This window comes from Polyodon spathula, chromosome 5 (genome assembly GCF_017654505.1).
Source record: "Polyodon spathula isolate WHYD16114869_AA chromosome 5, ASM1765450v1, whole genome shotgun sequence".
Taxonomy (NCBI): domain Eukaryota; kingdom Metazoa; phylum Chordata; class Actinopteri; order Acipenseriformes; family Polyodontidae; genus Polyodon; species Polyodon spathula.
This window is the reverse complement of record NC_054538.1, coordinates 15325867-15470045: the sequence shown is the minus strand read 5'-3', so window position 1 is coordinate 15470045 and position 144179 is coordinate 15325867. Positions and strand designations below refer to the sequence as shown.

At 36.5% G+C, this 144179-nt stretch overlaps 2 protein-coding genes across 7 annotated transcripts; one reads left to right on the top strand and one right to left on the bottom strand.

Moving 5' to 3' along the window:
- Positions 1 to 42298: 42298 nt before the first annotated feature.
- Positions 42299 to 81977, bottom strand: tdrd15 (tudor domain containing 15). Of its 5 annotated transcripts, XM_041249856.1 has the most exons (9): positions 81906 to 81977; positions 80226 to 80326; positions 71483 to 71553; positions 66582 to 66758; positions 56677 to 56760; positions 55378 to 55428; positions 44877 to 50995; positions 43950 to 43978; positions 42299 to 43418 (listed from the first exon to the last, which is right to left on the bottom strand). In XM_041249856.1, exons 6-8 carry the CDS (start codon positions 55407 to 55409, stop codon positions 43965 to 43967), a joined length of 6165 nt encoding a protein of 2054 aa, XP_041105790.1. In that variant the 5' UTR covers positions 55410 to 55428; positions 56677 to 56760; positions 66582 to 66758; positions 71483 to 71553; positions 80226 to 80326; positions 81906 to 81977; the 3' UTR covers positions 42299 to 43418; positions 43950 to 43964. The 5 variants fall into 5 exon arrangements, 4 of the variants coding, with proteins under 4 accessions (XP_041105790.1, XP_041105792.1, XP_041105789.1 ...); XM_041249858.1 differs by lacking the exon at positions 66582 to 66758; XM_041249855.1 differs by lacking the exon at positions 71483 to 71553.
- A 109-nt stretch (positions 81978 to 82086) lies between these two features.
- On the top strand, positions 82087 to 106591 carry LOC121315608 (apolipoprotein B-100-like). 2 transcript variants are annotated; one of them, XM_041249841.1, is made up of 30 exons: positions 82087 to 82184; positions 82791 to 82835; positions 83375 to 83490; positions 83923 to 84062; positions 85438 to 85591; positions 86284 to 86445; positions 86799 to 86920; positions 87083 to 87165; positions 87451 to 87673; positions 87962 to 88189; positions 88632 to 88749; positions 88849 to 88995; positions 89122 to 89333; positions 89641 to 89881; positions 90218 to 90397; positions 90511 to 90711; positions 90821 to 90988; positions 91292 to 91497; positions 91691 to 91873; positions 92377 to 92498; positions 92640 to 92853; positions 93117 to 93289; positions 93483 to 93658; positions 93954 to 94075; positions 94198 to 94580; positions 95238 to 102875; positions 103203 to 103317; positions 103514 to 103543; positions 104173 to 104359; positions 104676 to 106591. In XM_041249841.1, the coding sequence occupies exons 1-30, from the start codon at positions 82127 to 82129 to the stop codon at positions 106338 to 106340; spliced, it is 13812 nt and encodes a 4603-aa protein (XP_041105775.1). In that variant the 5' UTR covers positions 82087 to 82126; the 3' UTR covers positions 106341 to 106591. The 2 variants fall into 2 exon arrangements, with proteins under 2 accessions (XP_041105775.1, XP_041105774.1); XM_041249840.1 differs by having other exon boundaries at positions 87080 to 87165.
- Positions 106592 to 144179: the final 37588 nt, after the last annotated feature.

The window sequence follows — 144179 nt, the reverse complement described above, 5'->3', positions numbered from 1 at the left end:
GTGATGTCGACCGAGTAACCCTGTGGTTGGTGGCCATCTTCTCTTTCAGGGAGCCAGGTTTACGGTAGGTAAACTAGCATTCCTTTTTAATTCAATGATGGCCACCAAACATCGTTATGGGAAAAGTGTACCGGAGCCGTCACGAGGGAGAAAAGAACGGCAGCATATGAGGGACGCTAAGTCCTGCCTGACCAAAATCAGCGGTGTGAGCATGCAACCTCGAGGACCCTAGTGCCCACAAAGGGCAATGAGGGATCTATCACATAGCCCAGCTAACCGCATTGCAAATTTCAGCCATGGAGGCACCTCGGTAGAGAGCCCATGACGTAGCCACACCTCTTGTGGAATGTGCAGCTGTCCGCCCAGGTGGGGGTAAGCCAGCACTATTATATGCAGTTGAGACTGTGTCTGCAATCCAATGTGACAGCCGCTGCTTGGAGAGGGGCTGTCCCAGGGTCCGTGTTCCATGGCAGACGAAGAGCTGGTCAGACTGATGCAGCGCTCTTGTCCTATCCACATAACATCTCAATGCCCGAACTGGGCAGAGAAGGTTCATCTTTCTATCCTTGTCCATCGTAAATGGAGGAGGATGGAAGGACTCCAGTTCCATGGACTGATTCACGTGGAAGGCTGTTACCACCTTGGGGAGAAAAGCAGGGTTTGCACACAGTGACACTCTGCTACCATCATCCCAAATACGCATACAGGAGCTATGCACAGATAGCGCCTGCAGCTCACTAACTCACTTTGCAGAGGTGATAGCCAAGAGGAAGGCTGTCTTCATGGACAGGTGCTTCAACTCGATGGAGTATATAGGCTCAAATGGTTTATATTATATTCGTCTATCACTCTCAGATAGATAAGTTTCTGTAACACCTATCACATCATAGTTACTTGTTAGTGCAGTAGCTTCAAGTTCTAACATTTTGTTTTTGAGACTTCTAACATTGAGATAAATACATTTATTGGCTGTCTCCCTTCTGTTTTTTTGTTGATTTCCCCCTTCTTTTCTAGTTTAAATGCTTCTGAACTTCTTTGAGGATCCTTTCTTCAAGTAGATTGGTTCTGTTTTTATGTGAGTGTAGTCCATCCCGCCTATATAGATAGTCCTTGTTGTAGAATGTGGACCAATGTACAAGGAAGGTGAAGCCTTCCTGTGTGCACCACGATTTAGACCATGCATTTAGCGTATTTATTTCTAGCTATCCATATGGTCCTTTGCAAGGTGCTGGCAGTATCCCAGAAAATACCACAGTTTTGGTCTTGTCTTTTAATTTTGGTTTTGCAGGGATTTTGGTTTGTCTCTTCCATTGTTTTTTTTACTGATGTGGACAACTACTACCAGGCTGTCTCCTGTCTGTTCCAGGAGCCTGTTCACTTTCTCAGTGATGTGCATGACAAAGGCTCCTGGAAGGCAGCACACTGTTGTAGTAAGGGAATCCAGACTGCACACTGAACTTGCTGTGTTTCTCAATATGCAGTCCCCAACAATCATGACCTCCCTTCTTTTTGCTGTCTGGCCAATGTCAAGATTGCACATACTCTTTTTACTTATATCTATACTCTAAGCACACTATTAAGGAGGACATAAAGATGTTTCGGACTCCTGTAAGTGGATCGCTCGTGCACTGTTCTTGCAACATATCCAGATTACTTTTTAATAATCAAAAAAATATAATAATAAATAATCACACAGACTCATTTAATTTGAAGTTTTAATGGATTACAGCAGTAGTAGTGCTCTTTTTGGTTTATTAACTGCTTTAAAAATTGTATTGGTTGGCTGCACAGACCATCATAAATCCCAAGTAAAAAGCAGTCTGGGCGATCCAGTGCTTTGCAGGTTTAACAGCATTAGTACTTCAATACAGTAACACAACTATGGGTATTTACATAATTTTGTCATCGTTTGATACCATATATTTAAAAAAAACATGCCATATATATATATATATATATATATATATATATATATATATATATATATATATATATATATATATATATATATTAAAATCACTCTCTTAAGACTAAAAAGACTAAAACATCATTTCTATACCTTATAGCAATGCATCAACACAAAATAGACATACATTCAAAATAGTTCTTACTTTCCAAAATATATGGAAGTGTAGAATATAATATTAACGCAGGAAAAATAATAACTGTCTTCAAAAGAGACTTCTAAATTTGACCAAACAGCAACCAGTTTTTCAGAGATCCTCAGAGCATGAATCACATCAGCTTTTAGTTAACACGTTGAGTGATATCAAATGGGGTCTTGCTTTGGGCTTATATAGGATTTTCCCTCCATTGAATACATCAGAAGTTTGAAGTAAAACTAATCATCATTCGGCCTTGACACATTTCTTATCTTTGAGTTAATGATACATTCTAGAAGGATCAAGTCAACTCCTTTTTAAAACTGATTGGATATAACTTCTTGCCAAAAAATAATTGCACATGATTTCATAGCTCATAGTCAGGTGGGCCAGAGTTCACAGAATCCTTGCTATAATACAATACAATACAAGTTTATATGTGTAAAAAGATATGCTGTTTTAATATGTAACACCAACTCTATTTGATTATATTAACCTGGGTCAAAAAATATATGTCCCTCTTAGCCACGTGTTATGTTATCTTTTCATTTTGTTGTCAGTGGGCCAGTTTAACTTCATATACAAATGTGTGTTAACAAAGTATAGGACAAAGACTGCCTTTGAATAAGCATACACTGGTCTGTTCAGTTATTTTAATTTAAATTGAAGCTATAATAAACATGTTATGTATCATAGCCTTATTTAACTGTGCCATTCTCGGACTATACCTGACCTCTGTTTCTAAAAGTTGCATGCTCAAGCAGGATTCAGACACCCTGTTTTCTTGCCAAGACTATTGTTTTGATTAATATGAAACACCATTGTAAGCACTTCTCCAAATTCACTGCATGAAGACAGAAAATTGCTACTTATTTGACAAGAACTGATACTAGACTGAAACTCCCCTAATTCGCGGAATGCTCGCTTCAACTGCCAGGTTTTTTTTATCATAGAAAGGCCTTGAATTCAAAACTGCAGACTACAAGTAAATCTCACTTTGACTGCCAAAAATAACCTTTCATATCTAGCACCACTCTGCTTGCAAGCAGATAAGGACAAGACTATTTTTCTGCGGGTTTTTTGTGTACTAAAATTATTAAATACAGTTTACACTTTATTTGTGTAATATTCCAACCTAACAGTTCCTTTTTTTTGCAGTAAAACCTTTATATAAACTAAAAATGTATATTTTTTTAATTTAATGGATATTGTAATGTCAAATCTTAAATTGATTAAAGTAAATGCTCGCTCCTGCTTTTACAGTTTATTTGTATTACATTTGAGCCTTAAGAAGCAAAAACACTTTAGTTTAAATATTCTGTTTCTTATTAGATCAAAATAATTAAAACATATTATTTATCTTCAAAGAGTTTTGTCAGTCTTATTAGATCAGAATATGTTTTTATTTAAAACCTCTATGCTTAGTAACAACACAATGAAAAAAAATCAAATCGGTCTTTTTAGCTTCAAATATCGTTCTATCTAAAAAGGATTACCTTTTTGTTTTTGCTAATTTGCAATACCTAGCCTCCGTATTTAATTCTCCCAGATGCCAGCTTCTCAAGGTTACAGACTTCCACGAGTAATAGTCTGACCGGCTTCCAAGAGTGTATGTGCACTAATAACAAAGGCACATAGACAAGCTTTTTTTTTCTAAAATTAACTTAAGTTTTCTTAGTTCAAATCATTGTAATATGTTCATAATTCGCTGCAATATTACTTATGCTGGTTTTATATTCTTTAAAACACAGTACAATTATTACAATATTCTGACAGTGTCACTTAGTACTGAAAAAAAAAAAAAAATTAAACAGGGCGTGTAAAATAAACAGTGTGTGTGAAAATAAATTGGACCTGACGGGCCTGACAAATGCAGAATAAATGGACCCCTAAGGGTTACGTTTAGTTTTTGAAGCTGCTTTCAAACTGCTTCTAAACTGCCATGCATTTTTTCATGAAGCACTTCTCACATGACGTCACTCCGATGCTGTTACTGTATTATTCACCTGGGCCCCTCATAAGGCCTAGAAAACTCAATTTGTAGGTCCTGTACTTAATCCAAGTCATCAAACACTGTCCCAGTAAAAATACCAACAAGGAAAGGTAAAGTTGAAGATGACAGATCCAAGAACCTACTGTGGTTTGGTCTTTAGACCCGGCCATTGGTTCTTAACTTAGGTAGGGTAGGACCTTGTGTCTCGGGTGTGTACAGGGAGCTGGCTCTCCGTCCCTTGGCTGGTGCCTGGTTGCAATATGACGGGATGTGAAAAGCAGTCACAAAAAGTTGATGCGGTACTGTGAGGCGAGAGTGTATTAAATGGAATGTCCAGACAGTAATTTATGTGTACAGAAATAAAATAATTTATTTTTATTTTCTATACACAACAAAAGGATTAAATAACAAACGAAAAACAAAATGGTGTGAGGGAAGGAGTGCAGGGGTGGGATCCAAAACAAACTGTGATAACTCGTCTTTAATTTGTCTTCGTGGTGACCCATACATAAACAAAAAAAAGACAAAAGAAATGTTAGTGTTTCAAAAATCCCGCTGCACAAAACCAGACTCTCCCTCCACCCGTTACTCCTCCTATTTTACTTTCGGACCAACCCCGAACACAGTAGTACGTTCCCTTTAGTATGTAATGTCCCGCCTCTGTAGTCAGTGGAACACCAATCCCCAACCGACACGTGTCCTTATCCTTCACTTGACTCCAGTGGCTGGAATTTACATACTCGTACTTCCGCCCCTCACCAAGGTGCCGCCCCTCAAAAAGATGACTTTTGCCATGGTCACGAGATCTTGGTAAGGGAAGTCCCGAGTTGGTTTGATGCCATCTACTGTCGGGAGGCTGAATCACAGACCGAAAACCCTTTGACTCATCACATATCCCACCCCTCAGAGTGGAGCCGAAGGAACACTCGGAAACCTCTAACCCTTCCCTTTTCTTGCCGTTTAAGCGATTGGTTTACTTTTGTGTCAGACCCCTCCCCTTGTCGTCTCAGAGTTCCCTCATATTTTTCCACCCGACGCTCTCTTTTTGTTTTTCTTGGGCGGATTTTAGGGTTAAACAGGTCGGATTGCAACGGAAAAATCTCGCCAATTGTTTTCTCCTGTTGCTTTAATTGTCCCCTGGTAGAAACTAAGACCATTTCCCGACCTAAAATACGATCAAAAAACGGCCAGTCTCTTCCCAGGAGAACAGGGTATGGTAAACATTGCGCTACAGCCACTTTAACGCAAGCTAAATAATCACCTACAATAAGTCTAACTTTAGTGGTGGGATAAACCCGAGTTTCTCCATGAATACAGGAGATAGCCACTTTACCCTATGGCTCCCAGGCTACCCCATCCAAGAGAGCTTGCCGAATCAATGTTTGTGCACACCCAGAGTCCGCAAATGCGTAAGTACTCTTTCCCCCGACCTGTACTCTTAACTGATAAGGGCCCTCCCGACATTCCCCAGTGTTCCTACCTGTTACTGCTGACCAGAATCTTGTCGCCAGGTCCACCTTTATTACTGGACAATTCCTGGCAATGTGTCCAGGCTCATTACATTGGTAGCACACTTGGTTAGGAGGCATCAACGGAGTTAATCTGTCCTGCGAGTCCGCGACCGGCAGGTTAGGGGGATTCTCTCTCGCCCAGGATGGGGCTAACCTCGACCTCCATGGTCTGAAGGTCCGGTTACCCCCTCTGGGCTTCATTGGTTGGTTGGTCCGAGTTAGTTTAGGGGCAGGAGTGGGGTCTGACCCGGCACCTTCGTTTGCGTCTTCGTAGGCCTCCGCCAGGAGGAGGGCATCCTCGAGAGTGGTAGGTCTATTCCTCTTAATCCACTCTCGATTCCCTGGCGGTAGTATAGACGCAAACTGTTCTATAACTATTTTCTGCACCAGTTCTTGGGGTGTATGTTCTTCTGGCCGCAGCCACCGGGTGCACTGATCTAAAAGATATTGTCCCGCAACCCGGGGCCGCATCCCCTTGGACAGCTGGTATTCCCGAAAACGGCGCCGGTATGTTTCCTCCGTGATCCCGAGGCGTGAGAGAATGGCTTCTTTAACTTTAACATAGTCCCCTGCATTCGTGGCCGTCAGGGCTCGATACGCTGCCTGAGCTTCCCCTGTCAGGCAGGGTGCCAATTTCATGGCCCAGTGTTCCCTAGGCCACTCTGCAGCCTCTGCCACTCTCTCAAACGTAATCAAGAAAGCCTCGGGATCATCTTCCGAGGTCATCTTCTGAAGATTAGGCTGAGCTGCAAACATCCGGGCAACCGCTCTCTCTGATGTTGATATTGATAGTTTTTCTACCAGCTGTCCCAAGAACTGGGCGAGCTGTTCCTGGTGCCATGTCTCTCTCTCCTCTCGCTTCTCCTCCTGCTCCCTAAACATTGTCAAAACTGTAGCTGGATCCATCCCACTTCTGACACCACGTGTGAGGCGAGAGTGTATTAAATGGAATGTCCAGACAGTAATTTATGTGTACAGAAATAAAATAATTTATTTTTATTTTCTATACACAACAAAAGGATTAAATAACAAACGAAAAACAAAATGGTGTGAGGGAAGGAGTGCAGGGGTGGGATCCAAAACAAACTGTGATAACTCGTCTTTAATTTGTCTTCGTGGTGACCCATACATAAACAAAAAAAAGACAAAAGAAATGTTAGTATTTCAAAAATCCCGCTGCACAAAACCAGACTCTCCCTCCACCCGTTACTCCTCCTATTTTACTTTCGGACCAACCCCGAACACAGTAGTACGTTCCCTTTAGTATGTAATGTCCCGCCTCTGTAGTCAGTGGAACACCAATCCCCAACCGACACGTGTCCTTATCCTTCACTTGACTCCAGTGGCTGGAATTTACATACTCGTACTTCCGCCCCTCACCAAGGTGCCGCCCCTCAAAAGATGACTTTTGCCATGGTCACGAGATCTTGGTAAGGGAAGTCCCGAGTTGGTTTGATGCCATCTACTGTCGGGAGGCTGAATCACAGACCGAAAACCCTTTGACTCATCACAGGTACATAAACAAAAAAAAAGAAAATCCAAAAACAGAAAAATTGTAGCACAGTCCCAAAACAACAAAAATCTCAAAACAGCAAAACAAAGTAATCCAAATTGGTTAATTACCCTACAGCCAGACTTTCAACTTTCAGGGTAGCCAAGACTCTCTTCCTTTTTCCTTCTTTTTCACCCGTCCATCCGTTTAACGATTTCAGCAACCAGTTTTTCTTCCCACACCGCTCCCTCCTCCTTCCTGTACTTCCTCTTTTATATCCCCCTGGATACTCTCATTCACTTGAATGGGTGTAGGGCAGGACTTCCTACTAATGTAGGGAAAGTGCTCATGCAGATGATAAAATACTGTGCACACAAAAATAAACAGTGATTTAAATGTGCCGATTCCAAAGTGCAACAACAAAAGAAAAACAAATCAGGTCAGGGTACATCAGTGCACAAAATAATAATAATTGATAAAACGTCACTTGTGATCCAAACAATACCACACACATTAACAAATAAACACATACACAAAAATACAAAATAAGCAACAAAAGTGTCTCCATTTGGGTCATAAAATGTGAAACATAACAAGTGCAAATGAAACCAAATTAATATAATAAATACAGAAGCAAAACATAATGTGCACAACACCAACTAATTAGTCACTTGTGACATAGTTTCTTTGTTTATTTATATTAAACAAGAATACATACTGGCAACATTTAGGGTGTACTTTGTTATTCTACATTGATATTCTTGGGATTTATTTTACTGAGGACAAAGCAGAATTTGACAAATAGTCAAATATTTGTTTTTATAATAACTGCACCCTTCCTTCCTCCCTTCCTTCCTAATTAATAGTCATTAATAACAAAAACCTGACAGTATGATTAAGAGGTTGGGGAGTTTATGATTGCTGAAATGCAATTTCAGGTAAAACAACATCTGTAATTATCTCGACACAATTTAAAAATTGGTCAAACAGGTCCAGATTACTTTTCTTATTTAATTTTTTTACTCAAAATGTGCCAACTTATATCTGGAGAGTGGAAGAAAGCTCCTGTAATCATTATACTCTAGAGTAGTGGTGGCCAATACGTGGATCACGATCCACAGGTGGATTGCAAATGATTTTTAGTGGATCTCGTTACAAATCAGAACAAGCACTAACATATAAGCACACAACAGTTTTTGTTATGGCTGATGGAGAGAGCGTTCTGTGTCGTCCAGTAGCACAGATGAAAATATTGCGACAGTTTCTGCATATGAGAATTAAAAAAATGCTTATGTGAATGTATATTTTAATTCAGATGCATGTGTGCCACTAGAAATTCCTAAAGGTTCCATCTATCCATGCCACCACATACAATTTAAAGTGACCAATCCTACCTGGACAGCATGTCTTTGAACTGTGGGAAGAAACCAGAGTACCCAGCGAAAGCCCATGTGAACATGGGGAGAACATGCAAACTCCAAACAGACAGACCCCTAGGCTGGAATTGAACCCAGGACCCTAGTGCTGTGAGGCAGCAGCACTAACCACCCCACCACCCCTTTCCTAAGGAATGACTTTCCAAAATAAAATAAAAAATTTAAACTGAAAGAAAGTCAGATCTAAGCTCAATTGTAATGCACCTGGGAATTACGTTGGAAAAAAGTTGTCCATTATAATTCTGTTGATGCAAAAGTATTGAACTGCACATGTGTTATGTAAGAAAGGAATAAAAAAAAGTTTTGTAGATATTCAACAATAAAATTCAGCAAAATTCTACATATATACACTACTGTAGGAGGGAATTGTAATTGTACAATACAGTTGTTCAATATGATTGCATAACACATTTAACAAATAATATCCAAGTGTGGCTTAATCCACAAGGCCAGCCAAAACTTTATACTGTATCTGTCTAGTTATTTCAAAATTGTTTCGCCTAACTATATTTGAGATTAACCTTAAAAAAAAAAAAAAAACATTACTGCTAATAGAAAACAGGGCTATAGCCTGTTAAACCTGAAAACTATCAATTGAAGAAATGAGTTTCTTATAAAAGTATAACACAAATAAAAATCCCATGTGAATTATAAATATACATTCAATTCAATCTTTAAATAAGCTGAAGGTGATTTAGTGGTATTAACACATCTGCCTTAATAAAACCCACAAAAAGAATGGAGATCACATACTTTAATCTTTTAAGCACAAACTTACTTAGAATTATAAATGACTGCATTCATGCTTTAGGCCCAGTAAATTGAAATAGAGATTTGTGTTCCATGCCCTTACAAATGGGTACAGAAAATAAATTACTTACAAAGTACTATATTACAAATCAACCACACTTATCAAATCTATTACTGAATTAGATTTCTGTTCTTCTGAACTATAGTACTGTGATCAGCTGCATGAATGTATTCTGTTTTAGATCCAAGATGTTAGTCACGATGCAGGCTAAAAGTCATCTTCAAATAATTTAAACACACTTTAGACCTTCAGTGCTTTTTGATACAGTAACAGTATATTGAACACTATAATACATTTATCTTGGGGTGCTTTGAAATGGAATGAGGTATTCACTTTAGTGAAACCTGAAGGTGAAGCTTAGCAGTTAGCAAACTCTGTCAGTCACAGGTTTAAATCTTGTCAAGGGATAATCCAGGCATATTCCTTCCTTCGTATATTCTATCTCCCTCAGATGAAACAGATAACATGACATAAAATAACAGGTGGTGCTGACATTTTGTCCATATTATTTGGGTCTGGTTATAAAGTGCTATAAAATATCTTCAAATAATTACAGAAGAGAAATTTCCAGACCCAGTGCAGAAGAATGTATCTGGGAATGTAGATGTTGGATAAGCAATGGGCCTGGGGCTGTGGTCCTTTTATACCAAACAGTCTGTCGTACTCACAGTATGTTATAAAGAATATAAAAAAATAGAATGTATTCCGTTAGTGACAAATAAATAAATAAATAAATAATGTACATCAATAAATAAACGGTATCCTACTGGACTAGTGTGGAGCCAAAAGATGTTATCTTGTTCTTAGGAGATATGTTATAGAAACAAATATGTACAATGTAAACCAAAGGGCTTATTTCTATGTTTAACAAACAAAACAATTAATTAAATTTAGATCCACTGTGTGTGGCTTAAACTGGAATTAGAGATAAAACTGTAATTTGTTATGTTTTGCACACACAAGTGCCAAAGATAAGTTTAGTTCTGGAAAACAAAATACACACAGTACAGGTATGAGTCAGTGAGAACTCAACATTACCTAGAGAATAGAACCAGTCTGTCATCTTTCATTCCTCATCTCATTCATTTCCAGTTATTTCACACAGGAGTGTGGGTTTAGATAAAGTTGAAGAACATGTCTAATCTCATTATAGCACTTTTCTCCTATTTTGAACCATCCAGCTGCCCCATTCTATAGCACAGCCCAGCGAATACTGCAGTTGATACATCTTAGTAAAAAATTCCATCAGCTTTCATAAAGTCAAAATTCTGATCACTTATCACTATCTTTGCAAATTCATTTCAAAATCAGTGGAGCCTACAAAGTTCAGATTTGACACAAAATGAATGAATCAGACTGTTCTGGCCCAGTTAAGCAAAACCATGTTTAGGGTTCAAATTTTAGGATATGTGCAATACATGTTTATTTATTTTCAGCAGCTGTCAATTACCTTTTTTTTCTAGCAGTTTTAACCCTATACCAGCATCATGTACATTTTGTTTGATAAACGTATATCTGTTCTGCTTAATAATCATATGTTTACAACAGTGATCAGTAGTTGTGTCTTGCACTAACACACTCTTATTCACTGTGGAAGATGCAGAAAGAGAGGTGTCATCTCATCACATCCACCAGTGCATGTAAGTCATACTTTATGTTCCTGCTTGTAGTTAAGCGGCAGTAAAGCAAAGCATTAACTAAAAGCATTAACATTGTTAAATGTTTGAACAAAGGAATCTTAACTCATGTAATGATATAAACACACTCAGGAGACAATTATCACCAAAAGGGTTCTGAACTTTGCTAAATGGTCTTTTCCTATCAATATGACCAAAGATGATAAAGTTTACCCCACCAAAGGGATGATGTGTGACAAGGCAGTGTATAAATAAAGCAGAACATCCCAGATAACAAGCTCAAATACCATTAAGACTGTAGCCTCTTTTTTTTTAATGACAAGATTTTTTTGTAATTCTACTTTCTCCTGGCATTACAAAGCACACAAAGGTTTGTTTTAATTAGGGTGAAAGGTAATAAGGTAGCTAACATCAATATTTGACAAACTTTTGCACTCCTGATGATTTCTAGTATTAATCCTGATGATTCAGATAATCTTTGCTAAATTTGGCTGTCAGGCTCTTTGCAATTCGATATCACAAACCTTGTTAGTGTCTTGCTGAACTCAACCTTTATATATTTTCCCTTGAGAGACAATGGCGTCTTTTGGAAAGATGGATAACAAGTCCCTTTTCTCTTCAGGCCATTTGTTTACATCATTGTAAAATAACTGATTTTAGAAGCAAAGAAGCAGTTTGTTGTCCAAATTAAAAGGGACCAGTGTGAGCGATCACCCCTAAAATCTGCCATGTTGTTATAAAGCGACCCTTCTGTATCACTACATTATTATATTACATAGTAAGGCTCAATTTGGGTCTATTTAGTTGATCTGAACAGTGTTGGAGCTAACCACTGCCATTGTTTAAAATCATTAAAAGGAGACATTCCCTTGTGTTTTGCATACGTTTTCAGATAGAAATACACTAAAGAGATTATAAGTAATTATAATAAGTAATTATATGAATGCTGGCTTCTCATTACCCTGCTAGACAAAGGTCCTATGGACTGTGTAAACAAAGCAACAGCAGTATTTAGATCAATTTATAAACCATTTTACTACAATCTGTAATTTCCGGAAAACACCTGTAATGGATATAAGAGCTTTGAAAATTAGTCCCAGCATATCAATACCATGTGACAAAGCTTCATCTTTATAAGTATACTTTCAACACAAATTGGTGCAGGACACAACCCACTGGAAACAGACGGTAAGTTATTTTGAACAGGACAGTACATGTATATTTACTGTGTGTCGGGAATCCAATAGACAGCATTGTTGTGACAGTCCAAAGTTCAAAACATTATTCATGTACTCATCCAAACCAGGGTTATACATAAGGTGATCATATGGCTCCATGTTCACCTGGACAGCTTGGGACAGTTCAGGCTTTTCAACTCACAGCCCAATGCATTCTGGTGAGCATAGACCTGCTTCTCTTAAGGGAAAGAGATAAGTAAATGGTACCTGAGACAGGTAAAATGTACCAAAAATCCTTGGGTTGCGAGTTGAAAAGCCTGAACTGTCCCACACTGTCCCTGTGAACATGTAGCCATATGGTCAACTTAGTTATACAGCCAGTAGGGTTGTCTGAACAGTCCAGGGTCATAAATTCATATTGTTCACTTTTAGCAATTCAGCAACCACAACAAAACCACCTCATTTTACTCCTTTAACACAGTGATGTTGTCAGCTTGCCCCTTATATCTGGGCTGGTCACAGCCGTGATCCCTGTGCAGGTGTGCTGATCACACCCAGTGTGCCTGGATGGGATTCTGGATATTGTAGTTTCTGCAGGTGGCTATTTTTTGGACTGTAGTCACAGTCCCAGCAAAACCTTCATCTTCATATACATCCCATTATGACTGCTCCTAGGTTTACTACAACTGGTACTTGGATTGTTATTTCGTACACTGCATATAATTCATACTTGCTTAATTTATTATTTTTTTGCACAGATTTTAATGATTATGAACAGTTAGCTAGTATGCCTTGAGCAGGTTCAGAATCACTGGCACATAGATCAAAATATTCTATTCAAATGAATCTCTGCCACTTTAATCAATTGTGAAATGTATTTGTTTCATGTTACCATACATCACTGCTTGAAGCAATATATTAACTTAAAAATGGTTAATCTCTTATTTCACTAAGGTGTTTATTATGTTTTTGGAACATTCTCCCATTCAGTTGGTGATTCAGATAACAATTTTCACATTATACTGTTTGTATAACAGAGGATGAAGTGAAGTTTGACCAACAACAAATAACAAATCCCACTTATGCCTTAAAATGAGAGATTGATAGGGTAGCATAAGCATAAGCACAATTTACAAAAAAAAATCAGATTTTCTGTTCACACTCATGTCTAATGCGCTCCAGTTACTAATCGACTCTAGCGAAACTGGAACTTTCAGTCAGCACTGATTGGTTTATTATCTGTGTTCCAAACCAATGTAAAAAGTCACAGTATACAGCTGTCATAAAGACGGCTGTAGTGGGTGACTGTGGCAGGCTGGCGAGTGGATAGAGGCCCAGAGACAGACTGCAGTTCAAAAAAAATAACAATTTTATTATAAATAAACAAAAATAAAGTGCACAAGGGCAAAATAACAGATACTCAAACATAAATAAAGCAAAAACAAAACTCACAAAAATAAAGTTTCCAGGCTGGGCAACGCCTTCACTGGATTTAGAAATTCAAAAACCACAAAACAAACACCAACCTGCTTCCTCAGCTCCCTTCTCCAAATGAGAAGCAGAGGCCTCCTTTTATATCAGGTGGCTGGGCGCTGATTGATCGTTAATCAACCTAATCAACTAATCAACCCCAGCCACCTGAACATAATAAACCCAGGCAGGTAGGGGAAGTTAACCCCATCCCTGCCAATTTAAAGGGCAGAGCTTTGCTCTGCCACAGTGACATCAAACCAGAACCAGGAACCAACACATAATAGACAGAGAGATGTGCAGTTTTGGTGAAGCTGAGTGCTTGCTTGCACTCAGCATTTAATGACTACACAAGCAAAAAATAAAAGGTTGAAAGCAAACAAAACACAAGACATGGCACTTTAGCCAAAATAAATATACAAACAAAACAGACTACACAGACAAGCACAGTGAGCTGATATTATGATTTACTTTACGTTTTACTTTCTCCTCTCCACACCCGTTCTCCACTCACCGAACACACAACCCAGAGTGAGTGAAAACATGCTGCTTTTATGCAGTTGTACCGAGACTCGATTGCTAATCAATCATTCAATTGGAGTCTCGGTACAACTGCACGTGAATTAATAAAGTGAAATTCCCCATGCTCACATATTATTACATTTTACCTGAAGTGCTGTGCCGTCCTCGTGTCTAAATACAAATATACATTGTAAACACTTGTGTGCATAACCCATATTATATCCCATGTACCAATGACTATACACCAGCATTAACACACAACACGCAAGATACAACACTGAAATACACACAGGGACGGGGCAACATTGCCACAACAGACCATAAGATTCATGAAACTAGCAGGAATTATCATTGCACCAACAGGTTCTCAGCACCCCTGTACTTCAAGCCAAGAGGTTTAGCAAAACATATCAACATATCTAATACTGTGTTGTATTTTTTGTCACAATGGTTTTGAAACAGTGGTAAGTTGGGATATTTCTATTTCCTTCAAAAGTAAAAGCTTCAATATGTTTCTCTGATTTAATTCCAGAAAGTGATGGTGTCTCTGATTCCCTGTGAGTGAACTCCATAAGCATACTGTATGTAAACTCCTATAGGGCACAAACAATTTCACAATATACTGTATGAAGAGTGAAATATAAACACATTCAGACTTTTCGCTGTAAAATAAATAGAATGTGCTATAAGCTGGCCTTTCAGGCACCAAATTTCAAAACCTGCATCACACTACGATAATAACAGCAATTTCAAAATAAATGAAGAAAGCCTGTACTGTAAGTTTGTATGTTAACATTTCCTTATTGTGAATACATGTACTATAGATAGCAAGCTTAGAATGGATTAGTTGTTATTCTGTCTGTTATTCCAAATTTCAGTTTTATCTTCTTAATGTATTTAAAATATTAATGAAGCTTATGGAGATGGGCTCATCATCAAAAAATGGTTACACTAGCATTTGGTCTGATGATCGCTTAATAATGTTGTGGGCAGTTGTGACAGAGATCTAATAATTTTTGATGTTAGATCTCCGTCCCGACCTGCGAGGCATCTACGTAAAGGGAATAGAGTACCCTGGACTGGTTGGCCTGACAGAGGTGGAAGTTGGCTAGCTAGAAATGCTCAATGTTTATGCAAAAAATTAATGTTGTAAGTAAGGTTTTAAATTAAAGTATAAATTACTTTTATTGAGTCAAAGTTGGTTGGTTTGTTACTTGTTTTTTGTCTGAATGTTGTCTATTCTGTTTATTCAACATACTGTGTCATCCAGGCGTCAGAAAGTGAATTGAGAAAAGCTGAGAGCATTTTATATCAAACAGATAAAAGAAAGAAAAATAATCACAGATAAAATATAAGAGATTCAGTCATGATAGATCACTACAGATTTTATTTTATTTTTTATTAAATCACACTGCCAGATAACGCTGTCCTGTTAATGTTTTGGTTCTCAAATGTGTAGATTGCAAATGAAGGGATAGGCATTGTTTTATGTTTTGCAATTAACAGGTTGTTAACACACTTTAATTAAGAGCTAGCATGTTAAATGCATGTTACCTGCATACTCTTAATATTCACTGATGGAAATGGCCAAGGGCAGTGCAGTGTAAGGAACTGCTGGGGTGCATCATTAACACAATAAGGAGGTATTATCACTAAAGGTTCCATATGTCCAGTGTCAATAAGTCAAATGAGCTGTGCTCTATTTTTAGCAAACAAAAAACAATTGTGAAAAATAAATGTAAATATATATAAGATTATGGCCACTGCACCACCTCACACATTTTGTTGAACTTAACTGAAGTACAACAGGGTAGAAGATCCTACTCAAAACATTCTGAACCCAGTCTTGTTGTTATTTATTTATTTAAATTTCTGTAATTTCCTTTTTGTATGTTCATACGAGCCTGTGGCCTTTCCAGAATTGTTCTAGATCATTTGAAGTATTGGCTGTGTGACATTTAGAGAAAGCTGGCATATGGAACGGAATGTTTATTTGTTTATAGCTGAACATTTTATTTTATAATAAATAGTAGGAACACCTGTTATATAAATGAATCATGGCCCAAATATTCAGATTGACTACCAGTTATTCTGCTACAAAAAAAAAAAAAAAGCCTCTAATCGTCTGCCATCTGGAATTAATTTCGGTAGAGTGGAAATGTTTATATTGTGAGCATATCGATTTCTGTACATAAAACAGTAACCAGAAACTTGGAATATACTATTATCAAGCAGGATTCTATTTGCGGATTTCGCATTTTTGGAAGAGAAAAAAAAACTCTTCATGAAATAACAATAACTCAATTCTGATAATAACAACCTCTTCACTCATGAGAGCAGAGCACACATCACCTATGCAACATTCCCAAAATCGATGAAAGATCATCCCAGCATTCAATATCGAAAAAATACGCATACAGTAAACCCCTTTATTTTTCACTGCTAGCAATTTTAGCGGCAGCAGAAATGTGGTTGATATTAACACCCTTTATATTTGCGGAGTGCACAAACATAACTCGGTTGCATTCAGTTTATTCAGCAACATTGAATTTATAGACATGTTTTTCATGACAAGCATCTCAGAATAATAAAAAAAAAACAGTTTAAAGTCAAAAAAGGCAAAAAAAGCCCCCAAAACCTATTGTATTAAGTATAACTTCAAAAACAATTTACCTATTAAATGACTAGTACAAATTCAAAAATAAACACAACTGCAGCTTCACTGATTCCAGCATCTTTGAAGCCACGTATCATAGGGTTAGTTTCCACCGAGATCAGCAACATTCATCAGCTGGTTGGCCTGAATTTGGTTTCGCAATTGATGTTCTCAGGTTCACATTAATGCCATTAATATCCTTGCCTTTGTCTGATTCGGGTTTGACAGTGCTAGAATACCATTCACTGAACTGTGACTTTAATTTAGTTTAGAAATTTTCGTTTGCATTTTTTAATTTTTTTTTTTTTTTAATGTCAGGTGAAAAATAGGGTGAGCATCGGGTGATCATGGGTAAAATGACTTCAGTTTTTTTACATAGTGCTATTGCAGTACAGTACTATTAGTAGGGAGGATGGAGCAGGCATCTGGAATTTGTTTGTTGAAATCTAAAATTCCGTTTGACCACCCTACCACGAATTCTCATGCTTCATGAAAATAAGGGCGTCCTTTCCGTCATTTAGAATCTGTCATCCAAAAAAGTAATCTGTCAATCCATTGTACACTAGATGCATTAATGTCATACTTCATTGCACTGATGTGCAGTAGAGGCTTTGTAGTTTGTAGTTTCAGTATTTTAATAAAAAAAAAGATAAATGCAGTTCTGTTAATTCTTACATAACTTTGAACACAAAAAATGTTAAATGTATTACTTAATGATTAGCAAATACTGATGGAAGACGTATGCTAATTATTACGTTTATACTAGACTACAATAATGTTGTTGCTCAATACAAAAAAAAAAAAAAAAACATATGATATTACACAACACAGTTGTCATAGCATCAGGAACCATATGACCAATATTTTTCAAACACTCATTGCTAGCTTCCCAATATATATATATATCATCACATCACAATTCCCAAGATACATTTAAAAGATCTCTATAAAGCATGTGAATCCCAGGTAGCATGTATGGTGATGTATGAAGTAGCTAGTAGAAATCTGCAACTTGGAGACATGATGACTATTGTATTGGGGAAACGCAATGAACAAAACAGATATTTCTTCTCCAGTCAGATCTCCTCCTAGGATTCAACCCAATAAACATCAAATGATTCTGAAAACCACTTAAATTGCTGCGAGCCACATGCAACATGTACTGTGCAGCTGGGAAACTCAGAGCAACTTGACTATCTAACTTACAATTACAATGAAAGAAAGCTACAACCGAGGTTTTAACACTCCAGCAATTTGTACCATTAAATAAATTGTGTAGAGACATAGTTCCTTCTGTTTAGTTATAGTAGGTATTGAAATTTAAAGTTTACAGCTGCAATATTTATTTTTTCTAATTATTTTTTTTAAAACTTGCAATAAACCCGGACTATTATTTTATTGGTTCCTACTTATACCTAGGGAAGTTATTAGCAGCATGTGGTTGTGGAGTCACATGAGACCTTAATAACTCTCTGTGAGCCCACAGTAAATTGCTCTGACATCCAACACCATACATTTGATAGGCTCTTATTTGTATGTGCTCAATTTTCAGTACTGGGGAGGGATTTCTTTGTGAAGACAGCTACCAGCAAATATTTGTGTTTGCTACTCGCTCAGTATGTCTCTGTGTTAATCAGTTTCAACACACTGTAAAGAAACACTTACAAGGCAACTAAAGCCTACAAAGGTATGTTAAAAGTTAATGCATGTACGGTAATAAAATGTGGTATCATATTTACAACTGTATGGTTCCAGAAGGGATTAAAACCTTACAAGTATGTCAGTAAGATTGACCTGCATATGAACTGATGAAGATGTTTAGTCTAAATCTAAGTTAATATTCTAACAATAAGCATCAAAGTACAGACAATCCCAATGGATGCTTCATATAATGAGGTGGCATTTTTAGAATTCTATGGAAACAACTCATATTTCTGGAACAATTCTGGAACATACAGTGGCTCATCATTAAATAATCAACTATTGCAACAAGATCATTATGATTTAGACCTTTACACAGTACAGAAACAGCTTGTGTTTACTAAAGGTAAAGGTGGTAAACAATCTGTTTATGGTTGCGGATTCTGGAGTATTATCCATTTTGTGCTCTTGGACCTTAGTGCCGCAGTTGACACTGTTAATCATGAAATACTTATTAGCCACCTGGAGACCTTTGTGGGCATCTCTAGCACTGTCTTGTGCTGGTTTAAGTCCTAAACGGACAGGAAGCAATTTGTTTCGATGGGAGGTTATTCGTCCAATTCCAGTCCGGTTTCCACAGCTGTCCCACAGGGCTCTATTCTGGGGCCCTTGTTATTTCATTTTTATATGCTGCCACTTGGCCAGATAATGCATCGCCATGGAGTTAGTTTTCATTCTTATGCTGATGACACTCAGATTTACTAACAAACTAAACCTGACACAAAAATAGCTATTTTTTGCAGCTAAATTGTAATAAGACAGAGGTTGTGCTGCTTGGCTCTGTACTTCAATTGAGTAAAATGGGCAGCTTTAGTTTGGTCATTGACAGACTGGAAATTAACGCGAGTTCTGAAGTTAGAAATCTCCTTGATCCTTGTCTAACCTTTGAAGCGCATGTTCGAAATGTCACCAAGGTGTCTTTTTGCACCTACGTTACATAGCCCACGTAAGATCGATTCGATCTATCTGATTCTGACAGAACAGTTACTGCAATGCCTTGTTTGCTGGGGTTTCAGAACATGCTATCAATAGGCTACAGTATGTTCAGAATTGCTTGAATTCTAACTAGATCTAAATCCTTTGAACATATAACACCTGTGTTGGTATCCTCGCATTGGCTGCCTATTAAGTCCAGGATTGATTTTAAAATATTACTGTTGACATTATAAGGCTTTGAACGGTTTGGCACCAAGCTACATCTTCAATATGTTAATTGAATATATTCTTGTGCAAAACTTGCGATCTGATGAAGCTGGCCTCTTAAGAATCCCCAAAACTGGGCTTCGGTCTATGGGAGATAGAACATTTTACTGTTATGCACCCAAGTTAAGGAATGCCCTTCCACAGACAATTAAGGATTTAAAAAAGTTGATAATTTTAAAAGTCACTTAAAAACGCATCTTTTTAAATTTTTTTTTTTTTTTTTTTTTAAATAATTATTATTATTATTTATTATTATTATTATTATTATTATTATTATTATTATTATTAGTAGTATTAGTAGTCGTAGTCGTAGTAGTATTATTATTTCATTTAGAATGTCTTTATTTCTTTGTTAGAACTGTTAAATAAGTGAGTAAATGTATTAGATTTTTATAATAACCAAATATATTGCAACATAAATGAATGCTCATATCCAAAAGCAAGTAACAGTAAATAGAAGCTGATTGTTTACCAAAATCTAAAATTTAGACTGTTTATTGGAACCTGAACTTATATTTATGTAAGTACTCTATGTATAACCCCTTGGTATCCTGGGAATTACAGTTTTATCCATTACACTCTATCCTTAAATTCATTGAAAATTATACTAGAAAAACACTTATTTCAAACAATTATTAAAAATGCCTGGTTCAATAATTAACTTGGAGATATTGTAGTTAATTTGCACTTAAGAGGCTAATGTTATATATGAGAACAAACCACAATATATTTGTATAGCATATCACACATACAGCTGCCAGTCAGACCACTTAAATATCAGTACACATAATAATACAAAAGCAGCACTTTTAAAGTTTTAAAAACCACTAAGATAAGAAAGCCATTTTATAAAAAACTGCATTTTTAGTCTTGACTTGAAAACTGTTGCAGTCCCAGCTTCCCTGACAAATGAAGGCAGAGCATTCCATAATTTAGGAGCTCTACAAGAAAAAGTCCTACATCCTGTGTTGCTTTTGTTGACCCGGGGTCAGTAACTCTTGTAAATAACTAGGTGCTAATCCATTCACGGCCTTGTAAATTAAAAGCAAAATCTTGAAATCAATTCTACGCTGCACAGAGAGCCAGTGTAAAGAGGCCAAAACAGTGGTAATATGTTAACTTTTCCTGGTTTTAGTCAGAATTCTAGTGGCAGTATTCTGAACAAGCTACAAGCAGGATACCACACGTTTTGGGACACCAGTAAAAAATGCATTACAATAATCAATTCTAAATTAAACAAAGGCATGCTTTTTGTCTCTCAGCATCAGACAGGGACATAACTGGTCTAAGTTTCGTTATATTTCTCAAACGGTAAAAAGATACTTAAGTAACTTCCTTAATATGAGTCTCAAATGAGAGATCAGGTCAAACATGACCCCAAACTGTTAATTTCTAGTTTAAGTTTTGATGAGAGACTCATCAGTTAATTTAATCCCACCTTTCCTTTTAGTTGTCCTTTTTATTCACTGACATAACAATACATTCTTCCAGTCTTCATCTGCTATACAATGCCTGTTGTCAAAAAGAGTATTTACATGTTATATAATCTAAGACTATTCTGTTGGTTAGATTGTTTTAAATCTAATGACCATGCAAGCACAGCTTTGAGAATTCTATGTAAATTTACCTTTGACACCTGTTTAATTATTCAAACATTGTTCTTTGTCTCATACCAAACTTAACCTGCTTTTACATCAGCAAGAGTTTATAAGCCAGCTTTGTGTTACCCTAAGCTTCCCCGAAGCTTCTTGGCTGTGTTTTCATTGCTGTCTGATCAGGAAGAGGTGTAACTATCACTTTAGTGACAGACACAGAACTTCTTTTAAACTATGGAACGTTCTAGCTTACTAGTTACAAAGGAAGAGAGATTGATAACTTTACATAATTAAAACATAAAGTCTTTGCCAGCTTTATGAAAAAAAAAAACTTGATTATCCAAACATGTTGTAGGAAAAAAAAATGGTACTGTATGTACACACGTGTTGTGGGATGTTTTAAATGCCGATCAAGAAGACCCTCCATATGTGTGTGCACTGGCTTAGGGTTGTATGTAAACCTTTGCTAAAGTTAGAGGACATTTTAAAACCTGAGATCAGTGCACTGGGAGTCTGGGAGTAAATTACCCTCTAATTTTAACACTAAGAGAGTAAAATGTATTTTCAGGGGGTAAAATGCAACATTATCTGGAATTCATGAGTAATCTCGATTAAATACTACATAATCTTTAATTGTAATGGGGTTAAAAAACAGCCTTCCATTCTAACTGCAATGTTACTTTGAACTACCGTACAACCACATATTTGTTCTATAAGGTTCTTTATCGGCTCTACACATTTCTTTCGAGGTATCACACTGACTCTGCAAATTAATTACGTTACTTATCTTTTAACATTAAATGTACTCAGTGAACAATTTAAAATTTTAATATAAAGCCATACAGATAAACAAAATAAGGAAATGCATTCATCCGTTCCTGACAGTTTCATTTCCGCAAACATAAAGAGAAATGTATTCCTGTACCCTGGGAATCCCACAGGTTCCACGGGTCCCGTAAGAGTCCCGTCCGAATGTCACTCTCTAATGTACTGCGGGAGCCTGTGACAGGATGTGAGTGGTGTCGTAATGAAAGGCAATGTCCAGGCAGTATTTGAGTGCAAAACATCCAAGTTTATTTACAAAAAATAATAAACGCTGCAGGTTACAGTCCCGAACACAGTGGGTTACAGTCCCGAACAGAAAATACAAAACAAATCCACTCCACGGTGCACAAAACTGTTCTGTCCAAACCGGGGATGTGGTGCATGTCTGTGAAGTGTAGTGCTCAGGGGTTTGTGCTGGCTCCATGGCGGCAGCTCCCGTCTCCTAATCCTCTTCTGCGAAACAAGACAAAAACGCAAACAAACAAACAGTGCTCCAGCTTGTTATCATTCAGCGTAAGGGGTTGTACTCACATAGCTGCATCCCCTTTGTACTACCAAACTCCTCCATGTGATCAGCCCGACGCTATGGTCTATCCAATCGCTGCCTGCCCCGTAGCTGACCACAATGGAGTTGTTTAGTAAACTCGCAGCTATGCACTTCCTCCAAAATGGCTGACTTCTGGTTGCCCCATCGCCCCATCTATGGGAAAGCATACCTCCAACCTTACACATCACCCTTTCTGGTCAGGAGGGAGATCTGCAGCTCAGATCAAAATCTCGCTGCTAATTCAGACCCGAGTACCTCTGGAATAATATGCCTTCCAATATATATATATATATATATATATATATATATATATATATATATATATAGGATAGATATATATATATATATACTATATATAGATTATATAGTATAATATCTATTGCTAAACCATTTAGAGAGGCATCTTCATTTGAAAGCCTGTGTTCCCTTTGATATTAAAGTAAATACAGTATGCAACATAATCAAAAGGGTCTACCTGTCAAAAGTACCCAGTTTAAAAGCTGTTACATGACAACTTAATTTCAAGCTAGCAAATACATCAATATTAAAAGAAAAACAGTTCTAAATATAAAAAAAGATAAAGATAAAATGTAAACTGGCACAAAATGAATGTTAAAGTGAATGTTAAAACGACCTTTGATATACTACTTTACAGGTGTAATATCTTCCATATAAATGACTCGAACTCGAACATATCACTGTGGCAGGGCAGTAGGAGAGAGCCCTGCACATAATTAGAGGGGGCAGGGCAAAGCCCTGCTAGTAAAAACGTATTTGTTTTGCTTTATTATTATTATTATTATTATTATTATTTATTATTATTATTATTATAATAATAATAATAATAATAATAATAATAATAATAATAATAATATTATTATTTTATTTATGTATAAATATGACTGGAAAAAGTTGGTTTTGTTATTGTATTTTTAAATACCTCTTGGCAGTCACACATAATTATTCTACTTGTGTAGACTATGGCCGAGCAGTAATAAGATAATTAATAGCCAGTTAACCCTTTGGACACGATATAAAAAACATGCAGCTTTTGCTGCAAAATGTGGGTGTTCAGAGGAGAGAATGAGAAAGAGAGCCAGCCGAGAAGAAACTAAAAAGCAAAACGAGGATCAATGAAGGCAATTGCCCAGCTTGACCTGAAGACTTGGTTGTATTTTTGTGTTTTTGATTTGTTTTGTTTAAAACTTTAATTTCACATTGTTTTCAGTTCAGCTTGTTTATTTTTGTTTCAAATAAAAACGGCACCGCAGTGTGCTTTGCACTCGAGTACCTGCCTGCGTTATAGTTCCTGTTTGTGGCCTGACGTCACCACCCTCGGCTATCCTGTTACAATCACATATTCATAGCATAGTAAATGTGTTCCTTACAGTCATATTTCATTATGCTGTCTAAAATAATTTATATTTCTGGGGACTTTCATTGAATTCACTACACTTCAAGGACCTTATTTCTTTCAAAGAGGATGTATTTCTGTAGCTCAGTTACACAAACATTTTTTTTGAGAAATGCTATTCATTGCAAAGACACTTGTCTTATGAAAAGTCAAGGTATAATACGTTGCTTTTGTCTGATATTTTGGATCACTGAAAACAGCTGATAATTTCATATGAGACAACACAATTGACATCTGCAGAAAGAAAGATGTAAGACAGCACATAATGTACAGCCTGACATTTCATTGATCCTGAATCCAGCCTTATCTACTGCAGAAATGTCAAGATGCCATTTGTGGTCGTGCTACACCATAGAGAATAAGTACTGTCCTCCACACAATAGATGATCCCAGAGTGAGGCAAAATAAAATCGTAGTGTACAGTAAATGTGTTCCAATGGAAACATTTGACTACTTAAAGGAATAATACGTTTTGTGTAGCATTGAACAGTGCAGGATGAGTTGTTTACCTTCATTTAATCTTTTGTTTTAACCTTGCACCTGTGTTAAATGCTGCGCTACTCGTGTTTTGATCTGCACAACTGTTTAATAGATCTATGCAGACACTTGCTTGTGCTTATTAGCCTTCAAGTGAGTTTTATGAAATGGCTTTGTGTAAAAAAGAAGATGGGGAGCTGTGACGAATTGTCCGCCCCGTGTGTATTTTCCTATATATGTTTCATGTTGTGTGTTTAATGTTGGTGTATAGTCATTGGTACATGGGATATAAATTGGTCTGTGTAACACAAGTGTTTAATGTATATTTGTATTTAGGCACGAGGATTGCACAGCACTTCACGTGCAAGTAAAATGTAATATGTGAGCACGGGGAATTGCACTTTATTAATTCACATGCAGTTGTACCGAGACTCCAATTGAATGATTGACTAGAAGTCGAGTCTCGGTACAGCTGCATAAAAGCAGTATGTTTTCACTTACTCGGGGTTGTGTGTTCGGTGAGTGGAGAATGGGATTGGAGACGGAGATAATAATAACAATAAAAATAATAATAATAATCATATTTGCTCACTGTGTTTTGTGTAGTGTTAGTCCGTTTTGTTTATGTCTATTTATTTTGGCGAATGTGCCGTGTCCTTGTATTTTTGTTTGTTACAACCTTTTTATTTTCTGTTCTGTTTATTTATTAAATGCATTTAAAAAGCATTCACTCAGCTCCACCAAACTCCACCTCTCTGTCGTTTTATTTCCTGCTTCTGTTCTGACGTCACCCACTCCGGCCGTCTTTGTGACAGGAGCCCAGGATCATATCCTGTCTGTGCGAAGTTCTTGGGTTTTCGCTGGGGATTCCAGATAGAGCATTGCATCAGCTCTCTGGCACCTCCGCGGGTAAGGGAGGAAAAACCGCCAGGGACTGTACAAACAAATTAACATACACTTTAGCATCGAGGTCATACCCCAATTAGTTATTACACATCATCTGAAAATATTGTAACAAAATAAAAGCTCTTTTATCATCCCGGCTCGGATTCCATGCATACATATGTGTTATGTTTGAATTGGAAATATATTAACATTTGTTGGAAACCTGGTAAATTGAATGTTACAGTATATGAACAAAACTGTTAGTTCTTTTATGTCCAAAAATCAGGCCGCAGTTAATTTCCTGTACAGCACATATCCCCTAGAGTATGTACATAACTGCTGTGTTTCTTTTATGGAACAACAACACAAATCTGATATATTCTATATACCTCATTAAAGTATTTTAAAAGACTGTTGAATCGTCTCTCTCTCTCTCTCTCTCTCTCTCTCTCTCTATATATATATATATATATACAGTATACTGTAACATCTGCACAGGCAAATATCGAGAGCATCATTTGCTTTGATAATTTTTTTAAAATAAACTGGGCGGTGTCCACCTAGACAGTGAAGTATCACCAGATGTTTTCCAAAAAAAAATACTCAGGAAAGCAGCAGCTTCATTCATCATTGTATTGCGCATTTGGAAACTGTACTGTTATCTGTATTACGTATACATAATGTATGTTAGATGTGCTTGGAATTTGCAGCAATTATCAACAGTCGTTGGTCTTTCAATTCCTGAAGTGTGAAACGGTATCAATAATAACGAGCCGCTGGAGCCCAAACAATGCTTTTTAGTTTAAAAAGGGAAGAAAAGGAAGGGGAAACAAGCATTTCCTGATGTAACATTTTTCCAGTTTATCATGGGCCCACCGATAACACCTGATTTTAACAGAGATGTTTCAGATAACAAATAATACTTTATACTTGATGAATAATAAGAAAAAGGTATTGATCACGAACAGCTATACATATTGACTTGTTTGTATTGTGAGGGTTCCAGTATAGTCTCAATGTTTAACAGCCAGGGTATCTCTACTGGGAGGCTGCAGTGTTGTTGGTCCAGAGGAGTGTAATTTAGTATAGAGGGAAATTAGTTAATCTATAAAAAAATAAAAATAAATGACCACACTAAGTACCACTATTCTTGACTATTTAAAACCATAGCATACTGTAATGTTTATTTATTTTTTATTTATTTTTTATGTTTGTTTGAAATACAACAATAAATGTCTTGACAATTCAATGGCACAATGCTTCGACCTTTCATTCAATATTCTTTAATAGTCTTCAAGCAGTGCTAGTGGCGGGCATTATCTGAAACCCAAAGCCATTCCATAACAGGTTTCATAGGTATAACGAAAAAATAAACTACTTCAAGACAAGGGAGATTTGTTGTTCTGTTAAACAATTTAGAAAATGGTTGTAACATAACTTCTGGCTTCCCTTTCCCTTATGACATTGTTTTCCCTCCTCCTCTTACTGCCTTGGCAGTTGTATCTTCCTTCTGGGGATCGACGCACCTCCTCCAGAGTCAGAAGCTGCAGCTTTAATCGCTGTTGAACATGTTTAATATTCATGAAACAAATAACAAAACAAACAAGGGCCAAAATAAAAGGTTCAAACAAAAGAATATACAGTTGGTCGGTTGTCAGTAACCTTCACTACAAGTCTCAAAACACAGTACAAACACTCAGCAAAACTCCTCTCCCCAAACAAAAATACACATGTGGCCATTCCCCAATTAGCACTCAATTACTCAATTGGGGAATGGCTACATTGTTCTTTAAAATTCATGTACATTGCTTGCAATTACTAACAACCAGCTCTCATTTATTTTAACAAATGGAATTTAGAATAAACATAAATCAAATATGAGTAAGACATCTATATAATGTGTAAAATAATAATTTAAACTTTGTTGAGACAAAGAGCAGCTAGAAGAAACTGAATGCACCTGTGGATGTGGACAGTGCTATTTGTGATCATGGTCATTGTTGTAAAGGTGGACAGAATCTTTCTTCATTTGTGTACATTATGGAGCTTGATACCAGCGTTCAGCCTGTTCAATACATCTTCATTGAGGGAATGTCACTATTATCCCGTACCGACAGGAGCAGGGGTGGTTTGGAGCTAATCATAATAAATTGTTTATGCATTATTTAAGGATTATTTTTTTAAATAAATGTAATAATAATATAAATTAATGCTGAAAATAATAAAAATACAACATAACTTTCTGTTTCGGGTATTGATGTTTTGTTTTGCAAAGCGTATCGCATACTTTGTAAAACTTTATGAAGGTTTCAAATCAATATATATATATATATATATATATATATATATATATATATATATATATATATATACACACACACACACACACACACACACACACACACACACACACACACACACACACACACACACACACACACACACAATGCCTTGCAAAAGTATTCAGACCCCTGACCAATTCTCTCATATTAATTAATTACAAATGATACATTGAAATTTTGTTCCGTTTGATATTTTATTTTAAAACACTTAAACGCAAATGCAATTATTGTAAGGTGACATTGGTTTTATGTTGGGAAATATTTTTAAGAAGTATTCAACCCCTGTGCTGTGGAAGCTCCCAGTTTGCACCGATGAAAGAAATTGCCCTAACGAGGACACAATTACCTTACCATTGGTCTCCACCTGAGAACCATTAAAGTTCCTGTCATATTTTATGGATAAAAACCCCACTGTTGAAGGATCATTGGTAAGGCTGTGAATCTGAAGGAAAATGAAGACCAAAGAGCATTCTACAGAAGTTAGAGATAAAGTAATACAAATGCATAGATTAGGGAAAGGGTACAACATAATATCCAAGTGTTTGGATATCCCAGTGAGCACAGTTAGATCAATAATCAGGAAGTGGAAACTGCATCACACCACCCAGGCACTGCCAAGAAAAGGCCGTCCCTCAAAACTCAGCGCTCAAACAAGAAGGAGACTTGTGAGAGAAGCCACAGAGAGGCCAACAATCACTTTGAAGGAGCTACAGAGTTCAGTGGCTGGGAGTGGAGTAATGGTGCACCAGTCAACCATATCAAGTGCTCTGCATAACACTGGCCTGTATGGGAGGGTGGCAAGAAAGAAGCCGTTACTCAAAAAGTACCATCTGAAAGCACATCTGGAGTTTGCCAGAAAGCATGAGAGTGACCCAGCTGCGATGTGGGAAAAGGTTCTGTGGTCAGATGAGACCAAGAAGAGCTTTTTGGCCAAAACTCTGTGTGGCGCAAACCTAACACTGCCCATGTGTCAAGACATACCATCCCTACAGTGAAGTATGGTGGTGTCAGCATCATCATCATCATCATGCTGTGGGGATGCTTCTCATCAGCAGGGACTGGGCATCTTGTTACAATTGAAGGAAGAATGGATGGAGCAAAATACAGGAAAATACTGCAAGAGAATCTGCTTCAGTCCGCTAAAAAACTGAAACTTGGGAGGAAATTCACCTTTCAGCAGGATAATGATCCCAAGCACAAGGCCAAAGCAACATTGGAGTGGCTCAAGAACAACAAGGTGAATGTCCTACAGTGGCCCAGTCAAAGTCCTGATCTCAATCCCATTGAGAATCTGTGGCACTATTTTAAAATTGCGGTCCACAAGCATCGTTCAACCAACCTGAACAACCTGGAGCAATTCTGACAAGAAGAATGGGCCAAAATCACTCCGACACTCTCTGCAAAGCTGGTACATACTTACCCCAAAAGGCTTAAAGCTGTTATTGCAGCGAAAGGTGGCTCTACCAAATATTAATGTGTGGGGGTTGAATACTTATGCAAGCAAGATATTTCAGTTTTTTATTTTTCTTAAAAATATTTCCCAACATAAAACCAATGTCACCTTACAATAACCGAGTTTGAGTTTAAGTGTTTTAAAATAAAATATCAAAACAGAAAGACATTTCAATGTACCATTTGTAATTCAGTAAAATGAGAGAATTGGTCAGGGGTCTGAATACTTTTGCAAGGCACTGTATATATATATATATACTTGCAAAGTTTTGCTGATGCAATAACAGTTTTGGTGGTTGTTTTGGTAAGGAGAAGCTGAATCCAGCAGTTCTAGTATTTGACAAACAGTAAGTATTAAAAAAAGACACCTTCAATACATCACATCACATACATCTTAGTGCTGTGCACCTTTTATTCTGTTCCTCTTTCAGCAACTACAGTACATTTCCTTTTTCAAAATTAAACCAATATGGATAATAGCACTATTTTTTGGTTCTTCTCTTTCTTGGTGTATGTTTTATTGGTGCCTTTTGTCAGGGATGAATAATTCTGGTCTCAATAACAATGTAAAAAGTTGACAGTCCCTGATCCTTAACAAAACATGAGTGCTGTGTATGAAAAGCATAAATCTGTTGCACTTTACAAGTTTAATACCTTGACCCTTTCCTTTACATTCAAATGGAACTGCAAAAGTTACCTCAAGACCATATATTATTGCATATGTTATTGAGCCAGTCAAGTCAAATACTATATACACTTTGGGTACTAATAGAGTAAACTATGACGTTTGATACAGTAATATAACTAGCTATAACAAAAAATGCTGTAGATACACTTCATACAAATAATGTACAGATCTCCCCCTCGCCACAACCCAATTTTATTATTCTCTATCATGCTTTCATATAAGATAAAGGACAGCTATGTCACTAGGCAAAGTAAACGATTCCTGAGACACAAAATAATTAACATAATGAGGTTTAATTAGCTCAGTGCATTCATTCTCTAAGTGTGTTTATTTACAGATTGGCTGCTTGAGATTCTGAGTGAATATGGACATATTCATAAGCACTGGCTTGATTGCTTGCAGGCCTGTTGTATTGCATTGTGTCTTTGGTCTCTTTCTTGAAAAATCATGTAAGTTTGTATTCTTTCAGCTCTGTTGGCCCCACCCTCTTTGTGGAAAATTATAGAGGAAGGAGAACACAATATCACATCTCACAAACCGCCACCAGGAACAAGGACTGTATTTATATTCCCTTTCATTTTTTGAGAAACATCATTGTTTCAATTACCCAAATGAAACAATGAAAACTGCAACTGTGGCCAAAGGTTTTGCATCACCCTATAGAATAAACAAATTTTTCTTCATGAAGTTGAGTAAAACCTGCTGACTATTGTTATGTTAACATATAAGGATATTCGCAAAGTGATTTGTGGGTCCAAAACCCCCATAATCTTGCCATAAATCGTGTTTAGCAGCTGTAAAGTCTGATTTTATCAGCCAATAAAAGTGTGATGGCACTTTCCCATCATTAATCCATTCAAATAATATTGAAATGCATTCAAATAAAGAAAAGATCATGGAATTGGGCAGTATCTGGATAATAAGCATGCTGCAAACATTATAATGTGATGTAAGGATTTTGCTTTGCATTTAGGCAATTGCTGACACTCCAAAAATGTACACCCATTCTTACAAGGTGCAAACCATTGTAGAAAGAAGTAACTAAGAGCTGTTTAAAAGCACACATCTGCAGAGACCTGTCATGGCTTCAGGATGGATGGATGGCTGCTGTGGTGCACTTCCTGATGCAGCAACACTTGGTTCTTGTTGAGGAGAGATAGCAACACATTTGGAGAAGGGCAAGGCAAAGATGATCCTGCATATTCAATCCAGTGCTAAAGTGTTATTGTCTGACTCCGCAGGTCATCCTAGACCTAACAGCTGAATTGAGGGATGAGCTGGACTTATGCGTCACTCTAGGAACCGCTATCCCTACACACGTGAAAGTGCTGTGTTCTCTGCACTACTTAGCCTCTGGTTCCTTTCAGACCACAGTTGGAATGGCTGGAGGGATAGCCCAAACCACCTTTTCCACGGTGTAAGGCAAATTTCTGGATGTGTTGCTAAAAAGGGCAGGCCAATATATAATTTCCTAAGGATACTAGCATAACTGAGGCTGTTGGCTGAGGCTTTTCCAAACAACTACATTTCATGTAACCTCAGCTGTAAGGACTCTCAGCAGCTTTTCAGATAACTTATTTTCTTTCCGTGCACCAAGAGGACTTTGCTGCTCTGCCTCTGTTTGTTTTGGTTTGTATTTTCGTGCTTCACAAAAGTCATACACTGACTCGCTGTACTCCTACCTCTGCAATTGCAATCGCTAAATAGACCGATGTGCTTATAGAGACCCTCATTATCATAATTGCGAATCATTATTTGTGCTTACATAGGGCGCAATGCAAAATAATTGCCCCCATTGAATTACATACTGCTTTGTAGTTTAGCATATACTTCACGAAAAACTGACACATTTTAAAATGTGACATTTCAAAATCTAACATGAAATAGTGTACTACTTCTGGTAGGCTTTTGCAACATCACCTTGGATTTTCTTTGCTTAAATTATGTCAAATATCTAAATTATGTTCATATAGGTTTTCTTTTAATTCTAAGTGATGCTAAACTTTTGGCTATTACACTTTTGGCTATCGCTGAATCCAGTAGTCCATAAGGTATTCTAAGCATTACACAGCAGAAAATATTGTTACCAAAATATAAATTCTAGTTAATGTCAGATTTAAATTTGAATTCAGTTGTGTAATAAATAGAGCATAATTGTTATTATTACATTTGCATCTTGTGTCATAGGGACTTTATCATAGCATGCCTATACATACAGTAAGCAGCAGAGTACAGTGTAAGGTACCAATTTTTTTTAGAAGGGATTTATTTATTTTCTTTAATGCCAAGGAAACAAAATAATCCAAGGATAATGTACTGTTTTGCACAAGATACTTACCTGTTGTTACCTCAAGGCCATTACATATATACTGAAGCAGATATATTATTATGTTTGCCTAAATATCTCACTGAAGAAAAAAAAAATCTTTCGAATAGTGTGCTCAGATATATGAAGACACAGCTGCTCTTTGGGTCAAGTGTCAGTGGGGGTTTCGGAAGTCCTGTCTTTCATTCCTTTTAAAGCGTTCACAGTATATCTTTATATATGTTTACAAGGATGCTTAATTCTCATTAAACCCCTTGCAAGCATGTCTCCCAAGTGAATTAACTACATCAGTAACTGTTAAAGAAGTACAGGAATTACAGGGGTCCAAACAATAGATCTTTATACAGCTAAGTAGGTCAGTAAGTCTCTTTTTTTGTTGTTTTTTGTCTTTCAAAGTCTATAAAACGCTGGCAGTATTTAAATCTGTTTTGACCAATTGAATAGACTCCCCAGGGTCCAATTTAATGACCTTTCTAAACAGTGGTAGGTCTAAATCCCAGTTTATCACATGGTCCTTGCCATTGTCATTTCATTGTGCTTCATGTCGTAAGGAGGTGGGAGGGTGAGGGCAATAAATCACCCCTCGAGGAAAACACCAACAGGATCTATAATAGAGGTCATTAAAGACCCCATAGTCTTATAGCAAACTCTCCTGGGAATTACATGGAAGAAGCACTACTGTATAATACCGGATTGGAAGAGATGATTCCAGAATCAGATACACAGAATGGGGCAAACTGACATTAAACTACAATTTAGATAGATAGATAGATAGATAGATAGATAGATAGATAGATAGATAGATAGATAGATAGATAGATAGATAGATAGCATTTCAGAATCTAATGTATTACAATATATTTTCACAAAAAACAAAAACTGTTCTTTATTTTAATTTTCTTAAGGAAACAACTCTGTCGCCATCTAGGGGCATGTTATATTTAAAACTATAACTGGTGTCAATATATGTGTAAATCTACCTGCTGGCTATTATTAGATATTTGATCATAATCCTTTACAAGTGCACACTGATATACTTTTCAGTGTTAGGTAAACCCCTTCTAGTTCAGATTTCTATTTAATCATTTTGGCCACATTTTTCCAGGGCCACCATACAAATCAAAAAATACATAAAAAGTAGTGTATAGGACATAAATGGGCACAAAATACAGTCCAGTACTTATGCAATTAGAAGTATACGCATTCCGTTTAAGCAAATTAAAACATCCCATCTAAATCAATACAGCCAAAAAGATAAGAACTTACGAAACGTATCTCAAAAAGGTAATTTAAAGAACATTGTGTCAACCGTAAAACTGAATTTATTTACATTTCTTCTGTGTGCTCTCCAATACTATTTGCAATTTCTTTTCGCATTATTAATTTTAATATTTACTGTTTTCTGCCATAGGCTACCGACTCAAAGCAGTTGTTTCCCGGCCATTGACGAAAAAGGAATGCCTTAAGTATGGTGGCTTAGAAACACCAAAAAGAAAAGCAGTACAAAATGTACATTAATCAGTCAATCAAATTTATTTTATGTAGTGCCTTTAATGCCGAAAGTGCTTCAAAGTAAAAACAAGTATGTAATATAAAAATGAAAACCTTAATACTAAAACATTCATTGTAAGTACTTAAAAAATAAATAAAAACAATCTGAAAGTGATTTAATATACAACATAACAATATAACAGAGCATGTATTGTAAACAGTCTGATACACAAAACACTCGAATAGATTACCCTAGTCTACATAAATGGCTTTAAAATGTATTTTAAGTTTAGATTTAAATGTATTTAATGAATCAGCATTACAAATTTCGAAACGGAGAGTATTCCACAATGCGGGTGCATAATGACTAATTCGAGATGTAGTACTTAACAATAAGCTTCTGAACATGCTCAGAGAAGGGGAACCGATACATCCTGGTAACCCTCGACTACTTTAAAAAGTGGCCTGAAGGGTCCCCCAGGAACTCTACAGTAACCAGGGCCGGAACTTGTAAGTGTGTTCGTGGAGATGTACCTGCGCATCAGCAAGACGCTCCCCCCACAGAGCGATGGCTTCGTCAAGCAGTTTAACCGTACGCTCGCAGTCCAGCTGACCACCACCACCGCCACTCACCAACATGACTGGGACATCTAACTGCCCCTCGTCCTCTTGGCCTGCCACTCCGCCATACAGGATTCCACCTCCTGCACCCCAGAGCTCTTACAGTTGAGCCGGGAACTTCACACCCCCACTGAGATAGTGATCTGCCTGCTGCCAGGCCCCTCTGCTGAACCACCCGGACCAGACTATGCCAGGCTGCTGCAGGACCGCTTGGAGTTGGCCCACAGTGTCACCAGGAACCAGTTGCAGGCTCTGGGCTGCCGGCAGAACAGAAACTATGACACCAGGGCACGAGGGAGGCATTTCACAGCGGGGGAGTTGGTCTGGGTCTACAGCCCCCGATGGAAGCCCAAGCTGGACAGCCACTGGCTAGGACCTTGCAAGGTCTTGCAGTGAATCGGGGAGGTAGTATACCGGATTCAGTTAACACCCAGAGGACGGCGGTTGGTACTCCACCATGATTGGCTTGGCCCCTACTGGGGAGAGGACCCTGTCCAGCCCGTCCCTGCAGCATCTGCATCCCCCTTACCTGACAGTCCTGTTCCATCACCCTTTAGCCCTGGCTCTGCCATGCCAGTTAGTCCCCCTCCACCTGGACCAGACAGACCACCACCTGCGAACACAGGGAGCCCTGGGTCACCTGAGCAGCCAAGATCTGGACACCAAAACAGGCTCCAAAGTTATTTTTGGGATATTGTTGGTCCCCTCTGGGACAAGGGACTTTAAGGAGGAGCTGTGTAACAGTTCAATTGCAGCTGGTTTTCAGAGACATCAGAGACGGGAGAGTCGCCACCAATCAGGGACTCGGCTTGCCACGCGAGTGGTACCCAGTTGCAATATTATTGGCATAAACCAAGGGACAAGATGTTGCAACCATCAGGGGATCGAAAGCGGGAAGCAGGGAGAGACAGGCTGGAGTGAGAGAAAGAGCACAAACGGCCAAGGAGAGCAGAAGAGAAGAACTACAGAAATAAGAAACCAGACTGCACTTGGTGACTATAGCACACAGCCGAAAAGGTGTGTTTTAGTACTTTATTTCATTTTATTTCATTATTTATTGAATTATATTCATATACACGCCGCTCAGCTGTAGTTGTTCCACTGGCTGGTAATGTCCCCGCTTAATAAATCGTGAATTTGTGAACCTGCAAATTCTGTGAGCCTCCTTCATTTCCCTGCAAACGCTACAATATAAACTGCTTTCGATTCAAAAAAAAAAAAAAAAAAAAAAAAAAAAAAATTTAATTTAAAAAAAATCGACAAGCAAGAAGCATTCCTTGGTTAACCACAGTACACTTAATATGGAAACAGCAGGCAACTAGACCGCAGTGCTTGACTGATGCACCAATCAGATAAAGGTACAGAAACACTTTCTCAGCTGGTTATCAATCAGTGGTACCATAAGCAGTACAAAACAAAAGAGTCATGTCAATCAATGAAAGCTTACTCTCTCCTTGAAGCTATCTGTCCTACAGCATATGAATGACATTTGTAAGTTCTATTTCAGAAGGCACATCTTTAAACAAATATTTCCAACAAACTTTTTCAAACTTTATGGGGGCACTGTACACTTCCCTTTTGTACACAAACATATAAACATATAAAGAAATCACATGACAAAAATTCTCTTAAGGGAACTAGACTTAATCAAATAGACTGTCTCATGACCTTATGCTTGATAATCGTATCTAGCAAGGAAGTGTGTTGGACTTTTAGCATCAGTATTCAAAGTACAAGATTCCCATTACTGTTCATTAATATTCAAAGAAAAGTAGCAAAATAATCTCTATAAAGGCTGGGCAAAAATGTGTTGTTGTTTAACTGATGAATATTACAGCAAAGGAACAGTAAATGTAAGACTCCACATACCATAATGCAGTTCACAAATTATCGGTTTATTATAGCACATTACAATAACGACCTGCATTCCCACAGACACATATTTATACTCACATAAAGGACATAAAAAGATACAAGTAAAACAATACAATAAAACACTGACCTTACATTAAACATATCCCACCCAATCACACCCAGTCACCCACATTGCCAGGTGTGCTCTGTTGCTACAAATGAAATGCATACTGTACATGAACTTTGGTGTGTGACTTTTGCACCAACAGTCCAGCCGTACCCCTGGTCACAAACACCCTATTCCTTCAAATTTAAGACATACTTTTTTAACAAATTTTTCTTCAAAAAAATGATCTTAAATTTGAGTACAGTACAGTGATGCATGTATTAAAATCGCAACAAAAGTGACTGTCCGAGTACACAAACAACAGTGTGACTGACTGGCGGTTGAAGGGTTCTCTAGTAGTTATACCGTGGAGCTGATGCTCTCCTCCATGTAAACAAAGCAAGCTTTCGCTCAGCGCCCGTCTGTGTAGCTATGGAGTAGCCTCACACTGGCACTGCTGCATTAAGCAGGTGTAGGCTTCCATGGCACGCCCCTCAGCCAATCAGGATTTCCCAGTCAGCTCAGCTCCGGGCAAGCCTTCCTGTTTACCACAGCAGCAGCGTTGCAGTTTTTGGCTCAGTTCTAATCAGATCCCCCATATTTTTATAATTGCCAAGTAATACTTCAGTTCACAAAAAGGGAGAAAAACATGTGAATAATCACAACTGAAAATGAGCAGTGCATCACCGTTACGACAGATTAAATTGTGCAGTGACGGTGCAGCCGCACTGAGGGAGACAGCGGGTAATACTGTGCTAATGAACTGGTGGAATGTTTAATTAAACGTACAAAGGTGTTTAATGCTGTTTTGTGGGCGCTGCAATTTTTTTTTGTGTTTGTGTGCTTTTGTTTTCCTTCTGTGTCCCTCCCCCATCTGTCGGCTTCTCCCTCTTACTCCTGCTTGCCTATCAGTGTGTGTGTGTGTGTCTGCATCATGAACAAACCATACTATATGTGAACTGCTAACTTTTAACTGTACTGCTCCTAGGGATGTCATGGTATACCGGTACACCGCGGTATAAACTGCCATGGTTTTGAACCCACAACCATTTGTTTACCATGATTACCGAGTTCACAAGGTTTAAGGTGATATGGGCACGTTTTTTTTCACCGTTTGTCCATCGGTGAGCCACTGTGTTCGTTAGAACTAACTAATGAACACAGGCATCTCAAGTTCTGAAAACCGCCATGCAACTGATTATCCGAGTAGGCTATTAAATAAGTAACGTTGTATTTAATATAAACCGTCCTACTAAACTTGATTGCTAGCAAACGTGATTGCCAGTAGATGAAACACAAATACTAGAAAATATCAGCAAGCAAAAACCACTGTAATTTTTCATCACTGCCTTGCTATAAATTAACCAAACCAAAGAAATAACGGTAGCCATTATCTATCGTATCGGTCAAGAGAAACGCAGTAAGCACACACCAGTGCAGAGAATCAAAAAGTCTGTATCTACTACTATATAAGTAAGTCTAAGACGCTACAGGCATTTGTATTATTTTTATTTTAAACAGTATTGTAAAGATGTTGCCGCCTCCTCGAGTTGACAGTGTAGGGATACAATTTTATTCCCATTTAAAAAAAAAAAAAAAAAAAGTCCACTAGATGCCGCTTAACTGTGCAAATGTGTCAGACCCACCTTAACTTCTCTTCTTTCCTTTGTATTCATTGCTGTTAACATGCAGTTTATGCAAAAACTATTTGCAGGTGCCGTCTTCTCTCATAACGTTTTGCACTCTGCTGACAGATTAGTGGGCGGGCAGACGCGATTGGTTATTGGTAGGTAACACTAACTAATAGGATGCCGTCCAAACTGATAAACGTAGCCCGATGATTGACACCAGAGATGGTGGAGAAACGGAGAATAAAAATATGTGCCTTATGTCAAAGTAGTTCATGTGTTTCAGTCTATTTACCACCCACTTGGTGCTTCTGGGATTTTGACCTGACAAAAAAAAAAAAAAAAAAAACAGTAGCACTGATGCTCGTTTAACCAGCGTGGTGTTCAGGACAGTTGTGAAATAATTAATAAAAATGTTAGATAAACACACAAATACTGAGTGACCTCTTTCCCCCTGCAAAAAGATTAAGATCAACAGTCTGTGGATATTTTGGTTATGAAAAGAATGAAGGAGGGGTTGTTATCGAGGACGCAAAACGAGTTTGCAGAGCGTGCAGGACTCGGGCGACCGTCAAAGGTGGGAATACATGCACTTACAGTGCCTATAGAAAGTCTGCACTCCCTTTCAAAATGTTCACCTTTTGTTGCCTTATAGTCAGGAATTAAAATGCATGCGGCATATATATATATATATATATATATATATATATATATATATATATATATATATATATATATATATATATATATATATACACACACACACACACACACACATACACACACAGCTCTGGAAAAAATTTAGAGATCACTGCAAAATTATCAGTTTCTATGGTTTTACTATTTATAGGTATGTGTTTGGGTAAAATGAACATTTTTGTTTTATTCAATAAACTACTGACAACCTTTCTCCCAAATTCCAAATACAAATATTGTCATTTAGAGCATTTATTTGCAGAAAATGACAACTGGTCAAAATAACAAAAAAGATGCAGTGTTGTCAGACCTCGAATAATGCAAAGAAAATAAGTTCAGATTCATTTTTAAACAACACAATACTAATGTTTTAACTTAGGAAGAGTTCAGAAATTAATATTTCGTGGAATAACCCTGATTTTCAAGCACAGCTTTCATGCTTCTTGGCATGCTCTCCACCAGTCTTTCACATTGATGTTGGGTGACTTTATGCCACTCCTGGTGCAAAAATTCAAGCAGCTCTGCTTTGTTTGATGGCTTGTGACCATCCATCTTCCTCTTGATCACATTCCAGAGGTTTTCAATGGGGTTCAGATCTGGAGATTGGGCTGGTCTTGATCTGGTGGTCCTCCATCCACACCTTGATTGACCTGGCTGTGTGGCATGTAGCATTGTCCTGCTGGAAAAACCAATCCTCAGAGTTGGGGAACATTGTCAGAGCAGAAGGAAGCAGGTTTTCTTCCAGGACAACCTTGTACTTGGCTTGATTCATGCCAAAGCTGCCCGACTCCAGCCTTGCTGAAGCACCCCCAGATCATCACCGATCCTCCACCACATTTCGTAGTGGGTGTGAGACACTGTGGCTTGTAGGCCTCTCCAGGTCTCCGTCTAACCATTAGACGACCAGGTGTTGGGCAAAGCTGAAAACTGGACTCATCTGGGGGTGCTTCAGCAAGGCTGGAATCGGGCAGATTTGTCTTTGTGAAGGGCGCATGAATCAAGCCAAGTACAAGGTTGTCCTGGAAGAAAACTTGCCTCCCTCTGCAAGAAAGCTGAAACGGGAACGGAAGTTCACCTTTCAGCATGACAACGACCCAAAGCACACAGCCAAAGCTACACTGAAGTGGCTAAGGAACAAAAAGGTAAATGTCCTTGAGTGGCCCAGTCAGAGCCCCGACCTAAATCCAATAAAAAATTTGTGGCATAACTTGAAGATTGCTGTCCATCAATGCTCCCCAAGGAACTTGACAGAGCTTGAACAGTTTTGTAACTGGTCAAATATTGCCAAATCTAGGTGTGCAAAGTTGGTAGAGACCTATCCCAACAGACTCACCGCTATAATTGCTGGTAGAGGTGCTTACACCAAGTATTAACTCAGGGGGGGTGGAAACGTATCCAATTATGATCTTTCAGTTTTGTATTTTTAATATATAACTTTTTTCCCCTTAGCACTGTGGAGTATGGTATGTAGATATGTGGAAAAAAATCCTCATTTAAAAGCATGAAACTCTGAGGCACTGACACAACAAAATGTGAAAAAAGTTCAATAGGGTGTAGACTTTCTATAGGCACTGTAACTAAACACTTAACTAAGTTTTATAATTAAAATGCAGTTTTGTATACATGTAATAAACACTGCCTGTAAAATTTAAAGCTTGTTTTATGTAGCTTCTAGCTACAAGAAACTTTTTCTCCACAAAGGAACTTCCCAAGATGTATAATGAAGTGAGAGCTAGTGTTGAAAAGTGTGTTTCTGAAAGTACGTGGTATGCAGCAACAAACCGACCGATGGACCAGTGGTGGAGAGCCACATGTAAGTTTTACTGTGCATTACATCTCCTCAGATTGGCAACTTCGGGCTCATGCTTGTTCTGGCTTAGCTGTTTTGGGCACAATTTAAACTTAGCAATTGGGAAAGCTCTTAAAATTCAAAAGGTAGAGGCTGCAATATGAGCATGCCAGCACCTAGTTCAGGGATTTAGTCGCAGTTGGAAAAAGAAAAGGGAATTGAAGGTGAAGCAAGCAGAATTAAATGTTATTCAGAATTCTCTGATCCACAATGTGGTAACAAGATGGGGGTCAACCTACTCCATGGTTTCATGGTTCCTAGAACAACAGCAGGCCGTGTGTGCAGTCCCAGTTTCAGACTGGAATACACAGCATTTATTGGCAAGAGTCAGATGTTGCCATCTTGGAGGAAGATATGTGCCAAATTCTGCAACTACTAAATGATTTTACTGACACTGGCTTCTGACACACATCACACTCTCAGCCTTGAAGCCAATCTTGTTCACATGAGCGATCATTTACTTAATGCAGCAAGCAAAGACAGTAGAGTAAATCAAGAAACAAAATGAAAGAAATCATAAAACAAGCCTTTCGTGCCAGGAATTTAGAGGATGAAGTCATAAAACTGTCGGATATCTCCAGCTTTTCTGACAACTTTGATGCAAGTCAGTACTGACGAGAATGAGAAGTGGCACGCGGCACAAATGCCTTTGCTATCTGACTTAGCAAGAAAATACTTGTGCATCCCAGCCGCAAAAGTGTTCCTTCAGAGGGTGTATTCAGTTGCAGTGTCACATCCTTACCACCTATTGTTCCAGACTGAGCCCAGAAAATGTTTATATTTTGGTGTTTCTTCAGTCATTTGAAATAAAAAAGCAGCATTATAATGCTGAGCCTGTGTGAGCTGGAGTGAACACTACTTGCAGTTAGGTAGTGCCTGATAAAACGGTAGTACCAGTGTGTTGTATTTAAATTATAATGACTTGACTTAAATGTACTTCTTTAAAATAGCCATTTAAAATAGGATTACAAAAAATGACATACCGCAGTACGACGATAACGGTGGGATATTTGACGGTTATCATACCATCAAATTTGATACCATGACATCCCCAATTGCTTCTAAACTATATTGAGGTGATAATTCTAATTACACACTTCACCGTGTACTTGCATCTATTAAACATTTTTTCTTCCAAATATTATGTACCAAATATTAAGTCATTAACTTAAGTGCACTGTCTTTATATCCAAGAAACATGACCTCAATACAGCAGCCCTATTAGGTCAAACATTAGCAACACATTTTCCAAGCAGTGCTCGTATAACTGTAAATATGACATGAGGCTTTGGCATTGTAGCAGTGGCAGCTTTGTAAAATTACAGACACGTTAATTATTCTTGTACAACAGCCACATACTAACTTGACATTTAGAACTTGTGTACCAAGTATAAAGCCCATACAGTACAGCTATGGCCAGAAGTTTTGCATCACCCCATAAAATTAACTAATTTTCCTTCATAAAGTCAAATGAAACCTGCTGCATAAAGTTACATTAACATACTCAATTTACTTTGTAGTTTTCCATTTCCCACATTTCAAAATCTAACATGAAATACTGTACTATTATGGCAATATAATTTTGTATTGTCTTTGATTACATGATGTTAAATAAAAGATCTAACATCATGTAATCAAAGAAACTACAACATTTCCATAGTTTGTTTTGTTTTTAATGTTATTAATCATCATTAGGTTAAAACAAGATACTCAGTTGATGGCAACAACATTTATTATGCTTTACGTAGCCTAACAACCCCCCCCCCCCCAAAAAAAAAAAAACACCCTAACACAAAAGCACAAAATATAATTTTTTTTTTTTTTTTTTTTTTTTTTTTTTAAAAAACACACATTTCCAAGTTTGTTAGTTGTCAACTCAACTTTGTAATTCAGTAAGTAAAGGTTAACATATGACCACCTGACTTCTAGATGCGATCTACTGTTACCATCTTAACCACTTCTGTTTGCTGAACAGAATATGAATTAGACAACAAATTACACAAAAACAGTTGGATACCAAAATAACCACAGCCAGCACAGTGCTGCGATGTGCTGTAACATGCATCACACAAGCCTTCAGACACTGTCATTAGCCAGTGCTCAAGGTAGTCTTAGCAGATAAGGTGATCTCTTTTGAGGCTTGCCATAAACTTTAAGGCTATGGGGTCAGATACAAAGGTCAGTCCCATTACACAGAACATATTTTTGTAACTTGCAAGAAATCAGGATGAATTATTCAATAAGTATAACCTGCTATTGGAACATGTTTCTCCCATTTAGTATTATTTTGTAATAGAACATTTTCCCTGGTACAACACGTATTTATTTAACAACTGAACTTTAGACATAATAGGACTTCATGCTATTCACATAGAAAAGTTAGTAACAGCAGCTAAGTGCAACCAACTAAAATTATATATATGAGAGAGAGAGAGAGAGAGAGAGAGAGAGAGAGAGAGAGAGAGTTAGTTAAATCTCAAATTGTTAACAGTAACAGGAAAGATAAAAGGTGAAATCAGGTTATTTCACATAATGCATGTTTCAAGGAAGTCATTGTATTTAGCCATTAAAGAGAATTCAACATTTGAGGGGAAATAAAGAAAAAAAAAAACACCCCACACAAAAACACTGAGGCAAGCAGCTTCAACAGAATGCAATTTTAACCAATAATAACCCATGAACAAGATCCCGCTCAATATTTAAAAGTTCCAATAAATGAAAAAATATCTTATTAAAAAAAAAAAAGTATTTTAAAAAATGTAACCAATCATGACAGAAAAAATCTAATCAAAACAAATAAAACACACAACAACTTTATAGACAACACATTAGTCTTGGGTAAAGGGAGCTGTGCAATCATCAGTCCATCAGTGTCTTTTTCAGGATGTTTCCAGAATCCAGACCATCCATCTATGTGAAAAACAAGTTTAATAAAAAAAATTAAAAATACAAGAACTAATGTAAAAAATGATGGTGGTAAAAAGTGGTACCAGGATAACCATGACCATTCACTACATTAGTACAACCACAGTAGTATCTTGTAATACACCCTCAAAATACCTAGCCTACATTACCAAATACAAAACTAAAAATTTAAACACACCTCATATGGTAAAATAAAAACGGGGGGGTGGGGTCTCACAAAGGCATGATAGATAAGTAGAATGAAAAAAGAAAAAATGCAAGAGAAACATGAAATCAAACTAGATATTCCCACAGTTTGTTGTGAACTTTATTTTATACCAAGACTATAGTATTCTCTGGGTTTCTGGTGGACGAGTTTTGAAACCAACAGGTTCTATTTCGCCTTACACAGCAACCATATGCAACGAACAGCTAGTTTCACAAATGTGGATTAGCAGCAAAGGTAAGTAGGCCACGACTAGTGCTAATTAGCAAAACCATTCACAACATGTTTATGAAATGCAGAAAAAAACTCACCTTTTATAGGACACCTTACATCAGTACACCTAAGGAAAACAAGGGGAAATATTCAAATACTATTCCTATATACTTAAACCATTGTGTAGTTTAAGTATCAAATTGTTTTTACTTTACTACCATAATAAATTGAATATCTCGGTTACCAGACAAACTAAGCAGCATACGGTAATGGACTTGAAAAAGGACAATACACTGTAACAAACTTAGTACCAGGTTGTTCCTCTGACACTGTCTCTGTGCCAAGCATAAAATCAGCAAGGGTTTGCATCACATCTATGTCCAGTTTTAGCACAGCAAGGCTTGTAGAGGTTAATGAGTACAATCAAACACTGGCAGGCACATAACTGAACAAAGCTAGTGTTCATCAACACAAGGCGAAACACAGCCCAATGCGTCAATAAAAGGGGGTCTTCAACGGAAGAGTTCAATTTTGTTTTTGTTTTGTTTTACAGGGACCTGCATTACAGGTGAATGAGAGAACACTTCATATACTCCAACACAGCGAAGTGCTCATATGCTTATCCAAACACTTCATGCACAGCTTACTGTCTTGGCAAATTTATACAGTATTCCAATAAAATATAGTTATCACAAATCCTTAGTTATTTTCTAAGCTGCCAAGGTAATAACACATCAATAAAATACATTGCATGGCATGTATGGCTATCCAGTAGGTACTACTGCCTTATAAAAGTATTTTTGCACCAATATAATGCTTTCCCCATGGTTATACAGTACTATGCATTTATCAGTCTACCAGGGTTTGTCATATTTTTTAATATGCTTCATCACACCTCTGTGCTTTACAATGCTTACCTGTGTTTTACCATGTTTCGACTGTGTTTTTACTTGGGAACCTTTTATAAAGGTTGCAAACAGATATGCAAACAGGTATTTTCATGAAGGGGAAAACAAAGTACTTACAATTTTTCTTCAACGGCAGCCCCACAGCCAGTGTTTTTCTTGTGTTCTCATGGATGCTGTCCTCTTGTTCATGAGCAGAGGCATAGTGCTCTACATCTTGCACATTCCCCTGCTGTACTGGAGGCCAAGACTCGCCATGAACTGCAATTCTATTATGATCACTCTCATCACAAAAACTGCCAAAGTTCAAGTATTCATTGCAAGGCTTTTGCTTCAACAAAAACAAAATATCACTATTTACAATTTCCGAGTCTGGGAAGGATGGATTTGGTGACCTTTGTGAATACGAGTCAGCAGGCTTTTCCCCTTCTTTTCTGAGCAGAGGCATGTTTTCAATATAAGCAGCATGTCCAGCAGCAGCTAGCTCATTGGCTATGTCTACATCACCAATCACAATGTCCACCTCCCATAGTGCCTCAAAAACATATCGTCTAAAATAAATGATGAGATTTCTATGACTGATAGATTCTTGGAAGAAAATAATTGCTTCATCTGTCCAGTGTTCTCTATTTATAGGCTTCACTCCCCTAAGGAGGCAAGGGTAGGTCAGCTTTGGCAACCTTGCAAGCTCTTCTGGTAGCTTTTTAATTTTATTTAAATCTGAGTAACGCACAGGTGAGCAATGCCCATAATCAACAAGAGTAGTTAGCACATAATTGTTTTCAACCTCAGTGATCTCAGCTCTACACCATTTGTTCTTAGATTCACTATTCACGAGGCAGCATGAGCCAGGTTTTATAAGTTCCACAGGCAATGCAGCCAAGTCTTCTGGGAGTTCTGCCAGCATCACGGACACCGTATTCATAGTAAGAAACAGATCTTCCAGCTCAATGAAGAACTCAGATGGATCAATAACAGCTGCTGCAAATCCAGAATACTCTTTATTTGTCTGAACAGGAGCCAAAGTAAGAGACTGTGGAGGAGTGATGTCATTAACATTTTCGCCATTCTGCAAATAACCTAATTTAGGTATTGACTTTCTAATCTCTTCATCTCTCACAGAAGTTGGATCTTTAATGTGATGGACGAGTAAACCGTCATCTACCATAATCTCAACCTCCCATACTGGAGGGGAATTAAAAACTGAAACAAACAAAAGTTTGATTTCCTGATCCATTAATGGTTTTAAAGAATTCTTTAACACCTCACCAGATTCACTTTTTAGTTTTTCACAGCCATGCCACTTGCACAAAACAGCTTGTCTGGGTACATGTTTTAGGTCATCAGCGAGTTCCTTTACATTACTGATAGCAATCCTCTCTGTGGCTCCATGATCAAAAAAAACAACACTTACTTCCTCACTTTCAGTAAAGATTTCTTCGACTTCTGCTCTGTGCCACAGACATTCTTTCTCAGACCTTGCTAAGCATTCATGCCCCACTCTTATGTTCTTCACTGACAGCAAGTTGCTTCTTCCTGCATGTCCTGCTATGGCCAGGCACAACAAAAAAAACTGTTCAGAATTTCTAACAAGCTTGATATAGAGCTCTCCATTACTTGCAACAGAAAGTACGCTGCCAGCTTCAATCTGTCCAGGTTGTAAGTCTTGATACTGTATTTCATTTCTACAGTGGTCTGTGTAATCAACCAATGAAGCAGCTGTCCCATCAGATGCTTCAGGGTGTGTGAACCTTTGTTCGTGTTGGTGACCTTTTTCACTCGACTCATGTTCTTTGGTATCTTCTTTACTTTTACTTGGAATTCCAGAGTAAGTAGGCACTTCACTTTTGCAAGAACTTCTGTAAAGGTTCTGCTCTGTCAAGTCTGTACAAGGTGGCAAACTTTGAGCACTCTCATCTTCAACAGTTTCATCATTAGCGTTCATTGTTACTTCCCACTTTGGTCCCTTTTGTTTTACAAAGTGAAGTGAAAGAGGCTTGCCAATTACATTTTCTTTGAAATGGGATTCATCTTTCAAGCTACCAGACTTTTCTAGAAAACACGCAATACTTAGTCTTGCCTTGGTTATAAATTTATCTGCAAGTCTTAAGACCTTTGTTTTGTCAACTGTTGCTGTATTTCCATAGTCAATAAATTCTACCTGAAGAGATCCGTCAGCAGAAATATCTTTTACAACTGCACGGTAGAAAGCACGATCTTCCTCAAATTCAACTGCAACAAGATCATCCACCTTCACCTCCCCAGAAATGTTGTTGTCCAGGTCCTCTGTAAACAGTGGACCGTTCAGTTCTTCCACCATCGTTAAAAGTGACTGTTCATCCTCCTCTAACTGGATGTAGAAGTCTGATGTATTCCTGAAGTGAGAAATAAATCCTATGCTTTTGGTACCAGGCTTAATTTTTGTCTCTGGAAGTTCAGAACATTTTGGCAGCATGTTTCCAATGCTCTTGCGCTCATTTGCATCACTTGGTTCTCTTCTATTATTTTCCTTGGTTCTCATTTGGCTTCCAGTTACATATGGTTCTTTTTCACCCCTGAATGGAACGAAACATTCAGTACTGATTTTATTCTCTCCCTTTAAGGTTCGATGTGCCTTCAGAATAACTCTACCGTTAACACTGCTCCTCTGATTTCTTCCCTGATTTTTTACTTTCGTGTCACTCTTAGTTTTGGGCAATTTAGCAGCTCTCTGTCTTTTCTGATAATGCTTTGCTGCAGGTTCTTCAGCATCAACAGGTTTTATCTTTTGCCTATGCAAACTCATTAGCTCCTTTACCTTCTCGTTAATTTGAAGGTTGCCATCATACAGTTCAATGACAAGATTCCCGGTGTACTCTTTCGCAACTACAACTGCGTTCAGCGGCTTGTTCAATACATTTTCCTCAAGCCATTTATTTACCTCGACAAGCAATTCTCCTTCTGGGATATCCGACAGTGTGCATTTCACAGCCTGCATAGGTGTAAGCAGTATATATGCAGCTTCTGCAGGGACAGGCAGCACATCACTTTTCTCAACAACATGCATGTTTCCATAGTCAACAAAAAACACATTCAAATGTAAAGGAGACTGTACTGGAAAAGCTAAACCTCTGTACCATAAGCCATCTCCATGATACCTAGCTAAGCAAAGTCTTATTGGGCCAACATCCCAGCCCTTTTCCTGCATTTCACTGACAGTTACAGTGACTTCTGCCATTAGGTCTTGGAGAACTTCAGTATTTTTATCTAGCTGACAGTAAAGCTCCCATGGACTACACACATGTGTTGTGTATACCTTCTCTTCACTTCCAATTTTCATGTTAAATAAGGAATGATAGTAAGAATACAGATGAACTGATGGGATAAGCCCCTTTGGGGTTCCCATGTCTCTGGCAAAGCCCTTCTCTACAAGTAGCTGACTGGCACTTTGAAAAGGAGTCTGAATGTCCACAACATTGCACAAACCCCTTTTCTCTATAATTGTCAATGCATGTATAATGCACTTTAGTTCTGAACCACTTTGGGCGAAGTCTTGAAATGCTTGGCATGCGTCTTTACTCCACTGACAAGGGTTGCCTTCTACAGGCTCAACTAGGTTATAAAGGCTACACCTAAAAGCTTGCCATTCGAGATGCAGGAATTCTGGTTTTATAGCCCGAACATTCTTAATGCTTTTTTGCTCTGTGACGCCAGAGTCAACAAACAGAACATCAACTTTACCTTTCATTTGTTGGACCACACATCCTCTGTACCACTTCCCATCCTTTGAACGTTTTGCAACACAAGCAAGTTCACCAGGCTGAAATGAGTCTGCATGCGAATGGTAATAGCACTGAATGTCTTTCATCAACAACTCCATCTTAGATGACTGGTTTTTCACTTGGCACCAAAACTCAGATGGAGAGTCGATGCAAGAAATCTTCACATCAAGCACACATCCCACTTTGAAGATCTGTGGTTTGATAGTTACTTTTGTGGAAGTTTCCCCTTGTTCTGATGAGACACTTGCACTGGTACAGAGTTTTAAAAATTCCTCTGTAAACGAGTTGCTTAATACATTGCAAGGAACTTTGTCCAACCTTAGACTTGCCACACTTTGAACTGGAGATGTTTCTTTGCTTTTTGAGTTACGCTGGCTCTGCATAACTGAAACATTTTTATGTGCGTTTCTTTTTGACTGCTGGTCCCAGGATGTTTTAGCTAACTTCTGATTGTGATCTGCAGGCATTTCCTTCCAGTATTCAGCAAATCCAGCCTGAACCAAAAGTGTGATGACACTAAACTTGCTTTCAATTTCTTTAACATGTACATCAACAATATATTTATCTTTCCGCTTCTGGACAACATGCACCAACAGGACTTTATTGAGGACTGCTGTCCTAAAAACACTGGTAGCATTTGCTGTCCACACATCTTCCACCGGTACCACATGAGCAAGAGAACAACGAAAAGCTAACACAGGCACCTCCGCAAACCTCAAAGGCAGGGTTTTAATACACATATATGGCACTTTATCAGTGTTTCCAAAATCCAAAAAAAATACCTCTGCTCCATTTTCAAACACATCAACGATGACAGCTCTGTAGTATTGCATATCTTTTTCAAACATGGCACAGCACAGTAAACCAGGTTCTGGATTGTCAAGAATCCCCTCATCAAGCTCCAAGCTGTCGTAAAAACATGCAATGTTTTTCATCATTTCTTCAAACTCACCGTTATGATCATCTGCTCTTATCCAAAACTCTGATGGGTTCAAAACATGTTCAACATAACCCACAAAGATAGAGCCATCTTCTAGTTCTTTGATTTGGTAAGTAGCTTTGGTTGTTGGTTTCCTGTTGCTTATGTCCCAATCATTGGATGAAGGCGGAGTTTTGCACATTTCCTGGATGCTATTTTGTTCTTGGACTGTATGTGTATAGGTGGGTTTGCCATATGGTTCTGTAAAAGGCTGTCGTTTACATGAGTCTTTCTGAAAGCCTTGATCGGCACCATCCAGAGGACTAAGCAGTGTAACGTAATACAAATGATGGTCAGGCTTAAAACTATCTGGGCGAATGTACAAAATCCCTCTCAACAACCCTTTTTTTAATTCATTCATCTGCCGTTTCTGTAACTCTTCATCTAGTTCTGTTAAACAAGAAAGTGCACATGGGAAAGACATTATTGGTGCGGAATGGAAATCTGGCGGCAGCGGCAGGATGTGTTCTGCTTTTACAATTTCACAAAACCCGTAATCAACAAACAAGACTCTTGCATGGCCATTTGAAAGAACTTGTTGCACAAAGCCTCTGTGCCACTTCTCATCTTTACCTTTCACAGCACACAGTAAACCAACATTTCCAATGGATTTTTCACAAAGTTCTTTAAATTTAGATTCACAGCAATATGACAATTTCTCTGTCAGTTCCTGAAGATCTAGGGACATGTACATCAGCTGGCAGTAAAATGTACCAGCGTTTATCGCCGAGGTTAGTTTAACTCTCTCTGTTTTACCAATCGTCACCTGGGGGCCAGAAGAAGCCACTACATTCTGGAAACAATGAAAGCTGGATGGTTTGAAAGAGAACTCCTGTCCGATGTGCCTTTCAATTAACAAATCGGGAACAGGTTCTGAGTTTTGTTTCAATGGCAATTCAGTCAGCATTTCCACAAGTAGAAGGAACGTGTCTTTGTCTACAGCTTTCCCTAAACCCAGTTTAATGACCTCTTTGTTCACATCTGGTACTTCTAGAACCAGTACTTTGTGTGGCAGAATTGCCTGAATATAGCCTTTGACCTCCAAACCATGCAATGATAAGAAGTACTTCACTGCCAAAGGCTCCCACTTTTTGCCAGTTGGCTGTATGTTTGAAAAAAAGCCACACACAATTTTGGGGGGCAGCATAAATAACTCATCAGACGCAGAAGCCAGATGGCTAGTATCAACACTCAAAACGGTCCCATTATCGATCAGAAACACGTCAAATACATCATTTCTTCTGTTCTGTACTCTTCCTCTATACCAGTAACCAGAGATGTCTTCAACCAAGCAGAATGCACCAATTTCAACAGGCTCTTTAGTTTTGGGTGTGTTCTGTATTTCTACTTGCACTATGTTGTAGTCCAGTTCACACACTGTTAGGTACTGGCCCTGTAAATGAACCAGGGAGTTTTCGGGATTACAGTCTATGTGTGTCAACTTTAGGTCTACAGGCCATACAGCACAAGGTACTGAAAGAGCAGAATCTGTGGAAGGCCTGAAAAACACAAATATATAACAAGGTATGACGAAACAGTAAAGAAGCTTAAGTTTCTATGCCACGCTGACCCATATTTCTGTTTTATTTTATATAAGCTCTGTTTGATTACAGTGGATGCTGCTACTGAAAACCACCTAGTATTTTTAACCTCATAATGGTCATTATGGCAATTAAATATTCAATTTAAAAAAATAAATAATTGGAGGAAAACCACAAAAAAAGCATTTCAGTGCCAATGCCCCTAGAACGTTCACTACCATAAAAAAAATCGCTTTATGGGTCCCACTGGGGTAAAAGTCGCTCCCACTTTGAGATTTCAATTTTAGGAAAACACCAACATTTCTGTGTTTAAATTACTCTTTTTACAATTGATTTTTTTTCCCCTACACCTGTTCAACACCGATAAATAAATACACCAGTTTAGTTTCTAAATAATCCTTGTTTGTAACATTTTACGCCATTAATAATGTTAGTGTTTTTCATTTAAACTGCTAAAAACTATTCAGTATTTCAACATTTCGAAAATTTAAAAAGTAATAATTAATGGAGTGCAAAATCAAATTATACATCCCACATCACATCTGTATGAACCTACCAGGATTTTACTTTAGCGATTCAAGTACCCAAACAAGTTCAAGAACATATCTTTGTATACTGAACAGTTCTTTCCAAAACCATACTTGGACAATAGTTCCTGCTGCACTGGCTTTTACAAATTTGTTGTATGGATTCAAATTTAAAATAAAAAAAAAAAAATGTTAAAAACAGTGTTGCGTGCATCAATTAAAAAAAGAAAAAAAAAAAAAAAAAAAAAAAAAAAAAAACACTAAACAATGCACCATCTAACAACCAGTAAACAAAACATTTTAGTGTTGCATAAGGTGCAATACAATTGCATTAAATTTCCAGCTGTACAAATACATTTATTTTATTAATCATAATCTTAACCACACACATACTTTACAAGTGTACCACTATGTTGCACTGACATGCAGAACAAGTTACAGTATGTATTAAAGTCATTCAAAGTACTCTACAGTTTCTACATCAGGCCATAACACTTTCCTCCTATATCACCTCATTTTTCTTTCACCATTTTACATTTTTCTTTGTTTAGTCTCCAGTCAGTACTGTTTTTTTCAGCACTGCTATTAACATGTATTTCAGCAAATTCAACAATGCGCAATTTCAAACCTGCGAGTAGCATTTTTGTTTTTTGTCTGACTCCTATTTTATCCGGTCTCAAAGTCACCTGCACTATTATAGTACTACCATTACAACCAACGAAAGACTTGTTCAGTTTACTATTTGGCTTTCTAACCAATCACTGTTTACTACGGATCCCAGGAAAGTGAAAATGGAAATTCAGAGACCGACAGCTATTGTGTTAACAGTGAAGCAGTACAGCTGTGACGTTTGAGAGCTCAGTCAAGAGTCTGAAAGCTTACGTTTAACATTCAAATCACTCAAGGTATTGCGAGTAACAAATTAAAACATTTAAATTTAAACAAAAATATGCAGAAAGGCAGTTACAGGGACAAACCTAATGCATCCCTTCACCCAAAGGTTACAAAACATAACTGGCGCTAATAAAAGGTCCTTAGCAAATTTTGTGAATACTGGATAAGCAGTTGCCTTATATATTTGGTTTCTCTTACAGCGAAATTACAAACAAGCAGGTAAATTACTGTGAGAAATGTTAACAGAAATCAAACTGATATTTAGAGATAATACTTTTCCTTACGAAAAACAACTGCATCACATTCAACTACCGTTCTCTCTCCTCTTCTTGTCCTGCCCTATAGCAACTAATATATACTCCTGATTCGCTGGTACAGTACTCCCCTGACCTCCCAACTCCCGCCTAATAGGCTCTTGTTAATTGTCAGTAAATGTACTGTATTTACAACACAACAGTATAGTGCTGCAGATCGGAAACTCTCACGGCACCGCTTCTAAAATACCTGAAATCATGCAATAAAATATTGTAGCATTTGTAAATCACAGTATTATTAATAAAGCCTGTTTCACGTATAAGGGTCACAATTGATTTTGATCAATTTAAAATAAACGCAGCGCTGCCAAACTGAAGTAATACGGTATTTTTCAATTACTACATGCATAAACTGATGTAATCAAGTTAATATACATACGTTTTTAAAGTATTACTAGCAATTTTACACAGTAATCCAGAGCTCCACATGTATTACTGCCTTTTTTTTTTCATACCCTCAACCTCAGCCTTAATTTTAAATAACTACATAAGTGACAGCTAATTAGTCCAAGTTCTTACCATTCATCAAATGAGCCACTGACAATAACTGTAGGACTTCTAGAACCGCAGAAACGAAACGGCAGTGAACAGAACCGAAATAGAGGCTTCCATTTATGGGCCGCCAAGTGTAAAAAAAAAAAAAAAAAAAAAAAAAAAAACAGTAATATTTTTAACAGGTGTTTTAGCTGGCAAAATAAATTTAACAAAAAAAAAACAAAAAAAAAAAAAAAAAAAAAACACAATTTTTTCCTATTTCAATTGCTTAACAAAACACAAAGTTTTAAATTTGTAATAAAAAATTTTGGCATTGTATGCAGAGAGATTGGCTCTCAGAGTGGAAGGGAAAAAAATGCCAAAAAAAAAGGGGGGGGGGGGGGGGGGGGGGTCAAAGATTCAAGGCAAAATAAATATTTATTTTGTGAAAACCCAGATTTATTTTTTTTTTCACTGATTTATTTGTTAGAAATCTGTTAGATAAGTGTATAAAAAAAAAAAAAAAAAAATATATATCAAGATTTAAATGTACATTCTAAAAAAATTAATAAACAATCTTTATCGATTTATATATATTTATATTTTCATATTCAGATTTATTTGTTAAGATTTATACGTGTCAGCTAAATGTTGAGTCAACAAGTGTAATAAAAATTAAAAAATAATATTGGACTGATTTTAAAATGTTGAATTTGTGATATGTGTTTAACATTTATAAATTATAACTGAAAATACAAATTTCAAAACTTTTAAAAGAACATGTTTAACATTCATGTAGTTCGCTAAATCTGGACCATTTTTTGGTTACGTTTACAAAAAATAAAAAAAAAAGTGATTTACACTAAATACAGAAAACAAAACACCTACTATAAAGCTAAGATATAATCTTTTAATATGTGTATCAGCAGGTGGGGGTGCAACAAAATGTATGCTTAGAAAAGGGGGCGGCATATAAAAAGTGTGTGCACTACTGCTGTAGATTACAGGCAGTCAGTCTCTATTACAATATAACAACATACTTAATTAGATAAGACCACTGCAGAGAATTTTTTTTTTTTTTTTGCAATTTTGTGTGTTTAGATAAGAAATGCTTTATGTTACTGCGTGTAACCTCAGCCAGAGCCACTTCTCCGGGGAACAGGAACCAGAAAACCAGGACTGTCACCTTAAAATGACTTAGTCATTTTTCAGCTAATCTTGTGCAATATGTATAACACATAGGATTAAAATAGAGTAGAGTATTCTCAAATTGTTCCCGTCTTATGAACTGGAACATGACTGGATAACTTATAAATCAGACCTGGGATCAATTAAAAATACAAGCGTGTTTGGTGTGCCTTGTATTAAAATAAGCAAAGTGTCTGGAAAAGCGAATCAAACTTCTGACCAATTAGATTTATGTATGACAAGAACAAATCTATACAGTTGTAATGCTCAGCAATATGATTACTGCAGCATTAACAGACGTTGCGTTTCTGACTAAAGACTATTTCTAAAACCCAGTCAATCACTTTTCCATTTTTAAAGTTTTATACTAATGCAAGAGAGGTTTGTGTATAAAAGGAAACAAATCATCATTTGCCAGAGTAATGTCAGCTAGGGTTGTGAGTTTTTGCACATTTGGTTTCTAGATTTTTTTTATTTTTAATTTTTGTATCTATTTGCTACAAACTGAGCATTAGATAACTAACAGAAAGCAGTCTCAAACTTCAAAATGTTTTTATGTAACTAAGAACCTATGCAATAGTCAGCGTGCCCGCACACAGCCAAAGTAAGATCAATTTATTGCCATGCCCAAATTACTTTGAGGACCCCTGTTATAGCCTAAATTCTAGAAAATTCCAAAATGTGACAAGACTGATTGACAGGGGCATAATGACAGCACATACTTCTGAATGAAGACCCTTAAAACATGATTTTTTTTTTTTTTTCTTCAAAAATGCAAATTCATTGGCAGATCCCTAAATCAACTAATCAAATCAACTAATAGAAATACCCTATAAGCTGCTTTATCCAGTACAGGTATTTTACTGAAAATATGGCAACACCACCTTTATCTACAGCTTTCTTGGCACTACATTATGCAAACTCAAGACATCTGTTTTCATACCTCATAATTCTTGATCCAGTGTTCAAGAACATCCCTGATGTCTTGGATAACCTGAAAAAAAGTTTTAAAAAAGTTTATTTGGCTTAAATAAATATTTCAGTAACATATCCCACTCCCCATGGTGACCTAAACCCACAAATCAAAAATCATTACAGGTTTCTGCAATTCTATTATTATTATTATTATTATTATTATTATTATTATTATTATTATTATTATTATATCATTATTATTATTATTACACTATGTAATGCAACATTGTAAATCTCGAAAAACTACTCACTTCTAAATCTTTTGTAGTCATTTTTGTATTACTTTAGTATAAATACATGTTAATTTGGATTCATATGTTGTTTTTTTCTGACTTTATGTGAACGAAAAGACACACATTTGACCATTTTCCCATTGGAAATAGTGGTATTTCGAAATATCACTGTCCTGGTCACAAAAGCAAAGTTTGTGGGAATAATAGCCATTTTCTATACTTTTGAGGCATAAGCAATTAGGAAATAACACTTACTACCCAGGAACTTTTTTTTTTTTTTTTTTTTTTGTTACACAGTGTTATTATTATTATTATTCTCCGCGTAACATTGCAAGGTCTTTAAAAAAAAAACACAACTAAACAATATTTTTAACTAGCTATGTGTTGAATTTGAATGCAAGTTCAGAACATAATATTTCGCACTTGCCTTTAAAATAAATCAGTCCCAGTCAACCTTTACTTTAAAACAAGCAATACATTAAAGACTCATCTTCCAAACTACAGTTTTGTTTTGGCGCTGCCATCTTTGAATGACAAGTAAAATGATGTCACGTTACACTCTCGGTCAGCTTTCTTTGTCAATTCAACCGCAGTTTACCTACAAGCAATTATTTCTAGCACCAAGAGTAAAACCAGTAACACAATATTCCCAGGACAATACATTTAACGCACTAGAATAAAACCTGTAAGTTAATTATTTTGTGTCTTTGTAAACTGGAAAAAATATTGGTGTTATTTATGTATTTATTTAATATTGGATAGTTGGAGGTTACGGTACACAATATTGCGTAATGCCAACATGTTTTTTTGTTTTGTTTGTTGCCGGCGTTGCTTTCAGTTCACAATAAAGCAATCGCTATCACACACGTTTAAACACGGAGAGGTTGTGAATCCAGGTGCCTCGTTTTGAGGTAAATAGTTTTAATGCAGGGATAAATAAGATCATTAATACAAATAAAAAAAAAAAAATACACAAATAAAAAAGTGTTCACCATTCATAACGGTAAACTAAAGTACTAGCTGGATGTACTTACCTCTTAATTGGTTTTACTTTGGTGGTTTGGTCAGATCTGTTTTGTAAAGACAATTTTCTTGTTCCTGTATACAATCATGTTTTTCTTTGGCACAAACAGAAAAAAACAGAGTTAAATCAACCCAGCAAACACTGAAATTGTGAGCACCTACACAAATCACTTCCCAGTTGTACCAGACTGTACACACACACACACACACACACACACACAACTTCATTCGCTCACGAACTGGGTTTTTAAGCACGTATTTAACGTTGACAATTACCTACTCAGCGATATCTGAATCAACTCTACGCGTACTCTTCGATATAAATTGCAAAGTGATAAAACATACTGCAGGGTAATGTCATCTTCTTCCCCACCATCGCCTCTTACTTAATGGTACAATGTACTGTATTGTGCTCTTAAGTATTATAATACAGAAACTGCTACCCATTCACTTGAAGGCATCTGACAGATGCATTTGGCTGCGTGGTGTGTGTGTGTGTGTTTTGTTTTTGTTTTTGTTTTTGTTTTTTTACCTACAGTCGGCAGAAATATCACGCGCTCTTCTCCTGTATGCTGCATGCAGAGTGTTAATGAAGGGCGTGCCAAGTGATGGTAGGCTTAATGAGGCACAATTTACAAATAATGTCATTCTGCACACAGCGGTTTAATTTGGTACAACTGTAATTTCCCTCATGGTTAGCGTTCTATAGTTTGGACATCCTTACATGTATTAGTGATTAAAGAATTAGTTAAAAGTAAAAATGGTAATGAAAAGTACACGTGGAAATGTGTGAGTATATATCATATTAATCAGATAGATTAATCAACTAAAGAGTTGTTTATCTTTCATTTTAATATTGATGATGTTTAAAATGTAACCACCATAATGACTCCCGGCGGCGGTTGCAGGTTTGTAGGAGTATAACCGCAGCGTTTCTATTACAAAAGTAGTCTATAAACGTACCATTTTGTGTGTGTATGTGTTGGGAGGAGCCTTTCTGCTGGAGATTATGTCAAAAGAACTGGATCTTGACTGCCGAAATCTTGTGAGCCACGATTCTGCTCCGGTTTACTTGGGGGTTTACAGCTATTTTATCGCGAGAAAGCGACTGACCCTGCAATTAAAGTCCCGCTGCCAAAAGGAAGTCCTTTTGATATTTCATGATGTATTCGCATGACAACGTCACGCAGTCATGACTGCAGAGTCCATTTTTACGTGCACGAAATCCAAGCCATTGGAGATTTTTTAAAAAAGGAAGTAGGTTATACATCAAGTATAATATATATATATATATATATATATATATATATATATATATATATATATATATATATATATATATATGGGGGGTGGTGCCTGGCCTTGTCGTTACCTGCTTTTCTAGGAGTTTTCCTGACTGATATGAATACATTATTGCTGGTTTTAAAATTGCTGTCAGCAGAGATGTTAAAACTTCTACTGTTAAAATATGTGTTTAGTCAGCATTATAAAACTGGAGACTGAACACTGGTCCTTAGTTTAACTTCTTGCACTGGCATAAAATTCCCTTATGTTGTTGAGATTTTTTTGGATTTATTTCCATAAAATGAATGTCCATATTTTTTTCTTTAAGTACATTAACCAGCCCATGCTGTAGTTTTTATTTATTTATTTATTTGTGTGTGTGTTTTTTCAGCCTTTGTTTTCTTCCTCCTTTAGCTGTTCCTCATCAACTATTGTGTCTGTTCTTGATGGTGCACTTATTTTAATTATTTATTGATATTTTTTTTCAGATGGACTGCTGTCTTCACTCGGAAAGTTGGTGTTGTACCAGGTATGCTGATTTTCATCCCCAAATATATTAAAGGAAATAAGTGAAGTGCCACACATTTTTGGCAGTGGTTTTGTAACTAATAACAAATAAAATGGCAGTTTTTCATGGAATTTAGAATGTAGTGGTTCGTAGTGTTTTATTTAGTGTGAAGCGGCTCATTAGTATGCAAGCCATGTTATAAGATATATATATATATATATATATATCTATATATATATATATATACACACACACACACACACACACACACACACACACACACACACACGGTCATGTGATGCTGTTTAACCAATCAGAGGTTGTTATTTTTCCAAGCCGTTTTATAAACCCAACCATCCGCACCATATATATACCCTTAGCGTGCCGGCCCTTCGGTGGTTTTTATATATATATATATATATATATATATATATATATATATATATATATATATATATATATATATATATATATATATATATATAATGAGACACACACACACACACACACTGCTGGAATGTTGAATAAGCAGAAGCGTACGGATAAAATACGTCACAACGAGCAAAAAAATCGTGAGGTTCTTAAAGGCTTGATTGATTCTGTTGTTTACTTTGGCAAGCAAGAACTGGCATTCAGAGGGCACGCTGAAGGCACCAATTCCTCAAATAGAGTTAATTATGTGAAATGACTTTCTCTGATTTTTGACTATGACAGCATGTTAAGCAGTCACTTCTCAATAGCCACAGAATTCTTTGGTACCTCTTACAAGATACAGAACGAATCAAAGCAGAAGTAAAGGAAGCCAACTACGTAGCTGTAAAAGTAGATTAAATAACCGACCATGGAAATGCAGCTCAGCTGTCTTGTGTTTACAGATATGTGACTGACAGTGGCCGGAAAGAATGGCTATTCTGTGAAAATGTGTTACATTTACTAAAATAATAATAAAAATGTTTTTAAAAAGGCTAAATTCACATTGGGCTTATTTATTTTGTAGATTCTATTGATTTTTTTAGTATTACTAGAATATAGCTAACTTACCTTTATTAAAAATGTGCACGGATCAATCTACGATCATCTACAACATATTAATCAAATATGCCGATACATTATTGGTTACATATGTTTTCCGTTTTTAATGGTATAAATATTTATATATATATATATATATATATATATATATATATATATATATATATATATATATATATATATATATATATGTGTGTGTGTGTATAATTCTATGTATTTTTTTGCCTTTTGTCTGATTGGTGGGATAAGCATGGGTTTGCAAATAAGGTGTAAAGTTATAATTCAGTGTATATGAAATATAACGTAATGTCCAGAAAGCTTCAGTATGTTTTTTATAGAAGCTACATGATGTACTCCAATATTTTGATTTAATTTTATCTCCAATGTCACTAATACTGGCTGCCCACTAAGTGGCACTGTAGTTCAAGGTACATTTCATATACTGTAAAGAGAGTTCTTCTCAACTAGAAGCAATAATGCAGCTCATCTCTGGTTTTATACCTGTAGTGTTTGTTTATCCACGTGCTTATTAGTCACTTAACATGGGGTTCGATGCTGCACGTGACAGTTAATAAATATAGGACGCATACCGTTATGGAAAGCTACATGTCAGAGGAATGCCTAGGCAAACTAGACAGCAGCCTAGTGTGGCAAATTTAGGGGGACAGCAAAACATGAAAGAAAGGAATTTGCATTATTTTTTTTTGATTGTTTGCGATTGCACAATACAAGCTGAATCAAAAACTTGTTGATTTAAAAAATAAATATAATAGTCATTACCTGACTGATATAAGGGTGCTATGCTCGACTTTACGTAGGGTGGCACATTGCCTCATCGGCCCTGGGACGCTAACTGGTTATAAATTATACAATGTAAAAACAGTATTCAAGCAGATACGGTAAGATGGTGGATAATCAGCATTCTGTACTGCAATGTTTAAATGGAACAAATTCACTGGGCAGATTACCAAAGGAATTACATCAAAAACATTTCTCTCACTCAGGCTGAGCTTTTGAAGTCATTTTAATCTAATGTGAGCCATTCACAAATCTTGAACTTGTCTCTTTCTGTCATTAAAATATAGTTAAATATGTATGAAATAGTTCTAGTCGGTTGTTAAGGAAGACAACACAAGTATAGAACAGTTAACTGAATATTTAACTATTTTTTAAATCATAAAAACATGTTAAAGGTTATAGAATAGAGCACTGTGGTCTAAACAACTTTAAACATGTTTGAATGTTTGCTTGTTTTGTCAATGTTTAACATGGACACCATGTTTACAAATACAGCAAGAAACCCGAAACCCCTTTTCAATGGTCTGTGGCAATGATTATCCAGAGCAAAGTTACTAAATGTTAAAACTGACTTGTCTAATAGTGATATTATCTCAATAGACAAACCCTAATTATACTATAAACATATATATATATATATATATATATATATATATATATATATATATATATATATATGTAAAATAAACAAGGCCAGCAGTTAACACGTCCCATTTTAGAATAAATGGTTCAACCATAAACATATGATATCTGCTAAATTAACTACCATGTCTCTCTATACAGGACCACATTTAATGGTCAGATCCTGACATTCCACATTGAGATGAACTCAGCACAAATATGCCCCACTATTTTTTTTATTTTTTCAATGTTGTACTTTTAATGTTTGATGACCACCATCGATTACAAACTTAAGTCTGGATAAACAAGAACAGAAATTTGGGCGATCAGCATGGCATGCAGTAAAAAATAAAAATGGTGTTTAATGCAATCAAACCTACATTTATGATACTCAATAGAAAAAAAAAATGTGAATGGCCCCTTAAGTAGTGACTAAAACGTTCACCTGTAATAAGGTTGAATTGGAGTAAATTGCAGATAATAGTTAGGAATTTGGCTGGATGGTGCATTAATATTTAGAACACATATTGATGGCTTAATGTATCATAACGCATCTTGTTTTACACATTTCACCAAATATATCTGGTTTCAAATGTCTTTACTCCCTATTTTAGACATATTTATAACATGGCCTCTAAAAGCCTATCGACTGAAACAGGATATATGTTAATTTATGAAGCTTAACTGGGAAAACGCCTGCTTACTTGCGTTGTTCACTGGAGTTCTTTATTGTATATCTTAAGATCCAGTAACTTTATTCAACTGGTTCGCGTGGTATCAACAGTTTTGGTCATTTCAGTCTGCTGCAAACAATGACTGGAATGAGTTTCAAGGAAAGAAAGGTTCATATGTGAGGTTGCTTTTAGCCTTAGGGTCGACGTATTGCTCACTGACATCTGTGCCTGCTAAGTTACTACTGAGTTTTATGTTTTATGATTGATTATGTTTTTTTTTACTCCTTATTTATTAAATTTCATGTTGTTTGCTGTAGTACTGTTAGCTTAACGTGCTAGTAGATCATACCATGGTTCTGTAAAACATTTGGAATGTTAAACTGGAGCATATAAAAACTCAGTGATCTGATTGAAGGGAGGGTGCCATCCTGTCACCCCATCGTTACTGGATTAAATATTAAAATTCTGCCCTGGTTACAGCACATTTGTTTATTCTAACAGTATTTACTTTTGCTACTGACTGAACTTTTTGTTACTTTTACTTTTTGCAGCTGTCGGCTTCCCTGACTGTATAATTTAATACTCTGTTCATTGGCCGCGCTCGTTTTGAAAATAATCTCCATATTTTTTTTTCATATTTGATCATTTAGGAAAGCCTATTTTTTATTCAGTTTTTTTTTTTTTTATAATCTCTCTGTTAATACTGAATTGTATAGAATTACTGGTACTGTATACTCTCTTCCAGCAATTGACCATTCCCGGATGATAAAGACCAAGCACCGGCAGGAGGAGGATATTTAAATGTCCCTGTCTGCATACCAATTAGGGAAAGAACGACTTTTAATATCGTGCGGAGAGCTTGCATGCGTTGCCTTGAAGATAAAAACATTCAACAAGATACATGAATTCACGTGTTGCTGCACACATTCTGAATTACGCCGCACATGAGCTACTTGTTTGTCTGGTTACCTTTGCAACACACACACTTTTATATAAAAATACTGACAACAATTAAAACAATTATATAACATATCATTTCTACTTATAAGTTTTACTACTTAGAATTTATATGTGTGTTTGTGTTTGTGGAAGATTTAAAAGTTACATTTTATTAACACTATAACCGCCTTTTTTATTTTGAATACTGTATAACTTACAATATTCAATTTTCAACAGATTTGTATGTACATATACAAATATGTACATATATCTGTTTACACACTTGTTTCTTTTGAAATGTTTATTTTATTATAGTTTTTTTATTTTGTTAAGTAGTGGTAAGTTTATGTTTAATTGTTTATTTAAATACGGCGTTTCGGCTGTGCAAATGTTTGATATAATGTGCTTGAATAAAACTTTTGAGTTGTATCTGATAATTTGCCATTCATCTTAATACTGTTTGGGGTTTAAAATGTACCGGCAGTTGTAGGTATGAGTATAACCGCGGCGTTGAAGTAGTCCATAAATGTACAGTGTGTGTGTGTGTGTGTGTGTGTGTGTGTGTGTTGGGGGGAGGGGTATGTTTTGTACGGCCTTTCTGCTGGAGATTACGTGATATTAACTCAGAAAAACGGACTATATAACGCTATCTTTTTAGATCCCCGCTACTTAATTTAACATAAGTTTACTTTGTGAGGATTCATATACTATTACTTTAAAAAAAAAAAAAAAAAAAAAAAGATTACGTCTGCTTTATTTCCGTGAATGACAGCTCTGTTTGCATAAGGTTGCCTTCACATCTTCAACTGTTTGCTGAGAGCAGCATTTATTGAAAAATTATCAGCTGGGTCAGCTAAATTCAATAACTGCTAATCTGTTATCTATGTCAGTGTTGGGTGATATGCATTTAACATACCTAACAGTAGAAAGACACTGAGCTCAAGACTACTGTATGTCACACTGTTCTACATGTGAGGAACTACTGAAGTAGCAAGTTCACTGACAAATGTTAATGTTCTAAATTGTAAACATTATAATTCAGACTGGACTATTCTGCAGCATTGGCCTTTGCGCTATCAATGCGTATGAGAGGAACGATTGGATGGGGCTTGTTCAATACAATTTAGTGATTTACTACTGGTCAGGCACCCAACAAGTCCATTTGGTCATTCTGGTTCAATTACTTAGCCTGGGTAAAAGATGTGATAGGGTAGATGGTGGGAACAGAGAAAGACCATTGGTTTTTTTATAGTTATACAGTATGCTGAAGATACTGCATTTTGACTCCTCCACCCCAGCACAAAAAAGTATGTTACCTGAAAGCAGCATTTGGAAAATTTGGGTTAAAAAGAGAGTACAAGTTAAAAATAAATACATAAGTTAACATAGTGAAATTTGACCAAAATATGACAAAGTTTCTGGGAAATACCATTTCTGTATTTATTTATTTATAGATTACTATACACTAATGCTAGCCAGACTATCTGTATCACTGGCTGTGTCATAGCTTTTTACAGACAAGACAGTGTAAATAGAAGTCGTTGCACAGCCTTTAAGGGGCAAGACTTGTGACTGATTTCAACAATGAAAATAGTTATTTTTAGGTGGTGTGCTATCTTCCGTCTGTGCTAACTGGATGGATGCAAATATGGTGTTTTGTTTAGTTCAATAAAGATTGATTTCTTTTTTAATGTAAGTTTGGCAGGTTTGGGGTTACATATATCCCTGCCAACAATCACGCGGGGAATGGCCACATGTATACAAAATGAAGACACGCCTTTGTTGGAGGAGTTTGGGAGAAGGATTTACATAGCCTGAAATGTGTATTTAAAGTTTCTGTAGTGTTTTTGTTTAAGCCTTTTATTTTGGCCCTCGTACCTGTTTCTTTGTCGGTTCTTTTGTTAATAAATGTGTGCTCTAGTACTTGAGTGTAGCTTCCCTGTCTGTGAGTCTCATTCCTGCCGGATAACATCTTAGGTCATGACGCTACCCTTTCACGGGCATGTACAGTAAATTAAAAATATACAATATCTATGACATCATTGGAATTTTAGGGGTCAAAGTTTTAAAGCTTTTTATTTCTTATTACAGAATGTAATTATTCTCTGAAGGTGGTCATAAATGCAGTGAACATACAGTTTGACAACCTAGAAATCTCACTGCAATTTCAACCTTTTCCTTTTTATTTCACTTTCTGCTGTTAACAAACTGAAAGTAAATACAGTAGGGTCCGGTAGTGTGACTAGACCGTTGTTTGTCAATATTAAACATAATTAAAAAATCAAAGCAGATGTTCTTTTTATTAATTGCTAGGTGATATCACTGCCACGTAGTACAACAGTTTATGACTGTAGCCAAAGGTTAAAGCCAACACAGATCTCAGCAGTGTAAAGTCCAACAATATGTAATTAATGCAATAGCAGAAATGCTTTTCTTTGTGCTTAATTATCACACAACTACCCAGATAAATAAGCTTGCCCTGATAAGAAAGAAGGAAAACATGCAGGTCGGCAGCAATTTCAGATTTTTATTGCCAGTGCCTAATGCACATTCCTCTACTGGTTTCAGCTTGTATTTATCAAGCTTGGCTCCACCCAGATTTGTTAAAAATCAACATTTGGTGTCATTAACTATGAGATCCCAGCCCCTTTAAAAGACGCCATTAAACAAACATTAAACAACTTGGGGAATTAAAGGCACAGTATATAATTTACAATATGTATTATAAATAGAATTACCAATGACCATTACCATAAGTTGTCAGTTACCTGCTGACCCTTGATATATTACTGTTGCCCCTTTAAGTGACCTGGTAGCCAGAAGTGTATGGGAGATTGTGACAGAAATATAATGAGAGGATTGGAAATCTCCCTCTCGACCTGTGAGAGCGCTAAGTAGCAAAATGGTAAGTCTTTGGACGAGCTAGCCTGACAGTTCATTTCTTGGGTTGGGAAGTCGGTCAGCCTGGAAGAAGGCGACACTCCGTTGCAGGAATGTATTGACCCAGAAGGTAAACTAGGTAGCAGCTGCAGGAAATAGAGTCAGCTGCAGTCGCTTACCAAGGGGTCATGCGTGGTAGCATAAAGGGGCCAGAGAATCGTAAATCTTTTCCTTCACTTGGTTTATATTGAGAAACTGAAAGGACCAGGTGAGATGCAGAGAAAGCGTTGTAAAAGTATTTTGTGAGTGTTTATTTGTTTTTCGTGTTAGTAATTGTCGTGTTTGTTAAATCACCAGACTGTTAAACACGATTGGCCAGCACAAAACCGGATCAACACTGCACTGCACCACAGACAGTCACAGTTAAAATTATTATCACCACTTGTTCACAAATATAGCACGTATTATATTATACTTCACCACAAGCACTGACAGCACTCACTTTGGACTTGTGATCACGTGTGTGTTTGATTGTGTGTGTTAGTACTGTGCTTATTGTTTACGGGACTTCAATCCTTTTCACTACTATGCAATACACATTGTTGTGTATTGCCAGCAAATTATTATTTTCTGTCTGGTCATCAGACCATTGGATTAATAACCATTAAACAACCCATTTCACCCGTACTTTGTTGTCTGTTTGTTCTTGAGATTACTGTACTAGCACCGCACCTGCTATACACCTGCTACTAATTGCCACTTTGCCACAGTGATCCACATAGTTTGCAGGTTATGGCATACACCACTGGAATTGATCCAGACTTAAAATATAAATGCTTATGTTTGGTGAATCTCCACTAACTCACTTGAAAGTTAATTCTGGTGCCCCCCAGCGCTCGGTTTTGGGCCCACTGCTTTGCCCCTGGGTGAGAGCATCTGTAGACACGGTGTTCAGTTTAATTCATATGCAGATGATATACAGCTATATCTGAAACTGAATACCTTCAAAGCAATTGATAGATTACAACTATTTCAGAACACAGATGCCCGAATCTTGACTGGTATGAAAAAGTACTACCACATTACCCCTGTTCAGGCTAAACTTCATTGGCTTATCAAGCATTGAATCTCTTTTAAACTACTTCTCCTGACTTCTCGCTCACTCAATGGTTCTGCTTACCTCACTGAATTACTTTGTCCTTATCAGCTGGTTCGGACCATTGGATCCTCCTATGCTGGCCTGCTGGTGGTTCCTGATGTGAAACGGATTTGTCTCGGTGGCCATTCATTTAGCTCCCTGGCTCCTGTTCTATGAAATGACCTCCCCCCTGACATCTGGAACTGCCAATCAGTTGATCTGTTTAAAAAAGGTCTTGCATTTGGTTAAGGTCCTTGAAAAGAGGGGCTCTCATTGCCCTCTGCTATCTGTTTGCTTTTATAGCTAAATGTGTTTGTGTCCTGATTTTATGATTGGTTTGTTTATTGCTTCTTTAGATTCTGTATTTTTTAATTGTGTAAAGTGCTCTGAGGTGTGTATGTCTGCACATGATAAGGCACTATATTAATCGAAGATGTTGTTATGTTGTGATTTACCCCAGAAACCATTACAGCTTCTGTAACAGGACGAGCAGCCCTGTACAGTATTTATTTTTAGAACGGGGTCTCCCCCTCCGCCCCTGTGTTATTTGGTTTTGTTTATTTGTTTATTGTATTGAGTTTATTTTATATATATATATGACAGCGGAACACTGTATGTTTGGTTATTGTTTTGACGGCGTAGCCGTGCATTTGTTTTATTATTGTTTTGTTCTGGCAGAGACGAGATTGGCAGCCCGTCCTCTGCCAGTTGCAAATTTAAAACCTCGTGCAGATGGTGGCCATCTCCCGAATTAAGTGATTCATTTTTTTCTAATCGGGAGATGGTCACCTGTATAAAAAGCCTGCAGCTCTCCATGTTCGGAGTAGGTGTTCAGAGGAGGAACGGGAGAGCGAGAAAATCAAATCAAAACTAAACTAAACTAAACTAAACTAAACTAAACTAAACTAAACTAAAAACTAAAACTCAGAAGTGCCATGAAAGCTACTGCCCAGCTGGACCTGAGTGTTGTGTTTTGTGTTCAAGATTTATTTTTGTTTGAAACTTCATTTTTTGTGATCTGTGAGCAAATTTATTTTGTTTAAATATTTTATTTATTGTTCTTTAATAAACGGCATGCTGCATTCTTTGAACTGCAGTTACCTTTGTCATTCTTCCGTCTTCTGGCCTGACGTCACTGCAATGCCATTGCCTGCCACAGCTTCCGACAGAACTTCCATTCTAACTGTATGCACAATTACCTTCAGCTGCCAGCTTTTACTTAGAGTATACCATCTGTCTCCCCACATAAAATTACCCTCCACCTAAATGGTTAATATGAGATTACTATTGATTAAAGTGGCCATATGGCTCCATGTTCAGCAGGACAGTTTGGGGCAGTTCAGGTTTTTCATTTAAAAAACCCAATGCATTCTGGTAAGTTTTACCTGTCTCAAGTACCAGGTTCCTTTAAGAGAAGCAGGACTACGCTTGCCAGAATGCATTGGGTTGTGAGATGAAAAGCCTGAACTATCCCACTGAATATGGAGCCATATGGTCACCTTACTAATAATACTGCAGGTTTGGGGACAACAGGGGACACCTGCAATACCCATGGCTCCTTTAACAGTCTAGAACAGTTTCATAAATACCAAACTTATTTAAGAAATTAAAACTTTCTATAAATTACTTAAACTCAAACTCAATTATTGTAAGGTGACATTGGTTTTATGTTGGGAAATATTTTTAAGAAAAATAAAAAAAAACTAAATATCTTGCTTATTATTCAACTCCTGTGCCGTAGAAGCTCCCAGTTTGCACCGATGAAAGAAATTGCCCTAACGAGGACACAAATACTTTACCGTTGGCCTCCACCTGTGAACCATTAAAGTTGCTGTCACATTGTCTGGATAAAAACCTCACTGTTGAAGGATCACTGGTAAGGCTGTGAATCTGAAGGAAAATGAAGACCAAAGAGCATTCTACAGAAGTTAGAGATAAAGTAATATAAATGCATAGATTAGGGAAAGGGTACAAAATAATACCCAAGTGTTTGGATATCCCAGTGAACACAGTTGGATCAATAATCAGGAAGTGGAAGCTGCATCACACCACCCAGGCACTGCCAAGAAAAGGCCGTCCCTCAAAACTCAGCTCTCAGACAAGAAGATTTGTGAGAGAAGCCACAGAGCAGCCAACAATCACTTTGAAGGAGCTACAGAGTTCAGTGGCTGGGAGTGGAGTAATGGTGCACCAGTCAACCATATCAGGAGCTCTGCATAACATGGTCTGTATGGGAGGGTGGCAAGAAAGAAGCCATTACTCAAAAAGTACCATCTGAAAGCACGTCTGGAGTTTGCCAGAAAGCATGAGAGTGACCCATCTGCGATGTGGAAAAAGGTTTTGTGGTCAGATGAGACCAAGATAGAGTTTTTTGGCCAAAACTCAGAGCGCTATGTGCGGCGCAAACCTAACACTGCCCATGCCTCAAGACACACCATCCCTACAGTGAAGTATGGTGGTGGCAGCATCATGCTGTGGGGATGCTTCTCATCAGCTGGGACTGGGCATCTTGTTACAACTGAAGGAATAATGGATGGAGCAAAATACAGGAAAATACTGCAGGAGAATCTGCTTCAGTTCGCTAAAAAACTGAAGCTTGGGAGGAAATTCACCTTTAAGCAGGACAATGATCCCAAGCACAAGGCCAAAGCAACATTGGAGTGGCTCAAGAACAAAAAGGTGAATGTCCTACAGTGGCCCAGTCAAAGTCCTGATCTCAATCCCATTGAGAATCTGTGGCACTATTTTAAAATTGCGGTCCACAAGCATCGTTCAACCAACCTGAACAACCTGGAGCAATTCTGACAAGAAGAATGGGCCAAAATCACTCCGACACTCTGTGCAAAGCTGGTACATACTTACCCCAAAAGGCTTAAAGCTGTTATTGCAGCGAAAGGTGGCTCTACCAAATATTAATGTGTGGGGGTTGAATACTTATGCAAGCAAGATATTTCAGTTTTTTATTTTTCTTAAAAATATTTCCCAACATAAAACCAATGTCACCTTACAATAACCGAGTTTGAGTTTAAGTGTTTTAAAATAAAATATCAAAACAGAAAGACATTTCAATGTACCATTTGTAATTCAGTAACATGAGAAAATTGGTCAGGGGTCTGAATACTTTTGCAAGCCACTGTATTTGTGGTTCTCGATCATATTGAGTCAATTTTACTCTGTGAAGAAATTTAATTAGATTAGTTTTTAATCTAAATCGTTCTAAGTTCACTGGAAATTAGCCTATGACACACTTTTAACTGTCCAAGTGTGTCATCAACAGGAGCAGGAGGCTGTGTAGACATTAATGAGAACCAGGAAGAATGCAAACACATAGAAAGATTCAACTTTGCCCTAGATTTTTACAAATGTGTTATTTAGTTTGATTTTTAAAGTCAATTTTGATTAAGTTATAGGTTTTAAATAGGGCTTTTATACTGACTTTAAGAATTCAATTGATACCTGTTAAGCCATCCATGCATCTCAATCACAACCGAGAAACATGTTAATAGTAAAATTGATTTAATTTACTTTTTTTTAGCTTTAATTTTTCATATATATATAGCATATATAATATATATATAATATATATATATATATATATATATATGCTGGTCACACCAAACTATGGATTTGATGTAGATTTTTCTTCTGTTCACTCACTTTGCATTTAGTTAATTGATAAATATAATCTATTAACATGTCTATTATATAAAGCATTCTTATTTACAGCATTTTTTCACACCTGCCTAAAACTTTTGCTCAGTACTGGATTTGATTTAGATTTTTCATGTATACTATTTATAAACGAGTCATGGCTCAGTATATATTTAACTACCATATACACAAATATATGTTATAATATTCTAAATATATTTATTATATATATATCGTCACATGTTTTAACTACCATATACTTCTTTTCCAAAATGTTTTTTTAAAAAATAAACAAAAAGTTTTGCCTGAAACGTTCTAAAAATAACAGAAAATATTTTGTAATCTTTTCAACTTTTTGTGTACATTTTCTTTTCTTTCTTAGATATCTTTATATATATATATATATATACACACACACACTTTTATATATTCTAAACACAAGCCATGGCCTCAGTAAGTGTGTGTTGTTTAGTGCTTATCTATTCAATTTAATATACTGCACACTGCCCTAAACTGATGCAAGTTAGTTAAAATTGGCACCAATAATATAATATATATTGACTGTCCCCTTTAAATCCACTAGTCAGGTTATTGTTTAATCCATGACTGTGGACAATGTGTGATCTGAGTCATTCTTTAACTTTCTGTTCTACAGTGAGTAGAAAAAAACAATAAAAAAAAAGCTGCTATATAAACCAAGAGAATAAATATAAATTGTGGTAAATATCAAGGAATTAAACAGAATGAATTTCTGCATTGTTTTTGTTTCTTGCTGTCTACTAGAAATGTTGCTACTAATAATTCTAAAACATGATCATTTGGGTTCTTAGTTCAAATTCCAAAAAAGGTATTTTAAAACATCAAATTAACCTAAAGAAACCACTAAACACTGTTTTGCTTTTATAAAACATGTTTGAGAATTTGCATCTATACTCAGGGCATTAAATTTAATGGAGTACATGAAACTAACTGTTGCACATAAAAAGTAAATGGCCAAAAAAGATGTTCTTTTAGGACAACCAATAACAGGACCATCACACTTAAAAATATCTTCATTGCCAATGTTGTGGCTCTACAATTTTAAGGAGAAGAGTATCCCAATGATATTGGATAAAATTAGAACAATACACCTCCCTGCAATTGTATTGTTTTTTGATAGCTTTAAACTGTAATAATGGCTTATTTCCTTTGCCTTCCACTTGTTTCAAAATATTGCTCCATGATTTAAATGATTTGAATGAATATGAGAAGTTAGAACAGAAATTATCACTATGAACACAAGGACATGTTACCTATATCTATGGCAGGCAACTGGAACTGATGAGCCACTCCTGAACTCAGATAACAGCATATTGACACAGACCTAGAAACAGAAACCAGTATGATGGGAGATTAGCATAAAAATGATATATTTCACTGACCCAAGTTCAAGTGCTGTTCAAGGTCCTACTAACAGTATTGCCAACCACACCTCTGCAGAGATGAGGAGACAAATTCTTAGAAATCAAGAAATTTGTCATTCGAGTCATGAGATTTTGTTTTTCAAAACATAAACCAATATTTGAATGCTAAGAAACAACCAATATTTTCTGTTGTTTTTTAAACCTTGTTAACAACAGCTTATATTGCATCTATAACACCTCAAATCTTTTACAAACCACTATTGTGCTTCACAAAATGCATAATATAATCAGACAATCCAGATCATCATTCAACATTACAAACAACGTACAAACAAGGTATTATCGTACCTGTTTCTGCTGCGCAGACAGTTTCAGTCTGGGTTGAATTTGCATCAGCAGTGTTTGCGCTTCTTTGAGTTTTCTGCCATGACTAACGTATACCTTTCAAAAAGTGAAAAATCCCGAGATCACTGTAGTGTCACGAGATCGTGAGCAGGTCTTAATTTACTTTAGAAATCGCGTGTGTCGCAATTGATTCTCGAGAGTTGGCAATACAGTATTAATCATCAGTTTCAAAGAACAGCAAAGTTCCTTAGCTGACTGCAATACCCACTATCAAATGTTTTAAGTGGTCTACTGCAGCTGAAGTGGATGCACTCATCTTACTCTATGCTCTGGGATTTTTGTTATGCTGAGCTGACTTTGAATGTATTTGTTTACATATTTGATAAGATTTATTATCTGTTATTACTGTTAGGCTTATTGTTTGTTTGTTGTAAGTTTGTTAATATGTGTTTATAATTCAAAATGCATAAGAAAACAACAATTTGAGATGTATTACATCTATGTCTTGGTTACTCCTAGGTTTTTGCTGATTAATCTAGAGGTGTGACATTGTTAATAGAGGCAGCAACACTGAGTACTGTATGAAGATCAGACAAAATTATTGAATGGAATCTAAAGAAATTCATAGTGCACATTATAATCTTAAGGAAAACAAATGTATTTCTTTGCTGTCACTAAGAAGTGCAATTCACATTGCATTATACTTCTGCAAGTGATTTTTCACCTATACATATTATTATTATTATTATTATTATTTATTATTATTATTATTATTATTATTATTATTATTATTATTAGCATATCTAATCAGTCGTAAAGATCTCTAGAAAATTTATTTAACTACACACACACACACACACACACACACACACACACACACACATATATGTAAATCTTTAGAGTATGTTAGAATTACAGGACAATCGCTCTGATCTGCCATGTGAGCAAAATACTGCTGAAGATCATCTTAAAGAGACTAGATAGCTTTGTGAATACTCAGCTACCTGACGAGCAAGCAGGGATTAGGAAAAACAGAGGCACGAGGGACCACATTTGCAACATGAGGTGGATCATCGAAATAAGCAGAGAAAGAAATGGAGAAGTTCACATGCTGGAGAAAGCTTTAACAGTCTTTATCAGAGAAAGCGCTAAGAAAGGTCTTCTTCGGAATATGAAGAAAACTGTATTCATGTCCACAGTGCCCAACGTCAATCTGAGAATAGAAGGCAAAAGGGTCGAAAGGGTGGCACAATTCGAATTCCTCGGCTCAGTGTTAACAGACAATGGCGATATCAAACCCGAGATCACCAGACGGTTGGCCAAGGGGAGACAAGTCATGTCAGGCTTGACGAAACTCTGGAAGGACAAAAATATATCCACACAGACAAAAGAGAGGCTAGTGAGATCCCTGGTTCACCCAGTAGCACATACGCAAGTGAGAGTTGGATGACAACCAAGACTCAAGAAGGAAAATCCAGGCATTCGAAACGTGGTGCTGGAGGAGAATGCTCAGAGTCCCGTGGACCGAAAGGAGATCCAATGTAGAAATTCTTCAGCAAGTCAGAAATCCGATACCTCTGGGTGGAACAATCATAAGGCAGAAACTGGTCTACCTCGGGCATATTACAAGGGGCAAGCAACTAGAAAAAGTTGTCATGACAGGCATGGCCAATGGGAAAAGAGGGTGCGGAAGGCCCAAAACGAGATGGCTACAGAAAGCCAAGGAAGCCCTGAATATGAGTCTCCAAGAAATCCTACAAGCCATGAGGAATAGAGAAAGGTGGCGCGGAGTCGGTCACAAGGTCGCTATGAGTCGCCTGCGACTCGACAGACTAATATGAACATATATAAAAAAAAGGTTGTTAAATTAATTTATATCTTTACAAAGTGCCAGTGCACAATACATTTAATTTATTTAAACATTTGATTTCATCTGTATATACAACTTGTGAAACGATGCTATTTTCCTACAGTAGTTATGTTATCCCAATATTGCACTGGTATGCAGTAAATGTGTTTATTGGTACCGTACTCAAAAAGCTCATTAGGTTTTCTTCTTTCTTATTAGCTCAAGATAAATAAAATGACTCTTGGACTTTCAGATATAACATTTAGAAATATTTGTTGATGTACAGGGCAATTTTTACTGTGCCCAGTAGTAGTTTACTTTATTACTGTAATATACAGGTATACTGCAGTAAACTGTAGTATTTTCTAGACCAAAAGAAATAGAACTCCACCGCCCCGCCAAAGAAAACTGCTGGTCCTTGCCTTTTTTAATGTTTTCAAAGCCTGATAGTATATCTTTAGATTATTAACCAGGAAGGATGATGAGGAAGAATGACGTTGTTTGGCTACAACTAGTGTCATCAAAATATTGAGCTCAATGTTTCAGTAGGCTCTGCTTTATGATCTGTAAAATTAGCAAAGTCTACAGTTTATCAGCTTTTGACCTTCCAAAACAAGACTGTAGCCTCCTCCACAACATTTACATTGTCCATCCTCATGCTTTACACATATGTCTCTAATTTCTGACAACCGACTAACATTAAACAATAAAGAAATGGTTGAAGGTTATTTGAATATTAAGAATATAAGAGCGAAAGAAAGTCTACAACCGAGAGGAGTCCATTCAGCCCATCTAAGCTTATCCGGTCCAAACTGGGTCTTAAAGCACCCCAGTGATTCTGCCCCAACAACATGTGAGTATTCCATACCCTCCCTAGTCTCTGGGTAAAGAAGTATGTCCTTCCCTCTATAATTGCAAGAAGAGCCGCTAAGAATGATTGCAAACATCCTAAAAAGGTGACTGAAAAAAAAAAAAATCTACAACTAACAAAATAAATAAAATTAAAACTTATGTTGATTGCACACTGCTCCATAAATCAGATTCCATATTTGTAGGTAGGTTTATAAAGGACCGTGGAATAAAGTTCCCAGCACAGATGAAGCAAAACAACAATTTAGTTTGCATTTTATGTAATATGCTTTATTTGGCAGCTGCTATGTTACAGGCTTGCACATCTCTCACAAGGTATATAGTGGTTGCACTGGATCTGAGAAAAGAGTAGCTGCTGGTTTGTGGTCAATTACAGCACCAAATTACTATTTTTTCTCATTGTAAATAATCCTTTTTTCCCTCTCCATATCACTATACAGTACATGATTATCAACATGCAATTTACAGTAAACATGCATTCAGTCAATATTTATTATGTATTGCTTGTGTTGTTGTTTAGTAATTGAAATAAGCTATTTTTTATTTCAGATAACCATACCGGTTTTTAATTGTAGGTCTCAAAATGTGTGAAGCCTGAACTTTTAGTTTACAAACCCAGTACAGGTATTAGATACAGTGGTTTGGAGAAGTATTCACCCCCTACCAATAATTTCACATTTTATTGAATTACAAATAATGTGTGCACAGTTTTTCAAACAAACTTTTTAATTATTCCAATCTGTAGTGGTTAAACTGAACCCTGTTATATGAGGAGGAGGTTAAATATCAGCAAAATGTACAAAATGAAATGTACTGGTTGCATAAGTATTCAGCCCCTTAAGTCAGTACTTAGTAGAAGCAACTTTTGCAGCAATTACTGCTATGAGTCTTTTTGGATAGGTCTCTACTAGCTTTGTACAGTAGGTGGTGAATCGTTTGTCCATTCTTCACTGGAAAATTGCTCCCGTTCTGATAAGTTTGCTGGGGATCATCAATGGACTGCAATCTTCAAGTCTCGCCATAAATTATCGACTGGATTAAAGTCAGGACTTTGACTGGGCCACTCAAGAACATTAATTATTGTCTTGTTCAAACACTCCAGTGTGGCTTTGGCTTTGTGCTTTGGGTCATTGTCCTGCTGAAATGTGAATTTCCTCCCCAGTTTCAGAGTCTTGGCTGACTCAAACAGGTTTTCTTAAGGATTCACCTGTACTTTGCACTATCCATTCTCCCCTCTATCCTGACAAGTTTCCCAGTCCCTGCTGCATAGAAACATCCCCATAACATAGCAAACATCACCATGCTTGACAGTTAGGATGATATTGACTGGGTGATGTGCAGTGATGGGCTTGCGCCAGACGTAACGCTTGGAATTTAGACCAAAAATTACATTTTTGTCTCGCATGACAACAAAACCTTTTTCCACATGTCTGCAGGATCATCTACTTGCTTTTTCGTAAACTCCATACGTGCTTTAAGATGAGGCTTTTTGAGTAATGGCTTTTTTCTTGCCACCCATCCATACAGGCCAGCTGTGTAGGGACCGGCTTATTGTTGTTGTGTGAACACTGACTCCCATCTCAGACACTTTGCAGATCTCTCAAGGTCATTGTTGGCTTCAGAGTGACATCCCAAACCAGTTTCCTGCTCCCCAGCTTCTCAGTTTGGGAGGGCGACCTGATCTGGGTAGTGTCTGGGTGGTATGCCTTAATGATGGACTTCAATGTGCTGAGTGGGATAATCAGCGCCTTTGAAATTTTCTTGTATCCTTCTCCTGCTCTGTACCTCTCTACCACTTTATCCCTGACTTGTTTCGAAAGCTCCTTGGTGTTTATGGTTGCTTTGTTGGATCACTATCTGAATTGCAGCTTGAAAGTCTTTATATACCTGCAGGAAACTATCTACAAGTTAAACCACTTTGAGTACACACAGGCTGAAACCATTTCACTAATTTTGTGACCTTTCAAACAAATAATTTGCACCTAAGCTGATTTAGGGCTGCAGTAGCAATGGGGTTGAATACTTATGCAACTGAGAGTAATCTGTTTTTCTCTGTAAATCTTACTTATTTACTTTTTCAGTGTGAAGTAGTTTATGTATATTCTACATGTAAAGTCTAATTTGAAAGTGTTGTGGAGTACGCTCAAGTGCCTACAAAATATGAAAACTTTGCAGGGGGATGAATACATACATACATAAATAAATCAAAACCCATTTTGGATTTAATTATTATTTTTTTAATAATGCAAGAGCTTGTAACTCAGGCACTATTTTGTGTCTTGAACATTTTAATACCATAGTGCTTTCACACAAGGCACTGCAATTTCTTACTTGCAGAGATTATATAAAGCCCTGTATTTCAGTGAACCAAAATTTCAGGTGTTTATACATTTTTTAAATGTGGGATTGCACTAGACACTTCAGCTTTAAAGTTGAATGTTTGTTTTGTGAATATATAGTGTGACATTGCATAGGCCCTACACAATGAGGAAATGTGTTTTGTGCGTGCTTTACACAGCCACGTGGTTAATGGTTAAATTGATTAATTGTTTTATTGGGCCAGAATCACCTGCCACTAATGTAATTAGGGACACCTGCTACTAATTAAGACAGGTGTCTAAATGTTTGTGGCCTGTCTGTGTGAAGACTGAGGCCTAGGCTGAGACAAACCTTGTGAAAGGTTTTGTAATACAGTATCTGAAAAGTATATGTTTTGTTACTGGTAAAAGGCTTACCTGTCCAGTTGATAGCTAGGATTTGGGAACAGTTTTGTAAGCACTCCTTGGTGGAGTTAGGCTTTTGTTTTTTATTTTTTTATTTTGTGTTTTGTGTGCAACACTAAATATAAAGTCTGTGTTTTGAAATAATATATGTGGTCCAGTAAAGTGTTTATTTTACACAAGAAGACAAGACCTTTCACAAGAAGACCTTGTGAAAGGTTCGAAAGTGGCAAGACAAACCCCTATATATAGATTACTGGGTGGTTTTATGACTGGAGTGTTGTTATCTGTTAGGGTGGCTATGTTGACTGGAATATGAGTTTATGATGTAGTAATGTTACATAATTTCAGATACTGTATTAGTATCTTCTGAACAAACAAATTTAAAGCCAATAGACACGAGCAAGCAAGACCTTAAACTCGGAGAAAACTGCTGTATATTTGTTCTGTTGCTAGTTTGCATCAATGACCTGTGACTAAATTGTTGTTAAAACTTACAAGCAATTCTTAAAATCTTCAAATGGATATATACATACCAATAACATTTTATCAAGGTGCATAGGAGCAATATACACAGTTGCAAGACAGACTTACTGTTTAGTCTTTCAAATATCCAAGCGGATGTAAATGTTTACAAAAAGCATGCTTTGTTCTTCAGTTAAACTTATCGGTTTCAAAGTTTGCAAAGTATGACTCCAAAGTGCTTTCTCCCTTTTGGAGAATACAGCATCAATATTAACTTCCCTTACAGTGATTATAGCATTTTTCTATTACACAATATCTGTATGTATAGTTAACAAGTAATTCATCATTACTACTTAGGCCTACTTCAAATTTTTATGCTCACGTATTGTTTTAGTGTTATGTACATATACCGCGCACGCAAGCGGATTGACAGTATTTTTAGAAGTACTAAATTATAATCTCGTCCCCATCTAGCTCTACTGACCTATGATCCCAACCCAACCACACATTCCACCCCGCTAATAATCCCCATGCTGAGCCTAACAGGACTTTTCAAAACAACCCAATAACAGAACGCAAACACTGACTAATGTAGCCTGGGAACCCTCCTGATTATTAACGTGACAGTGCACTCCCAGGCTGGTAGAAGTTTTTCTGCATTAACGAGCCTGACAGCCTGACAGTTACTGCACTGCTGCCATATGCATGACTGTAAACACAACAGGGGGTACATCCCCAATGCATTACAATACCGTATATAAAGATACACATATTAGCAGTGTTTAAGTATTATATTATTCACACTAATAGTGATGGGTGTATGAAATATGTTACTAAGCCAGTTTCTTGATACATTTCTGGGATCAGTTAGCTAATACATACCAGAGAGGCATTGATGCAGTTTCTCTTTTTTGTAGCTGTTCATCTATTCTGCAGCACAACTGTTGCTTGGTAAAATGTGTAGCACATTTCTGTGGGCTTGAACCATCCTGACTAGATCAGAGCACTGCTAGGAACGCCCTGGAGACTACCTTGATGGATACGTTGCTCACGTTGCTTAATGGTGACACTGTGTTGAGGGATAAGCCAGTTGTACCCACTATCATTTCATCTTTTCTCTGTGTTGCTGAATAGTTGCACACATGTGACCGCCTTAATTTGCATACATGCAGGCTGGGAATTTTCTTATTTTATTTAGCCAGTCTGTGTATAGTCATACAAAGTATTATGTATTATTTTATTTTATTAAGGCTAAAGTTACTTTAATATGGGTTCAATACTGTTCAGATGTTCAACATGAATTCACTGGCCTTTCCACTGCAAACTCTCAGTACAATAATATGAGCCACTCACTTTTTTGACGAGTGCAGAATTGTGTTACTCAAATCTCCCCGGAAACCTGCTCACAAACTATGCTGATTCCTTTGCTTTTAGCACCTTAAAACATTCCCATTCATTGATATCCTAAGATCACATTTATTATTATTATTATTATTATTATTATTATTATTATTATTATTATTATTATTATTATTATACCTTTAAATATTCACACATTATTCAAATGTTTATCCTTAAGTGAAAGCTAACGTTTCCACATACAGTACTATATACTGTATTGTAAAGGTGTTAGAAGTTGCTGAATTTATTACAATCTACTGATTTTCATTAGACTGTTTGATATATTAATGCAAAAGCTCTGGATTCAATTTGAGTCATGCTTTGCCAACAACAGACCCATTTGAAGAACTTTTGTATTCGCAGTTCATGAAATCATTAGACCTTTACTTCAAGGGAGAATGGAATGCATGGTGCAATGTATGCAACCTTTTATAAAAAAAAAAAAAAAAAAAAAAAACTTTTTCACTTTGGACTGGAGCAAAGCTGGCCCAATGTTTTTCTTAAGATGAAAAAGACTTTAAGATAACACAGTGTAAACACAGGGTATCAAGCTGCAAACTATAAGGTTGTGCTGTAAAGGATAGGTGGGTTCATAGTTTTGTTTTGCTGACTTTTGCCTGTATTGCTCAATATTTTTTTTTTTAAAGAAGTTTAAAGGTAGTTTGTTAATACTTATGGTGATATGGTTAGAGACTAATAAATAGCACGTATTTGTTCTATATAGGTCTTTTTGTTATATTTTAGTATGTGTTTGCATAAATTATAAAAAAAAAAAAAATAACCACTCTTGTGATTCATTAGAACACCATCACGTGACATATTTTAGTTTGCAGTATAGCCTCAGTGGTTCATATTCTTAGCAATGCTACATTACATTTGCGGTAATATTGCCACAGAGGTTTTACTTAACATTATGAAGACAAGCTTCAACGGTTCTAAAAGAAAGAGACACAAAAAAACACAAAAGTTGTAATGAAAATACCTGTCAACATCTTTCAGTAATACCTCCACTCCAAAAACACGACCTTAGAACCTGTATATGATCCTCAGGACTTGAACCATCTTCTAGAGAGTATGACGTAGCTGAGGAGAAACAAAATATTTCGTGCTAATGGTCCCAAATACTTACATTATGAGATGTACAGTAAAATGCAAATTATTTTAATTCCCATAGCAGTGAAATACAATCTTTAGTTTCAGAAATATCACACCCACTACTTTTTCTTTTGTTTATCTACAGTTATAAAGCTTATTTTGTACAAATATACTGTTTTTTATTTAAATTTGTTTTTTCTAACTTCTAATTCTAAATCTAAAAAAAATAAAACATTTTCATAATTAAGTGATTTTTTTTTTCTGGAAGCATTATAAATGGGCTTTTTTCCAGTCATATCCCATGTGGTAACTAAACTTCATTTCATGAGTTTTTTTTTTTTTTTTTTTTTGTCTGTTTTGATTAATAATAATACATGCATGTAAAACTTATTTTCATTAATCCAAAAAATCTGTTTTGTTGTTTTCAGCAAGACAAACAAAGCACAGTTGCTTTAAAAAATAATTCACTTTGCAGATGGATGGTTCCTATTGTACAAAAAGGACTTGGTGAATGGTGAAATTCCGAGTCATTCATTGAAACCAGTTTTTTAACAACCGCTTAGCAAACTGACCATGCCATAAAAAACTCTTTGCAAGGAATTTTTTGTACATTATCAAGCTTTTCCCAAGTACGCCCATTGTGCCCTTGCTGTGCTCCACTGTATTATTTTTACCATGCCTTGTCATAGCTGTCTGGGTTACCTTGTTTTTGCTATTCTTTTACAGCACTTTGCTTTGCCTTTACCATCTGTTATTACACAAAATGTCTGTAAGGAATACCCTGTGGTTGATACCTGCATTTAAAACATACCCCATTCCTGCTACTACTTGCATCAGTAGGTTATCAATGACTACTGTACTGTACTGTACTGTTTGTGATCTATTGCATGAGACAGGCGCTCTTAAAAAATGTCTTTAAACACAAAGGTTTATTTTCATATGAGCAATAACTATTTAATTATTATTTATGATGAACACGATTTATGTTTTGCACCCAGCAGAAATTAATAGTTTTGCCAATGTTTTTTTTTTTTTCTGCTGATCTACTCAGTTCAATGTTACTTTCAATTTGTTCTTTTTCTTTCTTTCTTTTTTTTTCTTTCTTTCTTTCTTTCTTTCTTTCTTTCTTTCTTTCTTGTTATTAAATTGCCCTTTTATTTTTAACAAAATCAGTTTTAATGGAAATAAAAGGATAACTGCATGCTTATCCTATAACATATTGCTAAAGAACTGTACAGTTTCCAATTACACAAGCTCTAAATATTTTTTCATGAAACTGCCAACCAATTTAGAACTTAAATAAAAAAAGGATTTCAGAAACAATCTTAAAATAATCAGTGAGATTTAGTGATATGCAAAAAGATTCATATAGTTAATGTATTTATTTTTCATGAAATTAATCTTGTTGAAAAAACATGTGATTTACATGTCTGGTATGTGAGTTCAGGATGAATTGTGAGAATAAATTAAATTATATGGTAGCAAAAAATAAATACAAAATAGTTTAAAATATCACAAAAGGTAATAAATAAAGAAATAATAGAATTCAGGACTGAATTCCCATTACCGCAGCACTGACTGGAGACTCCAGAATCCTGCTATGGTACTAACTGGCTTTGTCCTGCTACTGGTTTGTAACCTTTGTACCAGCAGTAAAGTTTTGCAATTTGCACTGAACTCCCATAGAGACAGAGCTGCCTTGGACTATAAAAGAAGAGAGGTTCTGCAAAAGTGCAGAGTCTCTTCAGCTGCAGAGCTATAGAGGACGAAAAGAGCTTTCACTGCTCAATGATGGGCAACCAGAAGCTCTGTCTCCTGTTGCTCTTAGGCACCTGCACCTTTGCGCGTAAGTAAAACTCATTTAGGAGTTTTGTATTTGGCAAAGAAAAATCATACAAGCAATGTGGTATAATTGTTTTCATGCTGAATCTTACAGGATATTATTTATTATAAATAAAGCACAAGCTTGTAACAAGGAATAGACAGAAAATAATGGGTTTAACACTGAGTTAATAGACTAGAATTACACTGAAGAAACAAGTTTGGTGACTGTTTAATAAAGGGTCACAGTTGAAATGCGTGTTCATGATATGCTAGAAGTTAACGGTTTCATTTATGTGGCATGTGTAATAAATATATATGCTGACTTCATATTAATTCAAGTTGTCACTATTAAGTCAACCCAAATCATTGTAATTTTTGAACACCAACTTGGTGTTGCTGTTTAAGGTATTTCTGTTTATTTGAAACTAAAAGCAGTTTAAAAATAAATTTTTGTTTAATTTTTTATTTAAACTTATGACATGACATAAATACTGTTACTTTGTTTAATATAATATATATATATATATATATATATATATATAATATATATATATATATATATATAATGAAAGTTTCATTGTATTTAAACTTTGAGTTTAACTTTCGATTTCAAATTTTGTTTTTAAAGAACAAGGAGATGATAGCACAGAAGACCAAGGTTCAAGTTGTTTAAGTAAGTTTTAACATGACACTATATATTGAATATAGAGAGCTATTCAAACAGATTGGCTGATAAACCAGTTTAAGAACTAATTCAGTACTTCATACCAAATCTGTCCAAGATCTTGTTTTATTAGATAATTTATAACTCAGGAAAAGCAGATTTGTTGACTCAGGAACTGGCAGAACTATGTGTCCATCAGTCAGGGTTCAAAGTTTCTATGTACAAATGATGACTTGGAACTAATGTTGTTTACGATGAGGAAACCTTGGAATTATTGAAATCAAGGCGCTCCCTTCTGGAAGCAGAGGGTACAACATTTTGCTGTATAAACCATTAGTACATGAAACAAAGTTAATCATTTCAGAAAGTCTGACAGCAACATAGCGAAATCTTGAGAACAGCTATTGACCAAGTAGTGCTCTGTAATGATGGTACTGTTAACATGTGAATGACTCAGTGTCATCAATATATATCTAAACATTTTTTATTGTATTATTTTCAAATCACATTATATTACAATGTGTTTTCTTTGTTGTGTTTTTACATAGAAGAAGAATCTAGATTCAAGCACTTCAAAAAATATATATACCAGTATGAAGCGGAAAGTCTCAATGGTGTGGCTGGTACTGCAGCCTTGAAGAACAGCCCCAAAGTCACCTGTAAAGTAAGTTTCAATGCAATGCCTATCATTGTTAAAATTTCTTTGGATCCAAATAGCATTAATTACAGAACATCTAAACGGAACATACACACTGAGCAGCAGGAGATCCATTTAAAATACCAGTATAAAAATGAAATAACTGAGGAAAGTCTTACTGGCCTAAAAGTGGTGAAAATTATGAAACTGATACAGATTTAATAAAAAAAAACCATACATACATACAGTGAATAACTGTTAAAAACACTTTGCACAAGAGCAAACACTCAGTAAATCTGCCCATCAAAACATTTAAGATGATACCAATGAAGACGTAACAACTGTGATTCAGATTCATATAGTTAGTAAGACCCAATTTGAAGTATGTTGTGCAGTGTGCGGTGAAAACATTCAGATATGCATGTATAATTAATTATTTTTCTCTATATATTTCTGTAGGCTGAGCTGGAAGTCCCTCAGTCATGCAGTTTTATCCTGCGTACAAGCGATTGCTCACTGAGTGAAGTCATTGACCCACAAAGCAAGCTGTCCTACAGGCCTGCACCCAACACTGATGACTTCAAGGCTGCCATGGCCAAGTAAGAGCTGTTCACTCGGGCCAAGAAGCCTTATTTAAAACAATAACAGAGGGAAAGCTTACCAGCTCTTTGATATTTCTGGAACTATTTTCCTTTTTTTTTTTTTTTTTAAGTTGCATTTATTTAACAAGCACATTTTGGTTAAAATTGGTTTTCTGAAGTGGTGGATAATTATAAATATATTGGGAAGGGGTTGGATCCATTGCTGAAGTTTGATTTGCATATTTTAACTCGGAGAAAACAGCAAAAAATGTTTTATTTTTTGACAGCAAAAAAACTTACTCTCCAGTGGAAATCTTATTATTAAGAGCTGTATTTTTCCCTGGTTTTATACTTGTGCATGCCCCTGCTGAGCAATTAAAGAAAACTGGAAAAAGCATTTTGTATTAGAATGATACCCTCAAACCCATCACTGCCAGGTACTGGCTTCTTTAAATTGGATGTGGCTGAATTGTAGAAAGCAATTACACTGGGTACTTTTTGTGTGTAAAACTGTAATAGGTTTGTTGCCAGATTATCTAGTCTTGCACTTACTTATCAAGTGCCTTGGGGAAGGTCCTGTGTTGACCAATCAGTATTTAGTTATAGTGCCCATATGGCATGGAATAGTCTGGACCAGAGTATTCAGGATATGATACCTAACACAAATGTATCATTTAAAAGTAGAACAATGATTAAGATTACATTTTAATTAGGAGGTTCCAAGAATGAACGACTTGTAAATATTTCTGATAGCAGATTGAACGTATGATGTTGTCTTTTGGAGCAGCGGTTCTCACACATTTTGGATCTAGCACCCCTTCCTCTTGTCTGAGGTACTTGAGGCCTCTCCTGCTGTTGTGTTTGTGGGCTTGCAGCGATACTGAATTTCTAAAAGTGACGGGTTTCATTGTACTTTGAGAAGTTAAAGGTGTGTTTAGCATGCAGCTGGTGCTTCAGATATACCCTATGTTTGTAAAACTTCCCATTCACAACAAGTCCTTCGCTTTAAGTACTTTGCTCCATAGTGCAGTTATATGACTAACTTTCTATGTTACTGGCGACTGCACTCATTGCGTTGCATGCAGTCGAGTATTTTTGGTCAAGGCAGAGGGTTCCAAAGTTAATTGCTTTTAATTAATGAAATTTGTCTGCTAAAACAGCCTCTCTAAATTTATGTTAACGTTTTATTTATGGACTGTGTGATACATGCACAGTGGGTGTCTTCAGTATTAGTATCTACAACTTATCGACAATACTTTCTAACAAGTCTAGCACAAAAAAAATCAGGCTGTTAATTAAACCCTTTGGAAAAAAAAAAAAAAAACACAGATGCAGTAAATGTTAATACAAATGCAGTAAATGTTAAAAGTATTTTTTGTGTTGCTTTGTCCAGGTATGATCTGAAATTCAGAATTCAGGGTGGAGATCATGTCTCCCTATACCCAGATAGCGGTGAGCCAGAAAACATCCTCAACATGAAGAGAGGCATCATCACAGCCCTCATGGCACCTATGGAATCTAACGAAAAAATAAAAACCATTCCCATGGTGAGTGCTACATAAATGTTATCTCTGTGCAAAACAGTAAGCAAAAAGCAAAAAAAAAAAAAAAAAAAAAAAAAAAAAAGTTATGTTCTAAATCTAATTATTACCATATGTACCAACGTAAATGGCAAACACCATTTGGCTTAGAATGATATGTATTTATAACACTGTGTAATACATTTTTTTTTTTTTTTTTTTTTGTTCCTGGGTGTAAGTGTTATTTCCTAATTGCTTATGCCTCAAAAGTATAGAAAATGGCTATTATTCCTCACAAACTTTGCTTTTGTGACCAGGACAGTGATATTTCAAAATATCACTATTTCCAATGGGCAAATGTGTGTCTTTTCGTTCACATAAAGTCAGAAAAAAACAACATATGAATCCAAATTAACATGTATTTATACTAAAGTAATACAAAAATGACTACAAAAGATTTAGAAGTGAGTAGTTTTTCGAGATTTACGATTCTACTGTATTTACTCATAATAGCCATTTTCTATACTTTTGAGGCATAAGCAATTAGGAAATAACACTTACTACCCAGGAACACAAATTGTGTTACATAGTGTAATCAGAGGTATTTTTGTGGTTTCAAAGGACAATTTTGCACCCCACAAATTCTAAATTCTAAATTGGGGGAAACTTTGCATTATAAATAAAAGGCAGTTAATTAATTCCTGTGTTGTGTTTTTCAGGATACTGTGTATGGCAAGTGTGACAGTGAACTGACTGTGAACACCAGAAAAGCAGATACCAGTAGTGCCACTGACATCACAGTCACCAGGGACCTCGTTAAATGTCAGAGCTTCAATCCAATGAGGGGCTATGTCAGCCCGTTAGCTTTAATCACAGGAATGGTAAGTCTGCTAAATTAATCTTTATTTAAAATAGCAAACAGTTAGTACAGTATCATTTTACATACTCTACATACATTCTACCTTTATAACAGTGTCCCATAGTAAAGGCATAGCATTGTAAAGAATAGCAAGTTATGGTAAAGCTTATAATTAAACATAGCAAACCAAGGTAAACTATGATAAATGCATAGTATAACCATGGGAAAAGCATAATAAAACTGCAGAAATATTGTGGTAAGCTTTTATAAAGGCACATGAGTAAAAACTTTCAAGAGAAGATAGAGATGAAATCCTGCCCAGTGCAATATAAAACATTAAAGACACCCATATAAGATGGTGCTTTCTGATTGCAGAACACACCGCTGTCAACCCTGATCAGCAGCAGCCAGTCCTGCAAGTATGTCCTGGACAAAAGGAGACATGTGACTGACGCTACCTGTACTGAAAAACATGTCTTCCTGCCTTTCTCACACAAGTAAGTTTTGTTTCTAATAATTTGTTCCGTTTCTCCTTGAACAAGACATTTAAATAAATTTCATATATATATATATATATATATATATATATATATATATATATATATATATATATATATATATATATATATGTTGTTGGTTGTTTTTTTCAAAATCAGCAGAGAATATGGAATCATGTCCCAAGTGAAACAGACACTTAAGTTTGTGGACGTAGTCAAGATCAACAACAGATATTTTGATCAAGGTAAGCAGATACTTGAACACAGATCATTAAAAAGTGTCAGTTTGTGTATTAACTTTATGGAAACAACATTATGCATGCAAGCTTCCTGTATAATCTTTACAAGTATTTAAAATGCTAGACAGGGCACTACACCAGTGGCTCAAACACCAGCCCTATTTACCTTTGGGCTATATAATGTATATTTTGTATTGTTTTAATCTTCTTGAAATGATATACTGTAGAAGAGAAGGGGAGGACTGAAACTGAATGCCATTCTGCACCTTAAACAATTGTCTTGCTTCTTAGATGAATCTGCTGCAAAGCCTCTCACTATGGACTATGCAGAGGACAAGTCCCCTGTTCAGACTAAAGAAGCCACTTTGGAAGCTTTCAGAGCCCTGCAAGACCTGCCTGGGACACAGCAGGGCCAGCAAAGAGCCAGTCTTTTCTACAAACTTGTTAACGAGCTGAGAGGCCTGAACAACAAGACTCTGAGTGAAATGGTACCCGAGATGACTAAAATGTCAAGGTACTACTCAACAGATTCCCATGCTTACAGTACACTAACTTAGCAGACCCTGATAACAATGCTTACTTATTTGACAAAAAAAGTTTTAAAAGGGACAAATATCACTGATTTTGTCATTTGAAAAAAAAAAAAAAAAATTCAAAAATTGTGGGTGTTCTTAATTTCATTAACTTGTTTTACAGTTGCAATACTGTAAATTATGACTTTCTAATGTGAGTGACAGGGATGCTGTCAAAAACTTGATAAAAACTCTAACCAGTTGTTCTTTTATTGTTTTAATGTTCCCAGTTCTATCACATTACAAGCCCTCCCCCAGTGCGGTACCCCTGAGTGCATTGGCGCTGCCCTTCAGGTTCTGAGATTCATCAAGGCTCCCACTCCAGTGGTGGATGCAGTGACTTATTCTCTGGGGCTCCTGCCCTCACCCTGCCACAAGCGAGTCCGTGAGACACTCAACATGGCTCAATACCAGCAGAGCAGGGCAACACTGTACGCCCTCAGTCACACAGTGAGAAAGTAAGTGCATGGATGCAGGTTTTGAATACAGTTTATCAGACCTCTTTGTTGAAAATTTTTGAGTTTTCAATAGTGAGACCTGATTTCCTAAGCTTTGAAGCAAATGTAATAGATATACATTTTATATTGCTAATGTATATACTGTGTATAAAATGTAGAATCATGTAATTTCTATTTGTGACATTAACAACGATGTTTACCATTAATATAAATAAGAAAATAAAAACACAGCTAAAGGACAGTGCAGTAGATAGAGCTGTTTGTGATTGCATAAATCCACCACCAGGCGTCAGCCTAATCCAAGGGAGATGATTTACAATATTAAGTACCTGTTCAAACAAATGCACTTACAGTATGCAGGACAGGTATTGTATTATTGTCATCTTTCATTTTCTTTTGTTTAAATATCTATGTATTAAAAACATGTGCGTCATCTTTATAGATTCTATAACATGGAACATCTTGTAACCCCTGAAGTCACAGACGTGGCCGAGTTCATGACCTCTCTGCTGGGAAGTGACTGCTCTGGCAATGAGGATCACATTTACCTGACTCTGAAGGTCTCTATCACGTTGATTTGCCATGTACTGTACTGTACTCTAAGCCTTGCACTCTAGTTGAGCAAAATGATCTGATTATGTTATGCTGTTTACTTACAGGCTATTGGGAATATGGGAAAAGCAATGGAGGATGCACACCCCAACCTGAAGTCTACAGTCCTGAAGTGTGTGCAGCAGCCGTCAGCTTCTCTCGCAGTTCAGCAGGCTGCAATTCAGGCTTTCAGGCAGATGACAATTACAGATGAGGTAAGTTAATTTATGACATTTTTAGACATCAGTCTAAATGAAACATTAGCATTGGCAGGTGTGCTCAGTGTACCAGGATTGAAAAGCAAGGACTTTGCAAACATCCCCTTGTTTTATTCCTATCAGGTCCGCAGCATACTTCTTCGGGTCTTCCAGGAGAACAGTGGGAAGGTTCAGAAACGTGTGGCTGCATACCTGATGCTTATGAAACAACCCTCCCAATCTGACCTCAGCAAAGTTAGCAAGGCCCTGCTGAAGGAGAGGAACGAGCAAGTTAAGAGCTTTGTTGCCTCCCACATTGCCAACATTCTGGAGTCTGAGGACCCCTCTGTCCAAGAGTAAGCAAACAACTCCTGTAACTATATGAACTATAAAGCACACACACACACACACACACACACACACACACACACACACACACACACACACACACACACACACACATTACTTCTATCCACGCAGGATTTCACACTTTGAACTATGGTAAGTAGCTGTCCATAAATGTTGTATTAGGACTAAATATAAAGATGATTAGAATGTTCCAAGGATGTCCCAAGAATACATAGGGAATCGTGTTTTTATACATAATTATATTTGAATAACTGACATTTAGCAAAGATAATATCTCCTTGTCCTTCTACACAGACTGAAGAGAAAAGTGGAAGAAGCCCTTAAAGGTAACCAGTTGCCAGATGCCATGGACTTCAGAAAGTTCTCACGAAATTATCATGTTTCACACACCATCCCTGACAATATATTTGGATTTGAAACCCTGAGAACTACAGTGGGAGGAAACATGATTTTTGATCCTACTGGTTACATGCCAAGAGAGGCAATGCTGGAGACCACACTACAAGCCTTTGGAAACACAATTGATATGTTTGAGGTAAAAAAAAAAAATTAAAAAAAAAATATATATAAATATATATATATATATATATATATATATATATATATATATATATATATATATATATATATATATATAATATATATATATTCAAATATATATATCTGAATGTATAGTTTAATATTGGAAAAATATCTGATCAACTGCAGTTAAACAGTCCTAAGCATTGAGCTAACCTTCTCATTCTTCACTATAACCATGTTTATGATATTTTATTTTGCAGTGATACTAATCTGTATACCATTAATTAAAACAAGCAATCTTTAAATACCCTATTTTAATCATACAATATTTTGTCATCTTTTCTTGCAGTTTGGTTTGGATGGGAATGGTTTTGAACCATCTCTGGACGCCCTGTTTGGAGAGAAGGGCTTTTTCCCTGACAGTGCATTGAAGGCCATGTATTGGGTAAATAACAAACTGCCAGAGCGCGTCAGTGAAGTTCTCAAAAACTGGTTTGGTCACAACAAGGATGGAAGAACAAAAAGAGAGGTACGCAGACTAGTGCATGCATTTTAGTATGTCGAAAGACCATTACATGCATTACTGTCTACGCTGTCGCCTCTCAGTTTCCTAGCTAAACCATATTTTTCAATACCCTACAGATTCCTGAGGATATCATCAAAGAAGTCACTGATAATGCTAAGAAGCTGATGAAGGATCTAAAATCCCAGAACTCTCCTGAGGCCACTGCTTACCTGAGAATTCTGGGAACTGAGCTTGGATATCTGAAAATGAGTGATTTCAACACAGTGGCTGAGATGATCATGAACTTTGGCAAAGAGCTGCAAGGCCTTCCAATTCAGGTATTGAAACTGAGAAAGATCTTCCTGATTCATATTTAATCTGATAATGAAACAACAGATGCTGTCTGTAAAAGTGAAAGTGTAAATTTGTTGTGTGCAATTCTTTTAGCTTGTTAAAGCGGTAACATCTGGCACAGATATGGACCTGTTTGCTCACTACATATTCATGGACAACGAGTTCTCCCTCCCCACTGGAGCGGGTTTACCCCTGAAGTTCTCACTTTCTGGAGTGTTTACTCCTGGAGCCAGGGCAGGTCTGAAGATTGATCCAAAGACGGTAAATGTTTAATGCCTGTACTTTTTCCTTGGATTTTTATTAATCCAAGCTCCCAGCATCTGTGGTTGGATTAATAAAACAAATCATTAACTTTTCAACAAACTTACGATCACCTCCATAATTTCTTTCCACGTTGGATAGCATGCACAAATAGTTAAAACAGTTTTGAGTACATGCTTTGACATTTACAGGTGATTGTGATGTTACATTTTCGTTTTTTTTTTTTTGTGTTTATCATGGCGACAATTTATAAAAATCAAATATTTAACATAACAGAAGATTTAACATTAACTTCGCCCACAGAAACAATTGACTTTTAGACCATCGCTTTCTGTGGAATTTATAACTCAAATGGGAGTCCAAATCCCAGAGTTTAACACAAATGGAATTCAGATGCATACCAACATCTACCATGAGTCTGGTGTCAATGCCAAAGTATCAATAAAGGGAGAGCAGGTGAAACTGAGCATCCCAGCACCACAGGGACCAACACAGCTTTTCAGCATCAGGTATGATTAATTTACTACTCTATATACATTTTATTAAAAAATACATTTTACCTGTGTGATTCTGCAAACTTAATATTCATTTCTATATCCCCTCCTTCAGATTAAAATAGTTCCAAAAATATTTGCTAGAACGAGTTTCAGAACAACATTGTAAGCTTAGTTTTAATGCATTTTTTCATTTTTGTAATTATAGCAACACGTTGCTGTCAGTGTCCTCTGGTCAAACTGACATAGTGCCCCCTATCGTTGAGAGAAGGACTGACACAGTAACCTGCAACCCTATGTTTCCTGGCCTGCAGTTCTGCACAACTGTACGCTACTCTAATGCTAGCATGACAGATGCTGCTCCGTACTACCCTCTCACTGGAGAAACAAGGTTGGTATTAGCATTACAAATGTACAGTGCATTGCTGCAAGTTCAACTAAAAATGTAGAGCTTGAAAAAAGAGACAACATGGTATTGCCATTCACTTTACGGTCAAGATGCCATCTCTTTCACTCTACATTACTTACTATTATTTATTTTATTTCAAAATATATTTTATTTAGTCTCAAAATATCCAAAAGAGCAAATGACAATGGACAAATGTATGGAGCTGATCTAGCTTTTTGCTGTTGCTTGTCTGTCGATATACCCCAGGGGAAATGAAGTACAGATTTGATTAATTCATATTAAAGCACTTCTATAGCCAATTTGGTGCAATAAGCCAATATTAATGAATGATACAACAATGTTACTATCCTTACTATTGTATTTGAATTATAGTGATGTTTCCTTATGGTGAGTTGCCAACTAACATAACCTTTTAAAAAGCTATTAAAAAAGCAAATTTTTCAATGTAATGATAATTCTAACAATTCGAAATCCTATTACCCTAGACTTGCATTTGAGATACAGCCTACTGGAGAGGTAACAGAATACTCAGCAACAATTGCTTATGAATTGCTGAAAGAAGATCGTGACAAAGTAGACACTGTGAAACTCACTGTTAAGGCTGAAGGTAAGATCCTTTATCTGTTTGTCGATTAAGACTGGTGAATACTTATATTTATATTGAAATCAATAGACACAGTGTAAAGCAATGTGATTTGATAAACAGCTGACAGTAGTGATTAACGATAAAACTTGTACTCTTCTGAAGGGTCTCAAGGTTCTGAAGCAACGGCTACCATGAAGTATAACAGAAACAAGATGACTTTTAGCAGTGACCTCCAGATCCCAGATTATGACGTACAAGTCGGGATTAATGTAGGAGTCAAGGATGAAGGCATGTTTAAGGGCAAGAAAACATATGGTCTTAATATTGGTGTCTCAAACAAGAATGTACCTGAACTGACCCTGCTTGGCAGAGTAAGGTAAATGTTCTCCACTCTCAACTGAATTCATAATTTGTTTTACTTACAATTGGCCAAAATAGTAGATTTTAGCATATTTTAGTTGTCAACTCTGAATGCTAGAATGTCTTGCTTCAAAGTGATGTTTAACATTAGATGAATGCCAACGTTGTATTGATTTATTTGATCTTTTTTTCAATCTAATGTGTTTAGCACTGACTTATAAAGGGAACTTGACCAATTTGATGGAGAAGTGAATTTCTTATATATATAATTATTTGCAGATTTGAAGGAATGAAAGAGGGACAGATTTCAGCCCAACTCACAATTCCTCGTATTAATGTTGAGGGTAAGACCAGTGCAACCGTTCATGTTGCCAATGGATTAACAGTGCAGCTTGATGCAACTGCCAACATTCCAGAGTCATCTTCCGCACAGCGGGTCATCTTGAGATATGGTATGATAATGTTTTGTTATTATTAATAAAACATGCCTGTATTTAAAGGGATACAAAGCAGAAAATAATAAAATTAATGTCATTTTTAAAAATATAAATTAGTGCTGTGCAACGTTTTGATATGTTTATTTCATTTTTTGTAGATTTTTCACACTTTTATTGTGTTTCTTCTCTGAAATATTTATTTGTTTAGATAATGATAAGGCTGAACTTGAAATGAAGTCAGACATACACTCTGATCTAAAGAAGCTACTTCCAGACTTTAGCCATTACCAGAACTCTATACAAAAGTATACAGATGACATCCTGGACCAGAAGGTGGCTAAGACTGACATGAAACTCCGTCACATTGTCTCCAAATCCATTGAGGTGAGAACAAAAGACTTCAACTGATTTGCACCCTCTTTACATATTAGTTTTGCCCAAATAATTCTCCTGTATGACTCATAACTAGAAAAAGGCTATTATTTCAAATTTCTTGGTGGATGGTGGTTCCAGCTCACTTTCACCACTTTGAACATTTCACCATTACATAATAATACAGATGCTGCCAGTACCATAATAGACCAACACTAGCTGGTTTCTCGGATTCAAATTTGTCATGTATGTTTTAAATGCTTGCATTTTTGCCATGTTGATAATTGAATCTCTTTTTTTTTTATAGGCAGGCAACATTTGGCTGAATAAAATTGCAAAGGACCTTCCATATGTTGAAAATCTGATAAACAAACAAAGCCTCCTGGATCTGACCTTGCCTTCAATCCCAGAGAAACTGTACTTGAAAACGTAAGTCAATAATTATTCATAATATTCATAATAGTGTAGTCTTTGTGGGGCGTCCCTATAACTGAAGTGAAAAATATATTTTGGATAGATTATTTATTTATTTATTTATTTATTTTTTACAGTGACAGCTTGATCAGGTACCAGTTCAACAAGAACAAACTGACCTTTGAGGTCGACCTTCCACTCGGAGGAAAAACTTCACAAGAGCTGAATCTTCCAAATACATTCTACACGCCCCCCTTGGTTTTTCCAGAAGTAGGAATCAACGTGCCTTCCAAAGAGTTCAGCATTCCTTCCTTCACTATCCCCAAGACCCAAGAGATCAGACTTCCACTCCTTGGTGTTGCAGAATTGTCAACTAAACTCACCAGCAACTATTACAACTGGACAGCCTCCTTCATTGGTGGAAACAACACTCAAGACAATATGGCTGTAGTACGCTATATCGCTAAATACCAAGTCAAAGCTGAGGCCCCAGTTGATCTCTTCTGTTACAATGTGGAAGGTAGCTTTTTTTCCATTTTTTGTTTTAATTAAGGTTCTCTGAAACTCTACTGGAATAAATAACTATGAGGTGGACTTTCAAAGTTGTTTGCTCCAGTGCACAAACTGTACCATACTTTTGGAAAAAGAAAATAAAACAATAATGTAACTATCAGTCTAGTTACTATCGGTGTAACTTCAGTGATGATAGGAGCCTGTACATTATCTGTTCATTAAGTTTAATTTATAAACGTAACCAGGTATATTTTCTTTTAGATTGTTTTTCTGCTAATGTTGCAGAGAAGCAAACATAATTTATGAAACTACATCTTTTCATAAATATTGAGGCATATCAACATTGCTAAAAATGCTAAATGTAATTGTTTTTATCAGTTTGCATATGTGTAGCTAACATGCATTGTATTTCTGCTGTTACAATTTATTAATCTTATATTATCTCTATTCATGTTAGGTGTACTTTATGTATATCAGCTAATTCCATATTTGTCACTAATAACAAATACCGACCTAGTTACATTATTAATTTATGCAGTAAGTGGTCCAACTATCAATTAATTTGAATTTGTAAAGTAATTTAAGGGAACAGAAGGAGGAATTGAATAAGCGTACAAATAGTACATTTAAAGTAACTTCTAATGTATTGTTTGTTTCTTCATAGGTACTGGATTAAAGACTTCAGATTCACATGGTGTGTTTACTACTTCTATGAATGGATCCCTGCAGCACAGCTTACTTGAAGCATCTGTTAGCTACAGTGACTATGCTAACTTTGAAGATCTCAGCTCAAGAGTCAACTATCACTTTGGTGCTTCAAGTGTTCTTGGTGTCAAAACATCTCTGTCCTATACTTTGCAGAATAAGTTTAATGAAATAGGATTTAAAGGCGAAGAGATTGTTGGTGGCCATCTGGAAGTGGGACCACTATATGGCAATTCCACTACCAGAACAATATACAGTTTTAATAAAGATTGGCTTGAGAGAAGAATGCAATCATCTACAAAGCTGGATTCGTCTTTCCTAGAAGCTAGCAACAGAATGACTTGCAGTTATGTCAATGAAGAACTATCATTTATTTCAAACACTGATGTTAACAGTGGTGCGTTAGTTCATGTTGGTGAAATAAGCTACAAGGATGGTGTGCTGAATGTGAAATCTGATGCTAATGGAAGGCATAAAAGTATATCAGCCCTTAACAAAATTGAAATTTCACTGTCTGGCCAAATCGCAACAATGAGAGTTGAATCTCAAGCTCAGCATTTAAGAAACAGAGTGTTTGCTCTTATTTCTGGTTCCCTGAATGGTCGAGGTCTTGAATTAAATGCTGATGGTACCATCAATGTTGCAGAAAGCCGTGGAGCTCACAAGGCTACCCTGACAATCAATCCAAATGGCTTGGCCACCAGTGCAACGACTAGTCTTCAGTGCAGTGCAGTGATATTCTCGAATGTATTTAATGGTGGAATCGATGCATCTGGAGCCACACTTAGCCTAGTTACAAAAGGAAGTGACATCAAGAACACTGCTGAGCTCACTGTAGATGGCAAAGTAGGATCATCTGAAGTATATTTAAACAGTGTGTATAAGGGCAATATTATGGATGCAAACAGCAGAAACCGATTGAACTTTAAAGTAAATAAGGAAGGACTGGCATTTTCAAACAACATGATGGGATCCTACAATAAAATCAAGGCAGAGCACACAAATACCTTGAACATCGCTCTGTGGTCTATAGCCTTCACTTCAAAAACAGACAACTTGCTAGGTGCAGGTAACTCTTACAAGCATGACTTTAAGTTTGACTTGAAACCTTTCATCATTTCACTGAGCCTGAACAATGATCTCAAGTTCCTTGGTGTTGATTTCACCAATGAGGGCAAACTTAAGCTTGAACCTCTCAACCTCAACTTGAATGGAAATGTGAGAGGAGCATACGGAAAAGATCAAGAGTTGAAGCACACATATACAATTAATTATGCTGAACTTGCAGGTACTGTGGAGTGTAGCACCACTGGCAGAGTTTGGGGAGCACAGGTTGACAATGCCGTCAAACTGGAGGTTGCAGCACTTTCTTCTAAATTCCACAGTGACACCAAACTCAGTTGTAAATCCCTCCGCTTTGATAACGTGATTCGTACTCTTGTAAAACCATTCAAGGTTTCTGTTGAAGCTGTTACCAATGGTGATGGAAGTCTAAACTTATATGGAACCCACAGTGGGCAGTTGTATAGCAAATTCTTAATGAAAGCTGAACCACTGGCTGTTACTTACTTACATGATTACAGAGGATCAACAACCCATCAACTGGAAACTGGAGGACCTGCTTCCACACTCCTCGATAACAAGGTAAATGGACTGGTTACTCCATCTGAGCAGTCAAGTACATGGAAGCTTAAAACTCAGCTAAACAAAAATACCTACACCCAAGATGTAATTGCCTACAACAAGGCAGAGAAGATTGGCATTGAGCTTGCTGGTCACATACTCACAGATATATTGCCCATTTTTGCAAGCTCTGGTAGATCAGCCCGAGATGTTTCTGGTCAGCCCCAGGAGTTTAGCATTTCTGGCTTTCTTAAATATGATAAAAACAAAGATCTTCATATCATTGAACTGCCTTTTGTAGAAAGCCTACCTGCAGTGATTGAGCAAATAAAAGCTAACATGGTAAATGCTCTGGAGTCTCTGCAAAAGTATCTAAAAAGTCTAAAACTGAATGATTTAGTGCGCAAATACAAGGCTTCTCTAGATAAACTACCTCAACAGGTGAACGATTACATGAAGAGATTGGACTTGGAAAGCAAAGTTAACGATGCTAAAAAACAGCTGATGGTCTTTACTAAAGATTATACTGTCACTATAGAAGACCTGGAGAGATATTTGGAGAGAGTGAAAGAATTATATCAAGAAGCTCTAACTGATCTGCAAGAACAACTGAACAAACTTGAGATGATGCTTAAAGCTTATGACCCAATTGAATGGAAACAAGCTATCGAGAAACTGATCAGTAAAATTGTAAAAACACTGAGGACAATTGACCAGCAGTATGAGATCACTAGAACTGCCATGAGCACCATTAGTGTCATGCAGGATATAATTCAAAAGTATGATCTAAACAAACTGAAAGACAGCAGTACAGCTTGGCTTCAGAATCTCGATGAAAAGTATCAAATAAAAGCAGAGCTCCAAAAAGCACTGGACAAGCTGAAAGACCTGATTCAGAACTTTGATGTTCAGAAGATTGCAGAAGACCTTGTAGACTGTATTAAATCAATTAATATTGAAGATGCTATTAATTCTCTAAAGACTTCCTTCCCTACAGATGAAATAAATAGAGTTATGGAAACCATCAAAGATGTGGTTCTGAATTGGATAGAAGAATATGAAATTGCTGAAAAGATCAACAGTGCATATGCAAAGCTGCAAGAATTACTTGTTAAATATGAAATTGACAAGAAGTTACAGGTTCTCATGGATAAATCTGTACTGCTTGTTCAGCAGTACAAAGTAAAAGAAACTGTGCAATCAGCTGTAAATGTTCTGAAAAGCATTGATTTGAAGTCATATGTTGATACAATGCAACAGTCTCTGGATGATGTGATTAAGCAACTGAAAGCACAAGACTACAAGCAAATAATTGAGCAGCTGAATGCGTATATTGATATGCTTCTTCAAAAAATAAAATCTTTCAACTACAATACATTTGTTGATGAAACAAACAAAAAAATTGGTGACATGACAAAGTATGTAAATTCACAGATCAAAGATCTTGAGATACCACAGAAAATTGAGTCTGCAAAGCAATACATAAGAGATATTCAAACTGCAGCTATCTCCTATTTGGAACAGTTGAAAGATACCAGACTTGCAGAAGTGATTACATGGTGCAAAGACTTAATGGATTCAACAGCCCTAACTGAAGTTAAAAAAAGGATACAGGAAAATCTTGAGGATCTGAGAAACAGGATTAGCACAATGGACATTCAGAAAGAAGTTAAACTGTATTTGCAGCGGGCTAGTGACTTTTACAATAGATTTGTCAACTTCATGATAGATCAGTGGAACAATGCATACAAGAACATCAGTACCCTAGCTGAACAATATGACGTAAAAAATGCTGTTGACAGGCTAAAGAAAGCTGTTGAAGAAGGAGTTACATTTCCTGAAAGCATCATTGGCACAGTTAGAATCCCTGCATTTGAGTTAAGCCTGAATGCACTGAAGAAGGCAGAGTTTGAAACACCTGAGTTTACAGTACCATTAACAGATCTGCAGGTCCCTTCTTTCAAAATTAACCTGAAAAAGTTGCAAGAAATCAGCATTCCAACCCGGTTTACAGTTCCAGAGTTTAGTGTTCTGGATATCTACATCATTCCATCACATACCATTGATTTGGAGGAAATTAAAAAAGCAATTATTAGAGCAGTTGATCGTATCAGAAATTTTCAAATTGAATTACCAGAACCAGACATCTATTTCAGAGAACTGAAAATAGCATACCTGTCTAACCTGCCTGATCTTACATTTCCAGAGGTAAAGCTTTCAGAAATCAATTTTCCTGAAATCAGAATTCCAAAGCTCAACAATAAGAACTTTCAATTCCCAGAGCTTCAGATTCCTGAATTCCATCTGCCACGCATACCTCATGAAGTGAGTATTCCCACTTTTGGCAAACTCTCTGGTGAGTTCAAAATAAAATCTCCTTACTACACACTGACAACAACAGCTGAAGTCCGAAATGCTACTGCTAGCCAGATGAATCCTGAGATTACAGCCAGTGTTACCTCCGAAGCCACATCTAGTGTAGATTATCTTGCCTTTACTTTAGATGCCACTGCCCATCTCTCAGCACCTGAAATGAAGAGTCTGAAGCTAATTGAGAATGTTAAGTTCAACAACAAGTTTTTTTCACTTGACCACAACAGTAAATTAATTTTCTCAGGCAAGTCAGTATTGGGAACTGCAGAAACAACAGCAAAGGCCACAACTGAAGCTTACAGTGCAGAAGCAGTGAATAACCTGCGTGTCTCGTTAGAGCGTGGAGTTTCAGTCACAATGCATACAAAGTACACTCACAACCTAAACATCCCAGAAGCAGATATATCAAGCCAGACAACTCTGGATCAAAATGTTAATACTCGCTTAGAATCGGGAACTGTGTCAGTGACTGTTTCAACCACAGGGAGTGGAAAGTGGTCAGTTCCTGACTACTCTGATGATGGCACACACAAAAGCGATCTTGAGTTCACCGTCAATTTCAATACTGCAAAACTTACATTCACTGGTCAAACCAACAGCAAGTTTTTGAAAATGAAACAGACCATAACCTTAGAATCTGTCATCCTGAATCACATAAATGTTGATATCCGAGCTGAAACAGAGACTCCCTTTGTTAAAAGTAGTGTTTTTGTTCTGAATGGAAAGGCTCAAGTGTCAGATATGAAAATAGAACTAGGAGCAACCCACAATGCAGTACTTGTTGGAAGAGTTAGTGGAAAAGTCATAAATTCAGTTGGCTTTTCAGTAAAGCCATTTGAAATATCTCTAACTGTCAATAATGATGGGAATACAAAGATTAGTTTACCCTTAAAACTCACTGGTAAAATTGACCTTAAGAATAACTATGCACTGATCCTTACTTCAAAAGTTCAGCTATTTAGCTGGGTGGCTGGAGCAAGATTCAATCAGTACAAATATTCCCACAATGTTAATCTAGGCAACAGCGACGACAGCATTTCAGTTAATCTGGCAATGAATGGTGAAGCAAACCTTGAGTTTTTGAATACCCCTGTTACAATTCCTGAAATTAAAATCCCTTACACTTCAATGAAAACCCGATTAGTTAAAGATGTTTCCCTATGGCAGGATACAGGCCTTAAGAATCTCCTACTGACACCCCGGCAGTCCTTTGACTTGACGTTCAGGGTTCAGTATCAAAAGAATAAGGACATGCATTCTTACTCAGTAAATCTGGAGCCAGTATACAGTACAATAAATGATTATGTCATTGAAACATTCAATCAGAACTTTGAAGTTGGCAGAGATAAGGTAGTCACCCTCCTGACAAACTCTTACAACAAAGCCAAAGAACAATATAGGAAACTCAAAATAGACACATCGGTCAACAAGATGCCAAAAGCATTCAGAATTCCAGGGTACACAGTCCCTGTGTTAAACATTGAAGTTTCTCCATTCATGGCTGAATTGCCAGAATTCGGTTTTGTTATACCCAAGGAAGTTAGTACACCTGGATTCACTGTACCAATGATTGGCTTTTCAATGCCATCCTATACCCTTGTCCTTCCCTCTTTGGAACTCCCTGTACTTCATGTACCTGCCACCCTCCAGAAGTTGACACTACCCAAGTTTAAAGTGCCCCGAACACAAGATACAATCCTGGTTCCTGCTATGGGCAACATAACATATGATTTTGCATTCAAATCAGCTGTGATCACACTGAATGCCAACGCAGGAATATACAATCAGTCTGACATTACAGCTCGCTTCAGTGCTTCTTCTTCTTCTGTATTTGACATTCTGAACTTCAAACTCGATGGCACAACAAGCCTGACAAGGCAGAGAGGTCTTAAATTGGCCACAGCCTTATCCCTAAACCACCAAAACATTGAGGGAGCCCACGACAGTACACTAGGCCTCACAAAGAGATTCATAGATGCCTCTGTAACTACAACTTCCAAAGTAAAATTGCCAGGTCTTAACCTTGAATTTAAGCAAGAACTTAAAGGGAATAGTAAGTCTAAACCAAACGTAGCTTCAAAGATTAATCTTAAATATAATTTCAAAGTTCCCCAGATTGATACCAATGGCAAAGGAACAGTTGACCATACTCTTAGCCTAGAAGGACTGACCTCATATTTCTCTTTGGACACCACAACAAAAGGAAATATTGAAGGAATTTTCTTAACTACAAACACATTTTCTGGAAAAATCAATAATGAAGCAAGTACCTACCTTAATTCCAATGGCATTCGATCAACCATTAAGACCAATGCTAATTCTAAAGTAGATTCTAAGAAGAGTAAAATCTGGAATTTTGACTTAAATGAGAACCTTGCCTTGGAGGCATCCCCACTCCGTCTATACGCAATGTGGAATCATACTGGAAGCAATGAAGCCATCATAAGCTCTTTCAATACCAAAGGAAACCAAGCAGCCAAAGCAATTCTTGAACTAGTCCCAACAAGTATGAAAGCTGATCTTCAGCTAGCAGTCTCTCAGCCAAGTAGCCTTGTTGAGGAAGCCAGCATTCATCATACCGTAACTGTAAATATTAACTCTGAAAATCAGAAGCTAGGCTGGAATGGCAAAGAACAATTCATGTCAAAAATTCTTGCTCATGATTTCCTGCTCTCAAATGATGACTCCGAGGTGCGCTTTGATGTTACTGGGTCTGTGCAGGGACATGTCACTTTCCTCAAAGACATTACACTACCAATTTATAAGAAGAGCATTTGGGAAATCCTGAGGCTTGATTTAACTACCAGTGAAGATAAGCTCCAATACCTGAATGGTTCTACTACCATTGTTTACACTAAGAACAAAGATGGTTATTTCTTCCCTCTGCCTATAAATGTCCTGGCTGATGGTGTTACAATCAATATACCAGAAGTAACTCTGCAGATTCCAAAATGGGTAAGAAATCTGCCACGTAAAATTCGAGAAATTGACATTCCAATTGAGAATTTCAAAATCCCAGAAAGAGTGTCAATCCCTTCAGTTATAGTAACACCAGCTTTCAAAGTTCCCTTAACCACTCTTCAATTGCCATCATATACTATTGACTTTAAGAAGATTAAAATTCCAAAAAAGATAAGTTTACTGTCATTTGATCTGACTCTTCCTCATTTGCCCAAAGTGAAATTTCCCAAAGTGGATATTGCTGCTCAGTACCTCAATGCCGTGAAATCCAAACTACCCCAATTTTCAGTAGCTGTTCCTGATTTTAACATTATCATCTCGTCGTTCACTCTTCCAAAAACATTTACAGTTGGCAGCCATGTCATCGAAATGGATAAAGTGGTAAATCAAATTGCCAATTTTGATCTTCCCACAATCACAATTCCAGAGCAAAAAATAGAGATTCCAGAAATATCAGTATCCCTCCCAGCTGGGCTTTTTATTCCTGTTTTTGGAGCTCTCTCAACCACTGTTAAAGTTGCATCACCAGTATACAACATGTCATGGACCACAAGCCTTGAAAACAAAACTTCATCCATGGTCTCTTCAGTCAAGTCCACCTGCAGTTCCACTGTGATGTTTCTGGAATATGACCTGGAAGGTAAGATTTAATAATCAACAATTCATATATATATATATATATATATATATATATATATATATATATATATATATATATATATATATATATATATAGCATAATATGTCATTCAGTAATATACTGTAGATTAACTACATTAACTCTTTTCAAGTTGGAAAACAATTTACCTGGTTGTGGTGCTTTTATAATAAAGTTTATATTGTGCAAAATATTAGTAATTGATTGGCTAGACAGTTGGCCTTTAATATGGTTTGTCTGGTTTTGTAGAGGAACATGTAGGTTATTTGTACGCATTTTATAAACAAACATATTCTTTATTCAATACAGCAAGTGCAACCACCAGTTACCAGGATGGAGCTTTCAAACTTGATGGAAAATGCACTTTATCCCATAATGACTTGAGCATTGAGTGGCGCCATGCATATAATCTCAAGAACCAAAGGTAAATGTATCATTGTATTTAATTTTAGATTTGTTATTTAGCATATAGCCTAATTTTATTTAGTAAAATATTATCATGATTGATGTAATGTTATACTGTAGGCTAATAATCTATCTAGAGATACCACTATTTAAAACATGTATCATGCCTTTCCAAGAAGCTTTTAATAATTTTTTCTTGTTTTTTTTTGTTTTAGAATGAAACGCCAAGCACTTCCAGACCCAAGGTAAACAACATATTTGAGTTAACCCTAGATTTATCATTCAGACTATATGCAAAGCCATATAGCCATTACATTTCCTATTTAATGTTATCAACAAATGTTGCAGGGAAATAATAACATTATTTGGTAATCAATGTATTCTTTTATTTTTAACAACTATGCATTTTAGCCTTTGAGTCTGTTATTCTCAGTGCTTCATGTTCTGCTGAATTGTAATAGGTCTGTAGTCAATAATGCTCTTTTTATTTATTTTTTTTTAATTTATAATTGCCAATTATTTTATTATTTTTTCCCAGTTTGGCATATCCAATTATTTTTAAGCTCAGCTCACCTCTACTACCCCTGCATGACTGTGCCGTGTGCCGTCAGTCGACCACTTTTTTTCACACTGTAGACTCACTGTGTAGCCACCTCAGAGCTACAGTGTCGGAGGACAAAGCAGCTCTGGACAGCTTACATTCAAGCCCGCAGGTGCCTGGCCAGACTACAGTTCCCCCCGGAAACTCCCGTTTATAGTCAGCAATAAAATAGCCCGGACTCAAACCGGCGACCTCCTACATTTCACTAGGAGTGCCATTATCAGATGCGCCACTCGGGAGTCATCAATTAATGCTCTTTTTATTGCTTTTCAGACCGAAGCACCACTTATTAAATGTTGACATCACCAGCCCAACTTTTGCTGATGTCAGCATACGCTATGCAGCAGGCTTGGATGTCATCACTGCTTCAGTTGCTTCTCCATCAGCTGGATTCCTTGGCCTTCTTCTGGAAAAAACAGGCCCTGAACGTATTCATGGAAAACTGTACAGCCGTTATCCAGTAAGTAGCGATTTCAATTTTCTATTTCTATACAATTTTATGCATTGATTTTCTTCATTCATTTTGCTCTTTTACTCTTTCAGAATGCAGTTAAATCATAAATATACTACCCTAGTATAACTGTTAAATAATTTGAGTGCCCGAGAATAAATACAAATTAACACAGACAGTGCATATTAATATACTGGATCTTTTTACTAGTCTGCTATTAGAGCAGTCTGCTTTTATCTTTCCTAAATCTGAAAGTCTGAAGTGTTGAACAAGTTGTTTTTAGGAATAGTTACATTATGTGTTTATTTTTTTTTTTATTTAACAGTCCTTTCCTGAAAATGACGTAGACCTTCTAGATGCTATAGTGTCTGTGAAGAACCCTGAAAAGCTCCATGTAGAAGCCTTCTGGAATCGTGATGGCCCTTATTTTATGCTGGAAGGCCTGACCCAAAGAATTCCAAAAATGGCTTCTGCTGTGTACAGCTGCATCAACAAATACCACCGTCAGCTTTTTGGAATGGACATCAACAGGTTGTCTCTGATGCTGAAAGACAACATTCAGAACTACATTGAGACAGTCTCTATAGAAACCTCCAAGAAGATCGACGAGCTTGAAAGAGGTCTTCACAACATGGTTAAATATGCTTTTTTGAAATACGAACAAATGAACGATAAGACCAAGAACATCTATAAAAGGGCAGCTAACATGGCCAAAGTAGACCTTCAGGACTTGAGCAGCAAGTTTTACGATGCCTCTATTGACCTAATAAGAGAGTACCAGAAGAAGATTAATGACCTGCTTGATGCAACCATTAAATTCTTAAGGGTAACTAAGTTCCAGATGCCTGGGTTAAATCAAAGGTATACTGGACAAGAGCTCTTTAACAAGGCTGCAGATTCTGCATCAGTAATGATTGACAAGTTCCTGCAGCAAGTAAAAAATGTCCTGCAGCAGTATACAGATGCTTTGATTAAGTATATAAATGATATGGAGATTAAGGTCCCTGGCACTGACAAAATCCTACAAGGCAAAGAGGTTCTAGATAGTATTAAAGACTACTTAAGAAAAGTCCAGAATGAAGTTGTAGATGCAGTAAAAAGCCTTCGGAAAGTCAACCTTGAAAAAAGTCTTCAGAAATTGAAAGATTTTTTTAAGACCTCATTCATGCAAGTTGAGGAGGTGATCAAAGCCCTGAAGACTAAGAATCTCGAAGAAATTAAAGTCCAAGTCCAGGGAATGTACAATGATGCCATCAATTCACCTTTGACTGCACAAATTAAATATGCTCTAGATCTTGTGGTAGATTCTGTGACTTACTTCTATGAATTTACACAAACTTGCCTCAAGCATGTTGTGGAAGAGCTGGAGAAGTCCAGTCGTTATGTGAAGTCACTCCAAGAAGAGTACTTAGATGCTAACATGGTTGGGTGGACTGTTAAATACTATGAAATTGAAGAGAAGATGATTGAGCTGGTGAAGAGTTGTGCAGAGTATGTGAAAGAAACTGGACCCAAATACATTGAGCAATTCATAGCATATGTCACCCAATTGACAGAAAAATTGAAAGAGCTGGTTGGGAAGCAGGGTGCTGAGTATTTAAACTATGCCAAGGACCTGCTCATTGATGCAGATGGAAGTAGAATTAAAAAGATTTCAGAGCTGTCAAATAAAGCAGAGGCACAGATTCGTGAATGGTCTACTCTTGCCAAAAACATAGCCACTGAATACAGAGACCACACCCAAGTTAAATTGCAAGAGGCATATGGCAACCTGTCACTTGATAAATTGACCTCAGAAGCAGAGCGACTCTTTGACATCATCATTCAACAATACTCTGCATATTACCAAGCTATTTTGGAGATTCTTAAGGAGCTAAACAATAACATTCAGCCATATATCCAATACCGTGACGAAAAGCTTCAACTTGATGTTCCACTTCCTTTCCTTTGGGAACATTTTGACGAATTACCCAAGCGCAAGGAGCGATGAGCCCATTAAACACCACCATTTAAATGGGAGGGCAAATACAAACCACAAAAAGCTGTTTCAGAACAAAAAGGACATTTATTATTATGACATAATTTTTTTCCTTGCTATATTTAAAGGTGTTATGTGATCAGTATTTAGTGCCACATCGTATAAAAACTGTAATGTTTTTCTTTTGTAAATGAAGTATTATAATCATTTAGGGGGGTTTAAAGCCTTTCTTAATATGCAAATAAATAGAGATTCTTTATTAAGTCTTGAGTTCCTTCATATCTCTTTAGATAATAATTGTAATATGACCTTTCTTATAATGAGTTTCAATAATAGAAGTCATCACAAGAAATTCTGAAAACAAGCTCCCTGACTTTAACACCAAGACTGCATAGCAGACAACAAATACAAACTGAGAATAAAAAAAAAATGTAGGGAATAGGTAGTTAAAGTTATCAATTATCAGTGATCCTATTATTAACCATATTTTAAATCAAGAACAATCTTGGAAGCCTGGGCAGACAAACCAATTATGTACACACACACACACACACACACACACACACACACACACACACACACACACACACACACACACACACACACACACACACACACACACACACACACACACACACACACACACACACACACATGTGCTTTTACCTTGATGGACTTGTATATTAAGAAAGAAAAGGAACTACCTGAACCATTAATATTCAAGATCCAATATTGTTGTGTCTCCCTGCATGTTTACAGTGTTTATCAGAAACACATTTGCTTTACTCCATGTTGTCCTCAGCTTCACCTGGGATGGTTCACCAGGAGAAAGAGAGTTCCTTTTATGAACATCATAAGGTATCCAGCTCATGCTTTTTGGAGCAAAGCTATACACAGTTTATAGCACTGGCTCATACTCCTGGGAACAGCTAAGCTGAAAATTAAGACCTAGCCTGGTCCATTGTGTCTGGGAGCTGTGATTCCAAGCAGCTATTATCAATATCTTGTCCCTTACCTACAAATAGGGTGAAACTGCATTGTTGGCTATTTTCAGATTAAGTGAAAAAATTAATGTCCAAAGTTAAATACATAACATGCTAAAAAGCAAACCTGAATCTCTGATATAAAGATGCTAATGGGCACTGAATCTCTGATATGAAGAGGCTAATGGGCACTGAATCTTTGATATGAAGAGGCTAATGGGCACTGAATCTTTGATATTCAGGAAGATATGAAGAGGCTTTTGGGCACTTTCATCTTTCTTGCATTAACATGTGCTTGAAACAGTAACGCTTGTAAAGCAAAAAAGGTACAATACTACGTTATACATATTATCATTACATCTTTTGCCTTTGGCCTTGCCCTTCAAGGTACCCCTGCCCATAATTTAGGTTGCTGAAGGAGGAGAGGCTGACTGTAGGGATACCATGGGCAGGGGGGCAGGATAGCTGCCCTCCCCCTTAGACCAAGCCAAAGAACAGAGGCTGGGGAGGAGGCAGCGGACTCTGATGTACAACAGGGATGAATGGATTGAGGTAAGAGATAAAGCCCTTTCTAGCTGATCATTGGACATGTTGTTTATTGAATGACAAATATTCTGGTAATTAGGGAACCAAATATGTTTGATGTTTATGATTTTATTTTATATTAACAGTGAGTTCCCTGCCTGAACACAGCTTTGCTGAATTGACAAAATCCTTAGATCAGCATCTATCAGGGTAAAGAGTGTGGAATGTAACAACAAGTATTTTTCTTTGCATTGTCCCATAATGTCCTATAAAATGTGTGATAAGTTAATTGCCAGTGATATTTTTTTCAGTTTTCCAGGTTTCGCCCTATTAGCGGATGAGGGACGATCTGAGTGACCCTCTACAAAGCAGGACATCCTTTACACGGAAAAACATTCCTTAAACATCCCAGATACATAAGAACCACGATAACAATGAAACAATTTACTAAATAAATACATTTTTAAAAAGACATATAAAAGTGTTATTTCAGCAAATTAACAACAGCACACTGCTATATTAACAATAAGCAACTATAAAATAATTAAAATCTTAAGAAGGACATTGGCACTGTGTATGTTCACTATTTACAAATCTTTAGTTTAAAAATAAATAATAATATCAGAAAGGCAAGCATCTAAGATGAGGAGTTCAGCTCTATTACGTTGTGCAGTCCAAACAACCCCCCCAAAAAAACCCAATATGAGATTTCCTTAAAGTATTGCTGAACAACTAACTTATTGCTAGCTTTATTGACATAATTATTGGTCCCCTTTTTCTGTATTGAGCAGATTTTGGTTAATTTAGTTGTTTATACAAAAATATAAAATACATAGACTAATGCATCAGGTACACAAATTCTGCTCTAGGTAAAACGGTCTGATTGCAGCTGTAAAAAGCGTGATATAGTATCAACAGGTGAAAGCAACTTTTCATCTAGCATTCTATTTGAAATGTCTGCATTTTCCAAGTAAATAACCAACATACAAAAGTGGGGACCAGTGCTGTTATGCTTAGTGCTATAAAGAAAAAAAAAAAAACAATTTGAAAACCTTGGTTTATCACTCTGTTTCTAAATGCATACTTTTAGAAAGGTTGATAGGAGGCTTATTGTGTTAAACACTTTCCCTTCAATCCCAGTAAATTGAGCATGTCTGGATATGATGGTCTTGGATAGATTATTCCATAGTTGGCTACAAACCATTCACAACTTTCAGGTTGCTCCAGGCATCCCGCATAGCCAGTTGCAGGTTCCCACAGTTGTTGCCGTGGAATGTTTTAATGCTGCAGTGTATCAGTATGTGGCGCACACACACCATTCTTCAATTTCCAGTGCTCCACAAACAGCTTGCAGGGCCAGCACGGCACTTTTTAAATGGCATGCAATCTTTTTTTCGCGTTAGCTATATTATATGGAAAGTAATGCATGGATTACTGTGGCAATGCATCAAGTGCTTGAGCATTAAGTAAGAAAGTATTTTATTAACTTTATTTAATGGCTGTTTGTGAACTGTATTACAGTATATGCCAAACCATATTGTTTCATCTAAAACAAGAAAGCAGTCTCTAAATGCATTGAACTGCAAGTTTTGTGAATCAGGCCCACTCTTGCTTCCTAAAATACAGATGTATGTTTACTGTTTAACCTATGGGTGGTGCTACAGACAATGTCTTGGCCCAGATTGTCTCCTGCTCCTGTTGATTCTTTAAGCTACTTGAATGGTCTACATTCTCTTTACTTATTCCCCTGGATACCTGGTAGGAAACTGTACCCCCCTGACATTTCATATACTCTCCTTAAGCGACTCTATAACAAATGTTGCTAAGCGAGGGACTGACAGCTGTTAAGAATCCAAAGTCTGAAGAGGCACTGAAGTGTGCTGTTTTCCCACACTAGTATTTTAAGAGGTTATAGATCATGTGTGGATAATAGGCAGAACATTAGGTCACTTGTCTCACTTATAACAATAATCCTTTTTGATATGGGTCAAGCCTGCAAAACATAAAATACAAAAAATAGTTCACCAATATCAGGGCTATTGATGGGAGTAATCCTTCTTTCACCCTCTCAACTAATGATTTTTTTTTAAACTACAGAGAACTCAAGTTAATAATGTATGCCACACATCTGCTCCAGGCTGTTTGTGAAATAAAGCATTGGGACTTCAATCCTGAGATTGCTGACATAAAGTTTGAGCAGCTCCCTGCTGGGGCACAGCTAGAAACCAAATTAAGAAAAGTAACACAATAAGTGCATGAGAATGGGCATTAAGAAAATGCTGTGAGTACATGTGTGTTTCCCTTCTGATTTCACAGGGTCACTGAACAGATTCAATTAACTAGATGTTTGTGGTTGTTTTGTTTTGTTTTATGATTTAAGAAAAAGAAAAAAAAAAATGTTTCCTTGAAGACAAACCAGGAATAATAAGTTATAGTAAACCCTATTTCAAATTTTTATAACAGAGTGCAATGCAGCACTCTAAAGATATACTATTTTGGATGTACAGACAGTGTTCCCTTATCACACGATTCAATGATTCACAGATACAGTTAATTTTACAGCTGACTGTAAGTTGTCATGTACTTTACAGTGGAAGGACACTTCTAGCATTCAGTACCCTAGTGTACCTAGCCAAATAAAAACAAATGACATGCAATGACATGGGTCATAAATATAACAAGTTATCCATCTTTTAAGTGCTCTCTTTAGGTTTGTCAGGACTGAAGCCAATTCATGTGTTGACATTGTTATTAATCACATATTATCCAGAAAAAAGGTTTAATGCTGAAAACTACCTGAAAAAGTAACACTATGAATGTCCTTGTATAACACTGTTTTGCAGAGACACAATTGATCATGTTGTCACTCTGAACTGGTCCTGCTTGAGATATGGTACGGCCCACTCTGTACTGAGGTAAGAAGATAGTAGCAGAGAAGATGAAACTATGCAGTGTTTTGGACTATTTGGTCCCTGAAAAAAAAAAAAAAAAATTAATGTAGACTTTAAATGAATTAAGTGTTCATTATCTAACTAACTCTATCAAAAGTTGGGAACAAAATTGTTGATACTGTCAGAAATATTAAGAAACAAAATCTTGACAAGTGTTTTGTGAACATAAAACAGGCTGTTAAATCAATACAAGGAAGTGGAGGCGTTGGAAAATGTTAACGATATTATTACTGATGAAATACTTTTAACAGTGTGTCAGCTATGTATAGACTTTCCTGCTTGTTTCATTTGTTATATTACATGCTGAGATACTGGAATCATTTTCTTATGGTGGGAAACATAACGTGAAGTAACAGACTCCCACAGACTCCCATTGACCCTGCCTGGAGAGATTTTCTTTATATGAGTTAAAAGGTCAGACATCAAATTGAAAGCCTGTGTTATTTTTGTTTCATTCCAGAAAGTTATTGCACTGGCAAATGCACCTGCAGCATGATAATTATCGCTAAATATTAAATTGGAGTCTTATTTAATAACGCTCTCAAAAGACATCTTCAATGCATTCAATGTGTTGCTTTATAATTATAATGTGGGTGCGGGGGTTTTAGTAAAGCTGTGAAATATGTAAATGTATGTGACGGCTGTAAAGTGTTGTTTCTTGCATAAAATGGTTGTGAGGAATATAAAAGGTTTATCTTCAGGTACTGTGGCTTGCCAGGAGATTTTATTTGAATCAGGTCTAGGGCTCCCTTGGAAGCCTAGGATCCAGGAAAGCCTACATCTTAGAATGTAAAACAGTTTAAAACATGGAAGAGCTAACACAATACTACCTGTAAACCTTACCTAATATAATTACATTACTGTCACTGTAGGGCTCGTATTTCCCTAATTACGGGAAATTTAAATTTATATAGTTTATTTATTTATTTATTTTCTTTCTCAACAGTTAGTGAAGCAAAATTGTCTGACCACTTGTGACCTGGATGGCTTTCTCCCAGTTTCTTACTCTACTCACAACTCCTATTCTGCCTCTGAACACACTAACCTTGATCAGCCACAGCTGCAGGTTTTTTATACATGCGGCCATCTCCAAATTGGTAATAAATAAATCAATCTGGAGACACATTCTGCACAAGTTTAGCATGGATGGAGAATTTAAACCCCATCCATGCTGTCAAACAACAATAACAAAACATTGTGTTTTTACACACTTAAACAAAACATTCAAATAACAATGTTACAGAATAAAACAATACTCACAGGGGTGGGGTATACCCTGTCACACCACCTTTCTTCATATTTCTGTCTTTTGCCGCTTTGAATTTGTATCACAGTCAAATGATAGAACATAGAGTCATTGAAAACATTGGAGTTATAGGAAAAAAAATTAAGTGATGACTGAAAATGAGAGCCAACATCAGGTTTCAGGGACTTAGAGATGTTGTAAAATATGTGTGGGGACCACCAGTTGCATATTTCTCTTAATATATTAATATTTGCCTCTTCTACTCAAGAATAATCAGAAACAAATACATAGGCAGACAGTAACACCGAGAAGCCTCTGTGATTTAAGCTCTCTTCAGAAGAGAGCCTAAATCAAGACAGTTTTGCTTAAAAAACTGCAAGTAAAAAAAAAAAAAAAAAAAAAAACATTAAAAAATAAAAATTTAATTTACCATAATACAGGATGTGTATGAGACATGCAAAATAATGGTTATTTGTTAGGATTTGTTACACTGAATAGGTCATCAGTATCAGATTACTGACAAACACCAGGCAAACTTCTGTGTTTTAGGAAAGGCCCATCACCACAAAAATTGTGGGCTTGCTTTTAGCTCTGTATCGATGACTTCAGCTTGTAACAACTTTAAGGGGAAGACAGGCACTTCCTCTTGTGTCTCAACCCACAAACCTTTGAAAACTGCTTAAAAGGGTATATCTGGCGTATTTGTTGGACAATCTATGGGGGAACAGAAATAAAATGCCAAAGTGATTGATTATGGTAAAATAAACAAATTCTGCATCTCAAATGTTTCACACAACCCACATAAAAAAAACTAAAAAAACAAATCTTGAAGCAGAAATCACACAAGTGATTGATTCCTAAAATCTGGTGAGAGTACCATTTCTGTTTCCAACTCCAGAAGATTTTGCTTTCTAAGGTGATCACAATAAAGACCCTAAAAACTCTGTAGTTCTTTCAGAAACTGAAGAAAACAAAAAACAAAAACAGAACAAAAATAATTTAACAGAGCATACATCTTGGATCCAAACCAAAAACTGCAATTGATAGTTTAAATACAAAATATGCATTTGTTATGCCTGTTTTGAACTTGGCACCCTAATATTTTTGTAGGTAAAGGTAAATCATGAATCCATATTTTTTTTTTTTTAAATTTTTTATAACTAATAAACAGATTGGCAGATTGGATTTAGAACATTTCAAAATGCATGTGTACAGTTCTCAGAACACCTAGGTAGTTTTATATACAGAAACAGCATAACTGCAAAAATAATTTCAACATAGCTTAACTGTAAAACTTTGAATAAAAAATATATTATGAAATATTTCTGTATGGTTTAAAGGTCTCTTTGGGTTGTATGAAAACTTGAAAAAATACTGTTTGATTTTTCATGAGTACGATATAGTTGTCCAGCGTGCAGAGGTCAATGCTAGTTTTTTTTTGTATATATATTAAATCACATTAATTATTCCTCTGACTTGTATACACAATCAAATGTCTGGTGGCTTTTTCATCTGTCAGTGGCCCATAGAAGACTTAAAAGAAATTGAGTGTAACTCTGACCAACAGACCCTAGAATACAGAGCTCTCAGACATCATTCATTATGGAATTCCTAACCACTTAAGGTGACAAAAGAAGCTGCCACTGTGGCATGTGAGAGTCTATTTAGCAGATTAGTACAAATGACTGAGACAGGCATTTTAATGATGGCAGATTCTGCGAAGGGAAACAGAGAAGGGTGAGACAGAGCAAGAGAGGGAAAGGGAGAGAATCTGATAGTCTTTTTGTCATTTCTTTAAAGCTGCTATATGGTTATAATGGTACCACAACAGACTCCCACCTTAATGTATTGTCATGTTACAATCTAAATAGCAGCAAAATCTATTAATTACTCTACTATTATCAGCCTTAGCTAACAACAGCGATAACAACTAAAGAAAAAATGCTGTTGTTAAAAACAATACATTAAAACAAAAACAAAAGTTACCAAAGACAGGAGGTCATTGTGGATGAGGACATAACTTTGTTAAAATGCTAAAACCAGGAAAAGGTATTTTCCTAAAATAATCACAATTTCTTTTTACTGCATTCAATAAGCTGCTATATGTGAAGGCAACAGGTGTTTCTACCAGGGGAAAAAATCTAATTATTTGGAGTGGTTTTCCATCAGGATTCATTTGTAGCCAATTGCTGTACATGTTTTCACAAACATTGAGCTCCAAGTGTAACTTATGGGACCTTGCAGTAAATTCTGTATTGTGCATTGACGTCAAATTACGAGATTATACTAATAAAAATATTGATTCAGGTTTCTGAATAGCAAGCAACTCATACTATACTACACACGACCTTCAGCGATTTTGTTTTTAAATCATGCATTATCAATTTAATAGCATAGAAAATCCCAGTTAGCCTTATACCAGACATTGTTTTTCATATAAAATGCTGCAAGAAAGCAATTAATAAACCTGGTTCTTACATGTAGGGTTTTTTTTTTTTTAATACTTTTCTCATATCTACAAAATACAGTCTCAGCAAGAAAAAAATAAACAAAAACTTATATTAAGGGATTTCAATGCATGCTCATATTTGCAAAACAATTATAATTCTAAACAAACCATTATAATTTGGAGGCTGTGTGGTACAATGGTTAAAGAAACCCATTTGTAATCAAGAGGTCCCTGATTCAAATCCCAGCTCAGCCACTGTCTCACTGTGTGACCCCGAGCAAGTCACTAATCCTCCTTGTGCTTCGTCTTTCAGATGAGACATTGTTGTAAGTGACTCTGCTGCTGATCCATAGTTCACACACCCTAGTCTTGTATCTTGTAAAGTGCTTTGTGATGGTGGTCCACTATAAAAGGTGCTATATAAAAATAAAAGTTAATATTATTAAACAAAGTTCAAAATTATAAATTACTTTCAGTTACCATAGCCTTTCTGAATTGTTGATATGCAGAATATTTAAAACATTAAAAACAAAACAAAAAAAAAAACGAGAAGCAGTTTGTCTTTCTGGTGCATTACTACATTTAAAAATGACTGCAGATGATAATGTAACCAATTTATATACATCATAAATTATTCTGTAGTGTGTTGTTTTTGACACTGCATGAGGGCAGTAAATTAATTTGCATTTTATACCTGATGCAAAATCACACAAACTAAGATTTGGTGCAATGAATAAAGTTGCCAATATCTGGGGACTGCACACATCGATATAAATTTAGCTATTCCAATACATAATTCGAAAAACTGGAGTCTTTGAATTGCATCTATCTGCTCTATTTGTATTTGTAGTTAATAGCTTCTCAAAACATCCCTAACATTTAACAGAGGCAGCGTTTACATGCACAAGTCATGACAGTTTTCCTCACAACATGTTTGCTGTAATTTTCAGGAAATATGTTGCTATGCAGCTCCAATTAGGAGAAAAAATCAGCCATAACAATGCAGATTACTCAATTCATAGTCACTTAGGGGAGAGGATATTTAAATGTCCGTGTCTGCTTATTAAGTTGGAAAAGAAGGACTCTAAATATCGTGAGGAGAGCTTCATGCATTGCCATGAAGATAAAAACACTTAAGAAGAGAAATTAATTCACGTGTTCAACTTGCGCACATTTTGAATTACGCCGCGAAACATCTAAAAGTTGAATGTCATTAACACTAGAACGGCCTTTTACAATACATGTTTTTATTTTGAATATAACCTACTATATATATATATATATATATATATATATATATATATATATATATATATATATATATATATATATATATAAAATATACAAGCCTGCTGTTATCTCTATAGGACCTAGCAGCTATCAATTCCTTCACACAGTCATGACTGTAGAGTTGATTTGCACGTGTCAAGGTCATGAATGTACAGTCGATTTGCAGTACATGTAAACCCAACTAGAGAGTGTACCGCATAGACTGTATCAGCACTACTACAGGAAGACTACAGAGCAGGCATACAGTTGTATAGTACACTGTAACTTATAATGACGGTTTTAATGCATTTTTGTTTTGTATTTTATTTGTGTTTTTGGGTTCTTGGGGCCAATGGCTGGTTTCCATTTCCTAGGTTTTTCATGAAATATGAAGCAAGAGATACAGTATTGCATGTATGCAGAAAAAAGGGGGCACTGAAAAGCAGCAGAATAAAAGGGAGCCGAAGCAAGCAATTATGTGTTACTTAAATTGAAAATGACATTGCAACCCATTAGTTCTGTTAATCAAATGCAATTATCATTTTCTTAACATTTCTCCCTGCAAAAAAAGTTATCAGAACTGAGGTTGAAGTGGGCTGTTCTGGGCTATACTCATTCTGTTTATGAATTGCATTTAATGCTAAGACAATGCTTTTCCTCTTTATATGTTTCATTTACTTTATAAAGAATTTGAAACACATTTCTGATCCGGATGTGAAGTGATACTTAATACTGGAAGCTTTTGAGTATGTGGTGGGTCTCCATGCACATACATTTTAGTAATCATATTCTTTCATTATGCTTTTTTAAAATGTCAGCTGTAATAGCACAGAAAATTGGTTAATCACTCTTCAGTTCTCCTTATTAATTTGTAAGTAGGGTTTGCCAACTGTGGTTCCTGCTGGAAACAGAAAACATGCAACAATGTTGCATCCTTTGGGCAGACCGCAGGCTGCAAATCATGGATCTCATGAAAACGGTATAATAAGCAACATGGTTGCTAAGCTGTTGGTGACTTGCTTACATAAACATGCACAAACATGGCAAAACTGCTTCATGGAACAAAGTACTTATAACATATAACTACTTTTTCTGTATCATTTCACTGAGAAACCATTAAACATAAGTGTTGCCTTTGAAAGTGTTTAAAAGACACTGATGTATGATACACAGTAGGCCGCACGCTGCCAACATTAATAGATTTCTGTTTGGAAGCAAACCCATGTGAAGTAGAAAGGCCTCATATGTGATCAACCACAACCATAACAAAACACTAAGTTACTTGCAGTTCCAATGCGCATTGGCCCAGTGTTATTTTAACAAGAAACAATCTGACTGCTAGTCTAAACAGGATTATCCCTGTGAACCTCAATTAGCAAGCCACTGAACAGTTAACAAAGGCACACAGAATCTATTTCGGAAAGCATGATGAGAGTACAGCAACTTCTAAGGCACTGGACATACAATAATATAGAGTACAACATTTTAGAACACCTATATTTTGAATTAATAAAATAGAACAACGAAACATCGCCAGGGGCATAATGCAGTCATACGTGAGGTTTCTATGCGGGGGAATTTACATGTGAAATGGCAATGCGCATGCATGTTTGGGAGAATTACTTGTGTAAATCAAGTTTATGGCCGAAAAAAACAGCCAAAGAGAGGGATAGGGTAAATATCATTTACTTGTGTAAATGATGAAACACACAGGAAAATCCACACCCAGTTTCGCATGGAAACCCGCATTTCACATGTAAATGTTAATGAGCATGTTTATCCTTAACTAGAAATATTGCAAGGGAGCAGGTAAGATTACTGTGGATTCCAAGATGGCACAAAGTAGTGGCTGATGGGCGATTTTATGGTTAGAAGTGCTGTAGTTCACCCTAATGCTAATGCGGGCGACTTTTTTTTATTATTGTTTTTTATTGTGTCTGGTCTGTCAAGTTGTATATCTCTTGTGGGTTTACAGTTCTATATAAAACTACTTACCATGAACTGCGTTATGCCCTTGTTATAGTACTAAAGCAGCTGTTTGAGAATACCCTGGATGCTTAAATTTCTAACTGAATTAATTACTGTCCTTTTTTTGATCCCAGCTATGTCCAAAGACAATGCATGTCTGCCCTCCACATTAGTAAGAACTTATTACATAAGCTACCCTTACATAATAAAAATCATTAATTTGGAGTATTGCCTACAGTGGAAAATACAGGCTAATGAATAAAGGCATGTTTAGGCTTCATTCTGATTGAAAAACAAAACTGAACAGCAACAGAAGACAAAAATACCAGCTGTCAAGTCTACTATTGTAACTCAAAATCCACAAAAACACAGATGTCCAATACAGGATTATTACTAAATGAACTGATGTTGATTTAGTCATTTTTGCCTATATTTTGAAGAGTGGTTGAGGCACTTCACTATACATTACTAAACAAAGCAACATCAATGCAAATGTTTTCTTCTAACGGCTGTCGGAATGACCTGACTCACAGCTAAAGCTGTATTTTGTTATATGCTCTTAAAAAATCACAAAAAGATTGTAAAGAATTAGAAAAAATGTAAGATGGACATTAAGGAATGCCACCTCCCTTTATCAAGTTACAAAGAACACAGGTGCTTAAAACACATTGCTAACAAAACGGTTCCAAATAATTACAGTATGACCCAGGCAATGAAAAAGTTTTTCTTTTTTTTTTTTTTTCTAGAACAGGCACCTGCAAATTTCAGTGGTATTTTAATACATAGCAGATGTTTGTGAATGCATTTGCATAACCTAATAGTTTAAGAATGACATTCATTATTATAAATTATATGTTTACCATTAATGTAAATAAGATTGTTCTTTGAAACGCCCTGCTATCAGCCAGTGACAAGCAGGTATTCTACACTACATTTCAGCTGGAGCCTTCATCGGGAGTGCACTGAAATATGGTACAGTAGTTTGTGAGGGGGTTAAGAAATACATATACAGTAAATGGTTTTCATGATCAGTTAATGTGAAATACTGTTACAAATGTGAATACTTAGAGATGGGCAAACAATAACAGAAGATTGACTTATTTCTGGGAAATCTTGCAACAGGTGGACACAACTACACACCTCGGCTAAAGTTTGTCTGGGTTCGAAAAAAAAAGTACACATGTCCTTATTTGTGCCTGAAAATTGAATACAAATTCATGCCCATTTGTGGTCTTATGGCCATTGTTAAGGTCCCTCTGTGCAAAGCACCACTTTTCCCCAAGTTGGCCTTTCAGAAACACTGCTATTTCTGTCCCTACACTGCTGTCCCTACACAGTGCGCTACTGCCTTGCACCCAGGAGATGCAGTCTGACACCTGGTGGAGCTGAGACTCTTGTGTCATGGATTCTCTCCTTACTACTGATGGCTTATCCAGAGTCTCAAAAGTCAACATCCTCGCAGGTTGCTTTTGTCGTTTTGGCCTAGATGATGTGTGTGCATTCAGGCCCCCTGTTTCCTCTGTCCTGGTTTCTTCCTCCATCTGCTGCAGGTTTTCTAGACCCACCTCCCTTGCTTCTGCTTCCGACTCCCCCTGCCACTTGTTATGTGATGGTGTTGGCAATGGGTCTGGCTGCAGTTTGGTTGCTTGTTGCCGGGTTAGTGGGTTGAACACTTCCACATCCGGGTTATGCACAATGGCAGCTCTGCCCTATAGGTCTTCCTGTCATACAACTGGTCTGCACCCGCCTTGTTGCTATTGCCTCGATATAAGAGATGAGGTTGCGAATGTACTGGTGGGCATCTTCCTCTTCTTGTTGGTCCTCCACCTTCTTTTGTTCCTTTTCTACTTTTCCCATTCCCAGCTGCCTCGTCTTTAGGGGAGCACTTCATGTGTCTGCAAATGTCTACCAACTGGTCCCTTGACAGTTTATTCAGAGCAGGAGTGGCCTGCTCTTGGAGTGCTTCCAGGCTCATGTTGAAGCAACAACACTGGTCTGACAGGAGTGGGTTACACTGTGACTTGGGGCATGTTCAAGCTCTAGGTTCATGGAGGATTGGTTCACACTATTTTCCCATTCCTGAACTTCTTCCTGGCTGGCTCGCCAATATGTTACACCCCCACTGGTGGCAGGTGGTGGTGAAAAATAAAGAATCTGGAGACTTCAATGTTCAAGGCAAAATTGTATTTAATTCTGAAACAACTGAAATATATGAATACAGAGCAGAAGAGGTAGATTAGTGTGGTGCATATGCAGCCTGCTGTCTCTTCAGTCAGTGTCAATCTGTTATCATAGAGTCTTCCTATTCACTCTAGATCTCCCCAGAATGTAATGACCAGAATTATAGCTTATTCAAGCTAGAATTATTGGCTTTGAAGTGAGCTGTTACGGAAAAGTTTAAGGACTATTTATGGGGAATGCCATTTAGTGTCTATACTGACAACAACCTGTTAGTACACCTAAATGACAAATATTAATGCATATGTTCTATCACCTTTACCAGAGGACAGGGTTGGGGTCACCCAAGTAGTAGAGGTGGGGCCCCAAAGGAGTGAAGTGAACTGCTTCAATCGGGGGGTATTGGGAAGAGTCCCAATGGAAAGGGTGGCAACAACAGGATTCGACCCTACGGGCATTGAAGTATTGGCTAGAAGTAAGGACATGTCCAGATGCGGAGACCCAGAAGGCTGCCACCCAAACTCTGCGTCACCCCCATATAGCCTTGAGTGATGGTCTGGTTATCAGACAGAGTATGGACCCCCACTCAGGTGAGCCCCAGATTCAGATTCTTGTGCCCCCAGAACAATCGCGGATGGTCTGGGAATGTTATCACCAAGCGGTGGGCCACCTGAGTGGTGAAAAGATGCTGTCTGTGATGTTGCACCGTTTTAATTGGCCCAGGATGAATGCGGAAATCTCAAACTGGACTCTAAGCTGTCCCTCTTGTAATCTGAATAAGGCCAGTCCCAAAGTGAGAGCCACCCTACTCCCCATTCAGAGTAATGCCCTTATACAAATCCTGGATATAGATTACCTGTCCGTAGGTAGAGAAGGAGATACACATCCCTATATCCTAGTCGTAATCAATTCATTTTCCCCTATTGCTTGGGCTGTGCCCACTAAGTATCAAACTGCGTTAACAAGTGGTAGAGTTTTCTGGCGCACCTTGATCCAGCCCTTTGGGTGCCCTGAGCGAATTCATTCCAACAGGGGGGCTGGATTTGAGTCCGGCATTATACAACAGTTGAGTGATCTGTACAGTTGTACCAAAAGCAGGACCACGCTATACCATCCACAGGGAAAAGGGGCGTGTGAACGGATGAACCAGACATTGTTGTCTCTGTTGTGTACGTTAGGGGAAGGCAAAATGCGCCACAGGGAAGAGAAGTTATTAGAGGTTACCCATGCTTACAGTAACACAGTTCATGCTAGTACAGGATTAACCCCCTTTTATGTGATGTTTGGTCGCTATGTCTGCCTCCCAGTAGATCTGGTGTTAGGGGCTATTTCACTTCCTCAGACTTCCTCAGATTTTAGATCAGTGCGTCTGGGTCATCAGGACAGTTTGGTTCATGCTTATAAAAAAGCTGGGAGGCAGGCCCAGCAATGCCAACAGGCAGACTAGCTATGCTTATACCAGAATGCGAAGTCCATACAATTATTGCAGGGGGAGCTGGAGAACTATGGAGATTGGAAATGAATAGTGTATAGAATCACAGAAGGCAGAGTTAAACACAATGGCATTCCTTCTGTATACTTTTATTTAGGTGTCGGGACTGCATGTACAGGATTGCATATTTAAATCTGATTCTTTTGCCATTTTGGGTGATTTTTTAAAAACATTTTACAGCAACTTGATCAGTAATAGACAAACAAGATAGTTTTTAAAGCCTACTTCTCAATCATGACCACCATAGCTCCTGCCAGACAATTTAAACATTGTTTTGAGAAGCATATGTCCTCAGATTGGTATTTAGTACTCTCCCATGTGCAGGCATCCATGTGACCATGCTTCATTGACTATTGTAGCAGGTGTTCGAACAACCTTCTTCCCTATCAGCAATGGAGTGTGATATGCCAGAAGACTAAGACCTCCTGGGATTACAGCTTTTAATGGGTCTTACTAAATCTTCAGGAGTATACCAGAAAACAGGCAATAGGGAAAGGGAGGATCTATAAATCAAAATCACCTCAGAGGAAGTGATTAATATGCCAAATAAATTCGGTTAGAGAAAAACTACCCCAAACCTTTAATTGTATTCACAGGGAGCCCTTCAAAACTTTTCAAATAAGTTATAATGCCTACTCTGTGAGGAAAGCATAATTAAAGGGTTCAGTTCATGTGGAATTTAATTAAACTGCTTTACACATTTTTAAAGTTGCTGTTTGAAACTAAATAAGATTTTATTTTTTTCATGCTCTCATAATTATATTTTTAAGAAAGAGAAACAAATATGGAAAACACCATCATTTACATTTTTAAGAACAGGACATAAGAACATTAGAACATAAGAAAGTTTACAAATGAGAGGAGGCCATTCGGCCCATCTTGCTCATTTGGTTGTTAGTATCTTATTGATCCCAAAATCTCATCAAGCAGCTTCTTGAAGGATCCCAGGGTGTCAGCTTCAACAACTTTACTGGGGAGTTGATTCCAGACCCTCACAATTCTCTGTGTAAAAAAGTGCCTCCTATTTTCTGTTCTGAATGCCCCTTTGTCTAATCTCCCTTTGTGACCCCTGGTCCTTGTTTCATTTTCAGGCTGAAAAAGTCCCTTGGGTCGACACTGTCAATACCTTTTAGAATTTTGAATGCTTGAATTAGGTCGCCATGTAGTCTTCTTTGTTCAAGACTGAACAGATTCAATTCTTTTAGCCTGTCTGCATATGACATGCCTTTTAAGCCCGGAATAATTCTGGTCGCTCTTCTTTGCACTCTTTCTAGAGCAGAAATATATTTTTTATAGCGAGGTGACCAGAACTGCACACAATATTCAAGATGAGGTCTTACTAGTGAATTGTACAGTTTTAACATTACTTCCCTTGATTTAAATTCAACACTTTTCACAATGTATCCGAGCATCTTGTTAGCCTTTTTTATAGCTTCCCCACATTGTCTAGATGAAGACATTTCTGAGTCAACAAAAACTCCTAGGTCTTTTTCATAGATTCCTTCTCCAATTTCAGTATCTCCCATATGATATTTATAATGTACATTTTTATTTCCTGCGTGCAGTACCTTACACTTTTCTCTATTAAATGTCATTTGCCATGTGTCTGCCCAGTTCTGAATCTTGTCTAGATCATTTTGAATGACCTTTGCTGCTGCAACAGTGTTTGCCACTCCTCCTACTTTTGTGTCGTCTGCAAATTTAACAAGTTTGCTTACTATACCAGAATCTAAATCATTAATGTAGATTAGGAATAGCAAAGGACCTAATACTGATCCCTGTGGTACACCACTGGTTACCACACTCCATTCTGAGGTTTTTCCTCTAATCAGTACTTTCTGTTTTCTACATGTTAACCACTCCCTAATCCATGTACATGTGTTTCCTTGAATCCCAACTGCGTTCAGTTTGAGAATTAATCTTTTGTGCGGGACTTTGTCAAAAGCTTTCTGGAAATCTAAATAAACCATGTCATATGCTTTGCAATTATCCATTATCGATGTTGCATCCTCAAAAAAATCAAGCAAGTTAGTTAGACACGATCTCCCTTTTCTAAAACCATGTTGACTGTCTCCCAGGACCCTGTTACCATATAGGTAATTTTCCATTTTGGACCTTCCTTTGCAGTTTACACATTTTACAGAAAGAAAGACAACAAGGAGACTTATATGTGAAAAGTTTGTTTGCCATAACCTTGATACACAAAGGTCACTATTTTAATGATCCAAACAGTTGCAGTATTTACATCAACTGAACAGGTCTCCCTGTCTTTATATACATATAATATATATATATATATATATATATATATATATATATATATATATATATATATATATATATATTTCTGATGTTAATAAAAAATATACTTTTGTGAAAGCTTTGGCTTCATCTACTAATGTGTTTCCTTCAATAGTGTACTTACATGTAGAAGTACTAAAATAAACTAAATTCTTTGACATACTTGTGGTTCGATCTCTCCTAAGTCACTTGTAAACTGATAGATGTGAGACATACTATAAAAGTATTGTAAAGGAAGCATTATAATTACTGCTTTATGAAGATGACCTTCTTTAAACTCCCATAAAGTCTGCCCAATTACTTTCAGCTGAAATACAATAAACAGTCCTAAATCACTAGATAACCTCAATGAAGCAGAATCTGGGCTTAATAACCATGTTGTTCAGGCTGTTTCTGAGACTCCTTTTTGGTAAAGTTGCTCAGGTATTTACAAGGAAAGTAGCATACAGTAGCAAATCTACACCCATTACAACAGAAGTATTTTGACAATCAGTAATACTTTTACTAAAACACATTAGAATAATTTTATACTCAGTGGCTGCTCAGTAATGAGGTTTCACTGGAATCAAAAAGCATTATTAAATTACATTTTGTAGTATGGGAAGCGTAATGAACAGAATATTTTTCTGTCCCCTTGTAAATGTCACATTCTACCATTCTACCACGATTCTTGATCAAACATTTGTCGTATGGTCTTTTAACATCTGCCTTGGACTAGGAACATTCCTCTGTCACTACCTCTCCTGAACACTTGTACATGCATGCCAGCCATTATACAGTTATGCACGCTTGGCAAATACGCATCTTTGAACTGTGACCATAAGGCTGCCAGCAAAAATACAGTATTTTATTTAAACTGGATATCTTTGTATTCTAGGCCTATTGTGAAACTAAAAAAACAAGCAGTTGGTGAATGTGGCCCAGAAGTTAAAAAATCATGCTTTGCCACCAAATGGCAAGATCCTTGATTTTTCTATGTCTAATTTTCATAGGATCAAGGTGCAATGCATCATATTGCACATAATATTTTACAAGGGATCAAAAGGAAAAACATTTCTGAATCAAAGCCAGCACTTGTTATTTTCTTGGGAAATCAGGTCTTTTTTTTTTCTCTGAGGAGCAGGGAAATGTAACACCAGTTATATGATACGTAACCAATTTCCAGTTGAATAGTATAAATGTAATTTTAATATTAGCAGAAGAATTTAATTCCTGGGTTGTTTAACCACAATTTCTCCACTCTACAATGTGTAAATACACTGAGCAAAAAAATAAACGCAACATGTAAAATGTTGGTCCCATGTTTCATGAGCTGAAATAAAAGATCCCAGAAATTTTCCATATGCACAAAAAGCTTATTTCTCTCAAATTTTGTGCACAAATTTATTTACATCCCTGTTAGTGAGCATTTCTCCTTTGCCAATACAATCCATCCACCTGACACGTGGGGCATATCAAGAAGCTGATTAAATAGCATGTTTGGGATTCTCTGGATCGAAGTGTACGACAGCGTGTTCCAGTTCCCGCCAATATCCAGCAACTTTGCACAGACATTGAAGAGTGGGACAACATTCCACAGGCCACAGTCAAGAGCCTGATCAACTCTATGTGAAGAAGTGTCGCGCTGCATGAGGTAAATGATACTGACTGGTTTTCTAATCCACACCCCTACCTTTTTTTTTTAAGGTATCTGTGACCAACAGATGCATATCTATATTCCCAGTCATGTGAAATCCATAGATTAGGGCCTAATTAATTTATTTCAGTTGACTGATTTCCTTATATGAACTGTAACTCAGTAAAATCTTTGAAATTGTTGCATGTTGCGTTTATATTTTTGTTCAGTGTATATTTGAATAGAGCATCTGAGTGGCCGCTGATGCAGCCACCTCATCAGATAGCATTTTATTGCTTGTATAGCACTTGTCTAGACACATACATACATTACATTGATTTGACTATTATGCCAGGTGTAGCTACAACATCATGTGTTAGTTAATATCTTTACATTTAAATATAAAACTATTCAACTACACAAATTGTATTGTTTTTTAGAATTGTAAAATCTTTCTGTAGAGCCTTTATAAGAGTACCATGCGTATGTTTATAATTGAGTCTCCTTCATGTTTTCTCGAAATAGGGATATGAGGAGAAACAAGAAGGTGGAAATGAGATTGAATTTAAAGGGTCAGACATGTTAGTCCTTATCATATTCATGTGTTCCTTTAGATTAGTTGAATTGCTCTTCATGCATTTTAGCAAAAGTAAAATAAAAAGGTAGAATCAAATCTCCCAAGTAGACAGTGCATATAGACATATTTCAAGACTCTTAATTTGGTGAAACAGGGAAGTAAAGACCACCAGAAGGTGTTAAACAAGGCACCATCATCAAATTCACATAAAGTTTGTAGTTCATCTGACCTGGCCAAATCCCATGTCCTGGACAATTCTCAAATGTTTTCTTTCCCCTACTCCTCCAAAAATGTACACTTGTTTATATTTCTGTCTGGTTTCACGATTAATCAGATATTTCCACATACAACTGGGGAAACAAGCATAAACAATTATATTAAAACACAGTAACCTCAACTTTCCCTCACCTCTTATACAGTAGTTACAAAGGACATTTTGCTTACATATTTCCACTAAACCCAAAACATTTTTTTTTTTTCAGAGAGCCTTAGAATATAGCTTATTCATGGAGGGTTCTATCATTTTCAAAAGAAATACAGCTACATTGTCAACACCTTTACAAACGTACGTGTCTGGTTTGAAATCCTGTATCAATATTCATGTAACCGGTGAATTGTACAGGAGAAGGGAAAGAAACGTCCGACAAATGTACCTACTCTGCCAACGACTATTTGATAAATAGTAAAATAGGACACAATTGGAGTTGGCAATCATGACAAAATCGAGTTTTAGCTATATATATATATATATATATATATTATATATATATATATATATAATCTTTTAACAATTAATTTCATAAACATTTTCTTTCTTTTCCCCACCCCTTCGGGAGAGGGAAACGAGGGTGACAGTACAAAATATCACAGCAATAGAGAAACACAACATAATACCAAGACAAAAACAAGAATATTACAACAAGATACAACAAACTATTAAAACTAAAATATCAAGGAAAGAATCCCATGCTGCCATCGTGTAAGCGGTGGCTTAAGTGTAGCCCAGCCGTAGATCTTTCTAAAAGAATTATGTCATGTAAATAGTCCAACCAGACAGAAGAAAAGGAGGAGGCAGCTCCACCCATCCCTTCAGGATAGTTTTCTTGGCTGTCATCATCCCTGCCTCCTAGATTGTAATGGCAATGCTAACTGAGAGTAATCAGCCAAAAACAGAGAGCCCACATTCAACAAACTGCCAAAAGGTAACAATTTTCGGGCACTCCCAGAACATATGCAAGTATGTGCCCGTCTCTCAGCAGGCAGGATCTGCTCCCACTTTCATCTGGAACCTTTTAAGTGGAGTATCATAGAATCTGTGGGCCATTTTAAAATGAAAAAGCTGACAAGCCATATTTTTAGACCATATAAAAATATTCTCCCAGATAGTGTCCCAGTCAGGGGTGACAGTAAGCTTACTCAACTCCCTATCCCAAATGGAAGTAATTGGAAGGGACAATATTGCAGGATAAGAGTTTATCATATACAATCCCTACACTGGAAGGAGAGCTATAAAAGAGATTTACCAGTGGATGAGGATGTAAAGGGGCACCCCTGGGAACCCCATATGCACGAAGGGATGAGCGTAGCCTGAGGTAGAAAGAAAGAGAAGCCTGGAAGAGAGCTTTGTTCTTGCAAATTCTGAAAAGGCCGGAATCATTAAAGATATCAGTCAACGTGTGGATGTCGGCCAAGGAGAATAAAACAAGGGTGTGAGGCAGTTAATAGGGAGGCATTAAGCCAGATAGGGGATAGTGTGTGCAGTCCAGTAGGCATACAAAAAAAATATGATCATTTATTTTAAGTTTTTAAAGTATTGGCAATAATGATACTGTGGCAGGATAGCCGGGAGGACAGAGACTGACAATAAACTGCAGTGGAAGCACTGCTGCGCTGTTTAATCAACAAAAAGTAAATCAAAGAGTCAAACAAACCACGACTCGCAGAGCCAAAAATAAAAGGATTCAATAAAAAAACTGTTCAGGCTGGGCAGAGCATACACCTATACCAAACATACACAGTAACACTCACCCCAAAACACCTCCACCAAACAAAGTCATTTCCCCTTTTTTTATAGCATGTGGCTGGAGCCTAATTCTCAATTATTCAATTAGCTCCAGCCACATTCTCACATGTATTTTGGCAGGGATAGGAAATTAACCCCATCCCTGCCAACCACCACCAAATCACCACAGCACAATATTTATAGACAGGGCCCTGCCCTGCCACAGATACCCATGCAAATTGAAAAAAAAAGCTTTAAACCAGAAAAGGGGAGATCTTACATTTGGTATGGTTTAACTAAAATATATTCAATGGGATGCAAAGAAGTAGGAGTTTCTGGGTGAAATCGTATCTTCATAGCCCTGAGCTGTAAAGCCAAATGGTAATATTGAAAATTCGGTAGGGTGAGACCTCCATTGGATTTATAGCACTGCAAAGTGGTTAAACGAACCATTGAGTTCTTACCATAACAGATACATTTTGAGCACAACAAATTAATCTTAGTAATACGTTTGGGGGGAAGTGATAAAGGCAACATGGAGAACAAGAAAGTAATGCGGCAACACATTCATTTTAATCATAGATATTCTGCCATGAAGGGTAAGCTGAAGCAATAACCACCTGTCCAAATCTAACTATTTTAGACAACATACTACCAAAGTTCCCTTCTCTAATTGATGGCAGCGTCTTGTAAATTTTTATGCCTAGATACGTCTGTGCAAGTAAGAATAGGTGCCAAGGTTATAAGTAATGGATTTGTCAATTTAAGAGTAGCAAAGCAGACTTAGACCAATTGATCTTGTAACCAGAAAAAGAACCAAAAAAAAAATCAAACAACTGCAACACATTATGGAGGGATTTAAATATATCTGCAAGATATAACAATACATCATCCGATTACAGGGCTATATGGTGTTTAGTGCTCTGGATGTCATTAGGAGTAATCACTGTGCTATAGGCTCCAACAAGATGGCAAAGAGGACTGAACAAGTTCTGATTGTTAAAAAACAGACACCAGGCATATTTCCTGAACTTGGTTTAGAATGGTAAGAAATCAAAGACAACTTGTTATGGGTATGGGTATGGGTATGGGTATCGTTACCCCCCCCCCATATAAATTCCTTCTATTACTAAAAAAAAATTAAAAAAAGGTTGTACCAGTCTGTCATGAACACAAATAAAGTCTGAGTAGTAGAGCGTTTCCTACAAAATTGGGTTTACAATAGTGACGGCAAAATGTGGTACCTGTGGGTTTCTGCAATGGAGACTGCAAATAATTTACACTACTTGCAAAATACATACATTTTGATATTACTTACAAAACTCATCACTGTTAATTCCCTCATTTCTAAATAAGTTAGATTTGCATGAGCAGCTTACAATTATTAATAATTGTGACACTGAATACCTCATATGCCAATTTTGAATAATCTAATTACAGAATGACTGGGCTGAGCAAACAACATAATGTCTATCAGCTCTAATGTGTGTAAGGGCAATAAAAACATCATCTATCATAGTTGTATTTCCATAGTGGCAGCTGTGTTTCAAAGCCCAGTATTAAAACACAGCTGACTTTAAAGTTAACATGGCTTTATTATTTTTTTACCAATTTGACTTGACCTTCATAAATACCAAAAACTCACACGCATCATAACTCATGGCATTTAATCCTCCATGGCAAGCTAACAAGGATCAAATTAGTCAGAAGGTCACTTGTCATTTCCATCTTTTAGTGCTTCTTATCACCTTAATGAAGACAATTATTTGGTTTGAAAACAGGGCAGTTGAACAGCTGCGCTCTAGTACATGTTGTAGAGTGAGTAGAATACTGTGCATAAAGCACCTGATTTTGTGAGGTTTATTAATGTTCTCCAGCCAAGACTTCTGAGGATGTACAGTTTTTCTTTTTTTTTTATTTGTCTCAAATACTGTGCAAGTGCAATGGAGCCTCACTTCTGCATTTCTTCTTTAAGTTGTGGTTAAGGATCTTATACAGTTGCAGATCTGAAAGATCTATCACTGTGGCAAAATACAGTGATAAAATATGGAACATACTGGGTAAAAGTGCAGTTTATTATTTTTTTTTGTAGAAACTAAATAAAATAAATTTGCTGTTTCTTAAATCTGCTGTTTCTTAAAGTCTTATTCTGGTGTGTGTCCATGCTTTAGGTTTCTTATAATTTTGCCTCTATATCTGATTAAGTTAATGCACTTACTGTGTGCAGGTGCAGTAAAAATGTTATTTAACTGGAATATACCAGTAATTATAGTTGCAATCATGCGTAAGACCAGGCAATTGTGGTGAAGAATAACATTTACCTAGAGGAGTCACCAACCAGGATCTCAATAAAGCCTCATTTAATTATTTAATTTAATTTGTTTACTGTCCAGGAGGTGGCTGGGGCAATATAAAATGTGGGGGTATTATGTTAATGTAAGGTGTGTGTGGTGTGTGATTTGGCGGGGGGGTGTTCAAATTGGGGGTTCAGGCAGACAGTATCATATGGGACATCACTTTATATCTGCTGATGATATTCTCACACTGATTGCGAAAAAACAAGACACAGCTTATCATTTCCTTAGCTGCCAGCTAAATTATTTCCTTTTTTTTTTTATTTCTAAAACCCATGCATAGGAAAAAGACAGATACATTAACTAAAAAATACAAATAAAAATATTTTTGTAAATTTTAGTTTTCATCTAAAATAGTAATATTTATGTGACAATGCTCAGCTGCTACTTATATTACCTTCCTCATATAAACGTGTATAAATGATAAAACAGCTGGAAAAATAACATTTTATAGGCTCTTTGTTTTTATTTTTTTTATTAGTTTTTTTGCTGTTCTCTTTGACATTCCTTAAATATTGTCCTGGGATTAGATTTGAAAAAACTATTTAAAAATATAAATTTAAATTAATTTATTCGATAGTTTATGACGGAACTTCGATTAGCTTACCTAATTTTAATATTGTACATGTATAATTTAAAACAGCTGAACCCAACTACACTTGTGTGCTGTGAGAAACTATAATTAGACTTTCTACAATGAATTTGGCAGAAAATAATTATATTTTAGATTTCTACTGAAAAATGTCAAAACAAGCTGACAGTACATGTCCCAATCTTGTAGTAAATGTACTTATCATAATTTTTTTGTGTTAATGGTTCAAAACAGTCTTTTCAGACTTTCTGAAGATGCAATCAATGAACTCTCTAATATACAAATGATGCTTTGTGATATTCATATTTTCTGGAAAGAGTGATCAGGCCTGTGGGAAGCCAGCTTGTATTTTGGTTAAATGAGCAATTCAATTTGGTTTCTTAACACTGTAAGCCTGTGTATCCATACACATGCATTTTCCACGCTTAACTTTCAAAGAGGAACACATCTAAAAGCATAGTGGACAGTTCAGTTTTTACAAGGCAGAATTTGTGACAGATGCTTACTCATGACCAGATGTGTTTGTGGCATGATGACGAGCTTGGTAGACACAGTACCATATGCGAATGAGATATTATAACTGAAAATGTAAATCATAAGTAATATTAAGAGAAAAACTATATTTTATGCAACAGCTTCAAATACTGTCAAAAAATTGCTCAACTGAAAAACAATATATATATATATATATATATATATATATATATATATATATATATATATATATATATATATATATATATATATAAATAAAATAAAATAAAAAAACACAAGACAGATAACATGCAGTTCCATGACTTCAGTTCTGTGGCTATCAGAGATATTTCCTTTTATTTTAAACAGTTAGTTGGTTGCTACTGGTTTCAAACTAAATATCTGAACTAGAACTAAGAAAGAACTGGTTGATTAATTCATTCTAGACACTTCATAAGCAGGACATGGGTCAATCTGAGACACGGCCAGGGTTAAAGAATATTCTTCAAGTTCCTTTTTTAAAGGGCAAGGTATTCGCTTAAAGAGGAGAATGCGCAAACTGATCAAGCCAGTCTATTAATGCTACACCCAGATTCTCAATTGAATTTATAAAGTCATGCTGTTGCTCAAGGTACTTTGATTTATCTTTCATGCTTCAGTAAATGTTTCATTAACAATTGCCTTTGCGACCATGTTGAACATTACCACTTGCACATTATGAAATGTTTTAATTTTTGCTCCATTAATATTGTCTTCAAGAATAGAATTGGCACAGCAGAGTGTGGACATGGGTTTAAATCTTATGTTATTTATTTTTAACTAAAGATCCATATGCATCCTAAAGGACATACTGTATATTGGAGAGAGGTACCTGAAAAAAAAAACATTAAAAATAACGAAAAACAAGTTTGTAAATATCAATAGTCAATGTTAACATCTCAACTTTAAAGCTCATCTTTTTTGCAGATCATGTTTCTGTCTTCACCACAGTTTTATAGTATGAAAAGTATAACTGTGGCTGAATTTCTATTGAACCATACAGCTTAATACATTTTACTGCCCTGTAGCTCTCACCACAGACTGTACTTGCGAAGGAAACCAGGCGCAGGTAGCCTCGTATCGCCTCGTAGCTCCCGTTTCCACCGCTATCAGTTAGACACTGTCGTTCAATAAAACAGGTTTATGTTCCACAATATATAATACCATTTGTACAGACTCCAGGCTTCTCTCCTCTATCCTGACCTCCCTAGCACAACCAATTTCTCAACCACACATTCCCCTTATAATAATAATCTTTATTTTTTATAGCGCAATTCATACAGCACATCTCAAAGCGCTTTACAGTTTAAAACAATACACATTGACAATAAAAATGGACACGAAGCAAGTTACACATTAAAAGGACACAACAAGTTCAGCCCAGAAACAGGACACACAGCACTAGTACTGTACAACACATAAACAGCCAGCCCTACACAGACTCAAATGCAATTTTTAAAAAAATTGTTTTTAGTTGCTTTTTAAAAATATCAACAGTATTTGAATCTTTTATTTCCTGTGGGAGAGCATTCCAGAGCTTGGGTGTATAGTAAATGAAGGCCCTCTCTCCCATAGACCGAGGCCTAGATTTTGGCACTGTTAAGAGCCCAGCATCTGCAGATCTCTGGTTTCGCACAGGAGAATATACAGTTAACAAATCAGAGATATAGCTAGGAGCCAGACCATTCAAGACCTTATATGTTAACAGTAGTAATTTAAACTCAATCCTGAACTTAACAGGAAGCCAATGCAGAGATGAGCTTCGAAAGTTAGGCAAGGATCAAAAATAACACAGAGATTTCTCATTTCGGAATTCACTCTAATTTCAAGCTCATCAATAGCCAAGCTGAAGTTCCCCACATTACTCAACTGGCAAGGAGAACCTAGCAGCATAACCTCTGTTTTATTGCAATTTAACTGCAGAAAATTTTCTTGCCTGTCACAAAGACGGCTGTAGTGGGTGATGTCAGACCAGAAACAGGGACCAACACAGAACAGACACAGACAGGGAGTTTGGTGAAGCTGAGCACTTGGTCGCGCTCAGCATTTAATAATTAAACAGACAGAAAATAAAAGGTTTGAAAGACAAACAAAACACAGGACACGGCAATGGCAACCAAAACAAAGAGACAAAGAAAACGGACTACACAGACAAACACAGTGAGCTGTTATTATGCTTACTATTATTATTACCTCCGTCTCCAATCCCTTTCTCTACTCACCAAACGCACAACCCTGAGTGAGTGAAAACATGCTGCTTTTATGCAGCTGTACCGAGACTCAATTGCTAATCAATAATTCAATTGGAGTCTCAGTACAACTGCACGTGAATTAATAAAGTGCAATTCCCCGTACTCACATATTACATTTTACAAATACAAATATACATTTTAAACACTCGTGCTCATAACCCATATTATATCCGGTATACCAATGACTAACACCAATATTAGCACACAACGCAACATATAACACAGAAATACACACAGGGGTGGGGCAACATCGTCACTTATCCATAATTTGATTTCCATCAAACAGTGTGAGAGTACAGAAACAGCTATTGAGGTATTATGTTTAGTTTGAAGATAAATCTGAGTGTCATCTGCACAAGAATGAAAACTAACTCCATGGTGCCAGATTATCTGGCCAAGTGGCAGCATATAGATATGCTTATATACAACAAACCCCATCCATGGAATCAGTCCTGCACCTATCCATAGGGAACAGGTGTAACTAATAACTAACTACATGTTGATCAATGTGACTGAGGAAGACAACAGCATCTGAGGGTTATGTCGTCTGAAACACATCAGGTGAAATTCACAATAATCAAAACACTGAATACACAACGTGAGCAAACTGTATCGACCAAAGGATATTTTAATAGGAACACTTATTCCACACCCTGCAGAAAGGCTAGGAGGATAAAGAAGCAGCAAGTTGACAACTTCAGCCTCTTCATTATTTAACGTCTTATTATTAAACAATTAGCATAACTGGCTCAGAGCAGAAGCAATCAAGAGAATGATGGGGTTATTTTAATATAGAAAATAAATGTATGTGTTGATTTGTTTCCTATTTTTCTTTTTACAGGGGAAAAAAAGAATTAAGAAACATTAGACTTCTCTGTCATTGACCCTGAAGCACTGAATTATTTTGTTCAGAAGAAAAAAAGTCAGGATAAAAAACAAAGAAGCAGAGTTAAACTAAAATATGTACTTTTCAACTATTGAAGTATAAACTTGAAAACTGATGTGCACTCTGATAACAACATCAACATGATATCAGAAGAGATGTTAACTGGCTATACCTGTAAAACATGTGAAATGGTGATACAAGATGAGCTTGTATCACTGGTGTGTTTAACAAAGAAATACACATATTATAGCTCTCTAACCAATAACAAGACACTGTGTGAATTTAGATCTCTCAGTTGCTATGGCACCCCCCCCCCCCACATGTCCATATATACGGTGCTGTATGGTATCAGGTAATTAACAAGATTCCATATAAGTTGGACTGGTTTCATAAAAATGTTTTGATAAACCATCACGTGTTCTGATAGTTATCCAAGTCTTATCGGGGCTATTTTTGTAGAATTATTCCCAGATCTCTTTTTATGACAAATTTAATCTTTGGAAATAACAGACTGCAAAAGTCTTATACCATGTTCCAAGTTGCCAATTTTTACAAAACCTACCCCTCTCCCTGGTTGAAATGTTCAGGACCCAGAGATGATGCAACATAGAGTTTCTGTAAAAAGCCACCAGAGTAGGGGAGTAATTCCTTTCCATAACGTAATGGCAAATAATCATGGAGGCTGTAAACAACTGCTGCTGTCTGCGTTCCCTAACTCATACAGCAGCTGTCAGCATGTGTGGAACTGTCACTAAGCAGTGGATGCAAAAGTTATGGGCCAAATTTCGGCAACTTTAATAAAAAATAAAAGTATCATCTTGCCAAATGAAAACCCTTAGAAGCAGGCCACATTTTTTTTTATAGCCATGAAATGGCGTTTACAGAATGTCATCTGGCTCTACCTATGCCCTAAGAAACACCTGTTACTCCTCTCTCAAAGCCCAGATATGCTCCACTAAACCCCTTGGCCATCTCTCTCTTTTATGTTATGTTTTTTTAAAAGTCATTTTGATCTCCAGCCATTATAAGAAACTACACTATAAAACAGTCACATTCCTCAACAATGTTGCACTGTTTTATTGAATCTGGCAACCCTTGCATGCTACACCGAGCAGAACTTTTTCAAAAAAAATTGTCCCAGCAGGTGTTGAGCTGGCTTCGCTGCACAGAAGGATGCTATCATTTTATAAAGCAAAATAAGCAAGATTACCATATGCAGCAAACACAAAAGCATAGAGCCATGGACACAGCAGCAGGGAGACTGCACATTATAAATGTGGTTTGCTTGTATTTCATTATTGAGCCCAGCTGAAATCTCCTATTGAACTTTTTTTTTTGTCTCAAATGACTTTTTGAGGTTGAAAGAAACTAAGGTAAAGGTAGAAAACTTTTTGACAAAGGAATCTATTTTAATGATTGTAACAATGGATACTGTAAACCTCTTCCAGCTGAATTTCAATTACTGTATATTTAGAGATGCTAATATTAAAACAACCAGATTAATATATGAATAGCAGCAATATTTAGACCGACCGCTGTTCATTGAACAGATTCTTAAAATAAACACCAGGGGCCTGAATTCAAGGTCTTTACACCAAAATTAGGTTTGCACCATTTTTGTGGAAATAAAAATGTAAAAACTCATTTAAGGAGTCAAGAGTATGGGATTTGTTATCAGTTCTGTAAAGTTAACAGGTTGATTTTCCTTTCTAAAAAAAAAAATGCAAATTGCATTTTGGTGTGAAGATAAATCTATGTATCTGTCTGTCTGTCTGTCCTTCTTTGCAAATCATTGATATACAAGTATAATGAAAATCAGCCTCTTTTTAAGTCAATAGGAAACCCTTTGTCTTCGTATTTAATGATAGTCATTTTGGTAAACTGTTGCAAAAGTTGGAAAGTTCGCTTTTGGGGAATTTTAAATGATCAAATTCAATATTATCAAATTGTCCTATTTTAAAAGAACCAGTAAAAAATATACAGAATGTATATATTTTAAGAAGACCTTGGTAGGGAACCAAAGATTTGGTTTGGATTTACTTATAATTCAAAATTAGGTCCACAACAGCAAATAAACAGAATTGAATCGACTGCCTTAAGGTTGCTTATTTTGCAATCGAACAAGAAATATTATGCTGCAAGTTGTGTGAAAGAATTTGTCTAAATAAGATAAATTGCTCTTCCATAAATACAGATGATAGCTATCCCAAACCATTTGCAGCTGTCCACATGCAGCATACATTAGGTGCTCATTTCCCATTTGAAGCTTCTGACAGATGAAATCTATTCATCACTGTAACCAATTCTTTAGATTGCTCAAGAGACAGAATCTACACTGTTACTCATTAAAACTAAGCATTATTTTGGAAGGTTCTTATGTTGCATTTTGTACATCTGGAAAGTGGTTTCCAAACCCATTTTCACTAGAAATAGGACAAGTATTACCAAAGTAAGCTCAATTCAGCATGATGGGGGTCTGTGAGTTTTATTCATTAATCTATTTACACTCCAGAATGAGACTGTTTGAAAATTAAACATTTATTTTGAGTGTATGGAGGTGGCAGCAGTGCTCTTGGATAAAGACACCGTCTGCTTTGTCTGTTATGGTCAAATAACATTCAGGTATCTATGAGTATTGTGCAAAAGCGGTTTATTTCAGCCATTATTGTATTTAGTGTGTCCTTCTGTGACAATGGTGTGAAATTTAACTTATTCTTTACACACAAGATGGGATACTTTAACCTGTGCTGTTTTTGAAAGGAAGGTTTTTAAACAGGTGCTGTTGGCAAGCAAAGTGTTTATTACACCAACGTTTCCCAAACTCTTTGCCTTAAGAGCCCCCTGGGACGAGCAGAAATGATTTGACTGCTCCACTTAATTATAACACCTTCTGCTTTGATTGCAGTCACTTAGTGTAGTGGGTTACAGTGCTCAAGCTGTATTAATAACATTTCAGTTGAAACAGAGAGTAGTGTTTGAATTACAGTACCAGTATTTGAAAAGCATTAACAGGAACTGCAAATATATATTATATATATATATATATATATATATATATATATATATATATATATATATATATATATATATATATATATCCCATGTTCAGAATAGAATAATTACAGAGAGTTGTTCTTTTACCATACGTTTAATATTTCAGTTGAAAAATCAAAGTAATTTACAGCTCATGGCCTCCCCATAAACAATCTCCCGCAGGCTGTTGATCTCATTTGGGAAATCCTTTATTATATAAGCCAGCCGTACCTGCACATCAGTCTGGAAATTACATTGACTGTCATGGGAGCCATAGCAAGCTCAAAAACCTGACAGTCTTAAATCTTTGTAGCCTCCATAAAACATATTGTATGCTTTTGCCACTGTAAATAAATAAGATTTGAGAGATCTTTTCCCTTGTCTAGTTACGACAGCTTGAGACGTAATTGCTTCTAAAAAGTACCTTATGTTAAATCTGACATTGGCAGAGAAGCCCTTATTCAACATTCACTGATTCAAGTATTCCTAAGCAATGACCCTGCTGTGGTGGTTTCTCTATTCATGTTCTGTTATGATTTTCTTTGCTTCTATTATACATAATTTGTCTGTGTACTTTGTTTGAACGTAACGTTGCATCAGAATGTTGTAAAGACAAGGTTCTGGAACACTTTACAATGTAATAATAATATTTGTAAATAAGTTGGGTATATAATAAAATATATTTAGTCTGATGATAGATCAAAGGAAGAAGAGAAGACTGCTACACTCTCCAGAATTGGTAGGTGTGCATATCTTTTACCTTTTCTGTAATGTTTACTGATAATAAAGTATTAATACTGAACTGACTTTTTATTGAGTGAATATTTTGTGCTATTCCACAACATAATACTCACTTAATCACTTAAGAGTCCCAATGTGTTAGGATCAAAAAGCACATTAATATATTAGCTTATGCATATAGCACATAGTATAATCCAATGGTTTCAAAAGGTTCGATTTTATCTTGTTCCCATTTACAAATCATTAAGTACAATCCTGTGCATGTCGAGCATCTTCCATGGTTGAACACACCTATCTAAAAAGTGACTCGAACATATATGTTAGGTTTAGATTTAAGGCTCTGATCTGTCTTGGAAACATCAAAAGAACACGTACTGTACAAATTTTTCTCAAAAGCATTAGTAATCCTTACTACACAGTCCAAATGACACACATAGTTAAAATAAGATCAGAAACAACTGGATATCTGGCTTTGTGCATTTTGTGTAAAACAAATCTGTGTGCATACATGCCGAGGAGGCTTGGTGGTCCAGTGGTTAAAGAAAGGGTATCGTTATCATAAGGTTCTTGGTTTAATCCCAGCTCAGCCACTGGCTCACTGTGTGTGACCCTGAGTAAGTCACTTAACCTTTTTGTGCTCCGTCCTTTAGATGAGACGTAAAACCAAGGCCCTATGTAAGTGACTCTGCAGCATCAGTTTAGCCCCTAGTCTCTGTAAGTTGCTTTGGATAAAAGCGTCTGCTAAATGACTAATTAATAAAGTAAGATTACATTTCTTTAATGTCAGTTTTTAGAGCAAGAACAAAACGCAGGAACACTGTTTCCTTTGGAAGACAATACATTCCTGTGCAGAGCTGTGCAATTTAAGAACTGGTCTGCTTGTCATCTGAACCCTGGGCATCTGAGCACCCTGGACACGAGGCAAGGGCATTCCTCCAGACACCTGTGATAGAAATAATTAGTCCCACCCCCTTTCACTCATAATCATTCCTCACTCATCACCACCAATATTGCTGTAATTATAACAGAAACGTGATGCAAAGCTTTTGGAACTTGGCATCTACATAAAAGAGAAAGGGCAAGCAGCAGTTACCAACATGCCATCGTCTCCCTTTCAAGTTATCACTGCAAAGAAGAGGAGAGTACTTGACACAAGCCAAATTGTAATCTGAGGATTATTGCATTTTCGGGCCTTGCAAACATGCATGCTTATCTCACTGTGTCTGTGTAACAATATACGCAATCAGGGTGGACTGTGAGTGTGAAATCACTCCCTGTGCTGAGTTGATCTAATCCATTTACTGGAATTGAGTAAAAATATCAGTTTACAAATGAAATCCCAGAGGATGGCAAATATTTTTGGGAAGCACTTTTTTCATGTCTTAAAAGGTTATACCTGTTCTAAAGGAGGTATACAACAGTTATTCAAGTTATCGTTGTTAACCACATTCCCCACGCAGCAACTGGTATCATTAAACATATACTCAATACTTTTTACTGCAGCTATTGACTTTTAGACAATGCACCAAAACTCTGGTATATTAGGCATATGTCATTTGTGTGGAGAATGTGAACAGAACTTTAATGTTAAGAAACAGAGATTACAACATTATATGGACTTCAGCTAGAGCATCACTACATATTAAAGTGTCATCTTAGACCTACTTTCTATTAGAAATGTGACTTTGGCAGGACTCTTCATCAATTCACTACCTTCAGCATTTAACATAAAAGGGTATGACTGCAAAATGTTTTATGTTTTCTGAGTGTGTGTGTTGTATGAAGCCAATGACCTAATCCTGAAAAGAATTTTTTTTCAAGCAAGTTCTTTGTGTTCTATAAAATCATTTTGATCTGGAATGGAAAGAGCTCTGAAAAACACTTGCACCGGTCACAATACATATTTTCCGCTGAGCTGATTTGTGATGTCATGCAGTTATAAGTCCGCAGGTGCCCGGCCAGACTACAGGGGTCGCTGGTGCGCGGTAAACTGAGTATATCCTGGCCGACCTAAGCCTTTGGCCAATTTTGCGTCACCCCCTGGGAGCTCCTATCAATGGTCGGCAGTGGAATAGCATGGACTAAAGTTGTTGGGGCTTTTTTTTTTTTTTTCAACCCTGTTTTATCACTATTTTTGTAAGGCTGTGGGCTACAGAAGTTTCTAAAGGTATTAGTTGAAACAGCATTTACCAATACTGCACAAGGTACTTTCATCAAGATATACAGTCAAATATCCTATGCCGTTACCCAAGACTATTTTATGTGAAAGGCTGAAAGCAATTGTGTGTAAATGTGCACTGCAGTCTAATACTACAGGCCAAACTCTAGTTGTGATATTATAACAAAAAAAATGTACTAATCAGGGCACTAATGCTTAAATAAACTGTCTGGGTGTCCTAGAACAGAGCAGAATTAGCTATAATACTTTCATATGTACAAATGAATAAAACAGCAGTCTGATTAGATGAAATAATCCAAACCATACACTTGACATCTGATATACTGGAGTGTGATGTTTTACATACGACTATAATAATGTTTTGGCCCCTTGTAATATCATTTTTTTTTTAAAGCTATGCTGTAAGGAATTTGATTAATGCAATCCTTTGCCCAAAAACAGTGCAACACATCTGTGTATTTAATTCATTTATTAAATTATATCAATATGCTCTTCAATGAGTGAAAGATACTTATTCTGTCATCCATCAAAATAAATTCAGGAAATACTTAATGTTATAAACATTTTTCTTGTTTGAAAACTAGTTTTAGATCCCACTAAGAATGTTGAGCTTGCCATAATGATCAAGTATGTTTTTACAGGTGCACCAAATGCCAAAGTTTTCATTTATTTCTCACACAACAGTACAAATGTATTCATGGTATCATGGTGGTCACATATCTTATCACTGGTCTTCTTTCACCACATGATATCACTAAAACCCTGTAGTGTCAGTGTAAAGGATAACACATTTTTAAAGTTGTTGTGACAACAAAATTGTAGACTTGGGCAGCATCTGGTTTAAAGTAAAGGTCCTTGGTATTCTTTTAAATATAAAAAAAGATAAAAATGCATTAATACAATCTGTTTGCCATACATGCAAAGTATATATTCTGTTTAAAGACTTTTTTAACATGATACATCTTTTTCCAATGTGGATAGTATCTCAATATTTCCTGAAAATTACATTTTCAACATAATGCAACTTTCACCTGCCTAAATTCCCACATGTAATCCCTATTACTGTCGCCAGAAACAGTATCAATTCAAGTAATAACTTTTTATATCCAGAAAAGTACAAACAAAGCTACGTCATTCAGATGACTCTTGTCAAAATATCCAGCTCCTCTAGCGGCCTCTCAAAGGACGATTTAGACCAACTGCTAAAAGAGAAGTAGACCTTATCAGGTCACTACGACAACTATTCTGTGAAACAATTGGGGCTGCTTAATTACTAAAACCAGTGAAAATGTTTCAAGAACATATTTAATCAGTACTGTGTGTTATACAAATCATACACCTAGGGATTTGCAGCAAATATTTAGTTGAAAAGAATCTTTTTTATACGGATTCCACTGACTGTCAAAGAAAATAACAACAACCATCACTTATCTAAAGGAAAACAAAATACTTGGGGATTTCTAATGTAAGTGTTTCAAAAGTTTCCACTAGGTGTGTGTGTCTAATTTCTGTACTGTTAACTGTGGCTTTGTATACTGTAGATATTTTCCATTATACAAATGCAACAGTTACATAGGGGTCAGAAATTACAGTTGCACAACCACAGTAATTATTTCTTAAATCAGAACAGATATAATACAAATATGAATCTTTAGAACTAGACCATCCAAACACATCCAACGCATTCATCCTAACTGCTGAAGTAAGTAACAGACTTCAGATTGTAAGTGGCACAGGTTAATGAACTAATGAAACCACAAGCTTCCACTTTAGTTCTTAGAGTGTAGCTTATTAAGAGGTGAGGTAAACAAAGAACTAACCAAAAACAAAACAGATGGCCAACAGATGCATGAAAACAAGATCTCCTGCACTGTAATAAACGCTTTGATACTTCTTCTTATTGTGCATTGCGTTGCACATTCCGGTGCCATGCAGCTGTAGGGTGTTAAGCTTGTTTAAAGATGTTAAAGTTATTTAAAGAATCAGCAAATACTTGCCCTGCATCATCCAACAACAATAGAATGCCAAGTAGCCAGACTTAAGCAGTCTGGTTGAGTTGCAAGACTGCAAGCATCCAGTTTTGCCTACTCTGAAAGCACCCAAGCCATATTAACATCTAACACATGTCAAAATAAACTGAATAAATAAATGCAAATACATATTTTATTGGTAGCAGTTAGTGGTCTGTTTCATTGACAATGTGGTTAGTATACTCAGCTCTGTTCTGCACATCAAGTACAAGCGAGTTATCCAGCCCTGGACAGTCCATACTCCTTTGTTTTTAGGTCTATCAGACTGGGTAATTCTTTACTGGTAATAAGAGTCATGACAGTTTTATATATTTATATGGTATGGCCACACTTTATTTATTATAATTTTTTGTTATATTGATGGCTTACAGGGCACTGTTATACAGTCCATATTTAAAGCCCAAACAGTCTCCTTTGAGAACCAGTACAATAATCTAAATAAATCTGTTTCAGGTCAGTACAGAATCAGTTGGTTGTTGTCTGGCCACTGAGAGATTATTTCTCTTGTCTGGTAAATTGCTTATTTTTAGACAGTTACAAAAGATCTCTCTGGATATAAAATGTGTGTATCACAGAAAACTAGACATTTGATTCTGTGCATACTTTAAAGTGTGTGTCTGGACTGAATAGACTCATTATTAATAATGGCTTATTGCATCTAAATAAATACAGCTCTAAATGTGCTTTATTATTTCTGAAAATCACCTTTTCTCAGCTAATTATTATTTTTTTTTTTTTTAATTTGTCCTACTTTTTGCTTTAACACCACCAACAAACAGCAGAAGGGGAAGCAGAAAACCCAGCTAGTAGGTAACCAGGACTAAAGTGGATAGCATTCCAAAAGTATGATCAGAATAAAAAAAAAAAAAATGGAAAAGACACTGACCCCTGATCATAACATTTACTGAGATTTATTCAATGTATTTAGAATGGCTACCAACCATTCAGAAATGGTTGGAACCTCTGCAATGATGACGTTGCTGTGTTCTTGTTGTTGTTTATTATAATCACTTTGTATATTATTTTCTCTTTCAGTCATCACGTCTCAGTGACTTTTTAAAACCCAGATGTTTAATGCAACCCTGTGGCCTATATCGTTCACACTTTTCAGAAACAATAAAAAAACAGTTTGTATCAATTACTTCTTTAGATTTAATAAGCACGTAATTGATAATGTGTTGATTTAATCCAGACACATTAAACAGTCTTTGAACATTGAACAATGGAAAATAGGCCCCGTCCCACTCATCACATATTTTTGGTACTTTAATGCAGTTGTGTAGTTGATATTGTCATTGTTTGATTGACAGCTTGGTGTAACCCTGCTTTAATGCTGTAGCACTTAACATAACCCAGGGTATCAAATGGTGCACTAGGTGAAATCTCTACTGCCTTAAAACACAATGGTTTTTTTTGTCCCACAAATGTATTACATTAAAGGAGATTAATGGCTCAATTCAAAGCCAGGTTACCTTCATTCTGTATTTAAATCATATTGAGTCTCCTATTGACAACAATTCCAGTGTACTGGTGGTATGCGACCCATGTGACTTAGATACATCTTTGAAGAAATGACACATCTAAAGCCCTGCAATCCCTCTCGTCAGTCTGTACAGCTCATGTGGAGCTCAGTAACTGCAGCATCTATGCAACGATTTCTGGAATATTTCTTTATTTTTAACACAGAATAGTCTTTGCAGCTTTTGAATGAGATT

Bases quoted from the DNA above. Each gene is read 5' to 3' on its own strand.
- tdrd15 (XM_041249856.1), bottom strand. From the start codon at position 55,409: ATGTTCTTGAACACTGGATCAAGAATTATGAG. The intron at 50,996-55,377 runs GTATGAAAACAG...TGTGTTTTTCAG, and splicing joins ACTGGATCAAGAATTATGAG to GCCTTCCACAGATTCTGCTC.
- LOC121315608 (XM_041249840.1), top strand. From the start codon at position 82,127: ATGATGGGCAACCAGAAGCTCTGTCTCCTGTTGCTCTTAGGCACCTGC. The intron at 86,446-86,798 runs GTAAGTCTGCTA...TTCTGATTGCAG, and splicing joins TAGCTTTAATCACAGGAATG to AACACACCGCTGTCAACCCT. The intron at 88,996-89,121 runs GTAAGTTAATTT...TATTCCTATCAG, and splicing joins AGATGACAATTACAGATGAG to GTCCGCAGCATACTTCTTCG.